This window comes from Hemibagrus wyckioides, linkage group LG02 (genome assembly GCF_019097595.1).
Source record: "Hemibagrus wyckioides isolate EC202008001 linkage group LG02, SWU_Hwy_1.0, whole genome shotgun sequence".
NCBI lineage: Eukaryota > Metazoa > Chordata > Actinopteri > Siluriformes > Bagridae > Hemibagrus > Hemibagrus wyckioides.
In genome coordinates this window covers 13,347,367-13,479,958 of record NC_080711.1, presented here as the reverse complement: position 1 = coordinate 13,479,958, position 132,592 = coordinate 13,347,367, and the positions used below count along the sequence as shown (strand labels likewise).

General features: G+C 37.9%; 3 protein-coding genes across 15 annotated transcripts; 1 reads left to right on the top strand and 2 right to left on the bottom strand.

Moving 5' to 3' along the window:
- Window positions 1-5,508: 5,508 nt before the first annotated feature.
- Window positions 5,509-42,680, bottom strand: tlcd4b (TLC domain containing 4b). Of its 7 annotated transcripts, none has more exons than XM_058412708.1 (7): window positions 42,659-42,680; window positions 18,328-18,484; window positions 16,953-17,042; window positions 9,461-9,519; window positions 9,283-9,377; window positions 9,074-9,147; window positions 5,509-8,993 (listed from the first exon to the last, which is right to left on the bottom strand). In XM_058412708.1, exons 2-7 carry the CDS (start codon window positions 18,471-18,473, stop codon window positions 8,654-8,656), a joined length of 804 nt encoding a protein of 267 aa, XP_058268691.1. In that variant the 5' UTR covers window positions 18,474-18,484; window positions 42,659-42,680; the 3' UTR covers window positions 5,509-8,653. The 7 variants fall into 7 exon arrangements, with proteins under 7 accessions (XP_058268691.1, XP_058268682.1, XP_058268650.1 ...); XM_058412699.1 differs by lacking the exon at window positions 42,659-42,680 and adding an exon at window positions 40,696-40,910; XM_058412667.1 differs by lacking the exon at window positions 42,659-42,680 and adding an exon at window positions 21,257-21,575.
- Window positions 42,681-56,104: 13,424 nt separating this feature from the next.
- plppr2a (phospholipid phosphatase related 2a) lies at window positions 56,105-97,718 on the bottom strand. Of its 6 annotated transcripts, XM_058377120.1 has the most exons (9): window positions 97,563-97,718; window positions 94,165-94,357; window positions 91,102-91,229; window positions 72,269-72,457; window positions 62,102-62,222; window positions 60,897-61,147; window positions 60,501-60,677; window positions 60,227-60,354; window positions 56,106-59,390 (listed from the first exon to the last, which is right to left on the bottom strand). In XM_058377120.1, exons 3-9 carry the CDS (start codon window positions 91,168-91,170, stop codon window positions 59,282-59,284), a joined length of 1,044 nt encoding a protein of 347 aa, XP_058233103.1. In that variant the 5' UTR covers window positions 91,171-91,229; window positions 94,165-94,357; window positions 97,563-97,718; the 3' UTR covers window positions 56,106-59,281. The 6 variants fall into 6 exon arrangements, with proteins under 6 accessions (XP_058233110.1, XP_058233117.1, XP_058233103.1 ...); XM_058377127.1 differs by lacking the exon at window positions 97,563-97,718 and having other exon boundaries at window positions 56,105-59,390; window positions 60,211-60,354; window positions 94,165-94,562; XM_058377114.1 differs by lacking the exon at window positions 97,563-97,718 and having other exon boundaries at window positions 94,165-94,562.
- A 1,279-nt stretch (window positions 97,719-98,997) lies between these two features.
- On the top strand, window positions 98,998-121,425 carry LOC131371118 (paralemmin-1-like). Of its 2 annotated transcripts, none has more exons than XM_058418907.1 (8): window positions 98,998-99,145; window positions 106,881-106,938; window positions 109,945-109,991; window positions 111,154-111,234; window positions 112,945-113,060; window positions 114,392-114,521; window positions 114,965-114,992; window positions 117,597-121,425. In XM_058418907.1, exons 3-8 carry the CDS (start codon window positions 109,947-109,949, stop codon window positions 118,505-118,507), a joined length of 1,311 nt encoding a protein of 436 aa, XP_058274890.1. In that variant the 5' UTR covers window positions 98,998-99,145; window positions 106,881-106,938; window positions 109,945-109,946; the 3' UTR covers window positions 118,508-121,425. The 2 variants fall into 2 exon arrangements, with proteins under 2 accessions (XP_058274890.1, XP_058274883.1); XM_058418900.1 differs by lacking the exon at window positions 98,998-99,145 and adding an exon at window positions 103,074-103,216.
- The last annotated feature ends 11,167 nt before the right edge of the window (window positions 121,426-132,592 follow it).

Here is a 132,592-nt window from a genome sequence, read left to right as displayed (position 1 = left end):
CCTTACGCTTGCCCATTTTTCCTGCTTCTAACACATCAACTTTGAGGACAAAATGTTCACTTGCTGCCTAATATATCCCACCCACTAACAGGTGCCATGATGAGGAGATCATCAGTGTTATTCACTTCACCTGATTGGTGTATTTGGCAAAGTTTTGGTGGACGATTTCTTCACCGTCTTTTTTATTCAATTTATTTATGTTTTTTTTTGTGAGAAAGGGTGTCTGCCTTGTCACCCTTCAGAAATGTGAACAATATTGAAGAGCTCCTTTGGTGCTTTTAATGTTGTCGGATGTTAACAGTCTCCTTTTGTCAATTTTCAAGGAACATCCTGTTCTTGGTAATGTCACTGTGTTGTTCTGATACAGCTAATGGTTTTGTGTTATCTTAATTGATCATTTCCAACAGTGAGATCCAGTACATGCTTTGTAAGTTTACAAACCAAGAGGTAAAGAAAATCAGGCAGAAAGGGCTGCTCTTTATTTGGGGTTAATCAGAATCCTGTCACTGATGACTTTTTGTCATTGAATGACTTTGAACATGAGTTTGAATGTGATGGGTCATTCTGAGCACAATCCCATTCCAGTGTATAAAAGGGTGTACATACATATGCAACCATGTTATTGTATATTCCAGCCTTCCTATAACACTATAAAGCAATTCAGTTCAATTGTCTTATTTATATAGAAGATAAATAAAGAAAAAAAATCACAAAACAGCTTTAGAGAAATATATAAATTTAAGATAGAAATGAAAAAAAAAAGATCACTTTATCCCTAACAAGCAAGCCTAGGCTTTGGTGACAAGGAAACACCTCCTGAGGCGATATTAAGACCTTGATAGGAACCAGACTCAAAAGCGAACTCATTTTCATCTGGGTGACACCAGACAGCCTAATTATAAACTAATTTCCCTTCTATAACTGTAAACTAAATAGTGTGTAATAATGTGTAATTGTGTAACCAAGAAAGTCTTTAACTCCTTTTTCACCTGTGTTGGTTTCTATAGCATTTTATTTTTTACATCACAAAATCCTTCACTTTTACCAGTGGTGAGCAGACTTTTTATATTCCCTGTAATATATAAAGACCTTTGAGAAAGTGAAAAGGTGCATGAGTCAGATACACATCAGAAAAGGAAAAAAAGAGACGTAATATGTAGAGATTCGTTGCTCATGTCACCCCATAGACATAGATTTGTTCACATTACAAAAGAATGTTTCCAATATTAGGCTACAGGAGAGCGTGAGCAGAGTATTACGTCACGTCTTTGGTACAGTAGCTCCAGAGAGCAGCAGGATCTAGCCTTCTTGTAAACATTCTGAGGACGGAGATGAAGCAGCAGAGGAATTCGGTCGCTTTATTTGGTCATGGCTGAGGCTGAACCTTCTCCTGCTCTGGGAGGCAAAAAGAGACTGAAAGCTAGTTACATTGTGAACCTTGATATCCAGCTGGAAGGTTTAAAACAGATGTGGGTTTATTGAGTCAGTGTGGCTATGCTATGGTACATTGAACAGCCCTGGATGAGAGTTATGCAGCAATTTCGACCCATCTGATCTATAGGACTAAACTATGTAGGTTATTTTTCCATTGTTGAGTTTATTATTCACATAAATACATGACTGCAACACTGAGATATGTATCTAACTGGTGCATCTAATTAAACTCAGGCTAATATAGCATCATGTCCTAAAACTTATAAATATATATATATATATTATATAATAAATATTTTTGTATTAAATAACATACTGATGAAGAAAAATCAACATCACTGTTTAGTGAATCATATCACTCTTTCATCTGTGCTTTACACAGGAAATACTCCAAACAAGTACAAGCACTCCTTTACCGCATTTGATGTTTTAAATCATATCATTATTCATCGTTCACACAGCCTTTAAAGGAATACTTCTTTGAGTATATATATATATATATATATATATATATATATATATATATATATATTTAATACACCAGAGGCAAGAATTTTAAAATGTTTTCCTGTCCTGAGTGTATAACTCAAAGGCAGTCAAAGCTCCAAATCTGTATAATTTACCCTTTGAGAAATGGGACCCAGTGGGACTGCTATTTCAAAGGAAAGAATTTGTAATTATAATGGCTCTAATCACACATGGATACCTCAAAACCTTAATCAAATAATAAGCAGAACTAGTTTTTAGTGTAATGTTGTAGTTTTGCTGAAGAGCAGCACTGGCAGGACTTATTAGTTATCTAGTCATCCGAACATGTGGCAAGTCATGCAGATACAGGTCAAGAGCTTTAGGTAAGGTTCACATCAAACACCAGAATGAAGGAAAAGTTTGTTTGTACCAGAAGGTTTAGTTTGAGTATTTAAGAAACTGTTGATCTCATGGGTTTTTTTTACCCACACAGTCTCTAGAGTTTATACAAAATGGTGCAAAAAAAACCTGTGCAGAGGGTCTGGAGGTTGAAACACCTCGTTGATGAGAGGGATCAGAGGAGAATGACCAAACTGGTATGAGCTGAGAGGAAGTCGATAGTAACTCAAATAATCTTCAATACTGTGGTGAGCAGAAAAGCATCTCACAACGCACAATACCAGCCCATCAAACCTTCAGGTGGATGAGCTACAACAGCAGAGACCACATCAGGTTCCACTCCTGTCAGCCAAGAAGAAGAATCTGAGGCTATCATGGACACAGATGTTGCAGAGATTGCAATTTTGCCTCATTCTGATCTTACATTAACAGATGCTCTTGACCTGCATCTACATGATTTTATGCATTGTTCCCTAATTTGTGTGAAATGTACTGATTCATAGTTTATATTATGTTCCACAATGAGAGATTTTTTTTATCATTTTGCTAATTTAGGAAACAGAGAAAATCTTGTGTTGTAATTTGACAGGAGAAGTTAGCTGGTTTGCTCAATGTGACAGTAATCAGAGAAGAGTTTTTGTGGATATCATTGTGGTAGGGAAAGGTCATGAAACATTGCAACTTCCAGAGAAAGTGAGAATTGCCGTGGCAGCATCTGAAGGGGGCCTTTCCAGAGATTTCCCTCCTCCTCTATTTCTTCTGTTCTGCACTTCTAGGCTGCCTGGCTATTTATGGTAGAAGGCTTCCTCAACCTTCGAAGCAGAGAGGAATTCAGTAGGTTGGTTCAAAGCTGCTAATCATCCTGCCCTACTTTACCGTGTGTTTAGTAGGTGATAACAGTCATTCGTTAGAGAGGGATATATAATAACCAACTGTGCTGCATGCAGAATGAGCAGCTCTATAACATTTCACACTGGGTCTTCATAACCACTGACTGGAAAGTCACTTTAATCATTTCAAGAGAAAGCGTTTTTAAACATTTGTTTCTAGAATTTTAAAACACCTTCCTAGCTTCTTAGTACTTCAGTGTAACTTTGAGATCTGCTAACCTTTATAGAACCAAGTCTGTAATCTGGCGCGATGAATAAATATGCTCTGGAAAATGTCTTCTGAGGTGGATAGACATGTAATTCATGTGTTTATATCATACACTGCAAGATACGTAAACAATACTGAGTAAAGCCCTGTTCGAAGAAATCGTCAGGAAGTTGAATTAGATTTGTTTAATGTAAGATATAATGAGATATACAGTTGATGGCAAAAGTTTTCACCCCCCTCCCGGACATGGATTTGAGTGTACCTTCATTTTAAAATATATCTTTAATTAAAAAGAGATGTTCAAAATGTTAAAAAATACAAGCCATGTGTATGCTGCAACCAAATGACAAACTCAAGAGGAAAAAGGTTTTCTGAACAGGATTTGGATTCTCACCATGACTAAGCGGGTCCAAAAGATGCTCAGTGAATAGAAAAAAAGGTTGGATGTGTATCTAAAAGCAAATTAAATAGGTACTGGATGAGATTCCATGCACTGGAATAAGATGTTCTGTCACTGAGGATCTTATTATTATCGTCGGAAAATGACCAGATATAAAGATTTTTTCCCCATGATGATTTGATACCAGTGATAGAAGGATAGAATAAAATAGACGGCCAGTGTTAGCAGTCTCACACACTGTATAGATCATTTAAATCGATTTACTGTATCTTTAAATGTGTGAGTGAGGTTGTCATCAAATCTGTCTCCACTGAAAGCTTTCCATATGAGATCTACAAGCAAATCATTGTTATGAAAACTACAGTGGCATGTCTACGTAAGCAGCTACCAACTTCAGCATGTGTAGAGATTTCTGGAACAGTTGTAACTGAAAAAGTATGATGGGATCTATGATGTGAGGGATTTAGTGGAGCTCTCTCTGTGTGTGTGTGTGTGTGTGTAGCAGGCCTGATTTTCATTGAGAATGTGATACAGTATGTGACCATGTTTGGTAAAAGCTGTGCAGACTCTGACCCAGCCCCATTGACCAGGACTCCACATGCAGGACTGGATTCAATCAGGGCCTGGTTCGCTACCTCACACATACTTCTCTTCTACCTCTCCTGTTCTCTACCTATCCCCCGTTTTTATTTCTGCCTCAGCATTCTTCTCATTCAGATTAAAATCTTTAGGTGGCCAGTTTTGGCAGTGGACTAACTCGTTTTACAGGGGACTAACTTTGTAAAACCATTATGATGGTCAGTATGTGAAGGATTTTTATAGTGTCTAAAGTTCACAAGTGATGCTTAAGACGTGACTATTTTGGATTGGACCCAAGAGAAAGCATGATGTCACCAGGACCTCAGTGTTCATCCTGTATCTGTTCATTGTATCATAGTCTTCTTTTGATTAATAAGCTAGCTAACAAGTGGTGCAAGGACACATATAAACAAAGGATAAAGCATTTGTCCTAAATAGGCTACAGGGGAGTTTCACCCTTATGATCTCTGGTGTGAATCCCTGAAGTGCTGGAGGAAATCAGGCTGCCTGTTGTTAGATTTGCAAAGCACCATGACTCTGAGATTTCCTAATGCAGTTCGTCATCATTAAAAAAAAAAAAGTTCTGTCTGAATCAGCATGACTGATCCGCTTCAAAATAAAGCGATTCAATCTATTTTTTTTCCCCCCGAGCAGCGATTTAACAAGCGCTTCATTTCAATCAAGCTTCCATTCGAGACTGAGTAAACAACGGACTTCTGCATATGACCTGAATGCTGCTAAATCACTTTTAATGTGGAAATAGGTATTTATAGAGCCAAAGAGCAAATCATAATGGGCTTTAAAATCCAGTTTATAGACTTCTATAAAGCTAAGAGACATTAAACTGATAAATACAGTGTAATAATATACATACAGATGTTTTATGTGATTAAAGTGCTCTTCTATTGCATTTAGTGCAATGATTCAATGAAGCAACTGTTGCTGAACTTTAACTCTCTTTAACATTCAAATAAATACACAGCTGACTATCGGTCATTGTTAGTTCTAGCTAAAGGAATGTAGTAGGTGTGACTCAGAGTCAGCCTGCAGGGGAGAACTGTACATCCACTATGACTCACATGATCATGTCCTATAACGTTGCTGTCAAATGAAGACAAGAAGTAAACACCTTGATTTTCAATGCCCTTGGATTTATTGAAAAGCGACAATTTCAAGTAAGACACAACTGCTGTTATGTCAAAATCATGCTATTTGAGTTTTGAGACAGAGCCTTGCAATGCCCAGTTTAAATTTACACTTTCATATTAAAATCCAGAGACTCAAAACAAATGGGAAATATACATGATGCGGTAAAAGACAATAAAAGGGAGTTAAATGCAAAATGAAGTACAATCATTATCGTTCTATTCTTACTTGTACTCTTTTACTCACTTATTACTTTTTTCCATTGTTTATTGCTGGCTTAAGTCTATTTTTTCAGTTACTTTTCATTCACATTCCATATATAATCTGATTACTTGGGATGTGCCTGGCCAAATGATTGCACAACATGAAAATCATTGAGAGAAACTCTAGGTAATCAAGACTAATTCTTTGTATATTCTATGCATGCAGCATGACAGCATTTCATTGACTTTTCTTTCTAAATGTACAAAGGAATAAAAACAAATAATCTTTAGCAGAGATGCTAATACTAATGCCCTGTGCTAAACTTTACAGCCTAAAGAGTTTAGCTGTACCATGTTTACTATCTAAATCTGGGAGATGGCAATGTTATAACTGATGAAGGAACTGTAAAATATGTAACCTTATAATTGATGAAGAAATGTGATCATATCAGCTAATAAATCCCCCATCCCCAAACTGAAATGCATGCCTTGTGCAAATAACAACTTCAAATACTATCATCCAAATACTATAAGGTTTCATTTCATTAACACGTTGTCTATACTTGTACTGAAAAGGTACACAATTTCAAGAAGTGGTTTCCAGTCAAAAGTGGACACACGTGCGATTTGTTGGTAGCAGCTCCACACAGGTGCACGTGAGAGAAATCCTACAAATGCTACATATCACGTCGTACCGCTGCTCGCACAGAACCGTCACCCATAGCTTATGTTGAACAGCATCACTGGATTGAATTGCACTAGAATTACATATACAGAACCCGGCACTGGCTCGCACAGCTCAGTAAATAACTTTAATTGTACCGATAGATCCGATTCTTGTCACAGCTTGAAATACTGAAGATCTGAGAAAGAATTTCTTTACTGACACAATGTAAGGCAATAAACTACGTTTTCCACGATTCCCACTCGCTGTATCGGCTCTTTCCGGCAACATTTCAGAGTGCCAGGTTATACAGAATTCCAATAACATTTGAGAGCTATACATGCTTTTTTTCGAGGCAAAATACTGACTCTCATACGGGTTAAAGCGTTTGTATTACTACAAAAAAAAGCACTGCATGAAACAATTAGACAAACAGAAACCCCATATTATAATTCAGTACAAATTCATTAAATCAAAATGAATTTAAAAGACAGAGGTACTCAGCTGAGCAGTGTGTAAATTCACAGGAAACGTAGCAGTCATGCTTGGTGTTTGAATGTCTGAACTTAATATATAATATGAAGCATATGTATTGCCATGTTTATGCATGAATGGACTTATTAATCAAATATTATTGGTGAAGAAACACACTAGTGCAGCAGTGCCAAGTCCAGTCCTGAAAAGGCCAGAATACTGCACACTTTAGTGATTCCGCTGCTTAAGGACATCTGATTCAACTTACCGGTTAATTACCGGATTTAAGAGATGCACTAAAGCTGGAAAATGTGTGCTGGACCCAGGCCTTTGAGGACTTGTGCACCCCTGTGCTAGAGCATGTGTCAGTGTTGTGTTAATTAAATGTCAGGATATCTGCGACTATCTGCGATAACTGATACATTTTGATATCCAAGGTGCTGAAATTATTATTTGTGCTTAAGTCAAAAGTGGACAAACGGGCCAAAACGGCACTGCCGGCATATACACAGGGAAACAATAATTGTATGCACATCCCAAATGAATACATTCTGAATAAAGGACACGGTCGGCTTTCACGTGCTAGAGCTGTCGGTTCTGACAGCTGAAGCAGATGTACCATTTAGACGCACTGGCTGGTAAGTAGGAAGCACCATAGACTATGAGAAACAACAGAAATCTCACAAAGTTTGACATTTAAAAAAATGCCACATACTGAGACCAATCCAAGGGGGAAAAAAAAAAGGAGAATTACAGAAAGGTCAAACTCAGGCTCCAGACAGAAGTACTAATCAAATTGAGGGGCTGTCAGCAGAGAGAAAAGACATGTTTGCCTTAAGCAGACTGAAAGAATGGATACACAGCATTGCCGAAAATCAAGCTAGCCGAGCTAACCACCTAACGCACGTGTATACAGGCTTTATATAAGCATGATGCTAACGTGCATGAAAGAGGTGATGGTGACATGAGCATTTCACTGCCATTGGACAAGGCACCTGCAGGAACTCTTATTAAGCTTCTCACACCCTACATGGCCACAGAGACACATTTTGTTGTGAAAGGTGAGGCCCAGGGAGGCTTGGACGGTAATACTGCGAGCAGGGACTCTATCAGGTTATGACAACATGATTGGAGATCTTTCTCTGTCTATTTCAGTCCATGAGAAGAGCCTTGGTACCAAGATAGAGAGGTAGAGATGAGATTTTACCAATGGATAAATCATTAAATTACAAATATTATGTGATGTTAGGAGGAGCAGTGGCGCCTTTAGTGCTTTTCCAAAAAAAAAACTGAAAAGAAATGTTGGAATAGACACAAAAAGAAAAAGAAAATCACTGGAGTTCAAAGAAAATGCTCCAAGACCTGTAGATAAGAGGCACAGTGGTGTGTTTGGGTGAATGTTCACTGTGTCTAAAAACCGGAAGACCCCAAGAGGTGGTACATCTGTCAGACGACTGACAAGAAAATCTTTACAAGGTAGCTTTCATAATTCGAAGGTTGTCTCGAAGGTATATCTCTATGTTCCATTTCTGATCCTTGGGTTTTGAGGCACTTTGTGGCTGAAGCAATAGGGGTCTGTACTGTAATGCTTGTTGATGTTCTTTCCCACAATGCCTCTTGGTGATCTCCAACCCAGGCAACAGAGAACACTGCAGACTCCACTCTCTCTCTCGGCAAGTTAGCAAATAAGCAGCAGCTACCATGTTCCTGGTATGGCAGGGAAGACTAACATCTAAAACCGTGGTCCAGTTTGCCACTTTCAATTCCGTCCCCTGCCTACGTTGTTGTTCAGTCCATATGATTGTTGACATGGTTTAAGTCATCAGAGCTTGCCTTTCCACCTTTCTTCCTGCCACTTGTTCCACTGATGACCCTGTAGCAGCCACGAGCAATTTTATACATCCATACAACGTTGAGCACATCCAGACACACACAGGAGACGATCCAGGCCACCTGTGCACCCAGGCCAAGCCTCTCAAAGGCAGGCGTGCCGAATGTACTGAACACTTTCACCCAGTATGGCGGCATCACAGCGATGCGAACCAGGAAGAAGGCCACGGCCATGGCCACGCCGTTAGCCACCACCAGCCGGTGAGAGCGAGGGTACGCCAGTGCTTCAAAGAACCACCTGGAGAGAACGAAAGCATACGTAAAAAAAAAAAAAACCGCAACCAAAAAATAATGACCACAGGTCACAGGATTTCTCACCTTTGGTTCACGAACGGTGTTGATAATTCCGAAATAAGTCGGAAGTTTGCAAAATATGGAAGCACCCCACGTGTCTATGGTGATACAGAAATAAGCAATATATACATAAAAATAATAGAAGTAAAATGCAATTGGAAATTATTTCCAGGAAAAATAAACCTTCAGGTTATCATCAGTTTTAGCATTGCATACTGAATGACTATGCGTACCAGCACATATCCATATGCGTAGAGTGCCGCCAAGTGGTGACACACAAAAAAGCTGTCTCCCATGGTGCTCCAGTTGCAGGCTAGCAGCAGCAGGTCTGAGAGAGTGGAGAGGTGTGGATATCAGCAAACAGACATTATTACGCATGATGAAATGGTAAAACCTGAGTAAAATGCTCACCATAAAGCAGGTAGCCACATGTAATGGCGACATTGAGCTTGACCAAATTTGGATCTCCCCTGTGAAGACAAAAAGAAAAGAGCAACACAAACAATAAAGCATTGTAGAGGAATAGAAAAATACATCTCCTTCAATAGCACAGATAAAACTATATCAAAATGTACAATACATCAGTCTACTGAGTTGCACAAACCTACACCTTTACTTCTATTACTCACAAAATGTACTTTTGAATGAGGGCTCAGAAGGCTTAAGACTGAAACCACAACAAAAGCCATGTGAATATTAAATCTATTTGCAGAATGTACATAAAAACCGAGCATAACTTAATCCCCGCTCTCAGACGCCCGAGTCTGACAAGCATTAGGCAGCACATGACCAGCTACTGTTGCGCCGCTTGAGCTCCCTTCCAGCTCAAGCAGCTTGTTGACAGTCCTTTACTGGACAAAGGCAGGGTGTGTGAGTGTATTGTGCCTTTGACTGCCAGCTGCTCTTTGCGTTAGATTCAGTGCTCGCCCACGGAACTCTCTAGAAAACAGATGATGTCATACCTGAGCCGATTTTCATGCTTTCATAGAGTGGGAAAGGATTTACTACGCATGGCATTTTCTCCCTCAGCTTTCCACACAACTACATTTCCTTATGCTGTTCTTTGAAATGATGAACTATTCAGCAGAGGCTTAACTTATGCTACAGGCTACTATCTAGTGAATTCTAAGAGGATCCCCACAAAATGCAGCTGAGAGAATATATACAATTAACCAGCATACACTCTAGCATACGCTCCTTCTGAATGGGTTCTTTAACTATTATGAACACAGATGAACTGATATACATCATTAACATGGGCTGCTCAATCTTAAAAACAAATAAAAGACCTAAAACTAGCTGTGCAATCTGTGCACGGGAAACAAGGTCCACTGTGTTGCACACGCATCGCTGATATACAGACATTATCCACTCCAAAATCCCTCTCTCTCATTGTTTGCAGTATCTTATCATAGTAACGGTTCCGTGCATCTTAGAGACACTGTCTGCACTTACAGTTTGTCTTTGTTGCTGTAACAAATATAAACAAATGGCACAGATGGCACGCCAAGTATAGTCCTTCTTGTTACTAATTTGTATGCCAGACATACCCTTAAAATATACTTCAAACAGAAAGGAAGCTAGAGATGAAAAACTATTTCAGACATTTGTTTGGACCAATTCCATAGTCTAATCAGTTCATCTGCTGGTTACAATCACAATTCCATATAAATCCTACAAACATTCAACCCCTCGTTCTTGAGATATCACACTAATGAGAATCTTGGACAGACACACTGACAGACAGACAGCATGACAGACGGACTGATGGCAAAAACTGAGTCTTGAGTTTGTCAAAATGACCACTGCATGAGAAACAGGAAGGAAGCTACTGAAGAAGAATAATCTGATCTTGCTGTGATCTTGACCCTGTTTTTATCACTTGCAAAATCTAATCAATTCATCTGCTGGTTACAATCAAAATTCCATCATCCAAACATTCAACCACTTCTGCTAAAAAATTGTGCTAAAGAGAATCCTGGATGAACACACAAACAGACAGACAACCTGACAAGATAGTGCCTCAAGCAACCGTGTCATTATCTGTCCTGTTCGCTCCACTTTATTACTCACAGCAAAGTGCAAGCATAGGGCATCACGATTCCTGCCCCAATGGGCTTTTATTAATGTTTGTTGCAGGTCCTATTTGATGACTAGATGCAATAAAAACTCTAGGGTGCTAAATGATTGCAGATGAGAAAATCAAATTAACCCTTGCTTAAAGTATATCTGTCAATTAGCAACATTTCTTTAACTGGAATTGAAAATGTATGGAATTTGTGGAAGGGGACTTTTGAAAGATTAACATTTGTTAATCTAAATGGTGAGGCTCTGCTCAGCTGCTTCATGGACGAGTTGCCAAACCAACTAAATGCTAATTTATAATGTGTTAAGCAGATACAAATGGCAGAACATAAAAGAGGAGCTTTCATAAAAGAAAAGAGTTTTGCTAAGAGCCACAAGTGTGACATCACTATAAGATTTTATTATATATTACAATTAATTACACTACGCAAAGGGGTAACCACTCCCCTATACACCATCTGTCAGTTACTAGGAACATTCAGGCTTTCTCACACACACTTAATACTACTGAATGTGTGCAGGCGTAGTATTGTGTAAGACATGCGTCAGCATGCCTGTGATTTGAGATCGAATAAATAATTGAACATTTTAATCAAGTAAAAATGTACAGTAACAAACATTAGGATATTTTATAAAGGCATCATTTTATTTATTATTTCTCTATAAAGCCTGCTATAACTGTGACACCGTTCTATATACAAATGATGCATTTTATTGTAACGTTATCGTGACTGGCTTGTTTTCGGTGGCTGGTGTGTATAGAGTAAAACATGCTCTCTTAACAGTAAAGTGACTCTGTAATGGATATACAGTAAGTGGCAGGTGTCCAGTAGACGAGGTTGTGTGTGAAACCAGATGCCACAGTGAACACCGGGCTCAGTTACACCTGTGGAGGGTACCGATGTCACCTTCACTGACCTTTTAGCCCCAGTGAAAGAGGCAAATGCTTTCTGTCTGAGCTACACCAAATCTAAATCTAATCACACTCTCATGCACACAAACTTTCAAGCTCCATTTAACCACCAGGCAGCAGCAATGACAAACTATTTACCTAAATTCTTCACATCTCATCACCTTCCCAATCTTCAGTTCGCAAACATTTCATGCCTCATTGGTGTACCAACTGATTTGTCCTTTCTCAACATGTATAAATACGTGTATAAATAATATTTATGTAAACGTTTGTCAAATCCACACCCAAATCAAGCTGCACACTACGTGCCAACAACATAGACGCAAGAGCCTGTTAATTGTTTAGTCACCATGATGATAACACAACAAACCTTTATAATCCTCTTCTGTCTGTAACGGAGATCATACAATACTGTAGCTGCAGAACATCCGGAAAATCTGAATAGATGCTAGCATTCCAAATGCTAACCAATTTCAGACTTAGACCACAGCTGTATATTTCACCTATCTAATGTACAGAATTTTGTCACATTCTCAAGTTCATTCCAAAGGCTATTCGGCCACATACAGGGTCACTTCTCTTATATACGATATCTTCACTTGTACATGAAGCATAATGAAAGTGTATTTTTTCTGTGTGTGCGTATGTGTGTGTTTTGCATCTCCATTCTCTCTCAACAGTGAGTCCCACACAGTTTCAAGATCATTGGGTTTCACTTTCAGAGCAGTCGTCATGTCAGTTTAGGTGAAGGTACTGTTAACACCGAACTCTCGTGCTAAACCAGTAAGACTGGATTTGTTTAAAACTTCAACCAAGCGTGCTGCACTGTAATAAGGTCAAAAGGAATTAGGAGGAATTATTACATGAAAAGGCGTGGTGCTCTTGGCTCCCTGAGCTAGATACAACATTCCTGTTTTAAAGTCAGTGCACTTGAGGGCTACAACTTATTAACCAATTGAGATCCTCCTCACAAAGCGGAACACTGCAGGACATCACTGTCTGTCCTACATGAACCAGTCCTACTGCTACGCTATGCAGGACACAGGATATAGCTTTTTTTATTTGGAATGGGAGAAATTTTAAGTAAATAGAATAGATTAAGTTAATCTGACAGGAAATGCGCCGCCACATGCTACTGAACTTTGTCATAAGTCATAAGTTCATTGTTATCAGACAGAGATTATTTTTCTATCAGTGTGTTGCAACAGACATGATACAGAGCTCTACCGGGTATTTGGCCTTGTGTTCCTGGTAACTAGGGGGTAAAAGGAAAGCTAGAGCACAACTACCAGTGAAATACACTTCAGAATTAAGAGCACCTTCATGAAAATGAGAAACAGACATTTTTCACAAAAAGCAAAACAAAACAAAACAAAAAAACAGCAAAATATTCTCATATAAATATATATTTTTATAAATAATATTTTCTGGTGAAATTACTGCCTCTGTAATAAATAACAAAATGTGAGGAACATAAAATGTATGTACATAAAAATCTGAGACATATCAATTTAAAGATTATTTATAATTTATATATAACTTTCTTTCTTTGCTTTATAATTTCTTTCTTTCTTTGCTGCTTCCCTGGAAAGTATACACTATATGGACAAAAGTATGTGGACACCTGACCATTACCAGCCATATGTGTTTGTTTGAGTTTCCTGTTCCAGTCTCCCTTTGCTGTCATAATAACCCCTTTCTTCAGAAAAGGGAATATTTGAGGTCAGGCACTGATGTCAGGAGAGGAGGCCTGGAGCACATTTGGCATTCCAGTTTATCCCCAAGGTGTTCAGCAGGGTTGAGGTCAGGACTCAGTGCAGTTCTTCTACTCCAAACTTGACAAACAATGTCTTCATGGAGCTCGCTTTGTGCACAGGGGCATTGTCATGCTGTTATAATACAGCATATAAATATATTCTACACAGACTGGGTGTTCCCACAAACATTTAGCCATATAGTGTATATGTGCTTGTATACATTGAAAATCCCTTTAGCATTCATTAGCACTGAGGGAAACCAAAGAGCTTTGTTGCTGAGATGCACAGAAATCCCCAAGCAGTTCATAATGCAACAAATAATAATAATAATAATAATAATAATAATAAAAAATACAATTAGGCACAATCACAACCAAAAGTGCATCAATTTGGCCTCTCTAAATATTAATTCTCTTAATAAGAACAGAATTTTCCAGAAAAAATGCTTGAAAACTGTAAAAAGAAAAAAAAATTATATATACAAAAATCTTTATTTTTGCTCATTATCTGAAAGGTGCCAGTAATTCTGGAGCTGATTGTAATACAGACTGTATTCATCACAGGAAGCTATCCAATGTGCTTTTGCATAGAAAGACATAAAGAAAAGGCCAGTGTGAAACCATGTCTGTAACTAGCTGAGTGAATAAATGCGACGCTTTCAGTAAATCAGAGATGTGACATGTGTTCACAGATTGTATTCAAGGAGACAAAAGAAAAAGATATGAGGAAAATCTGAAGAGACACAGAAAGGTGTTGCGAAGGGATTGTGAAGGGAACCTTTCTAACATGTTCAAAGGGGGAAAAAATGCACTTCAGTACATCACAGAGAAACAGACACACCACAAGGAACATCATGACAAAAGCACAGATGCTCAGACAGAAGGACAGCTAGATGTTAGAAAGGAGCGTGCACATGCTTCTGTGTGTAAAGGTTTGACAAGACAAGCTTATTGCAGCGAAGGTGTGGTGGTGATGGTGGGGGGGTTCACTGCAGCCTCCCTATTTCCTTCAGTCTCTCTCTCTCTGTCTCTCTCTCTCTCTTTTTTTTTTTGCCTCATCAGCATTTGCTGGCTGAAGCAGCTCTGAGGCACAATGAGACAAAGAGTAGCAGGGGGGCAAGCGAGGGTGTCACATGATGCGAGGGTGAGGGAGAGACAGAGAGAGTCTGGGTATCTGAGAAAGAGCCAGAGCCGGAGAAAAAAGAAATGGGGAGGCTGTTGTGTGCTGTGAAAAGGCGCGTTGTTGGCAGAACTAAGAGCTCTCTGATTCTGAGGAAGACAGAATGAAGTAGAGAGACCAGTAGAGAGAGAGAGAGAGAGAGACAGACAGACAGCAGCATGACATAGATGGAGGCAAAACAGCCATATGGGAGGGTAATTCAGAAAAGTAGGCAGACCAGAAGGATAGATAGACGTGCGCATCATTACAGGAGCAAATCAGACTGAAGGTTGGAAATAAAAAGGGAAAGGAACACGCAGAGATTGGGGGGAAAAGAGGGAGACCACAACGGAGACATTACCATTCTTCTCTTTCAGGATGCAAAGATGCAGACCAGACAGACAGCAGGCAAAAAAGAACAGAAACAGAAAGGAACAGAAGAACAGAAACAGAGAGAAAGACAAGAGGACAAACAAATATAAGAGAGCTGTTTTGTGCTTAGAGAGGTCAAGACACACCTCCAAAACTCCAGCTTCACAATGCAGGAGCACTCTAACGTACCCATTAGGCATGTTTCCACAGTAAGAACCTTTTCAGGAACCAAGGAACTATAGGTGTATTTCCTCTATTCAGGGCCTACTGTCATAGTCTGCAGTAGTAAGCATCACTAATTGATAAGGTTTTTAAGAATAGTTTTACCTCCCATTCATGGTGTGTAAACAATAAGAAAATATCGATACTGCACATATGTTAGCTAATAACCAAGGTTAATGGCTCACATAGCTAGAATATTTTTATATAAACAGGGAAGAAACTCAATGAACAATCAGTTCTCCATACTGATACCTGGTTTAACTTCTTTTAATATTAATATTTAACATCATTAAGGGATCCATCGAAACCATTTTCTTCAAAAGGAATGTGAAGAGTTTTATTTTTTGGTGCTCGACGATACCCATACTGATACCAAAACTGAAATGAGAAAATGACTTAGTATGAAGAAATCTGGTTCATCAGGGATGCTTTCAAGTCTTTAGCTCATTTTTATATCATTAGCTTTACTTCATGTACAGCGAATTAGTTAGTTACCTTTGGATCAAAGAAGGCTTACAATGGAGAACAGTTTTGTTTCATTTAAGAAAAATATTTATGTATAGTTGTATGTAAAATACGTTTTATTGTATTCACTGAGCAAGAATCCCTAGGTGTGATGTGTTTTTCTTTTTATTTTATCATGAATGCTTATAGATATTTTTTTGCAAAGCTAGCGTGAACTCATCTGGCTGACATTCATGTTTAAGATACTTTATCAGGTAGCTTGTATCGTCGGCAGATGCTGTATCAACTCCTCTTGATATTTTCAAAGAGCTTAGGTTGCAGTCTGCTTTGATAGCTAATCATGAGATATGTTCAGGTTCTTGTCATTTTGTGCCGGCACGACAACCTAAAGAAAGCCTACGCCTCATGCTGTTACTTGGTTTTGTATGTTGGAACTACTTTTTTATGAGTATGAATATCCGTAATTGAGGCACAGTATCAGATGGATACATGACACCAGTAGTGGAAATGAATGTATTCCTAAACATCAACATATAACAACAAAGCTGTGTTGCTGTGTACAGTAGCTGTATAATTCTTGATTATAGTCCAAATCCGTTCCTTAGAAGGTTCCAGAAACTCAGTGAAAACATGCCTATTCACATAAAGGGGAATCTGTCTCACTGAATAGTCCATAGAAAACTATGATCCATTCAGACTTTAGGAATCTCAGACATTGGTAAATTATCATCATGACAATTTCAACTTTAGACTCTTTAACCAACAATCTGAGTTTCCACAAAAATGCAGTGCTCACTGGTCAAATTTGCAAATGCTACATAAACAAATTAGTCTCAAGCTCTCACTAAATGCTTGGAGGGTGATGGTCAGTGTGAGGTGTGCGGAGATGAATGAGCAGCATTCCCCTTTAAGCTCCTTGTCTTCCGCTTACCAGACTGGATCTGCGTTGACGGCGTCATCAAACCACAAGATGTAAAGGCAGAAAAGGCCGACAATCATCGCGTGGACAGTGGACACAAGCCTAGGGACGCAATAACAAGTCAGTATAGACAGACAGACAGACAGACAGAGAAGTTCAGTAGTCCCGTCTGACAGTCTGGGTCTGGAATAGTGCTGTGTAGACTCTGGAGAGATTTTGCTTCAAGTGTTTATTTATTTGAATAAAAAAAAAAAACAATAAAGTGACTTAAATTTCATCTGATAATAGGTCCAGATAAAAGTAAAAATGTTCCTTCTTTCTTAGTATGAAAGGAGCAGGATTGACAGCTCCTTATCGCGAACGGCTACAATGAAGACGTCTTCTAGAGGCACACGTCTGCCAGAAAAACATCAGTTGAGAAATGGAGTGCAGCTTTAAAATGCTTTTTAAGGCCATAATGTGAATGGTGCGCTTAGAGAAATATGTGTGCTTTGTGCAAATATATAGACAGCTGCATTTAACAAGAGAAAAGTTTTCTTTACTGAAAGATGCATTTCATGATGGAATGCTAGCCAGGTTAAAGGTTGCACTGTATTGTGGTTAACTAGGGGTCTGAGCTGTGTCTTCTCACATGGAAATCTATCTATCTATCTATCTATCTATCTATCTATCTATCTATCTATCTATCTATCTATCTATCTATCTATCTATCTATCTATCTATCTATCTATCTATCCAACTTCTTGGAATTTTCAATATGAACACAGAACTGACACTATATAGCACATAACAGTGTATAAGTATGTGATTTGGGACACACCTCTCTCTTAAATGAAATCTCTACTCTGAAACCCACGAAATATTTTTACGGTTAATTATTTGTGATGCGTTTAGCGATTCTGGTTACCTATTGTGTACTGTTCTGATGTCACACTGTAATCGCTAGTACAGTTTCAATGCAGTTTAATAGGGGAGGGAACAGGTTGATTTTTCAGGGTGGATTTTTCCTTGAGCCCTCCTCCAAATCCACAGAGGTTTCAGTTACAACGGTTTAAACTGACTGTTCATGGGTGTTGAATCTGCCATTGTGATCTCTAACAGCTTTGCATGCTTCAAGAGATACTAGTGCACCTTTCAGACATAAGACAAAGTACTGACTCAGTGAGAGATTGAGAGACGCATTTAGCAACACAGTGGGAACCAGAGCTGTGAGTTGATGGTGTGTGGTATATTATGGGAATAACTAAGATTAACTTCAGACAAACACGACAGATAAATTGAAACACATTCAATGCTGGATAATGTTCTACTGATGTTATCTTGCACTGAATGCGATCTATTACGTTGGTGCTGAGTGTGTGTGTGTGTGTGTGTGTGTGTATAGTACCTGGAATTCCACTCATTGATTTTGTTCGGTGGGAGTTTCCCATAGCCCCGTGTTAACGTAGACGACACTAATGGGCTGACGCCAGAGAAGAACAGTTGGAACCCGATGAAGCTTCCAGCCACCACGTACAACTCTCTTGCCTCCATCACTCACTCACCTGCAACAAACACACACACACACATCACAAAAGGAGCAGATGTGAGCCAATAAACCAACAAAAAATCCTCCAGTTTTTATATCTATCTCAGTGTCTGAATCACAGCAGCCAAAAAATACTTTCTCAAGAAAACAACACAGACTGGTTCAGCCAGCATTTCCCCCCACATGGGAACATGTTAGTACAATGGTAGATGAGAATGCACTGGTAGCTATTCAGGATTGATAAGAATATTTGCTGGTCTGCTCTTATAATCATCAGAAAACAATCATGATACAGACTGAGAAACAAGGGGGCTTGAGTTAGCAGTGAAGGAAAGCATGCATGAACATTTAGTTACAGATTTTAGAAGTTGAAGTAAAAGGATTTGAGGAAAATTTGTGAAGTTGATACAAGGAGAAATGCTGTACAACATGTAGGAGTGAAATTAAAAACAGACATGCTGTGTGTGTGTGCGCTGTAAATGAGTAGGGTCAATGTCTCTCAGTACACTAACAGTAAAAGCGATCCTGAGTGCTCTGGGGTTTCTTCAGTTCACTTTCATATTTCTACCCCTTTCTCTCTGTTACACAAACATAGACACACAAATGTGTGCAAATATAAGCACAGTCTTTTATATATACTTTTTCGCAACTTCAAGCCAGAATGCTAGAGGTGCTATGAAATGCAACATTAGCTCCGCAACACACACTGAGCTAAACAGAAATTAGGAAGTGACCAGAAAACACTCATTCCCAAAGAATTCTAATCTGCCTTGGCCTACATTTCCCAACATACAGAATTTACAAATTTGATCAAAATCTCTGAGCATTTATTTAGACAATCTTACATATATCCTACATAATATTTAGTTAGCACAGTAACATCCAGTAACATTGCTGTGAATTTCTATCTATCAACAACAAATAAATCTGGATTTCAGAATTTCCACATGATGCCCAAACATGGCCTTTTGCTAAGACTGGCCAAAGTCCTGTGTTGCAAACTCCACATAATCAGTCTCTGTCAGCTAAACAATGGACTACAATCCCAAAATCTGATTTAAATGCCAGCATAAACAAGGCGCAACACCTTTTCCCCTAAGTAAGGTTTAAATAATTAATCTAGCTCAGTATGCAGCTGACAATGCAGTAACAATAGGCTGTTGATTAAGGTGCATGGAAAGACCAATGATCAAATGACTCGCTGCCATTCTTTCCTTTATCATGAAAACAGAGACATGGCTGTCTCGTGCTGACCTTAAGACAAAAGTCCACCATGGCTGTTACATACTGAGACACTGAGGCATAAAAATGCACATTCACAACTGATTCGGCTAGTGTAAAATAACTGGATGTGAAAATGTTTGATCCTCATGATATGATGGCTTATAAAGTTTCACTGTGTAAAGTGTACTGACACAATGGATATATACAAACATCAGTTGTAGAAGCATTACCATGCTATATTAAGTAAGTAATTAAGTTTAATGATGCAGTACAGTGAGCCACAGATGCCTCTGATACTGTACCTTGCCAGGCTTCTTCTTCTTCTTCTTCTATATCCACCCTTGCAAGGTACAGTATCATACTTCATACAGTACAGAATTTCATAACCACTCCGGGGTTTTTATTTCAACCCACTCTCGTTTAAGAGAAAGAAACAGCAAGAATGAGGCATGCACCAATCCAGTGCTGTATACTGCCACCAGGGCCTATAGCAGCCTAAAATACTGGAACTGTATTAAATTGGATTAGACAATTTTACATTCTAAGACACTGTGGATGTGTGTAATGCTGACAGATTGAAGAATCATGACTCAGAGAACACACCTTGGTTTAAAGGAAGCCACAGTAATGCTGTTAATGGTTTGCATAACTAAACAAAAAAACCCTTAGAGATTCAGTATGAGGATGCCAGTATTCTATCAGTATCAGGTATCGGCTGCAACCCAGAAGTATCTTGTCAGAAATGGAAAAAGGTCAGATCATTGCATCATTACACTAAAGATACACACATACGGAACCTGTGGGACATCTCTTTGTTGGCAGTAACAATAAACCATCTTAATGAACCACATGCTGTATTCCTATTATTACTATAACATGGCATCAACTTTGATTAAGCTGTTTATGTAATCAGTGGCATAGTCATTGCTTGATACGGATGATATTTACACACATATGTAAAGCACACGTTACATACACGTCCACACAGACACTGTAATCGAAATGCCAGAGAATGCGACACTGATAGTTATGCATGCACGCGCGCTCTCTCTCTCTGTCTCTTTCTCTCTCACACACTCTCTCAATCACACACACACACATTTCTAAAGCTGTTACCAGGTGTAGTCGTGAATTCCACCTCTCCTATTGGTACCAGAAGATCTAAGATGCCAAATGTGTGAAAAATCTTCTACACTGTCTAACCAGTCTGAGCATCTCCTTGCCCAGAGGCGCTGGATTGCAAGCAAAACACACACACACACACACACACACACACAAAGCTGCCAAACAGCCGAAGCAGCAACACGGGTGCATATCGAAAATGTTGCACGAAAAAAAGATATATATATATATATATATATATATATATATATATATATATATATATATAATGTAATTGTGATGTTACCGTGGACGGTATCCCATTGAATATGAATCAACCGAGCCTCGTAGGGTAGCGCTGTTTAAAGGGACTTATATAACAAACAGCTACATGTAGCCTAACGATCAGCCTGTTAGAATGGCAGGATATTATAGAAACAAACTGCTATTGAATGCAAGCTACCTGGTTTCAGTCGCATAGGTCTGTGGAAGCAGCTCTCGGTCCTGTTTTGCTTTGCTCCCGTCTCTCTTCACTTCCCAAACTTAGCTAGCCGGTCGGCTAAAAGCAAAAGAAAAAAACCCCACACACATCCTTCATGGACTAGCTGCAAAAATGAGTCTCGAGACCCTGTTCATGCCGGACCTCCTAAAACAACCGCTATTTAAATTAGTATTGGTCGCGATTGCACGCCGACTTTGACTTCTTTTCTGCAACGTATTGACAGCTTGAGCTAAGCGGTAGAGCTAACAACACACACACACACGCACACACACACACACACACACACACACACACACACACACACACACACACAACCCGCCTCTCAGTACACACACCCCTTCGCCAGGCCAATCCCACCGCATAAACACACAGCGGGGAATGAAACACAGGCTACATCTGAAACCGCATACTAGCGTACTAAATAGTATGCCATGTCATTACATAGAGTACTATTCTGACCTACTGTTTAGTACTGCAGTATGCGGCTTCAGCAGTATGTTGCCACGCACGAGCACAACGGCTCTCAACAATAGCTGAGCGGTTGGTCATTGTGCTGTAAGATAAATTACAGATCAAGCTTGATTAACATTCATGGCTAATACATAAATCATCCCGTTCACAGGAGCAGGGACTGTTTCATTTTTTTTCTATTTCTATAAAGTGCTCATTCATACATTTTAGATTCAGTTGAAATGCTAATTTCCTATTTTGAGCGATTAAAATGTTGTTATTTGACAATGTTTTGTGAATTTGCTCATTTGTTAAATGTTAAGTTAATGCTCACTACTTACTGTAACTACCTTTATAGAGTTATTATTGCACCTAATGATATGGGGGGGGGGGCTGGCAACAAGTGCAAGCAAACCATACTTGCTGTATGAATGTGGAGGAGTGTGGATCAGCAGACAGGACAGATCATGATAGGGCTGTAAGGTGTTTTGCTTTTACACCAGGTATGTCTGAATCTGCTCAAAACGAGCTGCTCGACTTTATGTCGTGTGACTCTTGACTCTCAGATGACTTCACTAGATGGTAGCTTATAGTTAAATTTGCGTACTGGTGCTGTTTGAGGTTGTCAGTTATTAATGCCATTCTGCCCGACTGATATCTATGGTCACTAAACAGTGCCGTCATAACTGGTAAAGTAACACTCTTCAGAGATTGCTTCACCTTAACATAAAAAAAAGCCTACAAGACGCATTCATGTTATACTGAGCCACACTGCAATATGAGCACTGACAGGTGAAGTGAATAACACTGATTATCTTCTCATCATGGCACCTGTTAGTGGGTGGGATATATTAGGCAGCAAGTGAATGTTTTGTCCTCAAAGTTGATGTGTTAGAAGCAGGAAAAATGAGCAAGCCAAGGATTTGAGCGAGTTTGACGAAGAGCCAAATTGCGATGGTTAGACGACTGGATCAGAGCATCTTCAAAACTGCAGCTCTTGTGGGGCGTTTCCATTCCGCAGTGGTCAGTATCTATCAAAAGTGGTCTGAGGAAGGAACAGTGGTGAACCAGAGACAGGGGCATTGGTGTCCAAGGCTCATTGGTCCGATCCAACAGACGAGCTACTGTTGCTCAAATTGCTGGAGAAGTTAATGCTGGTTCTGATAGAAAGGTGTCAGAATACACAGTGAATGATGGGTCAGGGCTGTTTTGGCAGCAAAAGAGGGACCAATACATTATTATGCAGGTGGTCATAATGTTATCCCACTAAAATATTAGCAGCAGATCCTTTAAGTCCTGTAAGTTGCGAGGTGGGGCCTCCATGGATCAGACTTGTTTGTCCAGCACATCAGATTGATGCTTGATGTACAAGCTTGATGTATGTGCTGAAAGTATACAAATTAAGTTAAATTATTATTAATATTATTATTATTATTATTATTTCATCTCATTGTCTGTACCGCTTATCTGGTCTATTCTCAGGTCACGGGGAGCCTGCGCTTATCTCAGGCGTCATCGGGCATCATGGCAGGATGTGTGGCACTCCAACCCATCGCAGGGCACACACACACATTCACTCACGCAATCACACACTAAGGGCAATTTAGAGACTCCAATCAGCCTAGAAGCATGTCTTTGGACTGTGGGAGGAAACCGGAGCACCTGGAGGAAACCCACCAAGCATGGGGAGAACATGCAAACTCCACACACACAGTGAGCGGGAGCAAGGTGTGAGGTGAACGTGCTAACCACTGAGTCACCGTGTCGTCTATTATTAATTATTATTATTATTATTATTATTATTATTATTATTATTGTTGTTGATTTTGTGAAAATCATGTATTTAGATTAACTCTGTTTTTCTGTTGTATGGTATATTAGTGCCACATTATCATATTCGCAGCTTCCCTTTATTGATAATTGGTCACTTAAGTAACCTAATGTGTTTAACAGTTGATCCAAAAAAAATGATCATGACCAGTTTTTTCATTCATTCATTCATTCATTCATTCATTCATTCAATCATTTATTCATCCTCAGTAACAACTGTATCCTGGAGAATGGTTTGCAGAGAATCCGGAGCCTATCCCGGGAACACAAGTCAGAACATATACTAAATGAGATGTCAATCTATCAGAAAGGCACCACACACACACACACACACACACACACATTCACACACATACTCATACCTGAGGGCAATTTAGAGTAATCCACCTACTGCCAAGTTTTGATAGACAGGAGAAAACCCAAAAACTCTGTATTAACACTGTTTGGTGGCAACACTAGTCTTCCTAAAAAACCTTCAGTTTTTTATCCAAAATAATTCTAGTGATAAAATAAATATTGCTGGCCTTACTTCATATGTAGCCATTATTGCATTTACATTTCACTTTAATTTTCATATTACAATTGGTGATTTCATTATTTGTTTACATATGAAAGAATTTATATAAAAATATATTATCTAGTCTTCTATCCAAATAATCCCACTCAACTTCAGTTTCATTGACCACCATAAGAGTCCCCACTCCAACTGGGTTTGGGTGTGTTTGATTGTTTTTTATTATTTTTAATTCATATATATATATATATATATATATTCTTTTTACTAATTGCTCCAGAACCAGTACCAGAATTCATGATTTTGGTATTCCCATTGCCTGAAATCACAACTCAGTGTGCTTCATTTAAACATGTAGGCAGGCAGCCAGTCTCTAAGCAGATCTTTTAGCAAAGCATACCTTTATAGCGTTTTTTAAGAAAATGCAGTCAGTCCTTTCGTGTCTTCCTTCCACTGCATTTTCTCCATCAGCTTGCTCTTCTTGCATTTATCAAATAATTTATTTGTATGGCGATAAAACAAAATATACACTATATAAATTTACTATATGGCCAAAATTTTGTGGACATCTGACCTTTACACCCACAAGTGAGCCTTCCCCAAATTTGCACACAATTGTCTAGAATGTCTATAAATCCTTTTGCGTTACAATTTACCTTCACTGGAGCTAAGGGGCCAAACCTGTTCTGACAAAACAATGCCCCTGTGCACAAAGACAACGAAGGTTTGCTAACAATGGAGTGAAAAAAATCAAGTGCCTTGCACAAAGCCCTGACCTTAACCCCACTGAACACCTTCTTGATGAACTGAAATGGCAAACCCCCAGGCTTCCTCACTTGATAGTGCCTGACCTCACTAATGCTCTTGAGTCTGAATGAGCACAAATTCACACATCCACTCTCCAAAATCTAGTGGAAAGCCTTCCCAGAAGAGTTGAGGTTATGATAACAGCAAAGGGGGAATAAAACTGCCAATGTTCCACAAGCACATAAGGGTATGATGGTCAGGTGTATACAAACATTTGGCCATATCATGTAATTTTCTTGGATGGCTAAAACCTCTGCACAGTACCACTTGAAAGTACATGTGGAGTAAAACTACTGTAAAGAATAATTTTCCCAATATAGAGCAACTGATTTTAGTCTGTACGGTCAGCGTCTCATTCCTGCATAGCACCATCATGTCTGACCAGATAATGTTTAGATTTTAGACCATTTTCAGCAAAGCAGGTACATCAGGTTCACATAAACTGGACTGCTGAGAACTGGAAAAACATTGTCTGGATTTTTGTCTGGTTTTGTTGAGTCTGTGCCCAATGTAGCCTCAAATTCCTGTTTTTGTCTGACAGAAGTATACTATTAAAGCTGTTGTAACCCAACCGCCTCGAGGTTCAACGTGTTGTGCATTCTGAGATGTTTTTCTTTTAGCCATGGTTGTAAAGAGAAGTTGTTTGTGTTACCAAAGCCTTTCTGTCAGCTTGAACCAGTCTGACCATTCTCCTCTGACCTTTCTTATCAGCAAGGCATTTCTGCCCTGCAGCCATTTAAGTCTTTCTGGGACAAACAATAACACTGAGATCATGGAGAATTTAATAATAAGTGATACGCTAATAATAATAATTATAATAATAATAATAACCACAACAACAAAAAGAAACACTACATACACACAGTTTTGAATCAATGATTTTATTTTGTTTCTTTGCTGCAATGTCCCTCATGCCCTGCTGTGTACACACTCAGACATTGAGCTAATGGATTTAGACATGTTTAAACAGAATTTTTCCTTAATTTGTATCATGAATACAGCAGTCATATGGTCAGTCATGTTTTTTACCTAGTCAGGTAATGCTTTATAAAATGTTTTATAGTCGATTAATGTTTTATACCAAAGGCCGTGGCGAAGCAACATGTCTGACATTTTTATGAAGAGTGTGCCTTCTAGTGTGTTTACAAAAAAGAGATATCCTTTCATCAGGTTTAGCAGCAGGGCTAAATGCTGTGAAAAGTAATGATTCTTTCTTTTAGTTTACTGTTTGTCCACACACAGGCCTAAGATATTCCCTTTTCTGCTTGAACCCATTTATTAGATGTGTCTTGATAATGAATGGTTCTTATTGCTTCTGTGCAAAAGAGGCTCTCAAGGTAACCTTTCCTTGGCCTCAAACATTTCTTGGAATCTCTTTTAAAACAGCTGAATGTCCTGCTCAGAGATTGCAGGTCATTTCTTTATTCAGCGGATTCCTGCTAACCTGCACTCGTCCCGCCTGTCTGGCAGGTTCAGTGCCTCCTCAAGACCCTTGCAAAGCGTGCGGCCCAGTTTGCTATTACAGACCTTTATTTTCATTTATGGGCTTTTAAAAAGCGAAGGGACGTCAAAAGGTTCTTTTGAAATGACATATAGTTATTATTTCACTGGCACTGCTTCCTTTCACTTTCATGAAATTTGTCAAGATTGCATAGTCAAATAAAGGCTTATCCGATATTCATTTTTCATTTTTGGCAGGAATCAAATAACGATTTCATAACTTCATTACCTTCCCAATTCTTTATAACTTTCATAACTTTACTCAATCCACACGATCGATACAAATAACAGCTATAAGCATATATACAACCATTCGTCATTTGTCATATCTGCCATGTTTGATGTATTTTTATTTTAATTTTTTTTTTAATGGAAATGCATTGCAAACAGGCATGCACAATTGTTGCTTATGAATATTTTCAATTATGAATATAGAGGAATTTTATGGCTCACAAAGGTCAAATGTAAAACTCATTCTGAGAATGTGTGATTGTATTATACTGGTAATATACTGTTTAATTATTTAATCATAGGGAGCATCACAAGTCACAGCTAACAATTCTGACATTTTAGTTTTTTTTTTCGCATGCTGCACGATTATAAAAATCCAAAATAATTGTAATTTGTAAAGTTATAGCCAAACCTATTAAATCCCCTCAGACACAATATTGATTGTATATTGAAGTTAACGTAAAAATGGTGTTTGGTGCTGGAAAAACTGCCCTGCAGAGAAATACATGACCACCAGGAGGCAGTATTGTCAGCTAAAGGAGCTCCAGAAATCAGCTTGCCAATAACTTGCATAACAGGAATCATGTTTGTGTGATAAGCCCTGTGGCAGCACAGTTTTCAAGTCTTATGTAGCCGGAACATCACATAACAACCAGCCTCATTATTGTACTGTGAAAATAGATTTGCTAACTGCCACTTCACATTAGAATCACACCCCTCAAAAATGCAATTTTGTTCATACCTATTTATTTAAAAAAAAAAAAAGAAAGAAAGAAAATAAAATGAATCCAGTTGTATCTAGTTTTTAATTCCTGCATGACAGCCCTGTATAAGCCTGGACTGTGTCTCTGTGTGTGTAGGAGTGTAAATCAGCATGGGGTGTTTTTGTTGATAGTGCTTTGCATAGCATTGTGCCATAAAACACCTACACAGAGCAAAAAATCTCCCCTTCTGCTCATGACACTTTACACATCTACATCTATTCTGCAGTAATTATGCCCTCTCCTCTCTCGATAAACAATAAACAGTCATGAAGGGCAACTCATGCATTTAAATGCATACAATGAGCCTCCTACTATAAATCCTTGTGCAAGAATTTGTGCAGGAGTACTGCTTTTTCTCAGGCAAATAGAGGGAGAAAAAATGTTTTTCTTTTTTAAAAAGCTTGATCACCTTCATTCCACTCTTGGGAACAATACAATATTGCTGTTATACTCAAACCATGTTTCCGTTACAGTATTATTTTTAAAATATAGTTATATATCTTCTTTTTTTTTTTTTGTGAATATTGCATTTTTCACTTTTTTCCTTTCCTCGACGTTATATAATTAAGTTGAATATTTTCCTTCCCTCCTCTTCTTTTGTCTCTTACACATTTTTACTCTTTTTCGTCATCCTGGGTTACCTGCACTTGCGTTCACATTTTCTTCAACAGCTATACAAATAGCATTCTGAAGAGCAGAGCATTAAGGTAAATAAATAGTTAAAGCAAAGCACTGAATGGAAATGTCTGTGCAAAGCTGCATTGCGCTAAACATTTTATACACAATATATTTGCTTTCAACTTGCTGCATAATAGAGCTTAAATTTTTATTCTAATGATTAATTAATAACAGAGTCTACCAGCTGTATTTATTTCATTTAAGACCATAAGGTAGAAGGAAAGTGAACTGTCTGACTGTAACATCTGTCTCGGCGGAGAGCCGTCGTGCAGCGTGATGCTTGAGTGACGAGGCTGACTGCTAGGTGGAATGACACAGGATGCTCCTGCTCAGGGACCTTTGGCCAGATGTGGCACATAACACCTGTCAGAGGGCCCTACCTGCCTGCTCTCTCCATTCCGCACAGCCAGCCAGCACATATCTGTCAGTCCTGTCTCAGCATGGAAGAAGTGAAGCACAGTTTACCATGTACAAGCTTAGGAAATAAACCACGTGTAACGAAGCAGATTTTGCACAGTGCTTGAATTCATCTTCGACAGCCTTCAGTCCTGCAGACGAACATCTGTTAGCTGTTAGTTTAACTTAGCAGAAACATCTTGCATCTTATTGCATGCTACATTTGAAATGCTTTACATCAATTCTCATAACTGTAACTACACTGCATCATTCATAATGAAATGATGAAATATATATATATATATATATATAGTCATAGTCATACACACACACACACACACTTCAAAGATGATGTAATTACACATAAAGACATTCTGCTATAAAAAGCTGTAAACTAAATTCAATTCAAAATATGTATAGTGCTTTTAATAATGAAGATTACTGAAAAGCAGTTTTATAGGAATATACAACTTCAGAATAAAAATGAAAATAAATTTTAAAATTTTAATTTATTTTATCCCTAATGGCATCTGTCTCCCATAGGCAACTGTGGCAAGGAAAAACTCCCTGAGACGATATGAGGAAATCTTGAGAGAAAACAGACCCAAATGGGAACTAACTCATCCTCATCTGGGTGACACTCAATTATGTGATTATTAATAATTTTCCTACTTTAACTGTGCATAGGCAAGTGCAATTATGTACCCAGGAGCTTTCGAGAAACTTATTAGCATCATTCATTATAGTTTTAACATAAATTCCTTTCTGCCGAAGCCATTAAATGTTCAGTGATGGAGACCCGAGTGTCAATATTTGGCTTGACAACAATTTAGAAAAGGAGCACATATTAGTTTAGCTTGGAGTACGTAGTTACTGGAAGATTTGTCAGACCTCTTGTAGCTGCTTCTCCACACATTTCTCCATGGATGGATTTAAAATACTTTAAAATAACAATAGATGAATAATCATGCATTAATACCTGAATTAATACTTAGCTCTTCATTAGTTCCTGATTACCTTAACTCATCATGAGTTCATATTTATTTCAGGTGTTAGTGCACGATTATTCAAACACTGGTGTTGTAAACTGTAATTTAAGGACCATTACGACAAATGTTTCTATAATACAGGTACTGATTTTCTTTATATTTTAAGAACATAACTGAAGAAACAAATCCTCATCCTCAAGATGTCCGGAACATGGCTGAAACGATATTTTGCAATGTTACGGCTGAAACTTCTGATGATGTGTGTTTTAAGGTTTTTATTTCAATTTAAAAAAAAAAAAGGCTTGCTGCACAAACTATGCCATCTGTTGCACTTTATAGACAGTGCCTTGAGGACGTAATTAATACTAACTATGCCACAGCCTTTTGGAATCTGATCGTCGTCAGGTGTTGATGAATTCAGATGGCGTGTCGGCTGTAATTCAGATCACAGCTTCGATTTAACGTGCTTGTTTAATACCTTATCATTTCTTCAGTGACGGCTCATACACAAGGACTTGTATGATCATGCCACGTGACCTATTGTTAATGTTTTACTGAATTAAATGTAGCCGTAAATGTATGACAGATTGTCCATCAATGAAATAAAAACCATTGCCACTTCAAATCACACAACCTCATCTTTGTTTATTTTCCTATAACACCTGATGTGTTTATTCCTTACATACAGTATTTAAACATTACATATTCTGTATAGTTTCACACTGAATTCATGCTCACCAGTCGTATACTGTCAGTTTGTGGAAAGAAAGACACATGCACATGCAGAACATTGTTACACTACACCGAAAGGTAAGGAGGGACACAAGGTGTACAGGGTAAGGTGATGTGGCGAGTGAAAGTTACTGAGTTGCTGCCACTGTTCTGTCCTGCTGCAGTATCTCACTGCTAATTAACACTGATTACAGGGCAATTACAACACCGTTAATCACATCCTTATTAGTTTAGCCATGCAGAGAGACAGAGAGAGAGAGAGAGAGAGAGAGCAAGAGAGAGCGAGAGAGGGAGATGTCATGTATATGTGTAGACAGCAGAGGCGAAGGAGGAAATGCTGTATGAGTGTGTGAGAGATTGCAAAAGTGGTAGAACAAGGCTTCACATTTCACCAAGGCTCTGCTGAGTGTGCATGTGTCAGAGAGCGAGTGCCTGCGACAGGTTTGTGTCCTATTCGAATGCACATGTATGATGAAGCACATCTGCGTATTGCTTCTGTGCGCAAAAAAATGTGTTGTGTGTGTGTGTGTGTTTGTGTGTATGCTTCTGCACGATGAGTGGGAGAGTTTTTCGAATGAGGTGAAAAGAAGCTCTATTGAATGAATATTTATACTATTGATTGTTGTGCTGTTTCCCCCTTCTCTCTCTCGCTCTGTCCCTCCTATTTCTTTCCTTGCCAGAGAAGGAGGTCAAAAGTCACTCCCTCCTCGTTGTCACAGTTGCCAATCACCTCCCATTCTGCAGCACCCGTTGCCCTGGAAACCAAGGGATTCAGTTGCCAAGCACCCAGAGCTATGCACGTAATAGTTATTTATATATTTATTTATATCTTTTATCTATTTGTTCATTCAGTGAGAGTGAGGATGAATGCTCACATACATGCAAACACACACACGCATGCATGCAGACACATGCGCACACGCACACACACACACACAATGTGTAAAAAGTACAAATGGGAGCCTCAGGTGACTAATAGTGATTATCATTATAATAACTGGGATGTGGACAGGAGTGGAACCTATGTACTCTCTCTCTTTCTCTGTCTCTAAAACACACATACACACCACACACACGCACACACACACACATACACACACACACGCACAATGTGTGAGAAGTACAAATGGGAGCCTCAGGTGAATAATAGTGATTATCATTATAATAACGGTGATATGGGCACGAGCAGAATCTATGCATTCTCAAACACACACACACACACACACAGATTTTGTTCATCTCTTTGTCTATCCAGCACATAGAGCCGTTCTTACAAAGAAGCGATACAGAGAACTCGATAGAAGTACTTCCTACTAATTTCACACACACACACACACACACACTTTAGGTATCTTACTATCTTTGGGAGGGGATCTCTCATTGACATAATATTTACTCTAGCTAAGAAATGCTATTGCTACACCTACAACTAACCCAAACCTTAACCTTTACATTCTGTCTCTTTAAATCTTTAAAAAAATTTTTTAAAAAGATAAACAAAAGCTGGGGGACCTGCCAAAATCCTGTCCTTGTGGAGACATTTGGGCCTCACTAAGACACTCTCTCTCTCTCTCTCTTTCTGTTGGTCTCTCTTATCTGGCACAAGACACTACAAGATAATTACAATGGCCTGACCTATTGAGAAGTAGCTACTACTGCACTGCAAACAAACAGAATAGCAGGGGCTCTCACACACGCTGCTGCTGTGTTTGTGCGTGTGTGTGTGTGTGTGTGCCTGGAGGCAGTCAGTGGCAGAACAGATGTGAGAAGAGCAGGTGGAAATCTGAGAACTCTGCTCTATAGTACAGGCTGAGACAACAACCCTACACTGTGCGGATAACAACCGCTTCCAATCACATTATAAACATTCCAGCATTTAAAGTGAATTAATAATGCATACATAAAGACTGATATCTTAAAAGGCTGTTGGTCTCGTTTAGTTTGAGCAGAAGAGTGTATTAGTGAATCCATTCGGATCGCTAAGTCTCCTATAGTTTTAAACCATGACTTTTATATCCTTTAATATTCTCATGGAACACAATCTCACATTCAGAACCTTTAGAAAAAATGAATCAAACATAATCATTGGCATATTTGTCTCATCTATTTTTGATTCTAAATGATCAATTATCGCTTTTAAATTACGATCACTATTTTTGGAATCCTCAATTACCTAAACCTAAATGATGAGTGAGACCTGGTACTGAACCGACAAATGCTGGGCATAATTTTATGACTCTAATGCATTAAATCAGACACATGCTTTAACATTCTGCTTGATGGTGTAGTGAAAATATAGTCTACTTGTGTTTATATTTAGTATAGACCAGTTTAGCACTTAGGTAATGTTTCTAAGCAGCTTTTTTCTTATTAAAGAATAATACATTTGAGGAAATATTTGGCTTATAATGTAAAAAACATGCGAAAAGAGGCTGCATCTATCTATCTATGTTGAGGTCAGGGCACTGTGTGACCCTGTCAAAATCATCCATAACAAACTGATTGAACCGTGTCTTTATGGACCTTGGTTGTGTGTGCTTTGTGCGCTGGGGCACAGTCATGCTGGAATACAAAAAGGCTTTCCCCAAAGTGTTCCCATAAAGCTGGAAGCACAGCGCTGTCCAAAATGTCTTGGTATGCTGAAGCCTTATATTCCTTCACTGGAACCCAACCCCTGAAAAACAGCCCCATATCATTATCCTTCCTCCATTAAACGTTACAGTTGGCACAATGCAGTTCTCCTGACATCTGCCAAACCCAGACTCGTCCATCACAGAAGCCAAAAACAGAAGCATGATTCGTCACTCAACAGAACATGCTTCTACTGCTCCAGAGTCCAGTGGCAGAGTGCTTTACACTCCTCCATCTGTGACTTCACGTGGTCTTCTAGTTCGAGTTGCTGCTGTTAAATATTTCCACTTTCCAATAATACCACAGTTAACTGTCTGATATCTAGCAAGGATGAAATTCCACAAAATGACTTATGGAAAAGGTGGCATCCTCTCACAGTATGAAGCTTGAATTCAGAATAAACCATCACCTATTTTTTCACAAATGTTTGTAAATGCAGACTGCATAGACAGGCGGATAATTTTATACAACTGTGGAAATGGGTCTGATCAAAACTCATGAATTTAATAATTAAGAGGAGGTGTGTCCCAATACTTTTGTCTATATAAATTTGTCTATGTATATATATATATATATAACACCCACGCACGCTTGGCTCTCAGGGGAGGATAGTGTGGAGAATCCTCTTCCGCTTCTCCTTCTGCCAGAGTATAAGCAGGGGTCTGGCTGCTGTCATGGGCCTGTCTGCGCCTGAGCCTCTCCCTCCTCTCAGAGCGTAATGGAGGATTTAGGTAATCACATTACACCCCATTAAATACGATGCCACAGATAACACTGGCCTCACAATCAGAAGCACAACATAAGCAAACGGGGAATGCGTTTCACCTACTCTAAGCCTGGAAAATCATATTCGATTCACCACTGCATTACTAACAAAAGACCAATGAAGGTTTTTGAATTCAGTGATACTGCGTATCCGGCTTTCATCATGTCCGAGCAAAGGTTAGTGTTAAATGCAAGAAATGACATTCAGAACCGGACTGTTTTTATCTGAAAGTGAAATGGGCTTCATGAAATGGGCTTCATGATACAGTCATGAACACCCTCATAATAAACCACAAAACAGGGATAAGACCCGTCTCTGAGCTGCTGTCACTCACATTTCATGTTATCAGATTCTGATCCTTTATGTCGAAGGCTGAAACAACTTTGGCTCCAGAACAGTATAAAGAAGTTCTCAGAAATGACTGAATGAATGAATTCAAATCACAGACACTGGCTCTTTTGTATACTTCACTGGTCCATAAACTGTGAAGCTAATTAAAATCCTATTTAACTTACTATGTCTTTGACATCTAAAATTCTACTCTACAAAAATCAGTAATCCCGGGCCCTAAAGCAGAATGATGGACGTTACAAAGGTATACCAAGCATTCACATCTACTTACTATTATGTAATTAATTATTAATAAATAATTGATTATTTTAATTACAGATTCATATATGCTAATGACGTTTTTTCAACTACTGACAATATACAATTTAATTTTTAAAAAAAAATAAAATCATTCTCCATAATTGTTCTTTTAGCTCAGCTCATAAGTCAGAAACATATTTAGCGAAATAATAATGACATGAATTGTATTGTTTCATGACGGCTGCAAAAAATCATATTTTTGTATCTTTGCTAAAAGCAAACCTGTACTTGGTCCCAAATCTCTATTGAAACTGTCCAGTAACGCTCTGTATCTACTTTTCTTCTTTGTAGAGCAGATGCTTTGGAGGAAAAGAAAAGACAAATGCTCTGTGTCAGGTGCCGTTGTGCACATGCATCTGATAGAACTGGTGATGCATTTTGGGATTTGGAGTCTGTCATATGATAATCCTCTAATGTGAAAATGCTGGATGGTGCACTGCAGGCTTCAATATATCAATATTGAATGTGCTTCAGTATTAAATTTCGCAAGTGTGTGTGGGCCGAATGAAATTACACTGTGTGTGTCTTTAGTTTGGTCCATATCTATAATTGGGTTGTATTTGCGCTGATTTTATTTAGACAAGTCTCAGCTTTTAGATCACTATGACTTTGCAATTCTCTGAGTTAATACCATGTAAATATGCTGATGCTATGAAGCATAAACAAGAGCTGCAATGCTCCTAGCCAAGCCTTTAGTTCGATTTCAAACAGGCTGCATCATGTTGAACATTGAATCCTTCACACATGCACAATAGGATCCTCCTGGTAGACTAATTCCTGGAGTGACAGAATGTCACCTCTTTTGTCTCCCTGCCTCTGGCTCGAGCGCTTTCTGTTGCAGGCTGTATGAGGATTGGAGGCTGCCATTGTGATGGATCTCTGGGCTTTGATGCAGCAGCTCCTCATGGAGCTGCTCTTTCTCTCTGACCTTATTTACCTCAGCCCCAGGAGCTGGAGCAGGACCATCTCTAGGCGCCTTGCACACACACACACACACATATGCATGTATGCGCACACACACACACACACACACACACACATACACACACACACACACACACAGACTTATTGGATTTCCTCTCTGGTCCATGAGCTTTGATAAGGGCACCTGTCCACTCCAGGCTCCATCAGCACACAATAAAACACATGATGCCACGCTGGATGATTCCAGACTCCTTAGCAGACGGCGCCAGAAAGAGTATGGAGTGTGGGAAAGAAAGAAAGAAAGAAAGAAAGAAAGAAAGAAAGAAAGAAAGAAAGAAAGAAAGAAAGAAAGAAAGAAAGAAAGAAAGAGAAAAAAAAGAGAAACTCACCCATGATACACAGGAGAACACCATCACGCTTCTTATCTCTTTAATTTCCTCGGCCGTGTTATTTGATTTATTCCACCGTAGGCATCAGATGAATATGGCTTCCACTCAGCTACGCGTATTCTCAAGCAATAACATCGACATCTGTATTATCAACCCAAGAATACCCGTAATCGAGACAGGAGCACAAACAGGGGCCACCGCCCTCCTCCACCTATTTTTCGCTTTTTCTCTCTTTCACTCTCTGTTTTTCTTTGTTTCATCTCTCGGTGCTCTCGAGGCTCCTCTGGATGGTGGGAGGGCAGGAAGAATGAAAGATTTGGAAACAAAATCCAAGGTCTGAAAAGAAGGGGGGGGGAGAACCTGTTTTAAATAAATGGAGCCAATCCAATTTCTAAATGAACTAATACCTTGAAGCAGCTTTGAGTCTGGAAACCTTAATCCAATTTAATAAATAAAGATGAATAAACGTGTATAAACAGAATTAACAGACTGCACACATTTCTTTTAAAATAAATATCCTAAACATTTCAAAGGAATGAAGCAGCATATGTTTTTTTTTTACAGGTTCTGTGAAATTTGCTGAGGTTGTAGGGTTATAGAAGGCAATCTATCATTTTAACTTGAAATGATTTGTCCTACAGGAAAAGCAGAATAGCCTACAAAGAGCAATTTTTGGAGTTGTATGAGTAAAATACTCAGCAAAATATAAATAATAAGGCAATTACATACAACAGGCAATAAATAGAGTGAAGTGAAACATAAACAACAAAAATAAAGTAGTTTGTGTAATATTTGCTAGAACTTTTTTGTTTTTCAATGTATTTTTATTATAACTGCCAATGCCAGATGCCAGACGCTGCTGGTCAGATGACTGAGAATGACATGGCAAAAAAAATCATGTTGTTTTTGCTTTATGTGTTGAATTTATGTGTTTCTCCATTTTGTTTTTAATTCATTAGAATTAGTTCTGATGTAGAATTTGGGCTCTATATCCATTTTTTCTTTAATTTAAAACTCTGGGGAATGAAAACAGTTCGCAACAGCAGATAAATATTAATTTTACTGGGAACTAGCTTTGTAGAAAAGTTTATGAGGGAAGACAGGAACATATACTATTTGCTAAATAACAAAAAGTGAGAAATATTTGTTGATTTATCCTGCAATCACGTATGCTTTCAGGGGAACGAGTGAATGGAAAGTCACACGTGCCCACCTACAACCTGGAGGGCTGACTAGGACAACACACTGCCTCCCCTACTCATCACGATGCCAGCTTGGCACAGTTGAGTACCACAGTCGCCTCTCGTGGGCAGACAAAGAGAGACAGAGAGACAGAGAGAGAGAGAGAGAGAGAGAGAGAGAGAGAGACACAGAGAGAGAGAGACAGAGAGAGAGAGAGAGAGAGAGACAGACAGAGAGAGAGAGAGAGAGAGAGAGAGAGAGAGAGGGGAAAAAAGGGAGAATAAAGCTGCAGGCAGGAGCTAAATTCAGCCGCATATTTAACCACTGTGTGCAAATAAAGTTGTGACATCCAGAATTTAGTGTTTGCAAGTATTTTAACCCCAGGCATTGTCAACAACTGTTCTGGCATTTAGCTGTGAGTGCGACTCGCGCGTAAACTCACACATCACACAATCACACGCAATCACACACACATGGAAACACACACTTTACTGGGAGTGCTGGATACACTGACAGCACACTACTGAGACAGAGATATTAAAAGAGAGAGAGAGAGAGATAAACAGACAGAGAGAGAGAAAGAAAGACAGAATCAAGTTCGACATATGCCCATTTCGAATGCCCCAACTGAACTCATTTTCTGAAGAATTCATGTAGGTCTTCTTTATTTATCTATAAATCAATGCAAGGAAAACTCATTTCCCTGTATTGAGCAACGCTAAAATATCAAACCATAAACTGACACAGCATGAAAAGCTTGTCTGCATCCTGAAAAACACATCTTTTAAAAGGCTTAGATTTCTACAAGAAACACTCACTCTCATGAAAACGCTTCAATAAAGACAGAACCAAAAATATGTCAGCTTTCTTTGTAACGCTGAGCCACAGATCCCCCTTTTACCTCCCTTCATCTTTCTCAGTAAAGACTCTAGACTCTTTGTTTGTGTGTATGTGTGTTTAACCTCTGTGTGTGTGTGTGTGTGCTTGTGTGTGCGCGCCTCTAAGACTTTGTCGGTTAAAAGCTGCAAATGTGGCAACTTCGACGATGCAGAAACTACATATTTAAGCAAAAGACTTCAACCTTGCTAGCTTTATACATTTACAAGAATAGGTTGCTGAATGTCTACAGCGATATACACATAGACTTCTGAATTTCTAGTCAAACGTAAGTTTAATATTTCTGATGTATTCATACTAGTGTTACTAGCAAGCAATTTTGAAGAAATAGAAAAAGATTAAAGAACTTAAACATCACCATTAAAAAAAAACATCTTTTTCACCAGTTTAAAGTAATGGAACATGATTGGTGAAAAGATGATATAATCATATAAGTATATAAAAGAGATCATGGAGAACGTGGCTATGTCATTTTTATACTTATTTAAAGTTTAAAAATAATTTTTAAAAAAATGGGAAGAAATGGAAATACTTGGATATAATACAATGCAAAAAATTAAGCTAACAAAAGGTAAGAAGATAAACCATACACCATAGTATTTGCTGGGGCGCATAGTATTGACAAAACAGAATATATATTTTAATTATAATTAGCCTCGTGCTGTATTAAAGAAGCCCTTGATGAGTTAAAGTCAGGCTGGCATTGCTATGACCAAAATGATTTACATTTCTGATACTATATTATCTCAAACCTTTCACTGAAATCCTCATGGAGTATGGTGAAGATGTGTATAATAATAATAATAATAATAGTAATAATAATAATAATTCTGCTCATTCATGTCATTGTTTAATTGCCCAATCATGTTGCAGCAGTGCAGTGTATAAACTCATGCAGATACAAGGAAAGAGCTTTAATTAATGTTCATGTCTAACATAAGAACTATGAACTATGACTGTGCACTGTTGTGGAAATTGATGTCTGTTGTTCTCGTGAGATTTTCATGCGCAATATCTACACACTTTACAATGAGAATGAAAACAAAAAACATTCAGTTCTGTGATTGAAAAAACACTTGTTGCTGAGAGAGGTTAGAGGAGAATGGCCAGACTGACAGAAAAACAACGGTAACTTAAATAAAATACTCTTTAGAAATGTGGTGTGTAGAAAACAACATGCCGAGGTGCACGGGCTAGGGCAGGAGCAGACCACATCAAATTCCACTCCTCTCAGTTTCGTGTGTCTGCTAGATGGGTTATGCGAAGGTGAATTTTAGGGCTACACATAGCACCAGGAACACAGATGTCAGGTCTGCAGCCCAAAGGCTCCCCTGTTCCCTCACTCTGCATCAATTATTTACCATGTTTATCTATGCAATTTGAGGGCTGCTGCTAAGCAAAGCTGTTCACAAATCAGTTGAAGCAGAAGCTTGAGGCTAAATTCAAAAAAAAAAAAAAAAAATTACAGAAAGACGCACTTTGCAGTTCGCACTTCGCAGTTTGTTTTTATCGTCTTTAAGAACCACTGTTCTAGTGAAATGTTACTGCAGACAGTATATGCATATATATATGTATATGTTCTAGTTTATTCTTATTTTTAGTAAAAATGTTGTATTATTTTGTTATTTATTATTTTACATCATATGTTCTAGTGAAGTAGTGGAAAGTATCCAGCCACCACGTTTCCAATCATTAATCTCTGATGTCTCATTGCAGTACACAAAGAATCATGAAAGCATGAATTAGGGAAAGCAGAAGAATAACAAACCCTTTCAGCTGTAGCCTATGTGTTCAGTAACGTCAGGCATAATTGAGCCCGCATGGACTGTTCTAATCGCAGGCGCTGAAATGAAACAGGCGCTAATTAAGAGGGCAGCCAATAGACACCTTGAACAGGTGAAGCGGAGGAAGCTCAACTGTGAAAACAGAATGCTAGATTCTCTAGCAACCCAGGAGGTCTCGTGTGGAATGCGAGGGATAGGAAAAATGCTTTTTGTTGAGCACACACAAAGATGCATGTGCACACATACACCTCTCTCTGCAGAATACTCTTCTTTTTTCGGGAACGCCAAAGCTGGCATTTAGCGGAACACAAGCCGAGAGAGGATACAGGGAAGCCAATTACCAGACAGATGTCAATGTATGCGCTACAATACTAAAGGGAGTCCAATTACCACACAGCTGTTCTGTTTTTCCTTTCCTCTCCCACTCCCTCGCTGCCTTCCCATATTCCCCCTTCTCTCTCGCTCTCACTCTCTCTCTCTCTCTCTCTCTCTCTCTCTCCCGCTTTCTCTCCCTCCCTTCAGTTCGCTTTCTTTACTGCTACTCCTGTTACTCTTCCTACATTACCTATTACCCTATTACTCTCTCTCGCTTTCTCTCTGTGTCACCCACCCCCACCCCTGCTTCATACCAAATGGAAAGGGTGAGGATGTCAATCTCCACACTCAAATGCAAGCAAGGCTGTGTGTGTGTGTGTGTGTGTGTGTGTGTGAGAGAGAGAGAGAGAGAGATTTGTTAGGAGGGGTGGGGGCATACACACACACACACACATCAGAACCAAGGACAGCTCCCAGAGGAAGGCTCTCGCTACTGGTTTGCTGGTTGCTTAACAGGAGGCTCTTACGCCTTGATACACACGTGTGCACACATACATAAGCGCCCATTAATGTGGGAGCACGCACACACCCACACATCTGCCACACACACTACTACTTTCTTTCCTCCTTTTCCTCTCACTTCCTCCCTCCATGTTCATCTCTTCTGCTCTGAATTGGACCTGTCTTCATTTAGACATTATGGGTTTATTAATTATCCTATTTTCTGCTCTGGTCCTCCAATTTTAGGCTTAGATCTTACTTAGGCTCACTGATTAGAAATTCCACTTTTCAAAAAATATCAGTCACTCTTTTTGCTTCCTTTAAAGCTGATTAAAATATGTTTCTGACACAAGGATTTAAGGTGATGTGATTACTTGGACATGATGCACAATAGAGAATTAGAAAAACACTTTATACAAGGTCAATTTCATTTCCAATGAACGATTCAAGTAAGCGCAAACTGTCCTACCGTCAGTCAGCTCATTTGTTGTATTCCTAAAGAATTAGATGCACTCCACTGAGAAATTATGCCATATCCAGATGTTCTTGCAGAGCTCAGTATAGCTGTACTCAATGACTGGTACGCTTTAAGCTCTGGTATGCTGTCTTTTTCCTTTCTGCATTCACAGGAAAGCTGTATTAAAGCAGAGTCAAAACAGGGAACTGAACTAAATTGAGTATTTGTATGCCTTTTGTCTATATCTAAATCTGCTTTTCTCTTTCGGTCTATTACAGTGAACAATCCGAGAGTACGCAGGAAGGCAGGAGACTGCCAGAAGCTAGGAGAGAGACAGAGAGAGAGAGAGAGAGAGAGAATGTATGTGCTTATTCTCTCCCCCTCCCTTGATCAATATGAATCTAACTGAGCAAGGAGGGAGTTCAGAGAGTTCATCTTCACCCTGCCATGCCTACAGGCACACACGCCACCACACACTGATCACACCATGCCACCTCTCCCTCTCTCTCTTTTTTCTTTTTTCAAACTCATTCGTTCATTCCCTTTTCTATATCTACCTTATCTCATCACCTCTCCTTTTTTACACCCCTGGTTTCACAGCTATTTATCAAGGAACTAAATAATCTGGGGGAAAAAACACAGTGCAAAACTAGGCTATCTGAGAAAAATGCTCTAATCCAATAATATTCATCCTCAGTGACCCAAACACACATCTGACCATCTGCCACGTATCCATGTCATAGGGCAGAGTAATATGATCCTGTGCACCCTTCTGGCCAATTTCAAGTGTTCTGCACAGAACGAGCCGCTTGTCTACTTACTGCTTGGTTTCAAGTGGTCAGGGCTCATCTGAATGACAAGCTCATATGAAGCTGTATATAGAGTCGCACAGCAAATCTTACCCACTAAGGGCTGGTGTGAGTGCAGGTTTTTATTCCAATCAAGCAGGAGCCACACCTGATTCCACCTGTTTAATCCGTCGATCTTGGCTTTCAGTAGACAGGTGTGGCTTCTGTTTGGTTGGAATGAAAACCTGCACCCACACCATCCATCCCCGATTAGATCGGACACCCCTGGTCCAGAAGGAACATGTTGAGAGACTAAAATACACTATGGACAGGCCTACACATTTCATTCATAATGTTCATCACTACAACTATACCAGATTATTCAGTGTGCAGCTCATTTAGTCCATTTGTTCGTTTGTTAAAGATGTAGTTGATTTGACCTGCTGGAGTTTTTCTACACATCAGAAATAAAGGTTAGCTAATTCTTCTTGTCGCTGGAGTCGTACCATTAAAGTTACATCAGATGTACCCTTAATGTACTCATTTAAGGTGCATAAGGACCATTGATGTACCTTTAAAGCAACACATACACCTACCCAGGTAAAGGTGCCGAAGATGTTCCTTGATATTACCATCAGAGCAGCCACCAGGAAAAGTATGGTGCAGTTTAGTACCTTTATTTCCAAATGTAGTGCGCACTATAGTGCACAGTGAGAGTGCAGAGGTTTGAGGAGCAGCAGAAAGCGTATTGAGCACTGAGCGCTCGGCTACTCTCATGGAAAACGAGTAGTGAATACAGCACTCAGCCCGAATACAGATCAGCGCACGAGCGGAAGGGGGAAAAGCCACACACACTCACACACACACACACACACGCACACACACACACACTACTCTTTTTTTCGGCTTTTATTCCGGCAAAAACAAACTGTCATACACTGATTAAGCAAAGTACCGTGAGCTAAAAACGAAACACAACCCAGTCTGTATTCTTTAACACGCTGGAGCCCATAACGGCGCGCGAGATCGCTAGCGTTTCAAATAACCGGTTTTCGCCTTAAAGCCTACTACTGAGTGTTTAGAAATGCTATTGCGAATTAAACACACACACACACTTACACACACACACACGGCTGAAAGCCTCTCTAACTGTCTATACAAGATTTTAGGAATAAGCAGTTACTCACCCCTCGGTGTTAAATCCTGCCAACGGGGGTAAACAGCTGAGAAGAAGAAGGAGGCGGCAGAAATCTGGAGGAAGACTACAGAAAGAACACATAATAGCCATACTGGGGAAACGCCCCCTCCAACAACTATACCTCTCTCTCTCTCTCTCTCTCTCTCTCTCTCTGTCTCTCTCTCTCTCCCATTGTTGAGCCAAACGCGGTCAGAAAGGGGTGCGGTAGAGAAAAGAGGCGATCGAGTTTGGCACAAATCCCATTCAATGAGCCATAGGTGAAACGTAAACACGAGAAATGGATTAATTTCACTTTAATATTAGTTATACTAATACTAATAATGATAGTAATAAAGCAAGCTGTAGCATCTGTTATTAATCATGAGCTATTGCATCCCACAATCCATAAAATCCCACTGCGAAACACTGCGAAAACTAAGCATAGATATAATTGAATTCAATGCAGGGCATTAAAGGTCAATTTCGGAGGAATGAAAAGTAATTAAACTGGTGTAAAATTGCCAGGATGCCCCCTCCTTTAAAGCAGATGGCCCTTGACAAGAAAGTGGTATGATTAATTAATTTCCTCATCATTACATTTCCTAAAATAGATGAAGAGCGGAGCTGCCTACTGGGCTATTAAAGGATATATATATATATATATATATATATATATATATATATATATATATATATATATATATATATATATATATATATATATATATATATATTTGTGTGTGTGTGTGTGTGTGTGTATGTGTGTGTGGGGGGGAATAAGAATAAAGCCAAGACAAGCCTAGCTCTTTTCTTGTTTGAAACAATAGCTAGATTGTGAATACATAGACATATATTATAATGTCTTCATTAAGATGCTCGTTTAGGGTTCTGACCAATTCAGGGAGAATTCAATCAAACACTGCTTAAATTGGCTTGATCTAAGGATTTTCTAAAAAAAAATCAAATATATATTGACAATTTAGATTGAAATAAACATTATGATTAAAAAACAATCAAACAAAGCAAAACAAAAATAGAAACATAAAACAACAATAAAAGCCGAGTTGATCCCTACTGCACTTAAATGAATAGTAGGTTACACACTGGTTTATTTCTATTGTACAGCGTTAAATGAATCCCTGGTATTAAAGAAGGATGAATTATATACTGTAGGAGTCAATTCTCTCTCTCTCTCTCTCTCTCTCTCTCTGTCTCTCTTTCTCTCTCTCTCACACACACACACACACACACACTCTCCCACTTTGGAAGGACTCACATATCCCTGGTGGCTTAAACACATTTCTCATTCTCTCCCTCTCTCTATCTCTATCTCCGAATCTCCATCCCAACTTCTCTCATATTAAATAGTCCTTCTTAAATAGACTTCATCTTTCAGATGCTATCTTTTATTTTTGTATTGCATTACTTCTGCTACTCTATTCTATTCATGATAGTGGTTTCTCAGATCTCTGTTACACACACACACACACACACAAGATGATGAGACAAGCCCATTTATTCATCTACTATATTTTACAGTAACAACCTTGCAAAATCTTTAAGATTCTGAGAAAAAACAGCACCTACTCCACCTCTTCACTGTAATATTGAGTTTTTCCACTGATTTGTGGAAAGTCTGCAATATTTTAAAGCTTCTGGCACCATAAACACCCTCTGGCCCACAGTGCAGGAGTGTCAGCCTCTTTTTTTTTTTTTTGAGTCGTGATACTGAAGCAAATAGTACAGCAAGCAGCAGCCCACACCCGTTGCTTTTTTATAGCTATGATGAATTTATATTCACATGTTCATCACAAATAACACTTCCTTCTCTTTGTCCCTTATTGTGGCATGCACACCACAAGTTTCCCTCTCCCTCTCTTTCTCTCTCTGTAGCTATATTTAGCGGCAGGTTAACTGCCCTGTCAGAGGTCTGATTTGTATTCCTGGCATGGTTCAGTGTCTGAGCGTGCTGTGGGTCTGAACAAAAGGAGCCGTTTGAATATGAACAATTCTGAAGGCCTAGAGAATCGCCATCCTGTTCAGACCACCCCCAGCCCCCCCACTCCACTGCCACCTGCTAATGGAGGAAGAGAGAGAGACAGGCAGGGGGATGTGGGTGGTGTTGATGGTGGCCGTGGGTGGTTGTGGGGGAGTTATGTCCCTCATGGAGATTTTCAGCAGAGACATCACTGGGACACAATACCTTGGAAAATAGTGCTTACAAATAAATCCTCAACTAATATCGCAGCAGGGGTTAGTCAAAGAAACGGAGTAAACTTTGATTAATGAAGCTTTCAGACCGTCAAATTTCTCATTTGTAAGTCAGATTAAAGCAGGGTTTTGTAAGATTTGTAAGAGATCTGGTTGAATGTCAGATGAATTGCACATGATTTTCAGGAACTGTGTCAGATAATGAGTTGAATAGAGAATCATGTTCATTTGATAAATGTATGTTCCGATCTTGATTTTTTCCCCATGTATTCCATGTAATACGGATAACAGATAACCATACATTACAAGTATTCCAGGTTATCTGCTTATAAATAAATAAATTAAGCTACCCAAAATAAAATTTTAAATGTTAAATAACAAAACACTGTGTCACTCACTGAGATTATTTTGCCCCGCGACTTTTCAGAGCTGTCTCCAGTGTCAGTCTTGCCCTAGGCTGTAATTTACCTTGTGACTGAATGCAAGTAAGAGATCATCAACTAAAATGTGAAGTGAAACATTCTTACCATTTAAATGGATATCCCTTGTTGCGAAAAGGAGGTTAATTTTGGGGCAGTTTAAGCAAAACCTGTGCACTTTCTACTGCATTTTCAACAATCATGCACAGTAAATTTTAACACATTTTCTAGGATTGCAAGAGAATTGTTAAAAACACTTCTTTAAAATGCTTAAGTTACTTGTTGTAGTAGTTTTTAGTATTTTTAATTTTATTTGTAGAATTCTAGTTGAAGAGGGGAGCATTTGTGCTCTTAGTTCTACTCTACCACAACTACTATTACTATTACTATGATAATGATGATGGTGATGATGATGATTATTGTTATTATTATTATTTTTAGTAGTAGTAGTAGTAGTAGTAGTAGTAGTATCATCATTATTATTGTTGTTGCTGTTGCTGATGTTGTTGTATTTGTGTGGATCTGGTCATGTCTGACAACAACAAAACCTTAAGGAATGCAATTTATTTTTCACTGTGTTGATTCTATGATAAAAATAAAAAAATGGACACAGAACAGCTTTAGTAACACACTTTCTCATATACACTGATCAGCCACAGCCTCCTACAACCTAGACATATGTGGACATCACATTTTTGTTTGTGTGCACCATAATACTTAATTCTTTGTAACTGGAACCTGTTGTACACAAAAGAATTGGCTTCATGTTCAAAGATAATGTCTGCTTATTATATTTATTGGTTCCTCCTAACCCCAAATAGCTAGAATAAATCTAAAATGCAAGCCAAACCAAAGCTCGGGTCTTAGGAGGATAACATTAAACATTTATGTGGATAAAACTGATAATCTTGTTACAATGGCACATTGTGGTGTATATTAGGCATTAAGTGAATAATTAGTTCTCAAAGTTGATGTGTTGGAAGCAAGAAAAATGGACAAGCGTAAAGATCTGTGACTTTGACAAGGGTCAAATTATCTACCAAATGTGGTCCAGTAGAAGAAGGCTCACTGATGGGCATGGGGATTGAAGGCTTGTCTGATCTGATCCCACAGAAGAGCTACTGCTGAAGAAGTTAATACTGGCTATGATAGAAAGGTATTCCCTAAAGGCGGTGAAGAACAGCATTCCCTAATGACCATGTCCTCTTTCATCAGAATAATGCACCCTGCTACACTGCAAGAAATTTTCAGGAATAGTTTGAGGAACGTGACAAGGTGTTGACTTGGCCTCCAAATTCCTCAGCTCTCAATCTGATCAAACATCTGTAGGATGTGCTGGACAAACAAGTCCAATCCATGGAGGCTCTACCTCACAACCTACAGGACTTAAAGGATCTGCTGGCAACGTCTTGGTGCCAGATACCACAGCACATCTTCAGAGGTTCTTTTGGAGTCCATGCCTTGACGAGTCAGAGCTGTTTTATCAGCACAAGGGGAACCTGCACATTATTAAGCAGGTGGTTCAAATGTAATGGCTGATTTGTGTATGTCTCTTCACATAAGCTCTCATAAGATATTTATTGTTACGGTGTAAATGTTGTAGTTATGAATTTGCATTATTCTGTCACAACTGCCTTTAAACGTAAGTAAGAGTCAAATGGTTCTTTTGATGAATAACCTGGGAATCATTTGTGGTGAATGTGGAAATGTTAGCTGTGCAATTGTCGTAATTACTGGCATTAGAACATCACACAACCAGGACATTACAATTTTCATGTTGATAGCAATTAAAATATATTTATATACACATATGTGAACATTTCATATATGTTGGCTGCAAGAGAATGAGCTTTTAGCTAATACTGATATATTTACATCAGTGCTATGGCCAGGGGGTGAAAACAAAAGGACTGTATGTATTATTGTTAAAGTACTCGAGTTCATACTTGACTGTAACAGTTTCTGTGTATAATTAAATAATAGAACTTTTTCTGGATAAAAAAAAATCAACTTTGTTCCATTTATTTCGTATAAATGCAATAGAGCAAAAAAATAAATAAATAATTAATTTAACCCTGTGAGACTGAAAGATAATTAAAAAGCAATATGGCTAAATCTTAAATAATTCAATTTTGAGACCCAATCAATGTAAAGTAGTTTCAGTCGGAAGTCTACACTTCAGGTGCCAAGTGCTTATTCAGCAGAAATGTCTAAGAGAGAGAGAGAGAGAGAGAGAGAGAGAGAGAGAGAGAGAGAAATAGGACACAGATGAACGTTACTGGCCCGACTTATCAGGCATCTTCAGTTTTAGTGCTACAGAGGAAACTGCATGATAATAACCTGCAGATTCTGCAAGTCTAAACTCATGAATATATCGACATTTCATGGCTCAACTTACAGAAATGCATACATGTGAATCATTAGGAAGCTAGTCTGGTTAGCTTTTGGATGTTTACAGTAGTAAAGCTGCTCTAGGGTTAAACTGAAGACAATGTCTTAATATCCAGTAGAGATTGTCTGTTGTGGTAAATACTGTAGATGTAAATTCTGCTACAGCTTACAGGTAACACTCAGGATAATCTTTGCTAGATAGCTTTAACTTTGTAGCTATAAACACCTAGCAAGCTACCTAAATCTGGCTAGCCAGCTTGCAATACCTTTCTTTGCATTCTGTTGATAGTGGAGGTGGTGTTTAGTTCAGCATAGCTCACTTAATACATAATTGCTCAAAAGAATGCACACACTATTACTCAACTCAGCATGTTTGTACTCTTATCACCACTGGATATGACTTAAAATAATGTGAAATTGCTTCAGTGGGTGCTTGACATCATTTAAGTCACCAGTTTCTCTCACACAACAAAGCGTTTAGATACAACGTAATTACAAGTCTTCAGTGGAGACATAAGTCTGCTAACATCCAGCTGAGAACATGTATTAATACTTCCAGAGAATGTGGAAATGATTAGAAAATGATTTTAGCTGCGTTTCGTAGCAGTATTACTAGTATTGTGTCTTGTTATATCTATATCCAGAAAAGACTGATTAAGTTGCCTGTAAATAATTATTATGAGCCTAAAAAAAAGGGAAGACTGTTGGAGACTTGTCCTATTGTTCTTAAATGTGCGTAAATCTGCTTATTTGTATGTATGTGGCCACACAGACCACGCACTTCAACCAGGACGAAAACAAGCTTCTTTCACATGAGAAGAAAAACAAACCAGAGGGGGACTGGACAGTAGTGCTATTATTTTCCAGTCACAGATGGCTGTCGTATGGATGGGAGTCCCAATTGGGAAAAGCTACTTTCTTTTCACACTGGTGATGTGTTGATAGTACGAGTCCGAACATTCCCCCTAATCTTGTCATGACTTCAAATTGTGAAATAGTTGACCATATATTGCTAATGCAGTTATCATGGCAATGCACCACTCAAATGATGAGCGATTGTCAACACCCAAGCGCTCGGTTTTCAGCCCTAATGTCAAAACCCCGCAAGACTGAAATATACGGACAAATTCATAGCTCTTTTGTCTGTAATTTCTCCAATCAAGGCATGGCTTAACCGTTTCTTACATCTCCCTTTTCTACATTTTTCCATAATTGCTCAATACAACAGAATAGCCTTTGAGTTATCATTGCATGAAGGGGGATAATTCCTCTATAAACATGACATGACATTTGTGACATTTCACGTCAGTGCCTGACAAACTGGCTGCAAACATCTCCCTCAGTGAGAGCATGATGCAAGTCAGGCATCAGCACTGCAACAGAGAGAGAAATAGAAAGAGTGGAAAGAGAGAGCGAGAGAAAGAAGGAAAGAATTGATATTTCCATTATTAACTGAATATTTGAGATATGATTTTAGAATGATATAAAAAAAAAAAAGTTAGCAATTTAGAACTTTAATCCCAGATGACTTCATTTCCTACTTGTCAACCTTCCTGAACTGTGACACTTTATCTTTGTTATATAATATCATGGGTGCTTTTGATGATTATCATTATGTTACCTTAAGTAATGGACAAGCTTTTTTTTTTCCCCTCCATTTTTCTTTGTGTGTGTGTGTGTGTGTGTGTGTGTGTGTCTTCATGTCCCTGTGTCCGAGAAGGATGACATAAGAGGATGACAATAGTTGATTGCTCATTTTCAAACACCATGATGATGATGATGATGATGATGATGGAGGAGGAGGATGAAGACTGATGAAGGAGGATGATTGATTTACAGAACAGAAGAGTAAAGGACAAGGGAAAAGAGACAAACAGGGAGAGGTGGTTAAAGAGAAATCAAGTGAGGTTATTGCAATAGAAGGTGATATTTTGCATCAGTCAGAATTCTACACAAGGGAAAGTCAAAAGCAAAGGTGACGGCGAGTAAAATGAAAGTGTGTGTATGTATGCACCGTATGCGCATTACCTTCTCTCCCTCTCCCTTCTTCTCTGTGGCCTTTGTGTCCACCCATCTTACTTCTTGTAACCAGTCCAAGCTCCGGGATGTAGGATGTCCATCTGGAAGTTTGGCCCTAACAATTCAGTTTCACTCAATCCCTCCCTCTACAAATGTGTGTGTATGTGCGGGTGTGTGTGTGTGTGTGTGTGTACTGTACTGTACACACAAGACTGGATGGCTGTCTGTTTGCTCTGTTATCTCCTCCAAGATACTGATGCTTTTTTTCCCTTGATCTGTCTGTGTATATGTGAAGACTGTTTGGTCTCTTTGATTGTCGAGGAGTTATGTTATGTATCTATCCTTTCCTCTCATCTCCTCTTTTCTTCTCGTCTGGTTTTGTCCTCTTCTCTTTTCTCCTGTCCTGCCCTTTTCTGTTCTTCAGTGACCTGTCCTTTCCCATACTGTTTTCTCCTGTCCTGTCCTGTCCTCTTCCGTCATTTCAGATAGACAGATGTCAGATAGATGAGTGCAGAAGACCAAAGAGGACAGGTCTTCTGCACTCCTCTATCTTTAATTTCACATACTCTCCTTACTTTTCTTCTCTTCTGATCTACTCTCTTCTCCTCTTCTCGACCTTTTCTTTTACATCCTCTCCTCTCGTCCTCTCCTCTCTTTACCTCTCCGCTCCTCCCATCTTTTCTCCACTCCTTTTAATTCTTCTTTACTGCTCTCTATTTTGTTTCACATCCTCTCCTCTCCTCTCCCTTTTCTTTCACATCTTCTCTTCTCTTCTCTTCTCTTCTCTTCTCTTCTCTTCTCTTCTCTTCTCTTCTCTTCTCTTCTCTTCTCTTCTCTTCTCTTCTCTTCTCTTCTGCTCCTGTCATGTCATCTCCTTTCCACTCCCTTTCCTTTCACATCCTCTCTTTTTTCCTCTACCTTTTCAGTCATGTTCTCTCCTCTCCTCTTCGCTCTTTCTCTCTCTTATTTTCTTTCACATCCTCTCCTCTCCTCTTCTCTTCTCTCCCCTCTAATTTCTGTTTTTCTCTGTCCTCTCTTCTCCATTATATGGAGGGCAGTTGGAGGCCAGGGGCCTGCTGGAGATCAGGATAATGGTCAATGTTGAGGAGGGCTAATAACATTACAGAGGCTTTAAAGAAAGAGGGAGGACTGATGGGGGAAGGAGCGTAGAGTTGTTGGATAATGGGGGAGGGGCAGGTGCAGCTCTAATGGCTTTTTAAAAAGGTTACAGCATGTCTCTCTGCTCTCATAATGGGGCCCTGCCTGTGCTGGAAATGCAATTTCCGGGAAAGATAATGTTGGAGTGAGAGGTGGGTCCTGAGTAGTAAGAGAGAGAGAGAGAGAGAGAGAGAGAGAGAGATGGTGGAGAGAACCTGATAACTGACATGATAACTAACTAGAGATTTGTGACATTAAAATATATTTTGTCCATCTATTCTCGTATTCTCGTTATTATGACCTATGACAAGTCAACCCTGACTGAAAGTGGTGAGCTCATGGCTAATTGATATAACGTCACTCGGGTTTAGGGGAAGAAGGATGTGAGTCATCCACATTGCATCTGTTTGAATAAAGCACTTGTCTTCCTGCATCATATAGTACTCTGGCTCTGCCCTGATCCAAACACTGAGCCCTCCGGCTCACCCCCTACTCACTTCCATGTAAGCTGATTTATCTTGCAGGTGTACTCACACTTAAGTTCTACGCTGGAGGTGGAAAATGTATTTACTCAGTATTAAAGGCTGCAGATGATATTTGTATAAATTACTAATGGAGTACTGTGGATCAACATTGACTGTGATATAAAAGAGAGAATTACATGCTGTATTGCACATAATGTAAAATTAAGCACCTGGTCTGTATGAATATTGCAAATATCTTGTAATCACAGGAGTTAAAGGAAGACCTAAAGAGTAATCACTCGCCTGGTGTGACTGACTGAGACGCATTTAATCGTAGTAAATAAAAAATGAAGCAGTTTAATTTAGGAAAACATATCCCTATCCCTATCCATATCAACCTGATAGATTTCTCTAGACATTTCTCACTTTCTTTCTTTTTCTCTTTCTCTTCTTTTTCTCACTCAACCACGAGAAGCATGTATTTTATTATAAATGACAGGAGCCTAAAAAAACTAAAAGGTGATTTCATCGACTACAAAGTGATTACATCAGTTCTTCCTAAAAATGGGTGAAAAATATAATTAGATTACTCTTCTTTCACATTTAGGTAGAAGAATAACGAGTGTGTGCATGTGTGTTTCACTGGTGCCATGATGTTGTTTAGCCATTTAAGTGAACCAAAGATAATAAGTCATTAACTATTAAAAACAGCTCCACTCGTAGCACATGGCTCAGAATTTAAATTGCCTAGCTCTGAGATCAGAGTATTTCAGTAATGTTCAGCTAACTAAAGTCAAGACAAATTATTTTCACCAGATTTTATATAATAATCAAATAAAAATTTTTTGCCTTTTTGTCACCAGTATTGAGATAGATAAGATAAGATAAGATAAGATAAGATAAGATAAGATAAGATAAGATAAGATAAGATAAGATAAGATAAGATAAGATAATCCTTTATTCGTCCCACAGCAGGGAAATTTGCATAGTTAAAAGTGGCAAAGGCATAGCAGCTAAAGATAAAGATAAAATAGACATGGTGTCTTGAAGAGATATTATAGAGAGACTTAAAAAGACTTAACATAAAAGATAACCATCTATATAAAAAACACAAAGTATATAAATATGCAACAATAATAATAATAGTAATAAGAAGAATTTTCAATCATAATAATATTATATAAATTATATCATAAAAATCAAACCATCTTATCAGAAATAAACAAGATGAGTGAACTAATATTAGAGAGCAATGCTGTCACTAGCCCTCGACTTGAGAAACTTCACAGTAATAAACATTAATTTTGATTATTTAACAGCCAAGACCTAAAATACGGCCAGTTATGGATTAAAGGACTAGCTCCCTCCAGTGGCAGCTTTCCAAACAGCTTTGTGTGTCACTGAAACCCCTCCTGGTAATACTTAGTCACTGCAATGGACAAGTTTCTGGCATTGTGTATTACTGCTTTCAGTCGAAGAAGATTTAACAGTTAAACACCTCAGTGTCACTGCTGTATTGAGAACAGTCCACCAACCTAAAATGTATAGTAAGGGATTTAAAGACTATTAACACCATTACCACAAACTGCGAAAAAAAAAACCATGTATAGGTAGGGTTGTTAACTCAGTGTGACTTTTAATTTCTGAACTACTCACAGAAACAGTGTCACTGCATTCTTAAAATATATAATATTACCATAAATATCACAATCTATGGCACTGGTGAAATTTAAAAACACCATAGTGGATTTTTGAAGTTTGAGCAATTAGGAAGGCTTATTCAGACAGACCTGGCAACCATGGACAACACATCAGCCGGACATCCAGCTGTTGAAATAGAAGCATTAACGACAAATAAATACGAATTACACTGTATGTGAAATACAAATGTATTATAATATATAATAATTATATAATATATAATAATCAATAAATAATCAAAATAAATAAAAAGGAGTATAAATATCGAACTACCTGATCAGATGGGGCGGTTCAAGTGAGATATAAAGAAATAGCAGCTAGTTATTGCTCTTATATATATATATATATATATATATATATATAGATAGATAGATAGATAGATAGATAGATAGATAGATAGATAGATAGATAGATAGATAGATATAAAACATGTGTGTGTGTATTTAATATTAAATACAGGATTTAAAAAAAGCAGCTGTATATAATATAATATATGTATATAGCAATAAAAATAACATTCAAAAGCATCTGGGATATTGCACAAATACAAAGAGCACGAATAATAATCTAAACCAGCTGAATTAGATGCAGGTGTTCGTAATTCTTGCACACAATATGTTGCCTTTTCTCACAGTTAACTCAGAAACAACCTCTGTAACAGTGTAACAGACCACACCATTAGTGTGCATGATGCTAGATTCATTGAGAATGCTCAGTGTAGCTCAGTCCTCTCAGTGTGTGGCAGACATCAAACCTGTCAATCAAATTCAGGCAGGTCAGGGACTCCTGTTTAATATCATTCACTACACCTGCAGCGCTAGTGCCCTTGGGCTTAACAAATACTACAGACAGAAACATATCTTTTTCTTAGTGAGACTCATTGTTTGCTGACATAATGACAAAGAATGACTCTGTGAATAATGCGCACAAACACAAATCTACAGGAGTGTCTGCAATCAACAAAAATTTAGCTGACAAAGCAGTGAGACAAAATCTGTGTGCAGTTTATGAGATAGGTTAGTACGTACCATTCTAATCGGTCTAATTTGGTAATGCTATATAAGTTGGATGGGTTACACACCGTAATACCATAAGAAAGTGTTCTTAAATAAATAAACTTGGACTTTAGGCATTTTAGTGTTTTAAATAGACCTATAAAATGTTAAACATGTTCAACAAAATGTTTTCCTTGCGTTAGCTTATGGTAATCAGACAGAAACAAACAACAATTTGACATGCTATCCCACAGAATTTATACTGACAACTGAATCTCGTTCTAGTAGCTAAGATACTGTAAAAGATAGATTGTGAACATTCATTATTATTGCTTATTATTATTATTATTATTATTATTATTATTATTATTATTATTATTATTATTATTATCTTCTCAGATGTCAAACTAGCTCATATTAGCTTTTAATAATATTTAGCATAAGCAGTGAAATGTCTTTTGCAAATATGGTTTTTATAATCCTGCCAGATTGGTTCATGTTAGCTAGATGATTAGCATAAACAATTAGCTAAAAAGTTCTGGCTAAAGCTAAATTAACTCCAGCTCCAAATTGTCACAGTTTCATTCTGTTGACTGATCAATTTTGGTTTAACAGTTAACAGAGGAGAGGTGTGTGTGTGTGTTGTAGCAACTCATAATAATTGCTAATAAGTAGTAATTACTAGCAATTTTGCAACCTGTGCTTAGGCAGGTAGTATATATTTTCAGTCAGGTATTTACAATTGATGTTTGGAAGTTTTACCCTTGTCAAAATGGCAGGTTTTTAAAACATGAAACCAAGCTAATTCATGTCAGAACTTTTTTTACCCTTAGTGTGAAGTTACAACAAAACAAAGTGAAAAAACGATCAGAAACATTTTAGGAGAAGAAAAAACCTGCAATAACATGGTTGCATAAACACACACCCTTTTATAATTGGGGATTTTATGAATGTATTGTGGTCTGATGAAACCAATTCCAGAAGGTAGAATAATTCCATAATTCCAAAAGATATTACCAAATGAACAGCAAACTCTCAGAGAAGCATGGTGGTGGCAGCATCACGCTTTACAGCTGCTTTATTTCAGACAGAAATGGGGCTTTTTATGGAGGTGGAGGGAATCATGAATAGCTACAAATATCTATCAATTTTAGTGCAAACCTTCATGGGTCTGCTAGTAAGCTGAGGATTAAAAGGAATTTCACTTTTCAGCACAGCAGTGACCCAAAGCATACATCCAATTCAGCAAAGGAATGGCTTAACCTAAAGATCAATGTTTTTGAATCAGCTAGCCAGAACCCAGACCTGAATCCAACTAAAAATCTGAGGGGTCACCTGAAGCAGGCTGTGCACAGGAGATGCCCTAACAATTTGATGGATCTAGAATTTTTTTTTTTTGCTAGGAAGAGTGTGAAAATGTTCTCACTCAAAACTTTTGAAATGGCCAAGTGAATTACTGGACCTGAATTGACTTGAGCATGCATTTCAAAATGCCCCAAGAACAAACAGGAAGTGAAGTCAGCAGGCTTAGCAAAGCATCACAAGGGAATTAACCCAACATCTGGTGATGTCTCTGGGATCCAGACTTCAGGGAGTCATCGACCACAAAGGATTTGTAACCAAATATTATAAATTACTTTATCATGCCATTTGAATGAACTGCAAGTTATTTAGATGTAAATGTATTGTATACTGTGGTTAAAAGTTAAAATAACAATAAATTCATCAAATATGTATTTACTTGACTGTTTACACATTAGAATAAAACAAAATGTGTTGATGTTAATTCTTGCTAAACAAAATGCCAGAAATTTGGATGTTGATGGATTATTTGTGTCAGTTTGTTGATTACCACACGGTGGAGCTGTAATTTAAATATAAAGAATTGACAAACTCAATTTTCAAGAAAAGACATTTAATGAATCATGAAAAGGCACTAAGTGAATTATTGCTTTCTAGAAAAACTTACTAAAAAGAAATTACTAATTATTACTAATTCATGAAGGAATTAATAGAACCTTTCGAAATACCTCAAGAGCATGTTATTCAATTAGTTTGAGGGAGATCTCTTGGTTGTGTGAGGAAAATAATGTCCGATCCAGTGTATTGAAATATCCATTTATTGTTCTCTTCAGACAGACATATACAAAATGGTGAACACATTGTAAGAGTGTGAACATGAAACCTTCCAGAACACCTTAGCAAACCTTGAAATCGCACCTGATCCACATTATTCAGAGAAAGTCCCATGCACAGCTTCTTCAGATTCTCAAAACCAGTACAAAATTGTGGCACAAAATCACTTCCAATATTAAGTGTCTTCTTGACTGCATATCAAATTCTGGTCAAAAAAATCACAAACGTTATCAGCTTTGATTCTCATCATAGTGACAGTATTTTTTTTTTATTCTTATTGTGATTAAATGTTAGATGTCAGGTATTTATGTATGTTCATCCAATAAGCCTTAGAAATGCAGTTGAGTCAATGGGTAAGATGAGCCACTCAAAATACAAAGGAGTACATGGAGAATGTAGCAGGTGATTTATGTCCAAAATGGGATTTTGCCTTGCCACTGAAATGGAATAAAATCATAAGAGTGTTATTTTTCAAATAAATAATTGTTGCTTCTATATAAAACCTGTGATGTGAAAGAAACACCTTGGCAAGTTGAAAAAGCAAGTTAGCCCTATCCTGCTGTTTAAAGCAGTTTTAGTCAGAATGTTGATAATAAGATGATCTGTCAAGCTTGGGGCCAAATGATTCACTGACACTCTACACAATGCATTATTTGTATTCTACGCGACTTATTTGTTTGAATGATGAATAGGTTTTAAATTAAAAGATGGGTTAAGGAGTAGTATGATATCACACTATGAAACCTTTACATTTTACAATTCTTCTTTGACTCTGTTTGGTTGTTAAGTGCTATGTGGTAAAAATGAAGATACAGATTGGTGCTTTATTACACATACAATTATGGATTCAATGTAAATTATGCCCTTTTAACATATGTGTAATTTGCTTTGTGCATCCTGGATTTGTAGAGAATATACTGTATAGGATGTAGTTTGAATATTGTAGGCTAACATTCTCCACAAGGGGGAGCTAACAGCACCAAGAGCAGAAAAGCACCAGTAACACTATTACTCCTTGTTAAGTACAGAAATTTAACATCTTACCCACTCACTGGCTCATGTTACCTCTTACCTGGGTTAAACCATACAAAAAAGTGAACTGTGTATCCATAGAATGTATTTTAGGTAACTAAAAAAACATCCATTAATCTTTAGCGATTCATTTCTCAAAATAAACGAGTAAAAATGGCTCATCTTACCCCTTTCTTCCAGATTAATATTTAAGTTAATTGTACTTCACAGGTTATTGGTCAGGTGCTACCATATACATAGGCTTTGGAAATGGCTTCACCTTCCAAACACCCTATAAACTGATCAGTTCCATTTTTATTTCCCAAAATACAGATGATGATTAGTTCCATGGCTCAAACGCTAACTAGAATACTACAGTAACAACTATGGGTGCACATAGGTGCCAGTGTAAACACACACAAATTTCTTCTTTCTCTCATTTTTTTTTTCTTACCAAAAAGACATATTTACAAAACTGTACAATCATTATATGTAAGAAAGGAGGACAGTTGGATAAAGTATTAGAATAAAGGTTTGACAAAGTGTGCAAAGTGTGTGTGGTTGTGTCTGTAAGCATGGAGATAGTGTTGGGCCAGCATATATGTTACCTTACACAGCACAGTGAAGAAAATGTACGTAGCCAAAAAGAGAGCAGATACAAAGGTATTTCAGGGAAATACAGAAATACAGGTGCATAAAGCATTGTGCAAATTAAAAGCAGCAAAACTGTCACTCTAAGTGAAAACTAGTGCTGTTCATAACACGTAATTTACAGAAAACAAAAGAAACCAACTCAGTAATTATCCGAAGCTGTCATAAACATCCGCTTAAAGTAGGAATGCTGGGAAATTGTGCTAGCCAGCTGCAGTAATGTTCATTCCACATCAACCTCTTTCAGACCAGGGCATCCCAGTGTGAACAAGCTAGAAGGAGAATTGGAATTAAATGTAAAAAAATAAATAAATAAAAAAAACCCTGCACATCTTCTTATGTGTGAGTGACAGCTCAAGGCATTTTAACCACAGCAAATTGAACTGACACAAATGCCTTGTTGGTCCTGGGTTTGGGCTTTTTTGAGAAACAGACATGTGTTGGCTTTGAACTCTGAAAACTGTGGTGGGTGTTGAATCTGACAGAGCACTGTTGTGTCTGAGACAAGCTCTTCCCGGGAACGAGGGTGATGAAAATGCCATTGCGTCAGAATGGTGTCATCGCTGTTAACAAGCTAAATCTGCCACACTCTGGTGACTGGTGGGAAAATCCTCGGAAAAGAACCAAGCATTGAATATTTACTGTGACAGAGGAGATGGCTGTGCAGATGCTGAGGTTTGTCAATTATGATAGTGTTGAATGTACCCTTTTAAGCTGCCTATTATTGATGAGGGAAAGAACATGGGCACTGATTCAAAAATTGTTGCAAGAGCTGAACCAAGATATTGATTTTCCAAATGTAAATAGGTAAACAAAAAATGTTCTGTCCACCTGAATAGGGTTCAGTTTTTCACGATATACACACTGGTGAACTAGAAAGACACTGGGTAATCATTTTCAGATTTCAGTTGGATTTGCTGGCACGGTTGTTGAAATCCAAACCTTAAATACATTATTTACATTGAATGTTATACATAAAACACTATTTGAACATGCCTCTTTAAAAACACACAATAAAGAAACAAAAAAGAGGCCTATCAGACACAGGACTTCTAGTCTTTTTTTTTTGTTTTGTACTCAGGAGTCCAGTTTATGGACTCCATATCGGTTCCCCTGGGAATAGGTTGGATGGATTTAGGGCCAAATGTCATTAGGTGATCCAAAGGCTACTACGCACTGCTCAAGCAAACTGTAACAAACTTAAAGATCTTGTCGATGTCAAGCCTGAACATTGGAAATTATGCTAAAACATTTCAGACTCCTGGACAAGTCTCCATAGCTGAGCTTTCAGAAGCAAAAAAAGTCACCACTCGTTTGTTTGAGAAGTGTGCTGGAGACCTGAGGGCAGCATGGAGGGGGCATGGAGATGAAGAGTGAAGCAAGGAGGACAATGTCTAGACCTGCGTCGAGTAGGAGCGGTAGAGGGTGGTGTAACGTCCAGTGGTGTGGGCTGCAGTGCATTGCTCAGATGGCTGGTCTAGACTTCGCTGGAAATGGAGCGAGACGGTATGAGGACATCGGGGGTGGCGGGGAACCGATAGGGCTGATGGTCATGTGATCTCAGTGAATGGAGATCCCCTTGGAGTCTGTAAGGATGGAGAGAGAGAGTGTGAGAGAAAGGACGAGGTGGGAAGAGAGAAAGACAGACAGATAGAGAGAAGCATGACAAATAATAGAGGTTGTGGGCAGACAGAAACAAGATCTGTGAGGAAAGAGTGTGATGGTGTTGCAATATGGTGTGGCAATATGATCAGATCAATGGAAAAGGTGTGGTGTAGAGGGACAGTGATGAATATATGGTAAGATAATGGTGAAGAACAGGTGATGAACAGATGAACAGAAGATATTGTGGTGGTGACAGACTGCAGCAGACACTAATCGTCTTATATCTTTTTCATTTAAAGCAGATGTCCTCCAGGCACCCAGTACTGCCTGACACTGACTGAATGAGACAGCCATGACTGACAGGGTTTTTTTTTGTGACAAAAGAAATCAAAACTCCATCTTCAAAGTCCACTCATTTCTCAGGTTCCTACAATATGGGGATTTAAGGTATAGCATTAAAGCCTCAGAGGGCAGTATGGAGGATGTATGCAATGGTAGTCATGGTTAGGGCTCAGTGGTGGCCCAGCTGGGCCTCAAACTATTCAGTGTATTACTCACTCAAGGGCAAAGTCACTTAAGGCTTAGAATATGCTCCCTCTGTGAGAGAACAACAAGGGGTAGTCCAGGGTGAACAATAGGTTGGAGTTGGGGTTCTGGGGTATGTTGGTGTTCAGGCAGGGGCACTGGTGTGCAGGAAGGGTTAGCGGGTCACATTGGAGGTCCACTGGGTCAAGAACAGAGGGGACAGTTGTGTGCCACCTATGTGTGCAGCCCTGCCTCTCACCTGCCCCCACCCCTTACCTGAGTGCCACTTAACTTTTCGAGTGGACTCTCCACACAAGGCAGAGCCACCATGGGCATGCCCAGCATGGATTCTGGACGTTGGGTTCGCATAGGTGGAGGAGAGGGCTTCGCATGCTGGAAGTTGTTGATCACGCAGGTCACCTGAGGATTGGAAGTAGTTTGAGTGAGTGAGTTGTAACAATGGCAAAATTAAAAAAAATAATGAGAGGCCTACACTTTTATGTGCAGCTTAATTCCAATCCCCCTTTCCCTTCTCATCGTACTGTCATGTTTACACCTGCTCTCACCAAAAACACAGCGATGGCTCCTCCAGTGAAGTAGCCAGCAAGTACGTCTGCCCAGTGATTGCGGTACTCAGCCACTCTCACTACTCCTACCAGCATGGCCAGACACAGCAGGGTCAGACTGACTGTCGGCTTTGTCAGACGTGTTCCCTTTGTCCTGAACACCAGTGTCACGTACATCTAAGACAACAGGCACACAGATTTGGACATGTGCTTCAAGGTGTGTCCCCATTGGCCTCCATGCAGATTATGAGTAAAAAACATTACTAAATCAAGGCAAATGGTCAAAATATCCTTTTGGTGCCTTGGAAGTACCTCAAAGTTTCTATTAATTTCACATTTTATAACATTTGTTCCATGTTGGTAAAACCAGTAATGAATCACACACACAGTACTCACAACGGTGTAGACAGCAGAGTAGACGCTCAGAGCTGCATCCTTTGAAGGGAAGGATTTACGGGCAGATGCCACTATGAGTGGGTTGCCTGTGCAAGCTCGACGCTCTGTGATGTACTGGAGATTGGAGTGGCAGCCCAGAGCTGTGTAGTTAGGCTTACATGCTGACAAAAAGTGAGGTGTCTGGTTTCCTGTGACCACCTGTCCAGCATTGGCAAAGATAGTGGTTGTGAAGAGGCCAAAGGAGTAGACACCTAAGAAAGAGTACATATAGGGCTGTGGGATTAAAACCAATTTATTTTAAAACCTAATAATTTAAATATTATATTTGAGTACGCTAAATGTATTTAAAGATGACTATAAAGAGCTATTTTCGGGTTATTGCTGTTTATTGCTGCCAGTCGTTGTCTTTGATCATTAAATAGTGACACCTACATTACATGGCCAAAGGTTTGTGGACACCTGACCATCACCCCAATATGTGAGCATTCCCCAAACTTGGAGCACACAATTATACAGCACATCTTCGTATGCTGTAGCATTATAATTTGCCTTCACTGGACCTAAGTGGCCCAAACTTGTTCTAGCATAACAAAGCCCTGTTTATAAAGTGAGGTCCATGAAGACAGGGTTTGCCAAGTTTCAAGTGGAGTCGTCGTCACAAAACCCTGACCTCAACCCCACTGAACATCTTCATAATGGACTGGAACACCCCAGACCTCCTCACCCGACATCAGTGCCTCGCTAATGTTCTTGTGGCTGAATGAGCAAATCTGCACACCCACACTCCAAAATCTAGTGTAAAGACTTCCCAGAAGAGTGGGTAGTGTCGTACTAAACAATATTTCAGACAAATTTTAGTAGTTACAATTTACTCACAATCAAATGGACATGCACTGTTCTGGGTTTTCAAAATCACAAGTATCACAAATCAAACATAGTACCACTGTCTAATACAACAGAACCCACAATCTATATTACTCTGCTTCTTTATTTCGAATGCTTTTGTGTATAATTCTCGAAGACAGTGACGGAAGAGCACTTTGAATCAAACACTGTGCACACTACATGTAATTATAAATCCCCCCAAAATGACTCAAATTTCTTATAATTTACAGAAAAGCTAATATATACATAAACAGTTGGCTGAAAAACTTTCCTCATTCCTGATCTGAGATTATTGTCCCCTTTTCATTATGGTCCATTACCTAGGAAGCGTATGATGCGTCTCAGCAAAGGACTGAAGTAGCAGCAGTCTGCCGTAACAATAGTCTTCTCTTGTGTTCCCTCTGATTTCATGAAGAATGCCATCAACTCTCCAGCCAGAATCTACAAATAAGCATGAAAAAATAAATAAAAAAATAAAGAAGAAACAAACCCAGAAACAAACAACCACAGCATTATCAGATATAGGATGTTCTTGAAAACCTTAATTAAAAAAATTCTGCTGCCAATTGCAAATAGTGTAGCTTTGTATCAGTACCAAGTCTCAATGCGCGCACACACACACACACACACACAGACACACACACACCCACCAGAATGTGCTAGGCAATTTAATCAAGAAAGTGATTTTTGAGAGTCGTCCACACAAGTACACACTTCTTACATGCTAATAAGATCTGGTCAGTTCCCCATTATCCCATATCACTCAGGGAACGGTCAGACCTCTCATTGGCAAATGACAGTTCATTAATGAGACTAAAAATAGGTGACATAACGTAGAGAATGTGTCTGTCTCTTCAGTATAGCTTGGCTAGCAGGAGTGTTGTCATAGTAGATGGTTCACACCATGGAGATAGCTGGAACATCTCACTGTGTTACTCTAATCTGTCTCACACAGCTCTGTAGAATAAAGGACAGTTAGCAGGTTTTCACTATGCTATTTACATTTCATTTCTAGACATAAATGTGATGTGTTTTGATCATTATAATGTGAATGTAGGCTGAAATTCATTACTATAAAGAGGTATAAACGTTATATAATCATGTACGAACTTCTAAAAAAAAATCACAAAATCACCAGATAACACTTTCTATGAAGGCGTATTTACAACACACGCATTACATGATATCTGTAGCTACAAAATGTGGTCAAAAGTATGTGGACACCTGACCATAATATCCATATATAGGTTTTCTACCAGAAAGATTGAAACACTAAAATGTCTAAAATGTCAGGGCATGCTCTGTGGTTCCATGGTGTAATGGTCAGCACTCTGGACCCTGATTCCAGATATTTGAGTTCTAATCTCAGTGGAAACTTTGTCTGCTTCTGTATGGTGCAAGCGGAAATTAGCTATGTTTGGGTTATTAAGCAGAAGATTTGGGGTTCAAGCGCCAATACTACTAAGCTAATACTGTTGGGTCCTTGAGCTAAAACTTTAACTCTCTCTGCTCCAGAGGTGCTGTATCTTGGCTGATCCTCACTGTGCTGTAATGTAAATGTGAAAAATGAAGACTTAAATTAGCATTAAGATTTCCTTTCACTAACCCTAACCCAAACTTGTTCCAGCATAACATTGCTCCTGTGCATAAACTGGGATTTATACAGACACAATTTATCAGTACATCTTCCTGGATATCAGTGCCCAAACTCTTCTTCCTTTCTTGGAAGAACAGAGAAATTTATTGTAGCAAGGGGGGCACCGACTCCATATTAATGCCCATCATTTTGTAATGGGATTTATTGGTCAGTTGCCTATATAATTTTGGCCATAAAGTAAAACAGAAAACCTAGCCACACCTTTTAATTATGAGTTCTGTCTAATTTTTTTTTTTTTTTATATCAGAGAGATTATCATACAGATTAACAAGAACGCAGAAAACTAGACATGTACATTTCCTGAAGAAAATGTAAGTGGTGCTTGCCATGGCAAAACTCTACCCCAAGTGAATGGAGGAGATAACTGGATACACGTCACATGTGTATGTTGCAGTAATTTTGCGATTTTCCATAATTCCAGTGGCAGATGCCCTTATCCAGAGCATTTACTATGTATCTCATTTTATACAACTGAGCAATTGAGGGTTAAGGGCCTTGCTCAGGGGCCCAGAGGTGGAAACTTGGTGGACCTGGGATTTGAAATTTCCAATTAGAAATCTAATGCTGTAACCACTAAGCTACTACATCCTCTTCTTTTCATAACATTAATAGAACGTGTTAGCATCACCAGCTTGATGTGACAACACTTATTTAAAGCCTCGCTTAAAGCTGTCCAGAGTTCACTTGAGTTTGTAACAACAGGAGTTTGTCATTATGTAAGTACTTGGCCACATTAATTAGGTTATTTACAATTTGGCCACTGATGGCATCATAGAGATTTGAATTTCTGTCACACATAATCATCTACCTGTATGTTATTGTCCCAGCTGTAAATGTCGCAATAACATCAGATGCTGCATCAGTAATCCATCTAAAGGTCATTATTCAGTACCAGAATATCAATCCAGCATCATCATCATTGCACATGAACTACACTGACTAAGAATGCTCGAGTTGCAGCAACGAAAGAAGTAGTCTGGCGTCAGAGATGAGACAGCAAGAGACAGAGACAGGGGCACTGTGTTTACACACACACACACACACATCAAAAATAGAGGCTGACCAATGACATAGACTGACAGGCAATGGAATTACTGTCACATAGAACCAAAGGTAGTGAGAGAGATGAGTTGAGAAGGTCAGAGAGAGGGTTATACAGAGACAGAGCATGGCTTGTAATCTTACTCATGCTCTAGCGCTTCATCAATCAGATCCAGTTAGTCAGAGACTAAGCAATCCTGATGAACTGGCTTCAGTGTGCATGAGAGTGAATGTACAGAGTCTGTACTTTAAAGAGCCTCTCCAACTCAGTAACTGTGTTTCTGTGTGTCTACATGTCTCAGTTTTCATTCAAATGGCAAATATGAATATCAAACACATCTGAAATATACCTGTACATCTGTACAAATTCGAAGGTTTACATACAGACTCTTAAACAAGAGACAATTCGTCAGTTAGGTACCCCTAACTGACATATTCTGTTCTAAGTGCTCCTTTTGTAAAAGCACATACATATTTCGTGTGTCTGTGAATATTATAAGTAAGCCAAATGTATGATAAATGAGTATAATTTGCACCTTTTTATAGTTAATGTTCATCTGACACTTAACACAAATGTTGGGTACACAATAGGACAACCTTCCACGGTATGCCAATGCGTAGCAGCTTCCCCTGATTCAGCTGTTAGATGTTGGCTGCTGAATCAAAGCTGAATAAGAAATTATAAGGCAGTGCATTTCTGAATGTTCCAGTTCAATCATTTTATAGCTTCATAGTATTATTATTATGCCAGGTGATCATTGTTTACTGTTCATTCATTACTGTTCAACAGACCTGTGTAATGGATGCTGTAGCCTGTTTAGCGTCTTTTACCAAAGAATGTGGCCGCAATACTTCAATAATTATTATTTAAATGTCAGCCTTCAAACCCTACTATTTTGACATGTTGTTTCCGCCTTGTTGAAGAGGGCAGTTTATCTCTCACAGGCTTTGTTCATCAACTGTTTCAGTTGTGTGCAAAATTTTAAGGTCTTTTTTTTATGTGCAAAAGCAGCTTGTGCATGACATCCAACCAGTTGAACTAGAGAAATATAAGATACCATGCCGCTGTTTTTCATGTTTCAGCAGAGGAGTCATGACAGTAAATCAATATTTGCAATTTTCAGTATCCATCTGCTCAGCTCTATAAGAAATGCAATTAGTGTAAAGCATGAAAAATATCAGTATATAAACGTATTATATCAGTATGAATATCATTGAGTCACAAACCCACAAAGCCACAGACTCGTATGAACCATTTTGGATCGAATCCATCAACATGTCATCTTAACACATGCTTCAATAGGAGTGATTAGGCATGAGGAAAATCTGATCTTTTTTACTAAGCAGATAACATGGTCAATATCATAAATTTGCTTACATTTAAATACAGAACAATGAATAGAAAACATTTCTGTTTTAAATATGAAAAGATCTAAAAGCAGTTTATTTCCAATTTTTAAATGAAAGAAAGAATGATTTTAGTGTGGTCTCAGACTATTTTATTTTATAGTTTTATTTATTACTTTAATTTATTTATTTAATATATATATGTATATATATATATATATATATATATATATATATATATATATATATATATATATATATATATATATATATATATATATATATATATATATATATATATACATATATTGATCCAAGGGGATGCAAGTTACAGATCTCTAAGGAATTTGCTTGGAATAGTAATTTAATTTTAACAACCAGCCCAACTCAAGAGCTTAACAGAGGAATCTTGTTGAACTCGTGACCTTCCAATCAGTGGCCAAATGCCTTAATCGAGCCACCCTGATGCGACTAACCTTTGTTAGATTTCCTGTAGTGTGTCTCATCATTCTTTCAGTTCCTGAAATGATTACAGTGTAATCAATGCATTCAAAATTCTCTGCTATTCACAGCCCAATAATACCTTCACAATATTTCAGATCTGGATTTGTAATATATACAGGTCTGGGAATGGTTTTGACATACACATTAATGTGTGTGTGTGTTTCCGCATGTCAGCGTGAAAGGCTTTCTGTAATGTATGTGCGCTTAATGGACGTGTCAGGAGTGCTGTGCACACATGTGTATGTGGGTTAATGTTAACACGAGTATGAATAATGTGAAAGATGATCAGATCCATCATTTTGAGAAGGCTAATGGATGATCAAGGTCATGTCTCCATTACAGAGCTCCAAAGAAAGACACTCTTCAGCTGCCTGCTCTGGCAAGAACACAATCAGGATATGAGCTCAAACCCTCACCTTTTGTCTCAAAAATTGAATATATCTGCTCCTGAATGTGCTTTTTCTTTGAAAGTAATTTTGGTTGCTGGACATTCTGCTTTTCAAAAGCTTGATGATAAACAAAAGACGAGCCTGGGGGTAAAAAAGGAAAGCAAACGGAGGAAATTAATTCATGTCTTGCAAATAAAATAACTACATTTAGTAATGTTATTGCATCTGGAACGTTTGTATGTGTGTAAGCGTGCAGAATTCAATAACAAAATGAATTGGAACATCTCCTCCATATCAGCCTGACACTTATTTATTTTGGGACTAGATTCAGTTTTTGTGAGTAATATGAATGTCACTTTCTGGTGTCATACCAAACGTGTGTGTTTGTGTGTGTAAGTAAATACCTAGTCAGTCCAACTAAAAGGGAATTGATGCATCCACAAGCTGTATGTTCTGTATGATTAAGTAAAGTTGCTATCGCTGCTGCCACATAGCATGATCAATCCCAGTTTAATTCTGAGCTTTGGTTACTGGATATGTAACGAGTTTCACATTCCCCACAGGTCCTTTTTGTTTCCTCTGAGTTCTGTGGTTTCCTCTGACTTCCCAAAAGGCAGACTCTAACTTACCTCCAGGTGTGAATGAGTGTATGAGAGTGTGTGGGCATGGTTCAACTGGAATCCTGTGCAAGGTGTATTCAAGGGCCTGGTATTCCTATGATATACTCTGGATCTACTGTAATCTTGACCAGTGGTTTATACTAGTTATTTAAAATGATCTATCTATCTATCTATCTATCTATCTATCTATCTATCTATCTATCTATCTATCTATCTATCTATCTATCTATCTATCCATCCATCCATCCATCCATCCATCTATCCATCCCACCCACTCAACCCACCCACCCACCCACCCATCTATCTATCTATCTATCTATCTATCTATCTATCTATCTATCTATCTATCTATCTATCTATCTATCTATCTATCTATCTATCTATCTATCTAATATTTACCCTTTTTCCACTGTCTTGTATTTTTTCTAATAAATCCCAGAATAGTAATATAGGTAATGTCTCTCCCTTGTCTTCCTCCTACTCTCTCTCTCTCTCTCTCTCTCTCGCTCACTATCCCTTTTGTGTCATAATTTTTTCTATTGCAATTCTTCGTGCTCTGTTTGTCTTCCACTCCATTTTGCCTATTAAAATCTATAAGCCTCATACTGGCACAGTCATACAGCTGTATTATGAAAGTTGATGAGAGAAGGGGTAATTTTCAGGCTGATTGTACATGCCTTTTCTTTACTCTTTCTTTTCTTCCCAAATCCAATTCCTCTGTGTCAGATCTGTGTCAAGAATAAAGCTGCTTTGCTGTCATCGCAGAGCAACAGCTAGTGAGTCAGTCAAGAGCACATACACACACATCCCTCAGTGGATATTCTGTTCTGTAGATGTGAAGGCAGTGTGAGAGGGAAATTAAATTAGGGGGATTAAATGAATAAGTGCCATTATCTCTGTGTCTCTATCTTGATGTTCATTAAGAAATGTTCACATTATTCTTCTACTATATATTTTTGTACTTTATACTACTAACTATTCTTGTACATATTTATATAACAATATTAATATAACAGAATTGGCATAAAAATGAACACTTTTTTTTAATAAAATGGTTTGAAAAAACTTACTTTCCTTTTTTGTTTTACAAAAGCAATCCTGTTTTAATTTTTTTTTATTTCAGAAAAACAGCAGAAAAATAATGACCATTTCACCATATTCTGTTTTTAGGAGATGAACATGAGGTTGCACACACATAAAGACCTCTTTCACATCAATCACACTGGGGAACAACAAAAAGCTTTTAACACCACAGAGACACGTGAACTGCACCATTCAGGTAACGGATATAAAAATATTCAAGCAACTAAAACTGTGTTGTGGTCATGTAAGACCAAAATCTGACTAATTAGTGAAAAGTGGGGATTGAATAGTAAACCTACTAGTGCATATCAGGATATTTTAGCCAGTTTTTTTTTTCTTTTAAGTCTTTCAGAAGACTTAAAAGAAGCTTGCAGATTGATCTCAGCCTCTGGATTTCAATCCTATTAAGCCCGTCTGCATGCACAAACCTAAGAGCTTGGGATGTTCTGCATGGAGGAGATTCCATCTATAACTGTTCTCATTAAGAAAACCTTTTACGTTTGAAAACAAATAATGCATTATACCATACAGTGTCCCCCTTTATTAACTTTATAGCACTTTACCAGCTAGCTAAAAGTTTAATAGTTATAGTAAAATATTATTTAGTTTGCATATATTTTATAGAAACGTTGTTCAATATAATGTGTCAGAAATTCTCTTAGAGGACAAAAAGATTTTCTACAGAGCCTAGGATCAATGTCTCTAGAATTAATTTAGGAAGCATCTGGTTTATATACTGGAGTTCAAATGGAAGTCAAATATATTAAGATCACATAAACCTTCTACATCTCCTTTTTATAGTCGTGTGTGATTGTGTCAAACGTATTTACTACACATTCAGTATAGGCACAGGACAGTAAGTACTATAATTGACTGATCGTGTATGGAGAAATTAACACATGTAGACAAATCAGATGTGTGTTATTAGCAAAATTTTGTTTCTCTAGTCTTACACCATGGATTGGAAACAAAACAATGGCCATCAATTAAAGAGAGGGCAAGATTTGCAAGAATTTGCAGCTACAGTACACTGAGAGAAATCACATACAAATGACTAGAGATCAAATATTCATTCTCTCATTAAGACCACAAACATTTAACAGAATCATCCAAGTGATAATATACGCCATATTATACATACTGACATATATGTATGTAGGCTTATTTGGCAAATAAAAATATTGTTTTTATTTATTACAAACAAATTTGTGTACAGTTAAAGTATCTTAATTACAGATACAGAATTAGGAAGTTAACCGGAGATTAAAAAGGTGTAATGTTAGACCTTCATCACAAAGCTTGGTATCTGGAACAATGAACTGACAAAAAATCCAAGTTACAAATTATAATGCACACTGTGAAATAAGTTAATTTAGATTAAAATCTTGAATACACATTTAGAAAGTTGCGATTTTAGGTATTACCTCAATACAATGGTGGATAATTAACTAATAACAAGTTTCTTTCAGGTTTAGTTGTGTTTTCATCAAGCAGTGTTGCTAATTTTAAAGGTGCTGGCATCTCTTTCACTAGCTGTCCTGATCAGGCTAATGCTGAAGCTGCCTGTTTACTGATCCACCCTTTAAGCATGTCAGTGCTATCATAAAGACATGACTGCTAGCAGATCCTTACTACTGCTAAATATATACTACATTCCAGGTATAATAAAAGACTTCTGTATAAGCTAATGCATTCGGCTAACTTTGTTGTTATTCTTTGAGTCAGTTAATAAGAATGGTTGTTAATCGTGGTTGTTAAGCTTCCTCAGAAGTCAGTTTAAAAAAATAAGCAAATCTTAATCTTCAGTGAGATATAATACTGTGCAATTTGTTTTCTTGTTTTATGTCATTTGGATTAGTTTGTTGGTATAAAGGAGCAGCTATTACATCTCCAAACATGTATTCTCCACAAAACAGTTACAAATAAATCACACAAGAATGAACTTTGTAAGTAAATGATCACTGTGCTCAGCAAAGTGTGTGTGGAGACCGAAACCAACCTACTAGACAAATTCATTCAAATAAATCTGCATGGCATTGTGTCTAAAGGAAGTGATGCAGTTTTATAGGTGAAGTATGATCACGCCTATATTTAAATGTCTGATCTAATACAGTTTGATTTCACTGTTAGTCACGGTTTACCTCTCATTTTTTATGTGGAAAAGATTTGTTATATTTAGAAAGCCAGGATTTTATTTATGCTCAAGACATTGTACAGGAATGCCAACTGTGAACATTTAATGCAAATCATGCCTGGATACAGCTCAACAGATTCCTCTTACACAGAATGAATTTAGCTAGAAATCACAGTGGATGGGGATGCAAGCAGAGAATAACATGGCAGATACAACCCACAAACTCTCTGTAGCATACCTATGGAGCTATTGTGTACAATTAGCTGAATCAGCCATGGTCCATCTTTTGATTTTTGTCACGTGATCTATTTTGGTGTAATGACTCATTTATAAGTCAATCACAGGACATTATAGACTCATGCACATACATTTACACACTTATTCACATCTAGGATAATTTAGTGTATTTAATCCACCAACCAGCATGCATTTGGGAGGAAGGAAGAAACTGGAGAACCCTGAGGAAACCCTCATGAGCTTGAGTTCAGGACTGAACCAGTGGACTTTGGAGCTGTGAGGCAGCAATATTACATACTATCCCACCATGTTAGCCTTTAGTTTCCATTCTCATATCATCAAGTGTTTTAATGAGTAATGATAGCGTGTTATTGATAGTTAATGATGTTGAGAAATGTTAGTGTGTGTGCTGATCATGAATATCATAAATGCTAGCTTCGTATACACGTGAACAAATGTAACTACAGTGCAGATTTAGAGGATGAGTGCTAGACCTAGGGTTCTATTAAGGGCAGGACCAGAGATCTCAGTCTTTAAAAAATAAAAGCTGTAGATGAAATTAATTATCATGGAAGCTTTGTCTTTGAGGTTGAGCTGTCACACAGCCTGAGCTCAGGAGTAAAACCGAGCATCAGTGGTGCTCACTGACCCCCCAGCGCATCGGTACTGGACAGATCCGAGAGCATTTTGCCCAGAACTTGGCTTTTCAACAGACGTTTTTGTCAGTAGTTTCTGGAGCCTGCTCTGGGGTTGTCAAGTTGCAGCTGTGTTTTGTGTTTGAGCTTAGTGTGGTGTTAGCTAAGTCTGGGGCAGGTTGTTCTGCTGTTCTGTCTTCAATTCAGTATGAGTCAGGTTTTGAGTGTGCTATGCCTGAATACTTGAGAGTGATTCAGGTTGGGTTTGTGTGCTGACCTTGATTGAGTCTGAATCTGGACAGGATCTATTGTGTAATGTTGGTCAGTTTTTTAGGTGTTTCATTAGAACTGATCAGACCATGCCTGTACTCTGTTTCATGTATTTGGAAGAATTGCATTTGGGAAAAAAAGGCAACAAACGGTGTTTTGAACAGTAAGTGTAGAAATTTTAGCTGCTTTTCTTTGGCAATTTATTTCACACATAAGTCCAGCAATCTCTCTACAGTGGGAGGGGGGTAAATCCATGTGGTTCTGCAATCTGTTGCCTTTCATTTACTATCTAACCAGAGAACACCAACAAAACCACCAATTATCAATCTCATTCATATCCGTTTAACTTAAAACGTCTACATCAGATCCGAACATTTCCATCATCCCAGTGCATGTGTAAGTGATAAATCAAGCACCGAGTGAAAACCTGCCCTCCCTTTCTGAAACATCCCTCCCACGCACCCACACTGGTCTATGCTCAACAACTTACACCCATGCACAAATTCATTCTCACACACACATACACGCAGTGAGAGAAAAGAGAGAAAGAAATAGAAACCCAGCACTCACCGTTATGGTAGGGATAGCAGTAACCAGCGAGTACACGAGCACAGGCGGCACTTTGCTGCTCTCCTCCGGACCTGGGTAAGGCTTGGAAAACGTCTTGTCGTAGCAGAAGAAACCTTGGATATGCACAGGGAAGGTGTCCGTGTACTCAAAGTAGTACGCCAGGAGAACCGTTCCTGCCATGATCACCAGCTGAAAATAGAACATCGTCCTTAGAACCAAGAAGGAGGAGGAATACTCCAACCCTGCACTCTTACAACCACACAAACCGGCATAGGAGGGAGAGAGAGAGAGAAAGAAATATAAAGAGAGAGAGAGAGAACAGAGAGAGACGGAATGAAAGAGAAGGTTTTACAGAAGATGGATGGTTTTTAGTATATCTAAAGCGCACAGTGTAAAAAAAATAATGCGAGAAAAGAGAAAAGCATGTGATGAGAAACAGACAAGGTGGGAATATCTGCCAGGGAAAAGAGAGAGAGAAGGAGGTTGAGCCAAAAAGAGGTGGGATTGAGGGAGGGAGGGAGGCTGCGAGAGAGGGAACGTGTGTGAGCTGGCACACATTACTCTGGCAGTGTGAACCTTGTGGATGTGTGTGTGTGTGTGTGTGTGTGTATTTTTGGCTGTGTGTAAAGTGCAGCGTGAGTAGAAGCCATGTGCGAATGTGATCATTAACACATTTTAAATTGATGCTGCTTTCCCTGAGTTCAGCTTCTGATTAGAACAACACAATCACTGAGTTCTGACTGCCGGAAAAATGTGAAGCAAGATCTGCCATGTACAGCCCATTTCTAACTGTGTGTGTGTGTGTGTGTGTGCGCGTGCTTGTATATGTGTGTGTTGCAGATGAGGGAAACCCCGAAGAGCTTATGTTCACACACACGCACACACTCACTCTCACAGAAACACTCTGTGACAATCAATTTGACTGAAATGTCTTCTGTATCCATCTCTAGTGATGGATGACAGTTTATTGACATGTTGTTGTGTAGAAGATTGGGCCTGGGATGAGCGTGGATCTATTTTGTGCAGCAATGTGTGCAGAAAAAATGGGGAGGAAGGAATGTAATATATCTGGCTTTCTTTATCTTAATCCAAGTTTAAAAACACACACTTGAGCCAAAAACAAATCTAGGATTAATATTTGAACAGTTTTTCTCCACAACTGCATTGCATCGTATAACTTTATATGAACTCTCAACATGTTCAGATATTTACACCATAACGTTTACATTTCTGGCAGATGCAATTGAGGGTTAATGGCCTTGCTCAGGGTCCCAGCAGTGGCAGCTTGGTGGACCTGGGATTCGATCTCACAACCTTCTGATCAGTAGTCCAACGCCTTATCCACAGAGCTGCCACATCCATAAAACAAAGACTAAAGCAATTTCATAATTTCATTATTTAAACTGTATTAAAGCTGTAAATGCTGTATATACTAGTGCACCAGCACATTAGTTAGTTTCTGCAGACTTTATTTATTTATTATTGGAATGGTTCTAGCACATTTTTGGGGACGTTTTAGTTTCCTGTGTCTCAACATACAACGCAGCAGCAACACAGACATTTCCATATTGTTCATTTATGTAGGTTGCATTCAAAGGTCATTACAAAGCCAAGTCATACTACCATGCTTAAAAAATTTTTTAAAAAATACTGCAGTAATGTTATTTGTGTAATCTTACAGTTAAACCTTACACAGACCTTCCAGACACTTCACTAAACCGTCTAATAACATTCTCTGGATTATCCGGGTAAAGAGGCAACTCGGAATGCACATATTCATTCAGTCTGGGATAAAAATTCTCTCTTTCTTAATCACAACATGAATCATCAGGAGGATCAGGGCATATGCTGAGCCTGAAGGCGCAGGCCTTGATGATAATAACCATACAAAAGCAAGACACGATGACTCAGACTAACGCTACATGTGACAGTGCCGATTCTCTCAGCCTTGAAGGTTTAGACTTGATTTTTCAATTAGTCAGCTCCCTACAATGAGCTAAAGAATGAAACATTTGGGCTTATTTAAGCCAAATTATCCTATTAACAAAAAAATCAAATGTAAAATATCCATATACTATTACCAGTTGAGTTATATAACAGCATAATCAAATTGTATCCCGTTTCCTGGTTTCACATGAACAATATCGACATTGTTCAGATATTGTGTCAGGTACTGCATGAACAGTCTTCAGTTATGGAGGAGGCACTCAAGCATGCTATATAAATTTGGCAGGCGTGCAAGGCCCAAATGGTCCCGTGTCCCATGGGGCTAGAATCACGATGTGGGTCTCTGCTCATTCAGTAAGGAGGGGCAGTGATTCCATATGGCACAATGTCTATTTTCTGCACCTTTTTTTACATCAAAAGGCTATATTAGTCTGGAGGGTTTATTGTTCTTCATTTTGGTCACATCAGATGTATGTGAGTTCAATTTTTTTAGTTAGAATCTGTGAAGAATTTTGGTTTTCTTTAATTTATCTTTAGTGTAATTACAGAAGGGATGTCCAACTTAAGCTGTAGTAATGGTATGGTAAAAAATATTCAGTTGGAAACTTTATTATTTCAGTTTTCATAATAAGTTTTTTCAAGTAAAATGCATAGCTTACTAATTCTAGGAGAAAAAGTCTAACATTAGCGATACGTGTTAGGAAGACAGATTTGCTCACAGTCTTATTAGCCATCTGAGCAGTCAGCTATAAAAGATGCAGTGAACATATTCATAGCTTGTGTTTTGTTAGTGATCTGGTAAATTTGTGCTAATGTTCAGAAAAAGTAGTGAAAGTAGTGCAGTTAAAATGCTTTATTCTAAAAATACAGTGTTCAATAAAAAGATTCAAAATAAGGATAGAGCCAAAAAAAGGGGGGGATTTAAAAGTTAAATAAAATAAAATAAAATAAAATAAAATAAAATAAAATAAAATAAAATAAAATGAGCTGTACAGAGGTAAAATAAATATACATAATATAAAAAATATATAACATAAAAACAATATAGTGACTTATGATATTTGGTTATATGTATATAAAATGATTGTTTATGAATAAAGTGCAAATGTGTGCAGTTTTTTGTGCATAAAATGCAAAATGTCAAAAAAAAAAATCCATTTAAGTACTGGGTGTTGTGCAGACAAGTCCAGAAAAATAAGAGCTCTAGGTGTTTTGCTGTTTGTGGGCCCATTATATCCTTATTTTAGCTCAGTCTCTGGAAAGTGTCCTTTTATGCCAGAAGCCTGGGCTTTTTTTCTGATGCTTTCCAGATTAATGATGCAGTGTTGGGGTATCCTCCATGTTCAACTTCTTCATATAATATGTCTGATTCATCTTTGGCTCTAAACACTGCCCCTGATGGTAGCTGGGCCTTTGTTCATGCTTAAGGCTTTGGAGTAAATCCATGATGATGTAAGAGTCTGAACACTGTGCACCAAATTTGACATGGCAGCCCTGAATTTGAATGAATATTTCATGCCTTCTAAAGTGATTGGGGTATTTTTTTGATGACTAAATAAAGAAAGTCTTTTCATTTTTAATAAAGAGTTCCAAAAAGAATATAAGAATTTAAGACTCACTTAGTCTTTTTTTTTTTTTGGACTAAGAAATGGATCACTTTCTAAATTCACGCTTTGACTAAATTTAATTACTCTACAAATTGAAGAATGTAATGGTCTTCATGACCCACATGCTGTATTTAGTTTCTGAATTATAAGTTATTTCTGGCCAATTTTTAATGGAGTCGTATTTATTAAAAATTGTCAACTGCGTCATCATTACAGCTTTAATAGAGCACTGACTAATACGGATTATTAGTGCACTCTAATTTTCTCAAATGAGACCATACTGTGCAAAAATATTCTAACAAATTAAATTAATAATTCAAATACAAAAAGGACAATGGAAAACTAAAACAATGAATTATTTAAAGGTTGGAAATCAGTTGAATAAATATATCAGAGCTTTGCTTATCATGGTATGATTCCAGAAATAATACCAAAAAAATTATTATTTATTCATTCCTACCTAAATATTTAATCTAGACAGAGTTTATTATAATATCCTAGCCTCCCACATCCTTCCTTGCTAAATATAACAATGTTTTATTAAAATAATTATTAAAAGTAAGACCTAAGGCACGTAGCAGGAGGTTCACAAACACTAGGAAAACTTAAAAACACAACATGATATGCTGACAGTATCTCAGGTAGTACAGTAAAATGTGAAAACTCTACCCCTGCATGTATCTTGATGTCTATTTAGTTGCCCTTTCGAACAAACCACAGCCAGTGGACATGATAGCTTATGTAATAATTTGACTGACAGACTTTTCTATTTACATACAGCTCATTGTGAATGACAAGCAGAGCTTTAAAAAATAATAATGAAATAGTAATGACAGTTCACCTTAAAAGGGTGGCCATTATTATCATATTTGTTTTTAAGTTCAATATGTGCTCCATGCTGTCAGCACACAGTCCTAACTCTCTATGTAATGCAAACTAATGAAGAATGACTAGCCTTATCAGTCTGTTGCAGTTGGACAGAGGAATGTTCAGTTACTTATTAACATTAACAACATGCTGTGGCATTAACAGAGCAGCCTGCTGGAAACTGCAAGAAGTGTCATACAGCTGCATGTGGGGCATTTTAAATAGAGCTTTCAATAAAAATGCATGGTATCTGGCCTGATGCTAACATTGAAAGACAGAAAGATTCTGGGGGGAGGGGGTTGGGGGGGACGGACTTAGTACTGCAATAATTGTCCTTTGATACTTATTATTAACATTAGCTAACCTGCCTAATATGCAGGTCTCCTCCATAACCAAAGTCTGTTCAGCTAACCTGCCTATATGCCTCCATGGTTTCACTTACATATTATAATCAGACTGTGTATACCAGATATTGAGAATCTAGACACTTTGGGTGCTTTCTGAAATGCAAGCACAAATGCTACCTGATGAAATCAAATTCTGAGCTCTGCATTAAAATAATTTAGCAGCAGAAAGACCGCTTACAGATGAATCAAGAGCATGCCAATTTAAAGAAATTATGGAGGTATACAAAATGAGCTGAATATTTTTTTTTTATCATTTTTTTTATTGCTTATTTGAGTGCTGTTGTTTATATGAAAGCAGGGAATACTTAGCATGGATTGCAGTGTCTGCAGGCTGCAGCAAAGGAAAAACTGCTGTAGCTTGGTGTTATAGGGTGTTACAGAATAAATTATTGCGGCTATAAATTTCTTCTATATGTGTATGTAGATATGCGGGATTGAAAGTGTATGCTATTTTGGACAAATATAAGGTTCCTCTTAAAAAAGGAGATTCCTGCTAATTAATAACTAACCCACTGTTTATACCTAGAAGAAAGCTGAATCAAAGGGCACATAAAAAAAACTCATTAAATCTTCTCTCACGCTGTCAGAAATCATTTGACGTCCGCTTGGAAATTGAGCAGCACTTTTTGATCCGAGCCTCCTCAGCCTCCCGTGTTACCACATTTTATCACCTTTATCTTTTCTTTGTCTGTATATGCTTTCCGTCCCTGTAGTGCTGGCCCTCCTCTCTTGGTCTATTCTCAAACTTGTAGGTTTTAGCTTTGCTGAATGTTTCATGGAACTGCCACAGTCGATTTTGCCGCATGACTGGATCACACATGGTTGTATGGTGGAGCAGGTTAATCCGACAAATCTTTTTGACAGAAAACACAAAAGCATTCTGTACCACGAAGATTACATTTCTTATGCCTTAAGTTTAGTTCAATATTAAGCTGAAGTGCTCATGCTAAGAAAAATTAGTAATAAATTGAAGCACTATTATTTATTGCCAGTGTAACCTGATAACACTTTTTATCATACCACTGATCAATTAAATGCATCTTATACTTATTGGAGTGTATTCAGTTTTGTTAGGCAAGCATTGTGAGCATATTACATGTATAGTAAACCTGATAATCTTAAACTAATCTGGCAAAAAAAAAAAAATCTAGCAACACTGGAGGTATCTATCATTTATATGCGCCATTTATATGGGATTAAATGATTAAACTTGACTCATTATTCCTAATCCTCGGTATGATCTTGCTGAAAATTTTATCTGCATAGCTAATGGTGCTCAAATTTACTTACACCTCAAACTCTCAGGACACTGACTCCAGACTTCTCCCTTAACCAAATACTGCTTTCCTATTCATTCTACTGGATTAACTGAGTAATAGTGAATACTAGTTTTATGACCAAAAAGACAAAAAAAACAACACAAAACAGTGAGTAATAACCTTAACAGTTACAAACATAAAGCTTAAAAAGTAGTCTTCTCATTAATTTCAGTCCCGGAGAAACGTTGTTTCATTAACTGTGTACTGCATCAGCTTTATATGGTTGAAATGACAATAAAAGCTTTGTGACTTGACTTACCAGAGTGTCCATATAATACATTAATTCACATGTACATGCACAAGTGTCACCCTTGATAAATAATCTTTTTTTTTTTTTACTGTAGATTTGTTCCTATGCACTGCTACTGTAATCGTTAAGCCTGTCCTGTGCTAATCCCATGACTCTTATTCTTAATGTGCTCACACCGAACATCCTTACAACAGAATGCACTGATAGACTTTCATCTTTACACTGTAATGATTTATTAGCTCACAAGCTTTCACCTAAGACTAGAGGTTTTTGAGTCTGGTTCTTTTGTGGTATTTTCATCTCATGTTTATCTTATCCACTGTCACCTCTGACCTGCTCATTATAAATTTAAATCTACAGCTGGATTTTTGTAAAGCAGCTCTGTGGCAATGGCACTTTATAATATAATGTAATTTTTTTTATATATAATTTGTCACTATGCCATGAATATCACCAATATATTTATATTTCCCTTAAAAGCTACACTAATATTCAGCAATTCTCTGTTTGAAACTGGAGGTGGAGAGCACAACACCAGGACACACAAAAGCATGTCCAGTAAAAGCTTTGAGACACCCTCTCAAAGACACACACACACACTATCCTTTTTCCTCTGACATATTTATTAATGCAGCGAATCAACTGAAAAGGAAGTATTTTGGCTCTTTTACTTACATAAAAAAATAAATAAAAAAAACAACTAAAAACATTTTTGGTACCTGACACGCTTGCACTCGAAATGTACATCCTTTACTCATAGTTCACAGATCTCATGGCTCTTTTATGTTCTCCACATGTTTAGTTGTCTGATGTACGATTAATAGAGTTTCCCTTCAGAATAAATAAAGTTTATCTTAATGATGTGACTTCAGAGGTCATTTCTACAGAAGGTCTTCTTGTCATATTCCATGCCTTTCACATGTTTCTGAAGGTCTTACTAATTCTCTCAGTGCCCTTCACATGTTTCTGACTTATCTGGACCAAAAAGGCATATGTGTGAAAATCATTGACTCCATTTAACACAACCATACCAGGGTAGGCCTGGCCAAATTTGTAACTGCAAATCGAGACAAATGATCTCTTATCAGTCTGGATTCTGAACACTATCTCCAATACTATGATGCCCTTCAGGGCTTAGCCAACTACTGTAGACTTATGACTGCATGAACGAGCTTCATCTCAATTCAAAACATCAAATTCACTATTTACACAAGAGTAGTAGATCTCAATGGTGACCATTCTGGAACCAGGTGACTAGTGTAGAAATAAAGATGTGTTTTTTAGGGTCAAGCCAACTCTGGGATGCCACAACACTCTGGAGAAGAGCGGGTACAGGTCATTCTTTCATATGTGATACAGTCTACTTTCTTCTTCTGTTCAGTGTATTCTGTCATCTCAGCAATCTTAGTAATATTTACAACAAAAGAGGTGAAGCAATGGACAATGAGCATCAGTTTGGAGCTTGTTTTATAAAATCACTTTGGAGTGTAAGGGTGATTAACTGTTGACTATAAGAAGACCTGTGATCACTTTCCACTGCAGTGTGAAAGGACTATACTGATTAAATTCACATTTTTCTTAAAAATGACTGGCCTCATATTCCAGTATTCACTGAGCTATACCTAAAGGTCACTCTAAATATCTTTAGTCTATCATAAGTCTTTGCTGCCACATATAAAAATTTTGAGTATTTTCACTTTAAACTGAATTTAATACAATTCTTACATGATTAGAAAATCCATTGTTTTGATCAGTGACCAATCTTTATTCTATCATTTGTGTCAGACTGATTTTTATTCACAATCTTAATTCAAATGAATTATACTAAATAAGTAATAAATGGTGTTAAACTCAATAGAGATGTATTTTTCTGAATATAATTGTACATTATTTGGTGCAAACACACGTCCCATAGTTCTTGCAGATAATCTTGAGTCCCTAATTAAGTTTAAGCAGATTTCATGTAGATAGGCAATGTCAAAAATATATCATGCAAATATGATCTGATGTCATAATATTAGATTTTTTCTGCAATGAAGACTTTCTAATATGCCAGCACATCTATACATTGAAAAACCAGCTTACAGATTACACTGCTTATGTACTGCGCCGGTCCAAAATACACTCTATGCTCAGTGAGAATATATGCACAGTATATACACTACATAGCCAATGGTATGTGGACACCTGACCATCACACCTATATGTGTGGTTTTCCAATCTGTTGCCACAAAGTTAGAAGCACACTTGTCATAGTATAGGATGTCATTGAGTGCTGCAGTGTTAAGATTCCTCTCACTGCAACTAAGATGCCCAAACTTTTTTAAGCATGATAACACCTCTGTACACGAAGGAAGCACCATAAAGACATACACTGTATTGACAAAAGTCTTGGGACACGACTTCAAATCATTGAATAAAGAATAAGGGGCCTTATTGAAATTGAAAAACAACACGTGAATTCGATGATTTGGAGGGGTGTCCCAAAACTTCTGGCAAAATAGTGCATGGCCAAGAATTCGAGGATTACACAGAGCCCTGGACACTTTATGCAAAATGAAAACACTATTCACCTCAGACTATTAAACAGCAAGCTTAAAATATTAAGGTGATGATATGTAGCTGCTACTCTGTACTGTACTTTGTCACAATCTACAAGGTTCTGTGTATTTGTTGTATTGTATGATTAAGGCAATGAGAGATAATGAATTCAGGAAGAAACTGTATGCCAGAAAATGAACGTAAAATTAGCTCCCTTTCATTTTTGGCAAGCAAGATGCTTCAGCAATTGGTGCTCAGTTTGGAGCATTTGTCATTTACTAGCAGTTGCCAGATTTGTGTTAGCTTGGCTGTGTACAGTATACAGTATTAAGCAGGATATTAAAATGTAAGCAAGGGTTCTGTTTTCCATCCTATGTGTGATGTAACGAGAGGCAATCACCCTATTCTACAGTATATGACAAATCGTGTTTTGTAAGCAGGTGATTAGTTAACTTGTGGTTTCAGACCTTACTGTACATTTTATTTGATTTTTTCTGCAAAATTGGTTTCCTAGAATGGCTTAGACTAGAGATAAAATACTGTCACTATGAACTACATCACATGTGCACCAAAAGAGTACTTGTATAAGAATTATTTTAAATATACCTGTTATTGCTGTGGAGATTTCTAATATAGAATTGAACTTTAAGATAAAAAGACGAAGGTTTTTTTCCCTTGGTTCTCACTGAAATTGCTTCTGGATGAAATGATTTAAAAAACTTGATATCGATTTTGGGAAGTGGGATGCTGGAGCTCGGAGTGCTGTGTTTGGCTGTGTGGTGGACAGGACGCTTCAGTAGGAGGAAGAAAGGGAGAGCATGAGGGAGGCGGAGGAGGAATGCAGCTCTAGTAGAATGAGTGAAAAGCACAGAATTGGAGGCCAGTGCAGAAAGATAGAGGAGAGGAAGAAGAGTGGGATGCTGGCATATGAAGGCCTTCATTTTGTTGTATTGGAGTGTGATGAATTTGTTTGGAGGCTTTGTGTGTGTGTGTGTGTGGACATAAAGAAGAGGAAACGTAAGGACTGACTGAAACCGATTTGATCCTCCACTGATCCTCCAGTGTATCACTACGTTTATTTTCCCATGCAGGATCTGTGGGGTGTGTTCTTTATTTTCTTTTCTTTTCTTTTTATTATTATTATTATTATTATTATTATTATTATTATTATTATTATTATTATTATTATTATTATTATTATTATCTCTAGTAGGAGTTTATTTTCTCTGTCTAATCTCTCTTCTCTTGCACTCAGCACATAAAAAGGCATTAAAATTAATTCAGCATTGCCTGACTGATTAAATGGCAGGGTGGTTTTGTTTGTGTATTCATTTGAAAGACATGTGTAAGTGAACACGTGTTCTCTTGCACGCAGTATTAATATATTTTTAGAGACGAGGATGGTAGCCAGACACACGCGGTGCAAGGTGTTTGATCCCACAGTATGGTGCTAATAAGCTAGTATGTGTGTGTGTGTGTGTGTGTGCAGCTATTTGGAGCTCAACCTTGCGGGCACAGAATACCCAAATGATGAGAATCAGTTTTTACATTTTTAGTGATTAAAATTCCAACTTTATCTGAATTTCTTTCTCTGTAATCAAGACAGGGTTTACACACCACAGTGGACATCAGCAGTATTGCACCAAGAAAATAAGAAAACACACATTATACCAACAGTGCCCTCCATTGGTATTAACAAGTAGGTTTCCTCTAGTGTATTGAGCCCTATCACAAATAAGACACATGAGAGATTGGTCTGAGGTTATGGAGATTTAACGTTTATGAGAAATGGATGCTATTACTTTTCAGGTGAATAATATGCACAGAGAGTGAAGTTCATGTCATCAGTTTAAATATTACAAACACTCTGATTTCTTGCAAAACCCATGGGGAGCTACATATATTGCAACACTCCACTTAAGACTTCAATATAAGATTATCAGTATATGATAATGAACAAAGTCACACACACAACACACACACACACATACACACACACATGATAAATGACATGACAAATCCATTCTTTGGCTTGTGAAATCACCAAGCACAGAATAATGTATAAGCATTTTGAATGGAGATCATTAGAGACTGAGGAAAAATAAAGCAAAAGTGAGAAAGATGGAAACAATAGACAAAGAAAGGTGTACAAATCGATAAACTGTGAATAATATAACTATATAATGGTTTCCATAGTAACAGCAGCATTTTAGCAGAGATTTTGTGTGTGTGTGTGTGTGTGTGTGTGTGTGTCAGCAGCTATATGTAGCTCTTCCTTGTGGGCGCAGGATATCCAAATGATGAGATATTTGGCAGTTCTCCTAAATGAAAAGTGCCGTAAGATGTACTGGGTTAGGGTTACAGTTAGGTTATATTTACCTCCAATAAATGACTCAGTGAAATTAACCTACAGACATAAAAATACAAGTGTGTGGGTTTGAATGTTTCACATCCTAAACTGGCCAAATTGAGCAGTTCCTTGTGTTTAATCCTTTAAAATTGAATTCAAATCATCTACTACCTGTAAAGGATAGATGTAGAAGATGATTTAAAAATTCAGTCAGCAGAGCTACAAGTTATATCAGATAAAATTATAGGTAAGAGAAATATAGCATGCTACACTAAGCTGCACGGTGAAATTAGCTGAGCTACATTAAAGCTACACCCATGACTGATGTCACCATTTCTGCTAATTACTAACTAATAATAAACATAAATTATTTACACCGGTATTTATATTTAACAAATAACATATACTTATTTATATATAACAAATAAATAATAATATTTATAAATAATAAATATAGGATACTCCTAGGAGTACGTTTTAAAAGTATTTTTTGTTCATTTCCCTCAAGTCCTGCTCAATAAAATAAAAAAAAGCATTATATTTCTCTTTTGTTTTTTAACTTCTCACTTTTTTCTCATTTATCTAATTTCCTATTTTTTCTCATGCACAATTTCCTGATTTTTTCAGTTATTTGATAATAATAAGGGTATTATTTACACAGGCAGTATCTGATGTAGCAATTGCTAAGCACTGCACATAAGAAGCAGGTCAAACACAAACCAAACAGAATATCCTTAGTAAAATTAACCATTATCCAATCACTCCATGATTTACCATGATATACTATAGTATAACGATGTTTTAAAATTTATGCTTGGTCCATAGTAACCATGTGTCTGAAAAACATCAAAAAATGCTTACTACTGTACATCCATGGTTTCAAATCCTTATAAAAAAAAAAAGAAAAGAAAAGAATATGCCAAATCAGTATACTGTAAAATGCAATCTTCATTCATGTGAATTGTTAGAGTTCAAATAAAAATAAATAAGAGAACATTTTAGTCCTGGAAACAAAAATGAAACAGGATGCTTGCCTACAGCATATACACTACCACTCAAAAGTTTGGGATCACTCAAAAATTGTACTGTTTTCCCAAGAAAACACACACGAATTTAGTCTGAATAGAAAATATAGCAAAAGAACAGGACATGCTGACATTTCAGAGTTAGAAATAATGATTTTGATGGAAACGATAAATGTTTTTGTCATACTTTGCCTTCATCAATTACAGCCTGGGCATTCTAGCTGTCAATTTTTCAAGATAATCTGATGAGATTTCACCCCATGCTTCCTGGAGCATCTCCCACAAGATGGATTGGTTGATGGAGTCTTCCTCCGTAGCTGAAATCAAGCTGAAATATGCAAGTGATCCCAGACTTTTGAGCGGTAGTGTAGATATAGAAAAGAATTAAGGTATCTAAAATAGATTGAAAGGAGTTGTGTGATGATTAAAAGTTTGTGATTCATTGTAGACAAAAACTGTCTAGTTTCTTGAACTTGCACTGTTTTGTTGCCCAGCTTGCTGTTATAGTTCAACCTTCAGACAAATTCCTTCAGCTGCTTTAAGTGTGTGTTGTAGGGCAGTGTGTCAGTCAAATTCCAGAATGATACACAATATGCTGTTACACTCAAAGCAAGAGTAAAAAATGTGATCTGTATATACAAGGCCTATTCATGTGCTACACAAAATAAATATACCTACCTCAACCAGAATGTTGACTATAAGTCTTCATTTCTATTAACTTGTCTTTGACAAAAACAACAAACATATCAGATTACTATGCATACGCAAACTCACATTAGGTAACCTGACACAAACAAGTTAGACTTGTCTGAACATACGGTGTAACAAGAAAGTGCATTATTGTACTCCAATTATACCATCAGCCTCTAACTTTCTCAAGGCTCAAAGCCTGCTTCTTGAGCTTTCTCTCCCTGGGACAGGTGTACCAGTTGGAGGTTGTACCCTTCAGGCTGTCTGTAGCCCCATGAGGTTTTTAAAAATGCATTCAGACTGTATTGTCTCACCTGTTGCCCAGAGAATCCTTCCTTACTTGACAGACTGGCACCTTTGAGGCTCCACCATCGATAGGTCTAAGAACGGCCTCCAATTCATACAGAATTAAAATGTCTACTAGTGGGCTCAGTGATGACTAACTTCACTAAACAGGCAAGTGTCCAGGAGAATGACACTTGATATTGGAACCAGATCTGGGAAAATTCAGCCAGATACAAAACATCTTTGCAGATCCAGACAACCCAATGTCAAGGGTGGTTCTCTGACGCAAAGCTGTCCAGCCTTCTAGGATGAGATGTACTAGCTGGCCTTGTATACCTCTGAATGCATTTCCACTTCTTTCATTCATTCTACCCACATTGCACAGAATCCAGCTCTTTGCAGCTCTTTGTTCTGCTCATGTCCTCAAAATGGCCAGCAAGACCCTAGTTCCTACTTTACTGTTGCTAGTGACTGGTGAACACATCCTGGTGAATTTCCTTCCTGAACAGATGCATTACCTCATATAATATATCAGCAGAGATGTGTAGTACCCCAGCAGGTTACCCCCAGCAGACAAAACTGTCAGTTTTGTCACCTCTTGTGAACAACTCACTCACTGCAATACTAGAGCCCCTAGTGCATGGGCCTTATATGTTATCAGGTGAGAACTGTTCTGGAAATGCTGTATGCCTTGCCTTGTTAGAGTCGGCTTGCTGCCCAGTGCCTAAAGTGACAGACTGTTTGCATGGACTAGTGGATAATGACAAATCCCTGTCTATGCTGATGGTGGTAGCCATTTCATCCCATCATACCACAGTGGGTGGCACCTCACTATCTTCTTATAAGATCGCATCAGCATTTCTGAACTGAGATAGGCAACTCCACCATGTTCCCCCAAGAGCCCAATATGTCAATATGTGGGTATAGTTGAAAATGAGCCTTAAGCTGGCAGTCACCGCATTAAAATGGGGAGGAAAAATTCAGAGCTTGTCAATAGTCTCTCCCTACATAGTCTCTCCCTCTGCACTATTGGCCAGACACCTCAGAGTAACCATGTGGTTGTAAACAAGGCAATTGGAGACAGGTAATATTTGATCAGCATAGTAGCTATTTATTTTTATTTGTTGGATTAGATATTCACCTATGACAGTGTGATGACAAAGGTTGTTCTCAATCTAAGCAGATACTGGCCCAATAGGTGACAGAAGTCATCACCACTTGTGTAGTCCCTACCATGTCCTGCCATTCCATGAGGGGTGTTGTGTTTTATCCTCATAGGCAAAATGGTGAGGTGCATTACTCCAGTATGCTGCACTGCAGCTATTGGGCATCACTGTGTGCCTTTCTCTAGGTACATATGTGTACAATGCCCTCTCTGGATGGTGTGAGTGTGGTAATCATCCCAGTTCCTTAAAGCCTCCAAAGGGGTGAAACAGAATCTTGGATCTTGGATCTTGGTCTATGAACTCCAGATACCAGGTTCCCTCTCAGTTGGAACCACCACTAATCCAATTGACACTCAGTGAGTAGGTTCAGAAAAAGAAATGCCAGTGGAGAAAGTATTTATAGTTTTATACTGCATCACTGTTGAAGGTCTTGGCATGGTGCATGCATGCACAAGAGAATATTATATATTTCACAAGCCAATATTGAATATTAAAAATCTAGCATTCTAGAATATTGATATTTAGCTTTAATAAAACCGCAATTGTAAACTACAATTTTATTCCTCTTTTTACAGTCCTCTCTTCTTCTCAAGCTTAAGAAAGCTTTATAGGATGCCTAAACACCCTTTATGCTAAAAGAGCTTTTGCTCCCTAGTTAATATGATAGAGTTAGCAAACCTGTACCATGTGAGGCTCAGACAACATGACAAGATATCCAATCTAAAATGTTTTTGTCCAACTTACCATTATTGACATGATAAGTGCACTGTTTATGCTAACCATTAGCTAGCTAGAAAACTACTAGAAAATGCTAGGGAAAATGTTATCTTACCTGATATTTCCAGTTTACTTGGTAGATGGCACCTGACAATCCTTTTTTTTGTATTGTTTCCTGCATTTTATCCCACATACACTTTACCATCTAACTGCACTCAACAGTGAGTGAATCTTCTTCAAAACATGATGGTGCAAGGGAAAATAGTTGGTTAACTCAGACATGTTCCTGCATGCTACAAACTTATCCTGTACAGTTTTTACCTACCAATTCATTACATTGTCCATTAACCATAACCACAATTCGACCAGCACACAACTCTTTCTAATAATAATTACATTGTACTATAACAGCTAACCTTTGCTATAATACCTGCTCAACATCCAATGCTTAGAACGTTTATTTATTTAGCATGCCATCATACATAATATTTAATTTCATATTTTGAATATATGGAGAAATTGTGCTTATGACAAAAAGGGAAAAATAATATAAAAAATAATGTAGTTGCTAAATCAATATCAAATGTCAACCAATGTATAATTATGTAAAATCCTTATAGTATGGTATAATAAAGCACAATAGTAAAATACTCCAACATGACTGCGCCACTGTGCACAAAGAGAGGTCTGTAGAGACATGGTTTGCCAAGGTTGGAGTGGAAGAACTTGAGTAGCCTGCACCTTAACCCCACTGAACACATGTGAGATGAACTGGAACATAGACTGCACACCAGGCCTCCTCACCCAAAATCAATGCGCAGCCTCACTAATACATGTACACCTGAATGAGCACAAATCCCCACAGACATATTCCAAAATCCAGTGGAAAGTCTTCCCAGAAGAACGGAGGCATTTATAGCAGAGGTTCAGCTAACTCCTATGGGTGTGTGATGGTCAGGTGTCTGATCTTTGACCATATAGACATACGTCTGACCATATAGAGTAGTTAAATTGTGTAATAAACATAATGTCCATGAAGTACCATAGAATAACCATGGTAGCATCATGGTACAATTATGTACTATAGGTAAACATTAACGGCATCATACTTAAAATGAATTACTAGTAAAACCATGGTAAACCATAGGAAAACTTTCCTAAGATACAGAACCTGATGAAGGTACATACAGCACATAAAATATTTCTCCAAGATGTAAACAAACAATTCCACCTCTAAAACAAGCAAAGAAACAGTGAAGAATTTCAATAGCAAATATTTCAGTAAAATAATTTCCTAGGCTGTCTTGCAAAACTTTTAAATGTCATGACATTTTCAATAAGTTTGTAAAGCTATTTCTGAAGGTGTCATCATGAAATGCTGTTTACATTGATGAGAGGTTGGTTGATCAAGACGCTGTTAAATTCCCTGCAGCAGCTCACCGAATAAAAACATCATGGTTGATACAGGCACTTTGATTACCTTAGTTGTGTACTGACCATCAACATCAGAACAATGTAACATCTGGATAGGTTTAGAAATGACACTCTCCTGATCATATAACCAAATGTTGCATGAGTAAAGTAGGAACTAGATAAAAGGGCTAAATAATTAAATTTTCAAAAGGCTTTTGAAAACAAGGGTCACATTAGTTTGGCAGAAAGCAATCTGTCAGTGACTGCCACTGCAACGTTAACTGTCAAATCAGTTTGGCTCAAAGCATTTCACCAGCTGTTTCTTGTCTCCTCTTTCTCGCTTTTTAGTAATATCTTGTCAGAAACATATCAGTACATGACATTTAGGTTAATTCGGTTAATTATGTACTGATAATGCAGTATTAGAATCACTAGTATGATATCTGTATAGATATACATTAGATATATTATATTAGATACATTATATTTTAGATACATTATAGATTATATATTATATATTAGATACATTATAGATAGACATTAATCACTGGCTTTATTTTTTTGGATCTTGATCTGTCAGGGTTGCCTTGTGGTTGAGGATCTTTGCTGATGACCAGAAGGTTATACTTTATAACCCAGAAGTGCCACTTCACAATTTTATTTTACACTGCTGATTAAATCCTGCCTCAAGTACATCATCCTAATTAAAACTATCAGCCAAATGAACTTGTATGGTTGTTGAAAGTTTGAAAATTCCTGCCATATTTTATTTAACACATTACTTAAACACTTGTGCATGTATTTGGGGGTAATATCTAATTAAATGCTAAAAAGGCCTATTTATCTCAGCTTGCCCTTAGATTCTTCTGTGCTGAATTTCTGTAAATCTGTTTAACAATGTCTATTCTAGCACTTTGTTTTCTATGTCAAATGAAATGGGTCTTTATTGCTGCAGGGATTATCTTGGGGAGAGTTCATAAATGTAGAAAAGCTGACAAACAATAAATACTGAAAACAGCAGAAGTAGATGTTGAAATCTTTCCCAAGTACTTAAATTTCAAGTTCCATGTCTCACTGTGTACATTTGGCTTTATATATTGTGAAACCCCTTAAAGGTTTAACAACTGCACACCAACTTGATCCTCCAAACACTCCAAAGACTGAACAAGGAGGCGAGGGGAGATATAACACACCAGCACAGCTCACTTCCCACAATCACACTACATACTTACTGCCCTGAAATATATACCAGAGCTGCCTTCTGTACTTTGGGGAGTGCATAACTAGTCAGCAGTTCAATATTCCAATCAAGACAGGACACAGTGTTTTATACAAATAACTGGTAATTACACCACACAAATAGCTCTAGAGAGTAAATAGGGTAAAGATAGGAGCATTCAATAAGGCTGAAAAACAACCTGTGTTAAATGAACACTTTGTTTACTGGGTAATAATAGAGTAGCCTTTTAATTATTTTTTTTTCCACAGTGCTTTGTGGTACTGGGTTTCCACAGTAGCCACATGCAAACATTATATCATTAGTGGATTACTAAGCAATGCAGCGATAATTTAAATACTCTTGGCCATAGGTTTCTGGAAACTTTTGTTGCTTTCTCATTTAACGTGGATGACTGATGAGTCCATCTTACATCTCCTTAGCATAACTAAGATTTTGTTTCATTCTTTTCACTAAAGCTTTATTCATTCTTCTGCAGACAAATTTTTCAAAGCAACTTATAATTGAAAACTAATACAATCAAAGCACAAAGGCCTTGCTCAAGGTCCCAGCATTGATACTGTAGACTCCCTCAGATTCTTTAGACTTCCTCACAACCTCCTGATCACTTTCTCAGAATTAACCATTGGAGTAACACGACATTAGTCGCTTATTAATTAAATATTCAGTCAGGTTTTAAGATGTTGTGGAATGTGAAAAAATGTGGAGTGTTTTGTGCATGCTTAAAGAAAGCTAAACAGTGGGGGTGATGTGGCTTAAGGTCTGATAATAATAAAAGTAATGATGACCAAATTAGTTAAATAAGGCTCAGAATGATGGACTAAGGAAGTCCATTTATGGCCATTTGTTGATATTTTTCCCACAACCAAAACATATTTCCGTTGTGATTCCTAGAACCAGTCACCAGTTAACAGTTCCTATTAAATGTGTTTCTGACCATGGTGCCGTTTTTGTTCCACAACAAACACTAAGCACATTTGCAACATCAGAGGATCCATGATTGCTGACTCACCTCCACAAAAAGGAAGCATGGCACAATGGAGGTACTGCTCTTAACACCAGGCTTTTCCTCAGCTGCCATATTGTATCGCTTCTCCTCTTTCTCTGTACAGATGATGCTTTCTCTCCTACGTCTCACACCTAAGGGAGAGGAAAGCAGTGTTAGCCTAAGACCAACACAACACATAATAAAAATCTACAACATAAACAATACATGACCTAGGAAGCATCATTGTTAAATATGCCATTGCCACTCATGTGTCAAAAGTCCTGGAATATCTCATGCAAAATTCATTACATAAAAAATCTCTAGTGAGATGTTTATTGATTTGAATTAAGTGCCTGGCTGTACTGCTGAATGAAATCACTGATATCTGCTTCATATTTATAGGCCTTGATCTAGGACCAAGTCAAATTATTTTATTTAGGGATTAAAAAATATTTTAATTAAAAAAAAAGAAATGTTAAACATCTAAATTTAACAACAACCAAAATATTACCTCTAACTTGAGTTGGATTATACAGTTTATTAAAAAATAAATAAGTAAGAATTGTGATAGTGATAGAAATAATAACATTAAACGATTTGTCATGAATGTTGCTATCGGACATATATTGCTATGAGCCAATTTTCCATTTATTTCCATGCCTTTCTATATTTTGTCTTGTGGAATTGTAGGGAAGCATGATCAGGTTTGCTAAACTTACTCAGCAGCTGCCAAGATCATGTTTTATAGCAAATAATTGCAATAAAATCTAATAATAAATGAATGCAAACAAACCATTCTTAATAACAAACCATTTTTAATGTAAGATATTGCGAAGGTTGTGATTATGGTGTGGACCATATCCTTAAATCAGAAATGTGTCTGCCCCATAGTGACCTGTAAAAAGTGTATCTTCCTTTTCCAATCCCATTATCCAATAGATTTTGTGTGGTTTTTGGACTGGATATTTTGCTGAAACCTGGCAACAGTGGTTAATGATATTAGCTCTTTGGCAAACAGACCTGCTGAATCAAATATAGCTACATCTAAAACTGCTTAAAACAAGCTTTTAAACTGTTTTCTGGACGATGAATCTCAATGACTATGACAATGTTACTTCACGGAGAGTAGCGTACAGCATAAGTCAAGTGTCATAGCCTCTTGTCCTAGTATTGTTCAACTTGTATGTTGTTGTTATTATTATGTTATTCATGTTATCCTGTCTCACTCAAATTTATGGTCAAAAGCAGCTACTAAACTAAACTAAACTAAACTAAACTAAACTAAACTAAACTAAACTAAACTAAACTAAACTAAACTAAACTAAACTAAACTAAACTAATCTGCTGAATAGCTATTTCAAGTATCAGGATTTTCAGCAGAGAATTTTGCCTTCATTTATAGACAGAAAATCAGATCAGTTCAAAGACTTCAGCCAGTATGATTTATTTATTCATATACTCTATGTTTCAAGTTGTAAAAGAATATTAAACAGATGACCTGGTTATAAAAAAAAGACATTTGTGCATTTGCCTGCACATACATTACTAAATGAACTGAACTGAACTGAAACTAAACATATATAATAAGTACTATAATCGTAGTCCTCAGGTAACAAAATACAAGAAGAACTGTAAGACATGTATTGCACAAAAGGACATTTTTAACTGCTTGAAAATATCTTCTCTGAAAAAGATAAGACCAAGGAATTTCCTAAAAGTGTGTGTATGTCTGTGTGTGTGTGTGTGTGTGTTTACAAATAATACTTCTAAGAGCAATTGCCTATGGGATAAAGAGAAAATAAATTAAGGGGAAAAGTACAGTTAATGTGGACAAATAATTGTGTGAAATCTCTGACAGAGAGCTCGAGTTTCTCAGAGCAGCTGGAGGGTTGGCAATAGACTAAAAGGAAGAGCAATTCATCTTCAAACAATTTTCCATCTAAATCATTTTTCTCAGAGCTGGATTGACACTTTTATAGCTAAAGATATGACTGTAACATTGAGAAGAAGGAAATGTCAGGGTAAGGAAACAACTAAATGGTTGTCAATCATTGATCTCTCTCTCTCTCTCTCTCTCTTTCTCTCTCTCTCTCTCTCTCTCTCCCTGCATGTGTATGTGTGCTTCTGAGTAGAGGTGCCACTAATCTAATTGATCATGCCATCCATCAGGACCTACAACACAGACAGAGAGCATGCAGCCACATTAACAAATCACATCAGCATCACATTAACCTCACTGGCATTACTGACTGAAAAAGAAGAAAAAGACACAGGAAAATAGAAGACACTTTTATAAATGCTGCGTATCTGGTTATGAGCTCACTGAAGTGAAAAATATATTTGAAAAAACTCTCTTCCATGTTATTGTTATGATTATAGCTGGATTTTTGTTTTAGCTCATACAGACAGACATGGACAAGAGAATGACTTTCAGTACCTTCGAGTCTTCTGGTCAAGCCATTTTTCTATCTCCCTCTCTCTTTTAAACATAATGTGCAAGGTGCCAGATGGAGCTTGTAATTTCCTTGGCTGCAGTCTCTGGATTGGATGAAGTGTTGTCTGTTGTACTATTGCTTTAGCATTTGATTGGAGAATTCTGTGTCTGTCATAGTGTTTTAAATTCACATTAATCAGGCAATCCCTAGCAACACACACACACTCACATACACACACACACACACACACAGAGTTGAAGCATACTCCCTAAATTGCTATCTATTAATAGTTATCCATAAAGAAAGACACAGAGAGAGAAAAAGGATGAGAGAGAGTGAAAGTGTGTGTGTGAGAGAGAGAGAGAGAGAGAGAGAGAGAGAGAGAGAGAGAGGAAAAAGTACCTAATAAGATTTTGCCAATCAGGGTAATTAGATCTGGCATATAGGGAATACTGTACCCTGTCTCTCCATCTTTCTGCCTCCTTGTCTTTCCATGTCTACTTCACTGAAATTTCACATGTAGGTTATGCACACATTAGTCTCATACACAGAAAAACAGTAAAGCAAGCTGCTGCTGGATAAAGACAATGCGTTGTGCACAGATGCACATACAGACAAACACACACATGCTCACTCAGACAGCCCCCCTCACCTCATACACACGGCTGCCGTGGTGATGGATTCCTATGCAGCAGCCATGGTGGAGGAGGGTCTCACGACTGAATCCAGCACCGTACACCAGCTTTCCTTGCTCTCCTCTTGCTCTTTTTTCCTCTTCTTTCTTTCCCTCGCCGTTCTCTTTCTCTGCTCTGCCCACTCAGGCTGGCTCTGAATAATGGGTGCTCCTGTGGCAAAAAGACATGCACAACCACTCTTCTCTTGCTCAGCAGCAGCATGCACACTCGTATGTGACATGCACGCTTGTCCTTCTTTAATGAGGCTATCCAGACAGCGACAGATGAACTGGAAACCCACAGGGTCTGCTGCAGCTCTCCAGCACAGCTGCAGAGAGGTGGGGAATGTGTGTGTGTGTTAGTGCATGTGTGTGTGTGAAAGTGAGAGCGGGCGAGCGAAGCTAAGGGCAGGGCATGGGAGGATCTCATTTGTGTTTGAAGCAAGCACGCCCCATTCTACCCTCCACCCCTCCCTCCATCTACATTCTCTGGGGATACAGGTACGACCATTTACACTGTAGTGAAAGTGGGTTTATCAGTATTGATCTGAAGCTGGTCAGCTTTCACTATGCCTGTGTTTTTGTGTGAGAGAAAGAAAAAAATCATTCAGGTCTGTATGTGAGAAACTTAAAAGCATACAAGAGCACATTTTACTTTTCTTTACATTTTACTGGACGTCATGAAATTTAGGACACATATTTTTTCTCAATGCCCCATTTGCCCCATTGAAGAAAAATGTATATGTAGGTATGTAGGTCTCCTCTTTTGCCCACTAAAATGTATACACATAATACGGTAAAAAAATATTTTCATTTCTATAAGTATACACGGAAATATAATGGAACTTGGTACATTTTAATAATGTCTAAAGACAAGTATATGTGTTAATATTTCCGATTTATTAACACAGGAATATAAATGTATATATATATATATATATATATATATATATATATATATATATATATATATATATATATACAAATATATATATAATACAAATATATATATAATATATATATATATATATATATATGTATATACAAATATATATATAAATATATGTATAATACAAATTGATAAACTGGGAGAAGAAGAGTATAGCAAGAATTCCATCATCACTCATATTCTGACAAATTCACACCTTTTGTGCTATGATAATTCCCACCTCCTGTGCTAGTAGTGCTTACAAACAGCCTGACAATTGGACAAATGAAAAGCCAGATTCTGGAAAGTGGAGATAAATAATCAGAAAAAAAGAGGTTGAATTGTTTTTAGGAAGAAAAAGATAAAAGGTATAAAAAAGAAAAAAGGTAAAGGGCCAGTAATACTACCTATTAGTCAGAGAAACCTCCTGAATGAAAATGCAATGCTTGATAGTTTTGTGAAGTTTTGTTGATTTTTAGCACAATAATTTGCATAATTGACCAATAGTTACTACTTGTTGGTATATACAACTACTTTGGCTGTGACCTCTAAAGGATTGGCCTTAATTTATAGCTGCACAGAAGACAAAAGAAATGGAGGAAGTGTTTATTTTGGCAGTGTGCAGGCATGAGATTTTATTACGTTATATATTTTCCTAAACTGATTTGTGAAAACAGAGCTAATAATATAATTAATTCTAATTCAAGCCAGATTTTTACAGCTAAAAAGCTGATTCACCACAGAATTTTGACAGAATCAAAACAGAAGTTTCAGTAATATCCAAAAATATATATAAAAATAATATACTGTGCTGAGAGAAGTCATATTTTAAATCAGTATATTGCACAAACCTGCATACAGGTAGCCTACATTTGTATACAAAAGTATTATTATTATTATTATTATTATTATTATTATTATTATTATTATTATTATTATTATTATTATTATTATTACGACCAGCAGCATCAACATCATCATCAACATCAGCATCATTTCTGACTTTTAAAGGTTGACTTGAAAAACCAGTAGGACCACAATGCTTTGTAGATCTGGTACATTTTTTCTGCTGCATACATTTTTCCATTCGAGTCATGTGTGACAGCAGATTGCAAGTCACAGAGCAGTAAAGTTCAAATGAGAATATTAAAGAGCGCTCCAGAAAAGCCTTTATCAGTGATTCAGCTATGAGTAATGCTCCTACTGGTTTTCAAATGTGTTGTGTCTGTGCATTATCATTTACCGAAACCAGTGGGAGGCTAAATGGCCATCAGCACCAGAACCTGGCTACTTGACCCAATTAAGAGATATTTGTTTCACGATTGTTCAAAAACCCTACAGAGGTCTCTCTCATTTTAGTTTTGAAAACCAGAAAATTGATTGAATATCTAATGAGGAAAAAGTACTATTGTGAAAATAGCAGGCACATTTTTTAAAAAGGAAATATTATTTTAAAATACACAGCTAACTCTGGAGACCTGGTAATAGTCCAGTATGGAGCTTTAAATTACTGTGTAATAACCCTTGTGACCTTAGGGCTCTATAAAGCAGATGTGTGTGTGTGTGTGTGTGTGTGTGTGTACATCTACTGTCCCCAGAGCACCTCTCTGCTTTCAGACAGCTTGAGCACTACTGAAATGCTATTATAGAGGGGGGTTTTGAGAAAGGGGCGTAGTATGTGATTTTCTGTTACTACGGCAACCTTGTGTCCTTTGAGGCTGATGCAAGCTTTAGGTACACAAATACAAATGAAATACAGTGACAAAACTTACATATAATCATTAAAATCGGAATGATGGACACCTTCACAGCCACTCTTATCCTATGTGTGTCAATATATACACTACTATTTTTTTCTTGTTTTGTCTTAACGCCTGTGGGATATTTATGCCATTCAGTAACAGAATCATAAGGCTAGTAATATCTGAATGCACACAGATTTCCAAGGTCTAGCCATGCCCAGATTGTAAAGCCTATCAAAGCATATTCAGTTCAGTTATAAATATTCTTCAGTCTAGACAGACAGCTTTAGTAGACTGAACAGAAAAGTGGACAAGATGGATGGGTTTTCAAGTGTGTATTCTTTTGCTTTTCACTCTCATAATACAGTTTAAGCTATGCTTCTTCAGCACTGGAGCTCCTTTTCATTTTTGTGCATCTTTAAGAAGAATTGTTTTAACTCCCTTTTCAATTGAGTAGGAATAACAAAGTACAGTTAATCAAAATATTGTGATCCAAAAAGTCTTATTTTTTTACATTAAAATTCAGAATTATGGTGCTATATTGTGAAATATAGCATAATGCAAAATCTTTAAAACATATACAATAACATCTAACAAGAAGGAAATACAGACCAAGAACCAAGAAGGAAACCATGCCTGGTCATGCTTAATGCAAAAGAAATGGAAAGGCTGAGTATATTTCAACAGATTCTAAATTATTCACTCACCTTCGAATCATTTGCACCTCAGTGAATTCAGCCAGGAATCATGTGACCATTTCCCTCTTACAGTACATCTCTCAAACACCACTCTGATCATAGCTACAGCAGTTCACATTATGTGCAAGTTGTCTTGCAGAGACAGTGGACAAGGATTGGTTTTGACATTCTGGCTCACTTGATTTTAGCCTGCTTGTTTTCCAATACCATCTTGAAGATTTTTTTGTTCCACCAAAGAATGCTATGAATATTTTTAGTGTTCTTCTGCCCACGACAAATGATGCGTGCTATTTTATACAAAAAGACAGATGGAGAGCTGAAGTATAATGCACAGCGTGAGCTATTATATTAATAACATGCAAATCTATTCTGTCTATGACTCATTAAAATTCATGGCACAGCAAGGCAGCAAGGTTGTGACGGTCAGAGCAGACGCAAGTTACCAGGAACAGGTTGCACGCTCACACTGAGACATTTGCTTGTATCAAATTTCCAGGTATTTTTTCCAAGAGAATATTTTGCCACCTGAGGGTGTATGTACACTAGCTGTGTTCTTAGGAGTTCTGAATAGGTGTAACAGTTTAAATGGATCTAATAGTTTAAATGTGATGGTTGTAGTCTTTAAAATGATTTGGGGGCAATTTTTTGACTGTAGCAGTGAGTCATTTTAAGTGGGAAGCACTTGCTCTGCATCCACAGTTACTTAAAATAATACTGCATTTATTCTCTGAAATGTAAATAGTGTTTGTTTTTTTTTTAGTTTCAATATCTTAACATTTCTATCAAAACAAATGAGTAACATTTTTCACATACGTTATAGGGCCAGAAGTATGTAGACACCTGTCCATCACACCCATTATGTGTTTATTGAACGTTCCATTTCAGATTTAGTCCACCTTAATGCTATAATAATTTCTATAATGTGGCTGGGAGGATTTGCCCATTCAGCCACAAGAGCATTAGTGAGGTCAGTCCCTGTTGTTAGGTGAGGAGGCCTGGCACTCACTCAGCATATCCCACAAGTGTTTAGTGGGGATGAGGTCACTGCTTTGTGAAGGCCACTTATATTCTTCCACTCCATAGTTCACAAACCATGTCCTAATGGATCTTGTCTTGTGTGCATTGTCATACTGGAACATGCTAGTTCCAATGAAAGGAAATTGTAATGCTACCTTATTTAAAGACAGTTATGTGGCAGCTGCTTGGGGAAGGCCCACATCTGGATGTGATGTCCACAAACTTTTGTTTTTAAGTGCCATTCTACAGTGTAGACCTATGTCGATAGGAGAGTAATGATGAAACAGGCATTGCAGAAAATGTCATTCTTAAAAACAGCAGATTTTGACAAAAGATCATGTGAGAAAAGGGAAAACAATGCACGCGCCTATTCTGAAAGTATAAGTGGGCGTGGCCTTTACACCGTCGCTCCTCTTAAAACCTAAGCACGCCTCTACCTCCCCTCATTCAGTTAAAGTGTTTTTAAAATTCATTTCGCTATAAGACTCGAGTTTATTTTAGCTTTTCGGCATACTTGCTACTGACTTGTTCACACTACCATCTCAAAACCTGGAGTTATAAATCGCACACTGCAGGTAAGAATATCTGTACTGCCTTAACGTTTCCTTAACTGTATGAGCGTCTTAATACTGGATTACTCAGTAAAATGCTGTCATCTGTGTTATAGTTCGTTGTAGTTAGGTTTTGTTGTGTAGTTCCACCTTATTAAAAGCTATTCTAATTGAAAAAGTTTCTAAAATACTAAACAGATATTCTAATATTTGCATTGCAAGCTCATGTTTAAGAGGAGTCAGATATCAGGTGTTCACCTCTCAGAAAGCTGGAGGTTGAGTATATTTCTGTTACAGAAGATAACACACTCCTGCTTTGCATAAAACAGACGTTAAATATAACCGACTCAGTGCTAATGAATAACAGAGCTGTTCAGGTGAAATGCCCCCTCTGTCACCCAGGGACAACTTACTGCATTTTACAAACACAAGACTCCATATTAGATTCATTTATGAACACACAGCTATGTCCCTAAATGCTTAATCTCATGTTATAATGCCACTGTGCTCACCCAGACTGGATTAAATGCTGCCATTTTCCAGGGCTGGCCTATAAGCAACTCAACAGACTGAATGCACTGAATCCCAACAAAATAGCTAAGAAATAGGTTTTTATGCACTGCAGATTTTGCGTAAGTATAATGAAACAATTAAAGGGAATGGTTATAATGATTTAGCCCAAGTTAACAAAATATACACCGACCAGGCATAACATTATGACCACCTGCCTAACATTGTGTTGGTCCTCCTTCTGCTGCCAAAACAGCCCGTCATGCACTGTGTATTCTGACACCTTTCTATCAGAACCAGCATTAATTTCTTCAGCAATTTGAGCAACAGTAGCTTGTCTGTTGGATCCGGATCAAACAGGCCAGCCTTCACTGACCACGTGCATCAATGAGCCTTGGCTGCCCATGACCCTCCCTGTTGTCGGTTCATCACTGTTCCTTCCTTGGACCACTTTTGATAGATACTGACCACTGCAGACCGGGAACACCCCACAAGAGCTGCAGTTTTGGAGATGCTCTGATCCAGATGTCTAGCCATCACAATTTGGCCCTTCTCAAACTCACTCAAATCCTTACGCTTGCCCATTTTTCCTGCTTCTAGCACATCGACTTTGAGGACAAAATGTTCACTTGTCTAATATATCCCACCCACTAACAGGTCCCATGATGAGGAGATAATCAGTGTTATTCACGTCACCTGTCAGTGGTCATAATGTTATGCCTGATCGTTGTATATATGGCATGTAAATTGAATGACAAATGGTTCCTGCTATGTTGTGCACTTTCTCATTAAGGCCTTACATGTCTGAATAAAGTGTGGAAATGCAGAATAAATACGTGAGCGTTCAGGATGATCAGGCCAAATTCTCCTGGTTGAACTCTAAAATTATTTAGCCTTATAACCTCCTTTTCACAGAATGTCTCCATTTGACTGTCAAATGGAAAAGAAATGGTGCTGTGCCATTAAATCATAACTGTGCAAGTGAAGTGCTGTTTAAACTGTAAAATTTGATATTACTGTTCAGAGATTTTTTTTAAATAGAACGAACAGTAAGGATGATTGTACAATGTAAGAATAGCGTATCAAGAGTGATTAATTCCCCAGTCGTATTTAGACTTATTTTACTTGTCAATAATAAATGAAACTCAGATCACTTTGGAGCACAGCATCATTTGCTGCTATCAGGGAATGCAATGGGATGTAATACTGTGTGAAGAGATGGTACATTTAAAAGCCAGAGGCAGTCTCAGTTCTAAGCTATATTAATGGAAATTGCATTAACTACATTGTGGATTTGTAAGGCTGATCATAAAAACATTATTTGTGGAAAAATACATTTTATAAATATTTTAGTATGTCCCTCTCTTTGGGTTTTGAAGATCATTCATGTTGGGCAGCTCTTCAGTGTTCGCTCTCAAGACCAGCCTTCTTTATTGCTAGGTTTTCTTAGTAATGAAGTTTATTATTGCATTCGGTTTCCTTGCTTATCCAAGAATCAACCCAGCAAACGGGAAGAATTCCCCATAATTGTGTGTGTGTGTGTGTAAATGTTAAAAACTTTCCACTGCATTTAAAAGTTTCAGAAGTGCTGTTTTTTTTTTTGCTCTTGCATATATATGTTGATCACCCACAAAGTGAATAATGAACAGAAAAGAGTGATGAGGGAAAAGCCCCATTATATACACTGACCAGGCATAACATTATGACCACCTGCAGAATAATGTATTGGTCCCTCTTTTGCTGCCAAAACAGCCCTGACCCATCATGCACTGTGTATTCTGACACCTTTCTATCAGAACCAGCATTAACTTCTTCAGCAATTTGAGCAACAGTAGCTCGTCTGCTGGATCGGATCACACGGTCCAGCCTTCACTGACCACGTACATCAGTGAGCCTTGGCCGCCCATGACCCTGTCGCCGGTTCACCACTGTTCCTTCCTTGGACCACTTTTGATAGATACTGACAACTGCAGACCAGGAACACCCCACAAGAGCTGCAGTTTTGGAGATGCTCTGATCCAGTCGTCTAGCCATCACAATTTGGTGCTTTCCCATTTTTCCTGCTTCTAACACATCAACCTTGAGGACTTTTACTTGCTGCCTAATATATCCCACCCACTAACAGGTGCCATGATGAGGAGATAATCAGTGTTATTCTCTTCACCTCCCAGTGCTCATAATGTTATGACTGATCGGTGTATAATAGATAAGTAATAATAATAATAAACATGCTCTAAATCTTTGGTCAGGTTAGGTTGAGACAGTTCTTTTGCGGCTCCTGGCTATATGAGCATGTTTTTGATAGAGCCTCCTAAAAGTGCTTCTGGAAGTCATTCTGTGTGAGGGAGTCTGCTAAATACTGTCAAATTAATAAAAGGAAGCATCTTATACTCAACATAATTGTAATAATGCTTGCAAATTATATGATTTGAAGTCAGTCAGGTTGAGATTTACATGAATTAGTCTTTTCTGTTTAAATTCACACATACTAAATAGCAGGATTAGGACATGAATATTTTTCCAAATTTCCAAGATTTTCATAAATGACAGATCTCTTGTATATAGTGTCAATATTACGTAGCATTGCCATGTCTCTGCTCAAATGTTGAGTTGCTATCTGTGTGAGGTTTTGTGGGGCTTTTGTTCTGACCATATGCCATTAGGTGGCTTGACTGCTGCAACTTACCCCTAGGAGTGAGTGTGTACGCACAGTGCCCTGAAATCCACTGGTGTCTCATCTCACCTCACTCCCAGTGTTCCCAGGATGGATCTCAAATCCACCACAACACTGAGAATGTTTGGCTCACGATGTGTCATTAATATGTGACTCATAACTGTCTTTGACAGCACATAGATGACTAGGCTGAGTCCGTTGAAAGATTAGCTGAAAGTTGTGTCATAGTTAAATCATTGTGCTGTCAGAACTCTGCTTCTAGCTTGTTTCTTACTTACATGTAAGTCTCAGGTGTACTATGTTTTCCACACAAACTGCTTCCATAATGTCACCACAGATTGCAATTTGACGTATTATAGTGTCAAGTACAAAAGTTTATATATCCTTGGGTCAAATAAAGACGTTAAATAACTTATAAACCCTTTGACTTTATAACTTATGATCTCTGTTGTATCCTCATCGTATAGTATTTAATGCTACAAAAAGGTGACTGACATTAAAATAGACTGAAAATTAGGCACATAGCATTCTCATCAGCTCACAGGATATATAGTGGGGTCAGGTTTATTCAGAAAGAATTAATGCCAAATAAAGTACTGAATACTTTCCAAACCCTTTGTATAAGAATGAGAATAGTATTGACATCTCATCGAATCTCTTGTACATGATGCTTGTTTAATTGAGCTAAACAAAAAATGTAATGGAAAAGCCAGGTTATGGTTCTGCTCTAGAAACTTTGACCCTCTGTAGAGCAATGACACAGTGGAAATGGCACATGTTCACTGTAAACACACTTACATAACAAAAACATCACACGGGAATGCAATATGTTTAAACTGAACACAGCTTAATGAGAACAGTAATGAGAAAGACTGGGGAAGGGGAACGAGACTAATTTTAAGACTCACAAGGTAAGACTGACACTGCACATTAGTACTAAAGCTTGAATGTAGTAGAATTGAATTTGATGCCGTGGAACTGCATTTATTTTACAGCTTTGTTGTAAGTAGTGTGGCAGGGCTATATGGAATGGGCTTGTACTGAAACAATAGTGTTGTCTTTTTGGTTGCCATTTGGTGCTGTCACGCTGAGCTGTGTCCACCTACAGCAGAAAAGGTGGCAACAATGCACATTAACGCCTGATGCATTCAAATGACTTGATCTAAAAATACATAAGACCCGCTTCACAGAAGAGTAATCCAGTAACCTTTCTCAGTGAAGGTTTAATACACTGAATTTGTATTAAATGTGTTTATTCGGATATTGTCACAAAGCAGCTTTACAGAAATATAAAGATGAAGTCTTTGAGGTTAGATTATCTGCAACAAAGACATTTTAAGGAACAACACAATGTCAAAATGTTAAAATATTTTACGTTTGTGCCAATAATTATTAGAATTCAAATTTTATATAGCAGTTGTTAACAAATCAGGCGTGTGTTGCAAGGTGCATTACTTTCCCTGCATATTTTTTTTGTATAACATTTTTTTCTAACCTTTTTGTATTTCTCTGTAACCTTGCTTAGTTTTCTGTGTGTCTGTGTGTGTGTTACTGCAAGGCAACGGAAAACGTGGTCAATGATTAAATAGAACAAAGTCAAACGTCATCCTGTGTCTGTTAACAAATATGAACTCCAGTACCCTACTGAAGGTCAAGCCAGTCTCCTAACGAATTGTAAAGGGTGGATTTGCTTTAGAAAAGCAATAGAAGACATGTACTGTGCAATGGTGTGCTGCAATGGCTACCACATACAACTTTATGGCAGATGGGGACTTATCACTGTTTATCAGTTCCTGGAGTTCAGAATCCTTGGAATCAGGCAGTGCGCTGCTTCCAGGTGATCACCACCAGCAGAAGAACTTCCATTTAAGGGTATACACGCTCATAGGGGGCCCTTATGTTCAGTAGTGTTTCCTTGATTGCTAAGGAAGATCCTCCAAAAGTAGACCAGATCTACTTGGCGAAGAAGCCACAAAAGTGTTCCAGGAACTAGTGGATACATCAGTGGAAATTATGGGGTTTTCTTTGGACATTTTGGGCAACAAGCCTGGCCTACTTGTGAAATTCTGTAGTGGACTAAAGGCATATAAAATTGGGGTAGTCAGTGCATGCACCAGGACATTCTGTCCCAGTGGACTGTCAGGCAAACTGGTCTGCCTGTGCCTCACCAAACCTCTCTGTGATCTTGGAACACATTGGAACACAGAACTGTAGAGTGGTTATCCTAAAGGGTATTTTGTGATTCTGAAACCTGCAGGTCCAAAGAGAAATCGCAGCACACAAATCAAAATCCAACATTTTATCTATAGCATTTGCAGTTTTTTTACTTTGCTGCTTTCTCAACTAAAGCAAAGGTCAGACAAATTGCAAATACAGTTTGCTTGGCAGAAAAGCCAATTCATTATTTGGGAATAGGACATAAGACTTGATTTACTTGCTCCTGGGAGTGTTGTTTTTTTTTTGTTTCACATTACCTTTTTCTAGTTTTTATGGATTTTCTTGTTAGTAAAGTTGGCACCTATCTAAGAAATACAGGCTTTCAGGTTGTAAATTTTCAGATGAACCTTGTCTGTTGCTAAATCACTGATTTTATCTAAAGTGTAATTCAGAATGTTTATTTGGGCTTCTCGTTCTGCTTGCTGAGCCTGGGTGTGTGTGTGTGTGTGTGACTACCAAGCTGTTTAGACTCAAGGGCTTTGGCAAGATTCAAATCTGAGCCAGCATAAAAAATTACCAGCCAAACATGCCATATCAGCATTGCCTCACGTATAGTGCAGGGGATTTTGGGATCAGACATTGTACCACTAAGTTGGACATAGCATGGTTATTTGTGGCTACACATGGCACAGATAATGGATAAAAATGTATATTATGTTTTGGGTAGCATTGTCACCTCACAGTTATTCAGTGTTGTGTGTAAATGGATGGCAGCATCTTGTCAGTAGGCTGCTGCAAAATTGCAGTGTGGTTGTAGGATGACATCCATGAGCCGCTGGAAAATTGCAAGAGCTCCATGTAACCTAAACCAGAGATCCCATTACTGCCATTGACCACTAAAGCTGCAGTCAAGTTTTGCATCAGAGCCTAGGGTCAGTCCCCTTTTGTGAGGTTGAGGGTCGGTTTGTGTGTGGTGCTGAGGCTTAACATCTTAAGCTCTATTCCTAATTGTAAAATCTAACCAAAAAATCGTATCATGATTCACTGACAACTGATTATGCCAATTCAGCTTTCAGAGCCCTGCCAGCAGTTATTTTTGGAAAAGTGGGAGAATCAGCAGTGGAGATGAAATGCTTTAATTGCTAAGACTGTTTCTTAGTAAGGCAAATGTAGTAGATAGTAGATCCTGCCCTCATTCAGATACTAGATGAAAATGAGGGTGGACAAAAGGGAGGACATGTTTGGAACAGTGCAACAGTGAGAGGTTGAATTACGGTAATATGTGTTCCCATAAGGGCTTTTTCTGTTAAGGTAATTACACAGAGTTGGGCATACAGAATCACAAATACTACAAACACACACACACACACACACACAAATACATACATTGCGACAATCACATGCATGCTGACAATCACTGAAGATAGAGAGAGTGAACACCTATCCACTATTTTGAGTCTATTCTGAGAGAAGGAGTTTTCTCTGAAATATGAGTTAGGGGATAAAGAAAAATTACCCAAGTGTGGCCTGCATATTTGTGCAGAATGGCAGCATCTGTACAGCTGACATGATGGAGTGGAAGAGGTGAAGAGATGTTTGCTCAGTGATTTGCATCTCCTCCTGGGCATTTCTCTTTCACTCTGTATTGCTCTCTCTCTCACACACACACACACGTCTGATATATTTTGCTGGATGGAGCATGTATGTGTGTACGTGTATGTCTATATATGTGTCTATGTGTGTATAATGCCAGCTGAGGGCCCACATATTGCTGAATCTAAGTCAGCTCACTAAAACAACTGTTCTGTTACCATTTGAGAAACTCACTACTATGTTTACACATGCACACCTGTCTATTTGTCCAGGAATTGTTCCATTATTTACGTTATTTGCATCACGTTAGTTTTCAAGTTAGTTGTGTTTAATGTGACTCGCAGTACCTTTATGAACAGCTCACCGGTAAGAGATGAAGCTGTAATATAAGGAATTTAACCGGAACTATGATTTGCTTGAATTATGTACTATGCCCACTTTCAAAATTTGACACTAGACATAAGTTATACAGTACATAATTGACTAGATTCACATAAGACAAAACATTAAGAGTGTAAATTTTAATGCAGTGCATAATATTTTACTAGCAGTCTTACACTAAATTCGCACTTTTTATAATTAAGCATGCTCTAAAATAATCTCCGCTGAGTTTCAGGATAAGAGCAAGCTCAGTGGGGGAAGGAGAGCGATGTTTAAAACCGGATGGCCTGAGGTCAAACTGGAGTGCCTCAAATCTCTTACAGCTGAATTATGTATTATATGTGTGCTGGCCTGGAAAAATTCACATGGTCAGATTGTGAAATGTTGTACTATATATTCCCAATCCAGTTTTGTTATTTTTGTCTCTCTTTTTTTTTTTTGCAGAATTCCATCACAGCAGCATCTGACCAGCTTTTTCACTGACCACACGTATAATACCCAGGTATAACATTTATTTTTCCAAAACAAGCATATTCTAAAATTCCATTTATTATATGTATGTTACAATTGCACAGTGCATCTATGTACTCAAGTAAACATGCTTTTGATAGCCCCCCCCTTCACACGTGGCTGAGTAAACCATTGTTTTAACCTTTGCTGTACATAACTTCATTGTACTCATAGTTGGGACCCATCAAGTCTACATGACTGAGAACTCTGTTCTGTGAATTTCGTGCGAGCTGTTTGTGCATGTGTGAAAAGGAAAATCAAGTCAGTGATGCTCAGAAACTGAGGAGAGAGAGAGAGATGAGAGAGATGAGAGAGAGAGAGAGAGAGAGAGAGAGAGAGAGAGAGAGAGAGAGAGATGAGAGAGAGAATAGTGTGAAAACTATTCCACATGTGAAAAAAGCCTCTCTTAGTACATTATTTGTTGTGCTGAGTAAAATCACAATTTTGTAATGCAGTAGTGTTTAGAACGCTATGATTAATTTACTTAAGCGTCAGCTCCCTCTCCCTAGGGTATGTGTGATTCTCCCTATTGCCTTTCAACAAAGATGCTGTATATCCTACATGCTGCAGTGTGGTCCATTCACTTATCACTCAAACTGAGGCAGTATTCTCATTTTCTCTCCACTTCTTTCAGTCTGCTTCTGCATTTCTTACTAAAATTAGCCTCTATTTGGTATTACGGCTTTTTTTAACAGGTTCACCCATTATGGTCGAATCGAATGAAGATCCAGGAGTTGCTATATGATAAATCAGATTCATGCTAGAGATGAGGCCATGAATAGATGTCTATATATGTCAGTGTCATGGTGGTTTTACTCTTGTTAAAAAGCTATCATAATAGAAAGAAATAGAATTATTTGTCACATATACATTACAGCACAGTAAAATTCTTTCTTCGCATATACCATCCTTGGAGGTTGGGGTCAGAGCACAGGGTCAGCCATGATACAGCACCCCTGGAGCAGAGAGGGTTAAGGGCCTTGCTCAAGGGCCCAACATTAGCACCTAGGCAGGGGCTTGAACCCCTGATCTTCCAGTCAATGACCCAGAGTCTTAACCGCTTGAGCCACTTCAGCTATCATAAAAGCTAATATAATATACTATATCAATATATAGTCTATTATTTCAGTAAAGAAATTTGCTGTTCAGTGGTGGTCAAAATAGCAGCATTTTGAAGCTTGATGGTTAAGCATTGTAGACAGACAAAATTGGCTTAATAGGAGATAATTCCTATATCCACAACAGTGTTTGTTAAAAGAAAATTGTACTCTAATCCATTTTCTCTAAATTATTACACACAGTTTATATAGCTTCTGCTATTATCTACATAAATTAGTGTAGTAGTTTTAACTAAAATAAATGTGACTATACCGTATGTACTGTATTGGCACTTATAGAGGGCAATGTGAATGATTGGCAGTGTAACTGTTTTATCTTTTAGCTGACGGTGATGGTTGGTTTATGATTCCCAGTGACCATACTTATGTAATAGAACCAGCATTAGCATTGCAGAGACTTCACACAGACCCCTTAGCTTTGTAGATCCTGAAAACATTTAGTGAAATATTGATTACATTTTCGCAACAACTAGTAGATTTGCATCCCTCAGTCATCCTGAGCTGTGACCTGCTGTTCAGGATACCATAATTATGTCACCCAGATATTATGGCAGTGTTGACTCAGTGGTTAAGATTTTGAGCGATGTGAAAGGTTTCACTTCAAATCCCTGGACTACTCCAGATAGCCATAGGGACCCTGAGCAAGACCCTTAACCCTCAACTAAGCTGTAAGTTGTTATGAATAAACAGATAAATTACATAATCCACACCTTTGTTTCAAAACATTAGGCATTGTCACTCCATTATTGCAGTGATTTGTAATACTCTGACTAACATAGTTGTGAGAAGACTCTGTCTGAGTCACCATGCTGTCACTTAGCACTGCCTCCAGTCATCAGGGACCACTGCATGTTTGCTTGCCTGGTCAAACAAACCACTGAACTTCAAGAAGGTTGTTGATGATATTGCTGATGATGTATGGAGCTAAAGACATTTAACTGTCCGAAGAGCAACCTTTTTGTGTTCTGTATAGTGCCACAAAGGTGTGCGCCATACTGAAGTGCCTTGTGTAGTGAGGCAAGATGTTTGTAAGAGGGTAAAAGCAATGGAGCAAACAGCAGCACGGGGTCCATTACAGTGACAGGCAGTACCCCTAGTATACACTGTGTCCTTGTTCCAACAGATTTTGATGGATGCTTTGCCATGACGATTAGCTATTGAATGCAAACAATATGTGCATGTGCATTTCTGTTGATAGTCCTTTCAGTGATCTTTTTTTTTTCTTATCAATATTGAGCAGAACATACCATCACCAGTCATTTTACAGTTTTATGTGACTAAAACATGAGTTTGTACTTCATGTTTTGTACAACATAACACTTCATATTTTGCCTAGTTCCCAGAGAAAAAAAGAAAGATGAAGAAATTTTTGCTGTGAAAACACTAAATTATTCATGAAAGTGTGTTACACCATTCTGGCTGCTTCCATATAGGGGCTTTTCTCCCTGCACTTATTCTCTTTTACTCTCATTCTCTCCTAGTCATATTCTTTTCTCTTTTCTCTGTGCTTTTATGACCATAGCCCTCCTGTTGAGTGTCTTTTGTCAGAGACCCATTTGCCAGACTGTGGGGTTGTTTTTTTTTGTTTTTTTTTTAGGAAATCTGAGACGAAAATGCTCCTATCATTTCAGTGTGTTAGTGAAAATTGAGAATCGCCATGGCAACAGCTGTGTCAGTAAACCTAGAGTATAAAACAAGTGCTCTTATCAATTCAATCAGCGTTTGTCCGTTTAAGAGTATGTGAGCGAGTGTGTGCGTAGGAGCAGGTCTCTTCTCCGGAACGCATCAAAGTCTTCATTCATCAATGCTACAATTTCTACACTGTGTAACAGCTTTTTACACCACACTGAATGAAATGCTCTATTTGTTTTTCATTGCAGGAATGGATGAGGCAGAAAAGTACCAGCAGAGGCTGCAGGCCATTGCAGTAAGTAACAAAATCAAACACTTGAGTATCTTCAAATGCACCCTCAGAGCAGGTGCTGTTTTATAGCCCTCGATATACATGATCCTGATTCATTTATAATATAAAATATCCTGAATGTAAATCAAAATAAGCTACACTTACAAAATAATAATAATAATTTAAATTAAAAATAATAATTTCTTTATATATTTTACTGTTGCTCTATTTAACACGGGTTTTTATCAAACGATTCCAAATCAATTTAGTGTCGTAATAAAAGGTCATATATGTGAGTAAAATTGATAGCTCACTTATTTAATCAAGAAAATTTGTGTAAAACAGCAAAAAAAGGAATTAAAAAATCCAAATATAATGATGGAAAAGCAAAGATATCTATTTGCTGTAACTTGCCTGTTTACTGACACAACATCCATATTAACCAGTGGCGGGCCGTGCATTTCACACCGAGGCCTTCACTGGTGTCCTTCCTGTCCTTCCTCCCATCATTAAGATGCCATGATACTAATCAACCGTTGAATAGCAAAGTAAAAAAGAAATTAGGCTACAGTATTTCACACCTCACAAGGAATAGTCAATTTTATTACAGTCCGCCTTGAAAATGCATTTGTAAGGATGTCTGTGACCAAATCGATTTCTTCTCCTCTGTCAGCCATTGTGAGTTAAAATATATATATTTTATTTAGTTTGTGCGGTTCGCTGCCTCTGACTACTCCAATTATCCAATCAAAGGACGGGAAATTGCTGACATAATCATATGCCTGCTAGATGACCCCAGTGACGCCAACTCGAAATCTGATTGGTTAATGTAACAATTTCATTGCCACTTATTTTAAGCTAAAATAATTACACCTGCACTATTGATTCTGAAGGCCTTAAGCCAGATTTCTTTCACCCTGGCAACACATGATGTCAGCCACTGGCTGAAATATGATTGGATAAATACTCTTATCATAAATATACACTTCTGGAAGCAGTGTAACCAAGAGAAAAGCTATGAAATGTAGAGAATAGACTATTGGGAATAATTTAATACACATATAATAAAATATATTAAAATGCAAGTCGGTGATTCAGATCACTGCTGTTTAGGCCAGCAGAGAAGGCCTTGCTGGCCCTGACGGTCTGCCACTAATATTAACACCTGTCTTTTTGCCACTGTCAGGAGAAGAGGCGAATGAAGGAAGACGAGGAGAAAGTCAAGCGGGAGATGGAAGAAGAGTTGCTGAAAAATGCTCAAGACAAGGTCTAACAAACTCTCATGATCTGCTGAATTTGACTGGATGTGTTTTCCACTGTAATTCTGACATTTAAAGGACAGGATCTTAGCAGTAGTGAAGGAAATTTTGAAATCATTTTATGAAAGCAACTTTTTTTTGAAGCCCCCAAAATTCTGTACTTAGATTTAATCAAAAGTTACAACGAACTTATCCATAAAGAAAGAGAAACCACTGCACATCATTTGCTACTCTCTAACTTAATTTTCAGATCCCCAAGGCAATGCAGCAGCTCTCTCTCTTTAACAACATGTTGTCCATTTATAGCATCAGCATGCTAAGCATGCTATCACACTGAGGAAGCGGTGATAAATTGGAAAAACTGAAAAAGTGAAGGAGCCCTCTGAGTTATGGCAGTCTCACATTGACTAAATGGGTGGCCTCCTGCACCGTGCCTTCTGTCAAGCATGTGTAGATACTTCTGCTTCTCTCTGTTCTGACTGTGTCTGCTTTTTGTGAAATGATGAGAGGGAAATAGACAGGTTAGAGAGACCACTGAGTTAAGCGCCTTGCAGTGACTGCTTTTTTTGCTTACTCAAATCACATATTCTATCCATATTTTAAGGCTTGCGAAATGATTTACAAATTCATGAATTTCATGAAATGAATTTACAGATTCATTTTAGCGTAACTTCATATGTATTCAATTAGTTCTGGTGCAGAACTGCCATCAGAAGTCACATAAATATATATGAATGGAGTCAAACTCTATATAATTAGATATGTAGCTGTTTCTCAAAGACTAGAGAATATACTTACAGAAACAGGACCATGAAAACACAGGAGCTATTGAAATAATTCTAGGACAAAGCTCTGGATCAGTCAGGTATCAAACAGGTATTGGAGATAAAGAAAAATCCCAAGTGTTGAACTTCCCAAAAAGCACAATTAAATCCATTAGATTACTGGGAGTATGCCAAAGGCTATGTTGGAGACATGGGTGTGTATGAACATGGAGAAATATCTGATGAGACCTAGACTGAACTTTTTTTGGTCTTGTCAAAATTATTTGGCAGAAACCCTACACTGTCCATCATCCTGAGTACACCAGGCCCACAGTGTAGCATAGTGTTGGTGTTTGTGCCACAGCATAGTGAAGCATTGTGTTATGGGGATGCTTTTCTTCAGTAGGGACTGAAAATACAGAGCAAACCTAGCGGAAATCATATTCTAGTGAAGTTTTCCAGTGAATACTTATGCAAGGTGCTATACCAGACGCATTTTACTGCTGTGCCCTGTAACATTTCGGTAGGGAAAAAAAACAAAGATTAGAAATATAGATGTATATAGACTTTTACAACACAACAGAAAATGTACTTTAAATAGCTGTTAAACAATTGTTACAAAGGTCTTCATTTATCTAAAATGTTTTGCCTCTTTTGCACAAACAACAAATTGAATTTAAAACAAAGAGAAGTGATAAAAAAATACATTATAAACTTATGTATGTATACTTTAGGTTACATTTCTGATTGATTTGAAACATCGAAACTAGAGCTAGACTGTTTTGCTTTGTTATGTGCCCATTCTGTTTGCACAATTACAGCCAGATGGTGTTTGGCTAAAGACTCCCAGATACCAGAATGGCCCATAAACAGTGTTATATGCAGAGTTTGTAGAGTGATTAATGAAATCAGCATTATGGCGTTCAGTGGACATGTGTTCTGTCTCTCTGATAGAGGAAGTATCTGAGAGAGCAGTGGCTGATGGAAGCAGATGCCCCCAGCACTCCTGAGGATCCTAAACTGCAGTCCGTGATTCCCGCTTCGCAGACAACAGAGCAGAGTGCAGAAGAGTAAGACTAAGATTAGTAAGACAGTCAAAGCCTACAGTTAACACCAGAATTACTGGCACCCTGCATGAAAATGAGCAGAAAACAAAAGTGAAATGCAATAATAATTCAAACTTGATCAAGCGCTAAATTAGTATATTTTAACAAAGTTTTTTTTTTTTCATATAAAATATAGGAAGGCACACATGGACTGCACTCTTTAGACCAAAGGTTTTTAATAGGGTTCAAATCTGGATATTAAGATGACCATTGCAAAATTGGAATTTTTTATGGGATTATTATCATTTGGAAAGCTCACTTAATGGCCAAGACTTAATCATCTGGCACAGGCAGTCAAGTTTTGAGTTATCTGGTGCATATCTGTGTGTATATGTTGCATAATTATGGATTTGCATAAAAGATAAAGCACCAGATACCAACTGTAAAGTGTACCAGGATGTGTAGCACATATTTTGGGTATCAAAATGTGGGTATCAGGTGCTTTACCATGCATGCAGGCCCCTTTAGTATCAAACAAACCAATGATGTCCATAACCATTAATATTTAATTTTGGTCCACAAATAGAATTGTCGTTGGAGGTGTGGGTTTCAGTTGAAATTCGTGAAAACAAAACATCATCCCCAAGACTCTCAGCACGATAGCAAACTACAAACCACATCACATGACTCGTTATATGATCCATACCACCATTGACTGGACATCTGAGAAGGCTTGCCTCAATGAATTGCAAATACAGCTATAAATAACAAAGACTTTCACACGATCATCTTGCCACAAGTACATTAGTTTCGCTGATCCTGTTTGCTCTGTTTTGTTGTTCCGGCTTTGAATCCGTTTGGTTATTGATTCTGTCCATATCCAGACTACTTTGTTTGCTGATCATCCGGCTTACCTGACTTGGGTCTGTTTGCCTTTACAACTCATGTATGTTTCAGTGAGCTCTGTATTTGACAGAATGACACTTGCACAGGAATGTTTTTTTTTTAGACAAACTGTGTGATAAATTTGACAAAAAATTTCAACTAACCTACTCTCCATTGCCACCACCATCTTTCTTATTGAATGTTCATGCGCCTCTTTCAGACATTCGACACTTTTCTGACATTTGAAAACCCAATTTGTACATCACGGTGGTTTTTAATTCTTTGTGTGTTTTTTATTACCTGAAAATTGATTTTAGATATCCTTAAGGGGTGTGTAATATGCTTGTAATGTTTTGAGAGAAACTACAATTAATTGGAAAAAGAAAAGTATAAATACAGCTTTATGTATATAATAAATATATTACACAGTTATTCAACATAAGGGCATTGTTGTAAAATTGTTGTGCCAGAACACAAAGCGCAGAGAGACAGAGGAAGAAAGAAGAGGAAAAGACTGAGGTCATAAATGACGAATCTTCACAGATTGGGGAGAATGAGCCTTCAATCCTTTCTGCAGACAACACAGAGAAGCCTACGCAGGTAGGAGGAAAATCCTTAAATATCGGCTTAACAATTACGTTTAGAACTATGAGCCTTGCAGTGTTACACACCGTTGCACCAGTCATCTTGGTGTTAAATGGCTGCAGTATGAAGCTGTGTGCAATAGTTCACTAGCACTTCTTCAGCACATAAAAGGAACTGCAACCTACCATCTTTATTACTATGCTGTTATAGTGCATAGAAACACATAGTTCAGCATCATTATAACATATTATTTCAGGAAGATCCACTAATAATTCAGCAGCATCCACTCATAAGCATTTTCTGAATTATGACAATTTCTCACTGATCCTCATGGTGTGTGTGTGTGTGTGTGTGTATGAAAAATAATAGTGCACAGTGCATAGTGCTCAGGTGATTGATAGGAGTAGTACAGGCATATTAATTATATTAATCAATGTGCTTTCTCTCTCTCTTTGTAGGCCTACCTGGAAGAGGACGAAAGAAATGGTTAGTACTATACCATTTCGATTTTTTATTCTTCTCATCTGTTTTTGTACATCCATTTGTTTTGTTAGTCCGTTGATCCACAAACAAAGGTAATAAGGCATGCAATAAATACTAAAAAAATTTAAAGGTAAAAAAGATAATAAGGTTTAAGGGTCTGTGCAAAAACAGTGTTTTCAACAAGTCCTGTGCAAATCAGTGTTTTAAAGAGTTCTGTGCAAACCAGAGTGTAAGGTGCATAGTGTACAGTTTGTAATACAGTTCAGGACAGTGAGTTATGTCAGCAGACTTTTTCCCCCTGAGTGGAATTAAAGAGTCACATGGCATGGGGGAGGAACAACCTCCTCAGTCTGTGAGTGGAGCAGGGCAGTGACAGCAAACCCCTCACTGAAGCTGCTCCTCTGTCTGGAGATGATGCTGTGCAGTAGATGCAGTGGATGGTCCATGATTGACAGGAGCCTGCTCAGCACCCGTCTCTCTGCCACTGATGTCAGGATGCCCAGTTCTTAGCCCACAATCGAGTCCGCCTTCCTCACCAGCTTGTCCAGACATGAGGCGTCCTTCTTCTTGATGCTGCCTCCCCAGCACACTACCGCAAAGAAGGCACTCGCCACAACAATTTGCATTTTTTTAATAAACACAACATATTTTCAGCTACATGGACTCTTCGTTTGTGTGTGTGTGTGTGTGTGTGTGTGTGGCTGCTCGCACTAAAATTTGAGGACAGGATTACAAACACGATACCCTTATTCTGAATTCACCAAGTGTAATGTGTTTATGCAAAATGATTAATTAAAGCACAGATGGTGTGCAGTTACATTTTTCTGCTTAATGGGGGCATTGATGATTTTGAATAAAGATGAATTAAAATAGTTTTTGGAAGAGACTGCATGCTGACTGATGCATGCCCGGACTAGTTTAGTGTTCATCAGCTTGCAGTGGAATTGTCAAAATTGTCAAAAAGAATTCTCTTAGTCTGACCCGTCACCTAGGACCTGTTTGCCTTGGGAGACCCTACCAGGAGCACTAGGCCCCCGACAACATGGCTCCTAGGATCATTCGGGTACTCAAACCCCTCTACCACAATAAGGTGCCAGTTCAAGGAGGGGACTAAGAGTGGTTCAAATCCCCTCATGAATAGAAGAAAATCAAGAACCGTTACATCGCCCGGATTGGCATTACCGGGGCCCCACCCTGGAGCCAGGCCCGGGGTTAGGGCACGCAGGCTCTTGGGACAAGGAATGTCACCTCACTGGGGGGGAGGAGCCTGAGCTGGTGGGGGAGGTTGAGCGGTACCGGTTAGAGATAGCTGGGCTCGGCTCCAGGCACAGCCTGGGCTCTGGAACCCAACTCCTTGAGAGAGGTTGGACCCTCTACTACTCTGGAGTGCCCCATGGTGAGAGGCGGCAGGCTGGGGTGGGCTTGCTTATAGCCCCCCAGCTCAGCCGCCATGTGTTAGAGTTTTCCCCGGTAAACGAGAGGGTTGTTTCCCTGCACCTTCGGGTCGGAGATAGGTGACTCACTGCTGTTTCAGCTTATGGGCTGGACAGCAGTGTGGAGTACCCAACCTTCTTGAAGACTCTGCGAGGGGTGCTGGAACGTGCTCCGACTGGAGACTCCGTAGTTGTACTGGGGGACTTTGACAGCAATGACAGTGATACCTGGAGGGGAGTGATTGGGAGGAACAGCTTCCCGATGTGAACTCAAGTGGTGTTCTGTTGTTGGACTTCTGTGCTAGTCATGGTTAGGCCGGAGGTCGATGATTGACCTTGTGGTCATGTCATCTGACCTTCAGCCGCTGAGTGGCTGAGTGGTCCATGTTCTCCTCCTCCATTGTTGACGCAGCCATCCGGAACTGTGGTCATGGCGGAAATCCCCAAACCTAGTGGTGGACACTGGAAGTAAGGGATGCAGTCAAGTTGGAGAAGGAGTCCCATCGAGCCTGGTTGGCTCGTGGGACCCTGGAGGCAGCTGGGAATGCCTCGGAATTACCCCGGAAGAGCTGGAGGAAGTGTCTAGGGAGAGGGGAGTCTGGGCATCCCTGCTTAGACTGCTGCCCCTGTGACCTGGCTCCAGATAAGTGGAAGACAATGAATGAATGAACGAATGTTAAAGAGTTGTTGTTGTTTTCATTCACAATATTATTATTGATAATAATGACAATAAAATTAATATTAATAATAATATAATAATAACAAATAATAATGTTATTTTTTCAAATAATAAACATTTTTGGAAAATACTAAATAAAATAGATTTGTGTGAATGGCTACAAAACTAACGAAACATCAGAGGACATTTGGTATTATACTGTATTTGGTAGTAAAATAATGAAGTACAGTTTTCTGTAAGTGTAAATGTTCTTTATGAGAGAAAACATCCGTTAGAATGCCAAGAGTGTTCAAAGTTGTTATTAAAGCTAATTTGTATAATCTGAATCAGCTTCTTTGTCGCTTTAGAACTTCATATGTAATGTTTGGTAGCATTTAATTAGATGAATTTATTATCACAGAAAATTGTTTGAATACTCAAAATCCTTCTGTGGCTAAATGTTCAGTTTTATATCATCACTACTTGATTAATAAGGATTTCACTATATCATTGCAGTGCTTGAGGTGTTGGCGGTTGAAGCGGAGGGAAACCCAGTTTCAGAAGCAGCACGGGAGGATACAGAGGAAAAGAGAAAAGCAAAAACCGAAGAGCATGAGACCGATCAGTCAGCAATGGATACAGTAGAACCTGTTGATCTACCCTGCCAATCATTAGAGCAAATTAAGACACCAGATGAGACCCATTTTTCTTTAGCTGATATAAAAACTGAGCTAAATATGGCAGAAAACAATGATGAGGAGGAAGAATGGGAGATGGTGAATTCTTGTCCAGATGAAGATCTAGATCTGGTGCTAACATCTGACTTGATACAAGCTCAGTCTGACTCTGGTTTGGATCAAACAAGTGATGAAGAAGTTCTGAAGGTAGAGCAGGTCTTCATCATGGACGAAGAAGAGGACCTAGAGGTCAGTGCATCTGAGGTGCTGAGCCTTGTTGTGGCTGAGAAGAAGTCCGATCTTGAAGACACATCCTGTGAAAAACCTCCTGAGTGTGCATTACGGAATCTTTTTTTGGTAAAGGCGGCACATGCAGGCACATCTGCCCCTTTGAAGGAGCTGAGTAATGTGTCAGGTGTCATTTCTGAAGAGTCTTCAGTATTTTCAGTAGAACGTCAACAGAATATGCCACACTTTCCAGCACATAAAACACATGCTGTAGAAGAAAGCAGGATAGTAAAAGGGGAATGGAAAGAGGCATCAGGTGATGAAGATGAAGTGCACCAATATATTCCAACAGATAGACAAAGAGAGAAATCACCATCCTTGAAGCAGAGGGAAATGGTTGCACACACCACTGAGCAAGAGTCAGAAATACAAACACTGGTGCCTCCCAGTGGAGCTCCAGCTAGTGCAGAAACAGTCACATCGACAAAAAGAAAGACTTGCCAGTGTTGCACTGTCATGTAAGCAAGCATTCAAGCAAATAGCTTTTTCTCTTTTGTTCTCTTTTTTTATTAGATTTCCCGGTTTTATTAGATTTCCCGGATTCAGTGTGTATTCTGAATTATAGCATGTGAATACAGTTTTCTTCCATCTTCAATAATAAATTTAAAGTATCACAGAAATATCTGAGAAATATCTGAGATGTGTGGCTTTACAGTTAGCGTTGTTGCCCCCTGCTGGACATACATTTGTATTGAAATATGAGTTCTAAAGGTGGCAAATAGGTTTATCCTTTATCATCATCGTCCTGGGGATCCACCGTAACCCTGACCATGTTAAAACACTTACTGAAGATGAATGAATTACAAATAGACTTATATTGCCGCATTATTTTTTTATGTCAAATCCCATCATTTCTATTTTAAATGAAGTTATTGATATAGGTATAAACACATATAAATGTCATATGTATATGATTTGGCATATCTGTGATTTAAAAATATATCTAATTGATTAGGATGTGAAGTATTCCAAAGCACATCTGTGCCTAATAATGTGTGTTACCAAACAAATATTAGTATTATGTAAAAGGCATTATGTAATGTCACATGAGATATAGAGAATATGTGCAGAATTGCCTTGATTATGTTATTGCTTGAGTGTTAAACTCTGAAAACTAAATAATTTTGGTGTTAATTGACCCTTTTTCTGTTATTACACATTGTGATGTTTTTTGTGGGCGGAGCTTAGGAGGGAGAAAGATTTTCCTGACAAGTGGTAGTTATCAAGTTTTGTTAGTTTGTTTTTAAACAATGACTGGTCAAATCAGAATTTATCTGACTACGTTAGGCCACTCACTGTCCAGGACCCGAGAATGTTATTTGCTAACTTTAACGGGCGGAACCAGATTGGCCGACATATACACGCTCACTCAATGGATGGACGATGTGACCGGGTGACCTCTGGTTCAGTGACCTGACATCTACACCTATCTGATAGAAAAACTGAGCGCTTCTGGTAACTGTAGAATGGGAGATGACACAAACAGTTTCCTTTGTTTAGCCTCCAATCGTTAGCTACCAGTTACAGTTGTGCTCATAAATTTACATACCCTGGCAGAATTTATGATTTCTTGGCTATTTTTCAGAGAATATGAACAATAACACAAAAACTTTTCTTTCACTCATGGTTGGTGGTTGGCTGAAGCTATTTATTGTCAAACAACTGTGTTTACTCTTTTTAAATCATAATGACAACAGAAACGACCGAAATGACCCTGGTCAAAAGTTTACATACCCTGGTGATTTTGGCCTGATAACATGCACACAAGTTGACACAAACGGGTTTGAATGGCTATTAAACGTAACCATCCTCACTTGTGATTTGTTTGCTTGTAATTAGTGTGTGTGTATAAAAGGTCAGTGAGTTTCTGGACTCCTGACAGACCCTTGCATCTTTCATCCAGTGCTGCACTGATGTTTCTGGATTCTGAGTCATGGGGAAAGCAAAAGAATTGTCAAAGGATCTGCGGGAAAAGGCAGTTGAACTGTATAAAACAGGAAAGGGATATAAAAAGATATCCAAGGAATTGAGAATGCCAATCAGCAGTGTTCAAACTCTAATAAAGAAGTGGAAAATGAGGGGTTCTGTTGAAACCAAACCACGGTCAGGTAGACCAACTAAAATTTCAGCCACGACTGCCAGGAACATTGTTCGGGATGCAAAGAAAAACCCACAAATAACTTCAGGTGAAATACAGGACTCTCTGAAAACATGTGGTGTGGCTGTTTCAAGATGCACAATAAGGAGGCACTTGAAGAAAGATGGGCTGCGTGGTCGAGTTGCCAGCGCAAATGCCACAAAGTATCCCGCTTACAATACGCCAAACAGCACAGAGACAAGCCTCAAACCTTCTGGCACAAAGTCATTTGGAGTGATGAGACTGAACTTTTTGGCCACAACCATAAACGTTGCATTTGGAGAGGAGTCAACAAGGCCTATGATGAAAGGTACACCATTCCTACTGTGAAACACGGAGGTGGATCGCTGATGTTTTGGGGATGTGTGAGCTACAAAGGCACAGGAAATTTGGTCAAAATTGATGGCAAGATGAATGCAGTATGTTATCGAAAAACACTGGAGGAAAATTTGCACTCATCAGCCCGGAAGCTGTGCATGGGACGTACTTGGACATTCCAACATGACAATGATCCAGAACACAAGGCCAAGTCGACCTCTCATTGGCTACAGCAGAATAAAGTGAAGGTTCTGGAGTGGCCATCTCAGTCTTCTGACCTTAATATCATTGAGCCACTCTGGGGATTTCTCAAACGTGCAGTTCATGCAAGACAGCCCAAGAATTTATAGGAACTGGAGGCTTTTTGCCAAGAAGAATGGGCAGCTTTACCATCTGAGAAGATAAAGAGCCTCATCCACAACTACCACAAAAGACTTCAAGCTGTCATTGATGTTAAAGGGGGCAATACACGGTATTAAGCACTGGGGTATGTAAACTTTTGATCAGGGTCATTTGGGTCGTTTCTGTTGTCATTATGATTTAAAAAGAGTAAACACAGTTGATTGATAATAAATGGCTTCAGCCAAACACTAACCATGAGTGAAAGAAAAGTTTTTGTGTTATCATTTATATTCTCTGAAAAATGGCCAAGAAATCATAAATTCTGCCAGGGTATGTAAAACTTATGAGCACAACTGTAGCTAACTTAAAACGTTAGCATGACATGAGAAATCATTTAACTTGTTCCCCAATTTTTGATTAGGTGCCATGCAAAAGAAATATTTTTACTTAGCCAAACCATAAACCATACCAAAAGCAATAGTTTCTTTAACCTAATCTGATATGAAGTATGTGCTGCAAATGTGAGCATTCATTTTATTGCGGTTAATCTCGTCGTTTTTTTTGTCTGGCAGTGGCAGCACCATCAATTCTGGCACACAACAAGATGACATTTGCATTCCTTTTGTAACCGACTCCGTACTGGTTTGTTTTGGCCTCCTTCAGTTTTCCCTTTGTTTTGCCTCCAGCTAGCGCTTTGATGTAATCGTGACGTCGCCCCATAAAGGGTCTGTATGGTTAATTATGACACATTATCACTTAAACCAAAATCATCTTGATTGTTACAGTTTATAATTTTCTCTGTCCTCTTTATCTCTGTATGAAAAAGCTGTTTTTATTGTCACAACAATGGAGAATATAAATTTCTTGTTTTATTTATAAGCAGTTATTTTTATTGATAAAAATCAATGCTAAATGAATACAATGCATATAGCAGGCCAAAAAAATGGTAGCAGTTGTAGGTCATTGGCACAGACCTTGGACTACTGATGGGCATGTTAGTGGCAAGCTGCCACTGCTGGGCACTTGAAGGAGAAGTTCACTTCCAGAACAAAACTTTACACAGTGACACAAAATTATATGTACCTTTTTGTTAGTAAAAAGCATTTGACTTATTTGCATTTTCTTGGGTTTTGCACGTTCGCTTTGTAAACACTGGGTCTGTAGTTCCGCCGGACTCAGTTTAATGTATTTTAGGACATTAACAGCTGGTTATTTTTGGATTTATTTGTAATAAATGAGGATATACAAACAAGAATTAGGTAGTGGACTCAAAATATTGGACCACATAGCATGAAGAATCTCTTCTGAACACTTAATAATTGATCCAAGTGGGAAATATGCCATGACCATAAGGAGAAACCCTTGATTTTTAGCATGCTTAACACAAACCGGAGACATCTGTCCTGTTTCTGATTTGGCAGAAGCTAAGCACACAGGAATTGTGGCTAATGGTTGTGGATGAAAAATTACTTCTAACCAGCGAGGAGAATGAAAATCACTTGGATGCCTTCTGGTGCATGTGCTAACACATAACATGACCCTCCAAAAAATTAAGTGATGTGTGACATCTGTTTTTCATTAATACTGTTGTTATATAGTTCAAGTAAGACTCTTGATTGCAAGAGTACCTAGTATGCTTCTAGGTGAAAACTGTTCTGTAAATGTTGTTTGCACCAATGATTGGATACAGTGCACTGCCTGGTTTTTACAGTAGTAGCAAACTAGTATTAATCTAAATGTACTAAAGGTAAATGTGCCATCCCTTGTGCAATCTACAGTAGATGACTCTTACTGTCCTTTTAAATCTAGAATAGAATGGATGCTGCTGTCCTTATTTAACAAAGAAGTAAATACATTGAGTTGAGCACCTTGTCTGAAGAGCCTGAACTTTTCCACTTTTTAGAGTGTCAGAAATTGGTCAGGCCTTGACCCTCAGAATGATCAGTTGATGGACTATCAGCACTCTCTTGTGGAAAAAGAGCTGCAACTACTGTGAGAACATCATGGTTCCTCTCCATGAGAAGCAGCTATTATAAGATCCACAGAACTCAGCATTTCATTATGCTGTTGCATTTCCTCTAACAGCTCTTGCACTTGGCCGATGTCCAATTAACCAGCATCTCTGCGTACCAATGCAGTAAGTTCTCTGTTCTATATCAGCAGCCAAACCCTATTTCAGCTGCTGGGTTTTTTTTTTTTGGTGATTACACCACAGTTAAAGCTTGCCTTCCTTTTCCTCTTGGCTCACCCCACAGCACTCATGCAGCATCAATAATAATTACTGAATAAATTAGGATGAGAACTTAAAAAGTTTGCAGCACCACACTGTTGTACACCAACACAAAAAATAGTTGACACTTATGATCACTAAGCCAAGTGCAAATATAATTTTTTTGGCCTCTGGTCAAAAGAGATGAGGCATGTTTATGAGGTAGATACATTATATTGCCAAACGTTTTGGGACACCCCTTACAAATCATTGAATTCAGGTGTTGTTTTTCAGGGGTTGGACTTGGCCCCTTAATTTCAGTGAAAGGAACTTTTAATGCTTCAGTATACCAAAACATTTTGGACAATTTAAAGCATTTTTGGGAACAGTTTAGGGATGGCCTCTTCCTGTTCCAACATGACTGCACACCAGTGCACAAAGCAAGGTCTATAAAGACATGGATGAGCGAGTTTGGTGTGGAGTCCTGACTTCAACCCAATAGAACACCTTTGGAATGAATTAAAGCAGAGACTGCGAGCCGGACCAAAACGGGGACATCTGCTTTTACATGCACATGAATTTAATATGGAGTTGGGCCGCCCTTTGCAGCTATAACAGCTTCAACTCATTTGGGAAGGCTTTCCAAAAGGTTTAGGAATGTGTTTATGGGAAGTTTTGGCCATTCCTCTAGAAGTGCATTTGTGAGGTGTGATGTAGGACGAGAAGGCCTGGATTGCAGTCTTCGCTCTAATTCATCCCAAAGGTGTTCTATCAGGTTGAGGTCAGGACTCTGCGCAGGCAAGTCAAGTTCCCCACACCAAACTCGCTCATCCATGACCTTGCTTTGTGCACTGGTGCGCAGTCATGTTGGAACAGGAAGGGGTCATCCCCAAACTGTTCCCACAAAGTTGGGAGCATGAAAGTGTCCAAAATATCTTGGTATGCTGAAGCATTAAGAGTTGCTTTCACTGGAACTAAGGGGACAAGCCCAACACCTAAATTCAATGATTTGGAGGGGTGTCCCAAAACTTTTGGCAATATAGTGTATACAAACCCAAGACTCAAATGCCTCACATTAAAAAAGCTGTAAACCTAAAATACAGGTCCTGGAGCCTTTTAGGGACACAGTGTCAATTGAAGAAAATAAATACCAAAAATAAAGCGTCTGTGTAATAAAATATCCAGGTGAGACGGATGTATTCTTTGAATGCCAAAAGAGTGCAATTGCACATGTCCTCCATTAGGGTGAGCTGTTGCTTTATGCACTGCATCTAATACAAGAGACTCTGACCCCTCTACAGGTGTGAGATGGTCCTTCTGTATCAAAATAGTGAAGTCATGGTGATTAATGATATGACTACAGATTATACCATTGTGCCATTTACAGAAGCAGGGGAGGAAGCTTTAGGGTAAAGGAAAGAAGGTTGACTCCCAACAGGGAAACCACAGAAGGCATTGAAATTCTGAACAAGTATTATAAAACACATAGTGACAGTCTATGTCTGCTAACTACTGCCAATGTGGACTCCATGAACTTCTCACATCATACGCTAAGAGCATCAATCCTCAGGCAATGCATTCCTGGCTTTGTTAGTGAAAATGATATGCACTCCTCAAGACACAGTGCAATCAGATTTAATAACTCACTGCCTTGGAGACACATCAGTTAGAGCTCTGAGGACCATTATGTTTCTGACATATGTCATGGATGAATGAATAGGAAATCCTTTTGGGGTGGGTATGATAATAACCTGTCATGGTGGGCAAGGTTCAATCCCATCAACAGCAGCAACAGCAGCAGCATTACTATAACCTCCAGGACTTTTCACTGACTGAAGCTCTGCAGAAAAAAACTTGAGGTCTGTTGAAGCACACAGCAGAACAGCATTAAACATTATGGTTGACATCAAGATGTGAAAATAATTCAACATTCGGACCACCTGAAAGCACGCAAATCCAGTTCTGAGGATCCTTAAACTAAACATGTTTATATCCATCGGACTTACTAAGTTTGTGTGAAAAAAGAAGTTGAAATGTGAATTCAGGAAAAGGTTGTAATGGCATTTTATGTTAGCCTGCTTTACCTCTGAAATGGCAAGCTTCTATTTTAGTGATTACAGCAGTACAATCCTGTCAAAGGTGTCTCTATTAAACTGTTTAATATCTGTTTGTAATAAGTGTTTAATTGAAGTGTTTAACAGGTCATAACAATTTAATACTGCTTTGGAAGCTCCACTTCCTAAATGGAAAAATTAAGGTCAGGAAAATTTGGGTTCATTCATTCATACATACATACATACATATATGTAAATAGGTAAATAAGTAAACAAACATTACAATGAAAGTCCTTCAAGGGAAGTAGTTTCAGTAGAAATCTTTTTCAGATGGAGGTATTCTCTCTTTTAAATGTAAGATTGAAAACAAAAATTCAGCATGTCAAGTGACTGAGAAATTGGAAAGTGCACAAGATCTTTTTACCTGAAGAATTTTCTGTGTAAGGAAACATACTGATTGTTAAAAAATAATAATAATAGTTAATTAATAAGAGGAAGAATAACAATAATAATAAATATAAATTAAATAAAAAAAAATTAAAATAAATTTAAAAAATGTAACAAAATGATCAATTAGTTGTGATTACACACTTTTTTAATTTAATGCATTTATTTGGAGTATATGCCATAGTCCCTTTGTATATGGTGCTACAATAGAAAGGAAAGAGTATTAGATTAAATGAGTTCATTATTTATTTAAAAATTAATATAAATTGACCTGTATATTACAGCCAGAATTACTGAGCCACATTGTTTTAGAAAACATTTTCATTTTGATAATTGTGCTATAAGTCACTATATAACCGTACATCATGTAGAAATTCAACATAGCTGTAGTGTTTGACAGAAAAATATTAAAAGGTTTTTTGTAACAGAAAGCCTAATTTATTCATTTAGAAAATGTATAAGCAATGTGATAGTTAACATACAGCTGTTTTAGTATTGTATTATTAACCTTACTAAATAAATCTTTCTAATTCATCATAAGGCTGCCAAGAGAGATTCTTCACAAATCCTTCAATGTTGGCATTGTTTGCAATTTTCCCAGAAAAAGAGTTCCTTATCATATTCAAGGAAGGTATTTTTTTTTCTCTGAACATGCTGATCTTCTTAGAAAAGCAGTGAGAAAATTTGACTTTGTCAACAGAACAATAAGTCTGAGTCATAGATGTCACATCTGGAGAGAGACAACATGTTCATGTTTGCTCAGCCTTTTTACTTACGCAGATCAGAACAGTTTTAAAATTAGCAGTCCTCCTTCATCAGGCCCTAGAGATGATTCATGTTGCTGCCATTCCCTCCATCCCACATGATGGAGTAATGATGTGATGACCCTCTTGAGGACATCTAGAAGCCCGGGAGATTTTTTTAACAGCCCAAACACTGCCAGCCTATTCTGACAGTAGATTGATGGAGATGTACTGCAGCCATGTTTGATATTCTCATGAAGCAATCACTTCAAAATGCAAAAGAGAGCATTAATTATGTCAATGCTCAGTGACTACTCTAAATTTGAGCTAAAAATCTTAATTTAAAAAATGCTCATTTGGTTGTAATGGCCAGCTCGTGTCTGCTGAAGATTTCTGAAGATATTTTTCGGCATCGTATAACAAATACTTTTCTTAGGATGTGCTTTTTTCAATGATCCATCCAGTTCATCCCACTGGAGATCAAATGATGAGAGATTTATTGAGTAGGATAAAGATGTTATTGAACGTGTGAAATCTTATTGCAGATATATTCCCGTCCATGTGAGAAGTACAGCATTTACTACAGCTTTCTTTTTTAGACTAGCCATTTCCTACAAGTGGGAATGTACAAATTAGGTTATTAATCATTATATTCTTGTGGTTGCTCCTGGGTGGCACAAAATGTCTTGAACTATTTTGTGTTTTTATTACCTTTTTATTGTGTTATATTACCTGCACATCTCAATAAGCCAAAATAATCTCTTTGAAGAAAGAAAGAAAAAAATATATGACTGGAATATTTATCACAGAATCATCATATAGCCATATTTTCATCGCATAATAGTGAGAGTTAGTATGATTAAATTATATTAGAATTAATTATAATACTAAACTTACAGAGAAGTTACAATAATTTGGGGGTTAATAACTAGCATCATGAGCCTGCTACAGAAGACAACCAGTGTATGTTTTTAGCTTGTAAAGTGTTCCTAAGCTACCAGAATCTCCCATATATGGGAATGTAGGAATGATTAATGAGATGAACAGCATTATCCTGCTTGGCTCCCATACAGTGGGTTCCCCTGGGGCCACTGGGTGAAAGGTAAACACAGAACCAACTGTTCAACTTATTTGACATATGTACTGTACTATCAGCTCAGGAGCAGCTTGTGTAAACACTAAAATATTTGGTCAAGCAGGAACATTGCATGTATATTATCCCTGCTCAGCAACATGTGATTACTGAAACTTTGCATACGATCAATAGTTATATAGAAATAGAAATATTATCCTTTCTCCCTGGATACTGTGCATGACCCTGTGCATTAAGGTTATTCAAAAACACCTGTCTAATGAATCTTTCCACATAGAGAATGTGAATGCATGGCACAGCTCAGCGTGTTAACAAACATCAAGTCAAATAACCATGTAAACAGTCCTCACATAACCTCAGGGTACTGTCCTCATTACACACTCACCTCCTACACATAATGAGTGACAAAAAAAATGTCCAGTTAACTCTTGGAGAAATCATTCCATCTTTCAAAAGTCTTTGTTCGGAGCTAAATTACCTTGTTATCCGCACTTTAAGACAAATGTATTCCAGTCTCTCTAAAATGATCTCAAATAGGAGTTATTTTTTAATTTACTTTTAATTTAACTTTTGTTCACTATTTTTCATGTTGGAGGTGTAGCAGATCACAGCAGATGTAATTCAAATATATATGTCTGCTGCATTCTACTGAATTTTTTGTCATGCAGAGATACTGTTAGCCGAGAGAGCAGAGCAAAGCAGGCTGGGTAATGTGAGGTAAGGTCAGCCTCTCAGAGCGGGGAGTATTCTGGGACAAAGACTACTACTGGCTAATCAGAGCGTGACTTGGCTGAAAGCTTCAGCATCTTGACTGGCTGAGGAGTCCCTTTGGATTAAATTCTTTAAGCTCTAGTTCAGGGACAGCTTCTCTCTCCTGTCATTACACATGTGTGTGCTCAAGGTCACAAAACTTACACGATAATGTGCATTTTCTTAATGGAAACTACATTAGTGCCTGAAATGTGAAGCTCATGGTCATCCAAATACATAATGGCATACAGACAGATGAAGCTGTTTAGCTGTGCTATTAAGATTTTTCCTATACCAACAATCACTTTCACATGCCAACATATGACACTCTATCAGCTCTTATCTAGACAGTAAGAGACGGGTACAGCATGTTCCGGCGTTTGTGAATGGCGGGATTTGTTCTCAGTGAGAGACATGCCAGTTAGTCCTGGATTTCCTCTGGCCCAGAATTTTGCCAGACAATGGATGCAAAGACACCATCACTTCACTAAGCTGCTGTCATACAACCACATGAAATAGCTCTCTAGTGCAAGCCACAATAAGAACAGCAGCTAGAGTATAACTGAAATAACAGCTATAACAGAAATACATGCTCAGAAATATTCTGCACTCAGTTTGGAGCTTAAAATGCAGTAGCATTATTATTCTTTTAGTATCATGACATAAATGGCCTCGTTCTAAAATCCCTAGTATCGTCACCCTTTTAAATGTGTAACCTCTTTTTACTTGGCACTATTAGATTAGAAGTGAGTGAACATTTCAGGGAAAAAAAATCTAAAACATCTCTCTCCCTCCCTCTCCCTGTTTCTCTACATTGCTGAAAGGGAATGATGGATTTAGATAAAAATCAGCAAATTAAAGCACTCTGGGGAAAGAACAGACTGCTCTATGCTGTTTCTGAGAACTCTGGGAACATCATCCGAACGGGGAGGGACACAAACTCATGTTTGTGTCAGGCTAAGTATGTTTAATCTGCTAAATAGAATTACATACGTATAACAGCCCTACATCCTGCATGTCTGTTTGTCGACTCTAGTGAAAACAATGACTAGTGCAATAATCAACACATACAGAACGTGCAACCACGCTAATGATTACGTTATTAATACATAATTACTAGATACTTATATAAATACAGATATAAATATGTATATGTATTAATATGAATACTTATATAAACACTTGGCATGGCAACAGGGAACTACATTAAATACAACTAAGGAAACTGTGCTGATATAAAACAAAATGAATATATTTCAGATGTAATATAGTTGCATTTAAACATATTAAGAATGTTCTGTAAGATCACTAACATAAATGTAGAAGCAATTTCCACATATACTTAAATATAAATGCATTATACATATACATATATTACATTATAACATAACTTTTAGTTTCATATGAAATGGAATTAAATTTAAAATATATATTTTAAAGTAATATATTTATAAAATATAATGTTATATTAGATTTCAATATAATATAATATAATAATATAATATAATATAATATAATATAATATAATATAATAATATAATATAATATAATATAATATAATATAATATAATATAATATAATATAATATAATATAATTTAATATAATATAATATAATATAATATAATATAATATAATATAATATAATATAATATAATATATATTGTTATACTCTGAATAGTATACTATTAACAAAGCCACAGTCATTTAAGGGTATTAATATTTTAATATTTTCTATTCAACATTTTATTTAATGACATTTTTTTAATATATTTAAAACATAAATGTAATCTAAATTTAAATTAAATTAGGTGCATTTATTTTACACTAGACTCTCTGTTTAATTACATTATTCCCATTACATTGATCTTGTATTTTTATTAAAGTCATGCTGCTTTATTAACCTTCCTCACTTTTTATGGTCAGTTCCAAACAGCCTGGCTTAGAGGATATAAAATACTACACTGTGTGAGGTACACTGATGCAATCCTATAATCAAATTGACTTCCCCATTTAGGTAATTCAATATAAACAGAGTCTATCTGGCAGAAGGTCCAGCCGATTTTAAAGTATTTGGCCTTGGTTGTGTCTCAAGGTTAGGTATCAATGTTCATTTGACATTTTCCTGAGTGAAAATTTTGTGTTCTGCTTTTCAACATGCTACATACAAAAATGGTATAGATTGTACGACTGCAGTGTGTATGAAAACGTACCATTTTAATCAGAATGACCCTGGATTGTGAGCTGTGTGAACAGGTGCATGTGTATTGTGTTGGTTCGTATTATGTTGTGTTGTTTTGTATTGTGTTATAAAGCTCTAAAGCCCCACAAATCTCTTCTCAATTAGAAAATCAGTCCTTTTCCATTCCATTGTTTGGACTCTAGTTACAAATCTAGAGGCATATTTTTGAATGCCAAGTGCTGGAATGAAATTTTCCAGTGAAACACTCAGTACACTTCCAGGCATCGCTGAAAGCTGACATGTTCTGACACTTAACTCCAAACACGCATGAACTGGAGAAGTAGGTCATCTATATCAGTCCTGTCCCAAAGATTATGAACACATTACACAAGCAACACAGCTGGGGTTATGTAACCCTTGGCATGCACATTGTTTTACTTTCCCCCCTTTTTCGTGCACACAGACACACATTTGTTTTACTGCCATTGTAAGGAACTTCCACTGACATAGTTATTAACATAGCTAATTAATACCCTGCTTACACTAACCATCACCTCAGTAACCAAAAGAAAACTGCCATGTGTTTACATTTTGTGCAAAGACTAAAAGAAAAAGCAGTTTTCCTCTTGAGGATAAGTCACATATCCCCACAAGGTCATAATTGTCAGATACTCCAATCCTTTTGGTCTCTGTCATGATATAAAAACATGTCCACACACACACATTGCTGAAGGATGAGTGTTCTCCTCATGCATGAACAATGCAAATAATACCCTCTCCTGCCATAAGCCACCGATTAAGGAAGCTTGCCATGTGAGGACAAATCAAGAGCGAAGACTGCAGTCAGAGAATCATTTCTGATCAATTTTACATAATTCAAAGACTTAATGGATCTCACTTGCTATGCATGGATATTAAAACTCTATTAAAAAATAGTAAATCAGTCTTCCATCTCTATTCTATTCAGATACCAGTTAAGAATCTAAAGTGATTGTCTGTGAGCAAAACAATGATCAGCATGACATGTGCAGTGTTGAGTGTGCAGTGTTTATTACATTAAAGCCTTAACATGAGCATATGATCATATCTGAACACACTGTTCCACATCATCTCCAGCTCACACAATAATATCATTTACCTCTGCCTAACTACAGAACACTCTCAGGTATCTATGAGTCAAAGTCTTGATTTGTCAAAGCCTTAACAAGAACTTTTACATATATATATATATATATATATATATATATATATATATATATATATATATATATATATATATATATATATATATATATGTTTAACCTTTACTTCTGTCTTTCTTTTTTTATTAAAGTATGCAGAGTAGCTCTAATCTTTTTTTGGAACTTCTCTGCTCAAAATCAGAAATGATTATTGTTGATGTCCCTTTTGAGTGCTTTATGATTATTTCATAATGCTCCATGCAACCAGTTCCTAGCAACTGGCAGCGGTTGCCGTAGCAACATGTTGACGTACTTTCAGATCCAGGAATAGAAAGATGAGGAAGGAAGAGGTGTCCTAGGTCTTATGTTCCTAACAGCTGCACACACTTTTTTTTCTTTCTTAATTGCCTGTGTGAGTCCACACTAACCTATATGATTGCTCTGGCGCTTAAAGAAATGATTATTTACAGAACCATGCTTCTGGTGTGTGTGTGTGTGTGTGTGTGTGTGTGTGTGCTTAAAACATCTGAGGATCCTGCAGGCTGGACACTAGGTTCCTCTAAGTGAGTCATACCCTATTTATATCTGGTTATAATATCTCTTCAAACTCTGTAGAGAAAGTTCACAAATGTAAACATATTTAATGACCTTATAAATACACGCAACACTTCCGCGCATATCCTCCAGCATGTCACACACTTTTATAACGTGGATAATGAAGTCTGGGAGTTCATTTATAATACTTTGAACCGAAAAACCAAGACCTTTACTCACCATAAATGCATATATCTATTAAAGAAATTATGAAGATGGGTTAACATGAATCTGAAATGTCTACTCAATGCACATCAAGTGCTTCAAATCTGAAAGAAAAAGAAAAGAAGACTTTTTGCGAGATGCCGTTAACTGTGGATCACATTAACGGACACATTTCCTTAGTATGCACAAGACACAAGATTTCCTCTTCAGAATAAAATAGCCTGGGTTCTGCTCATATGCTTATTATGCAGGCACAGAAGGTGAACAGAGAGACAGAAAGACAGCCAGATGAGAAAGACATGTATAATAAAAAAAGCTGTACTGAGTGGGTAAG

Excerpts from the sequence above, each read along its gene's own strand:
- tlcd4b (XM_058412708.1), bottom strand. The coding sequence starts at position 18,473 with ATGGAGGCAAGAGAGTTGTACGTGGTGGCTGGAAGCTTCATCGGGTTC. Across the intron at positions 17,043-18,327 it reads ATCAATGAGTGGAATTCCAG|GCTTGTGTCCACTGTCCACG; the intron begins GTACTATACACA and ends TTGCGTCCCTAG. Across the intron at positions 9,378-9,460 it reads ATGTGGCTACCTGCTTTATG|ACCTGCTGCTGCTAGCCTGC; the intron begins GTGAGCATTTTA and ends CCACTCTCTCAG.
- plppr2a (XM_058377120.1), bottom strand. The coding sequence starts at position 91,170 with ATGGCAGCTGAGGAAAAGCCTGGTGTTAAGAGCAGTACCTCCATTGTG. Across the intron at positions 72,458-91,101 it reads CATGCTTCCTTTTTGTGGAG|CTGGTGATCATGGCAGGAAC; the intron begins GTGAGTCAGCAA and ends TTCTATTTTCAG. Across the intron at positions 60,355-60,500 it reads GAGCCATCGCTGTGTTTTTG|GTGACCTGCGTGATCAACAA; the intron begins GTGAGAGCAGGT and ends TCCAATCCTCAG.
- LOC131371118 (XM_058418907.1), top strand. The coding sequence starts at position 109,947 with ATGGATGAGGCAGAAAAGTACCAGCAGAGGCTGCAGGCCATTGCA. Across the intron at positions 113,061-114,391 it reads ACAGAGCAGAGTGCAGAAGA|AACACAAAGCGCAGAGAGAC; the intron begins GTAAGACTAAGA and ends TTGTTGTGCCAG. Across the intron at positions 114,993-117,596 it reads GGAAGAGGACGAAAGAAATG|TGCTTGAGGTGTTGGCGGTT; the intron begins GTTAGTACTATA and ends ATATCATTGCAG.